The following is a 144,179-nucleotide window of genomic DNA, read 5'->3' as shown; positions in this document are numbered from 1 at the left end:
AGCTACAAGCAGCGACAGGAACCGGACAGGATTCACTTTCTTGCTCAAGGACACTTCAGCAGGCTGGATGCTTGCGTACACAGGGCTATGAACCCAGGTACATTAATAATTTAAACATGCTCTCTCAAATCACCCAACTTTATTGAATTTATTCCCTTATTCCATATATGTGCAATATGTGCACACTATCTTCTGTAAATTCACTATTAATTTAGAAGACTTGAAAATTCCATATAAAGCACATGAGAGTGCTGCTACTTTTCCAGTAAAATTATTTCCCCAGTGAATCGTATTTACTATGCAGACATCACGGCAATAGAAGAAGGGGAATTTATAAATTGGTGTGTTCTCCTCACCGTGTGCCTGGTCTCAGGAAGGAGCAGGTGCTGCCTCTGGTCCAGCCGCAGTAGGGGTCTCTGGAGGCAAGACAGCTCCTACACACACACACACACACACACACACACACACACACACACACACACACAGACACGACACGACACACACAAAGAGAGAGATAGAGAGACAGAAATGAAAATATAATGGTTACAATAAAATAGAAGTTGAGGTGACCATATTCCCATAGCAACCACATTGATCTTACTTCACATTCATAGCGGGAAACTCTACCTGGAAGATGACTCTCTCTATATAAAACTGTCTTAACACATTAGTGAGGACTTCAGATTGACCTAACTAAGATCAAATTAGTTACCAGTCTTTAACAATTTCAACATCTGCTTGAATTTAGCAGTGACGTTTGCCAATTTACTATTCCAACCTTGCTCGCCATCGTGGGCTGATTATATTTTCTGAGAATGTGAACCTAAATCCCAACAGATGTCTGAAATATAAATGTATGCAGAAATTTGTATGGTGCATCTTGGTACCCAACAAACATAGCTGGGCAATATGCCTGCTTCCTCTTGCTGGTTTCCCTATTTCAAGTATAATTTAAGTTCAATAACGCTGCTGTGGGACAGGTTCAAAGTCGGAAGTTCTACTTTAAAAGCTCTTTCAAAATATCTAATAAATAAATGGCTTCATTGATGTTCCTGATAAATAATTGTCTCTCAAATATAAAACTCAGATGAAGGGGATCTTGAAACCTTTCTTTTCAATTTCAGTGTGATTTCCAAAGTAAACAAATTCTCCCAAAATAAATGGTAAGGGAAACAATAGATGTAACAAGTAGCTGTAGACCAGAAAACACAAATGCCAAATGTGACTGTGATGTTTCTTTTTTTGTTGTCACCGGACAGCTAACAAGGTGGGAAGGAGTGCGGACAAATCAGGAGTCGGCCAGTAAGGAGCACCTGGCGGCCATTATCACTAATGAAGCTGACCTAATTACCAGACTGACAAATGTTATCAAGTGTTCTCCAGCAAAAATAACAGGTGATCCAGTGTTACTCACTTCATGCAGCGTGAGTGGAGGTGGCAGCGAGAGGTCGGCACTCTGACCAGACAGGAGGGGAAGGCCAGCAGCAGAGTGTGGCTTATCCGGTCCAGCGACAGAGACAAGAGCTGGCGAGCCTGGGCAGATTCTTCACCACACCTGGAGATGGAGAGAGGGAGGGGTGTGAAGACAGCGGAGGTGGAGGACTCCTCTGTTTTCACCTCAAAATGAACCTGTGATGTTTCAAAGGTCTAATGTGTTGCTGCTGTGAGACAGATAGGTCTCACGCAGGCTGGAGGCAGAGGCAGAGCTGCTTTGGGGACGGAGATATTGGTTAGCTCTACCCCTTTTTGCACTGGCCTAAAATCACACTACCATCTGGGATTTGAGCTCGGTGTAAACGGGTTAACCGGGCATTTTAGTTTTGCGTTCTGAACTCACACAACGGTCCCAAGTAATTAGCAGCTTCGGATCTGATCAGCAAATGTGTTAAGGGGTCAATTGCTAATTTGCAACCTACGTAGACGCGGATGTGCTCTACATTTTAGGCAGGCAGTCCTAACCTCAGTGCAACTTTAACTGCTGTAATATCACAAACCAATAAATCACCATTTTTTGGATTGAACTCATTTTGTTGTTTTGTTGTAATGAGAGTCCACCGGAACGTCAGAAGAGTGTGACAGCTAACCTGGAGCAGCCTGGGACATCTGCTAATGTAAATGGTGTCACTCGCTATTTTTTTTTTTTTTTTTTTTTTTGTTAACTGGTAGTTCCAGGTGAAAAAAACAGCCAAGCTCTCAAGTGAACAGGATGGCCAGAGCTGAAGTGGAAAATTACCCATGACTGTGACAGAGTCAAACTTGGCAGTAAAATCCATGTACATTGAGCACAAGGTGCTGATGATAGTGGGATTTTAGGTCAGTGTAAAAGGGTAGTGGTGTAAAAGAAGCATTAGTTGTCTGGTCATTGGTGGCAGGTGATGCAGGTGATGTCACCTCCTATTGTACTTTACAGGTGACATCACCTGCCACCCAAGACGACACACCCTACCTCAGAGATTTGGGTTTGGGGTTTAGAAACTCTTTAGTTATTCTTTAAAACTCTTTAAGCCTGCAGCTATCTAGGTGGTCTGCTAAAGATCATGAATGTCATGCTCATGAATGATTTAAAAAGGCAGTTATTGCCATTTATATTCTTTTTTTGCCATAGTTCTTTTTGTGCCATTTAAATTTACCAATTAACTGACTTGGACTCCGAAATGGCAGGTTTTTTTTTTTTTTTTTTTTTTTTTTTTTTTGCCTCCGCCTCCGGGCTTCTGTCTCCAGAGGAGCAACAACCCAGAGAAAATCTTTAATAGCTAAAACTTCAATCTACACAACATAACTTTTATGCCGCTTCGAGAGCCATCAGTCATCAGCTCAGTCTGTCCTGCAGTCATAACACCACGGCATCAGTTCTGAGCTGCGTTTCAGTTTGAAATAAGCATAAGCAATGACAGCTGCTGGGCAAAGAGCGGAGCCGCTTTCAAGTGCTCCGCTGAAGACGGGTGGCGTCAGACCTGATATGCTCGGAGCAGCACGATTACCGGCAGTGAAAGGATTGTGAGATCAACTTTATAATTTATTAAGGATAAAAGGCAAAATCTCTTGATTTCTACTCACTTCTCGGGGTTGAATCCCTCCACCTCCTCCAGAAAGACGCTGCTGTGAGAGATGGAGTCCCCACTGGGGATCATCAGGAACTTGAGGACGGTTCCTCGCGTGGAACCCAGGAACAAAACTGTACGGTTCTTATAGGGACCGGCTTCTGTGTCCACTACCATGGCTGTCAACTGGTACCTGGATGGATAGATAGATAGAGGGAGAGAGAGAGAGAAAGAGAGAAAGAGAGAGAGAGAGGTGAAATGTTTGGCATAGTCTTTAAACTTTTAATGGTATAATTTAATATTATAACTATGAACTATAGTAAGGTCTGCGTACCGTCCCATGGTCTTGACCACCCAGGGTCGATGTCCCAGCAGTGGAACGGTCTCGTCCATCAGCGGGTGGGTCTTCACAAAGTTCAGCACCTCGTCCGGCAGTGTGGTAGAGGAGCTAAATCTGGAGCCCTGCACCGTGCAGCCGCCCGGCCTGCAGACAGAGACATTTATTGCGTAAGAAAAAAAGAGGGTGAGAGGATAGGACAGGAATATACACACAAATATAGAAAGAACAAGAGATAGGTGGATGGCTAGAGAGGAATGGAGTAAGAGAAAGAGAAAGAATGGAGCCAGAGGAGTGCTTTCGCAGATTGCTGGAGGCTATATTATAAGAGTTGCTGAATAGGAGGTAAGGTGCAGTCTGACTGACAGGTGGGGTTTATAACAAGACATTAATAAGACTTTATGTGAGGCAGATTCTCCCGACAGCAGCAACAACAGGATTCTGCCAAAGTCCTGTCTACACTTTGCATGAGAGTACCTTGGTTTGGGGACTGCTTCATCCGGTACAGGGGTCCAGATGGACTCTGGGGATTTCTGCTCCTTGAACCTGCCCTCAAAGACGTGGGCGAGCTGCTGCATGTCAAACACACACACTGCTGAACCAGGGATGCTGCCAGGGAAAGGAAGACAGGGGAATGGTGAGAGAAAGTAACTCTCAGTGGAGTTACTTTGCGCACCGTGTGTGTCAGCGTACCTGTTGGGCGGCGTGGAGAACAGACCCAGGATCACGTCCCGTCCCTGCATGTGGATGATATCACTGGTGGCGTGTAAGAGGTTGAAGTAGAAGTGGGAGTCCCCGGGGACGGAGCAGTTGAGACGCGCCTTCAGAAATGACGTCCACTGTTTTTCTAACACGCGCTGAGAGCCGCCCAGATCCGCCTTGCACACCCGTGCCACGCGGGACACCATCACCTAGAAAAACACATGTAATACACAGTCGAAAAGAGGAAGTAGTGGAATAAAATGGGATGGACAGATAGATAGATAGATAGATAGATAGATAGTGTACCTTCTCTAGGTGATGAAACTCCATGGCCATCTCTCTGAAGAAGAAATAGATATGAGGCCCCCACTCGACAGCGCTCACAAAGTAGGGCTCTGGAAATTAATTTAAGAAAATTATTGTTAAACACACACACATGCACACACACACACACACACACGCACACATGCACACAGACTCACAAAAGTGCCTTGAGGGCCAAGCGTAACGCTCCACATCCACTGACATGGCACTGTAATAACAATCACATCAACATGGACGGCTGGCGTCTACTGGGGTCGGTCATCAAATATTCATGTCCTGTTTAATTTATCACCATGGACAACCAGAGACACATTATTTATCATTTATTCATCCAGCGCTGCTCCTGCTCTGACCTGCTAGGGCTCGCCTTTCCTCAGCGGAAAACAGGCTGGATTGAACGCCACTGGCTTGTTAAAACCCCCGGATCTGTGGAGTTGAGCTAACCTCAATACATCACTCCATATCTGAGTGTGTTCCACTTATAATAGAGCTATTAAGTCAGTGTCATGTTGGCCTAATCATGTCTGGTTTTCCCAAATGTATTTCACCATTTACCCCCCGAGATGAATCTCATTCCCCTGTGAGCCAGCTGTGAAAAGACAACTTCAGTGTTAGGATTTTTTAATAAAGCGTTGAGGGGTAATGATGGTGTTTTCTGTTGTTTGCTTCCTCATTGAAGGTATCAAGCTTTGGAGAGTCATTTATAACGCGTCTGTTTTTGCAAGTACCTCGGAACCATTTGGAGTCGTGTTTGACTGTGCGGAGGGCGGGGCTGTCGCCGAGGCTGCGATAGATCACCGCATCGATGGCTAGGAAGTCTGTCACAGTACCGGTAAAGAGGCTTCCATCTGCGAGAGAGGCAGAGAAAAGAGAGGGAGAGAGGAGGAGGAGGAGGAGAAGGAGAGAGGGAGAGATTACGAAGAAGGAGCAGATACAGATGGAGAGATAGCACAAGGTCAGGAAGATTAAAACCAAACAAGCAATGCAGCGAGAGGTCTGACTATAAATCATTTGCAAAGGTAAACACAAGGGCACAGAAGCTTCCCTCCCTGGGGCTGAGAGCTGGTGTCTGATGTATGCTGGAATCCCTCAATTCTTCAGCTTTGGCATGTAAAAAACAAGGTGTCTACCTGCAAATAAAGCCACGTTGGCATGCCGTGGGTCATATGGGCACCGTGCCATTCCACTGACAGGCTCTCCCACCATTTCTAGAGTGTCTTTCTGCAACACAGTAGAGGAGAACATTTATATCTCAGCAGACGAGCAGACAGACAGACTGACTGACAGACAGACAGACACAAAGGCGGGTACTAACAGTGTAGTTGGCACACAGCGGGTTGAAGGCGTTTGTTCCACATACAAACAGGCCACCGTGCTGGCTGAGTAAAACTTTGATGAAATTCCGGCACTCTCCCTGTTAGAAGAGAAAAAAACAAAAACGTAATCGAAAAAGAGAAGAGAGATGGAGAAAATCACATGGTACAGATCAACTTGAAAAAGACTGTTTTGGACTGAAGCTCGGCTCAAAACTACCAATCAGAGCATAAAGACCGCCATTATGAGCCATGAAGCACGCAGCTTAAAACAATCCTTAGGGGAAATAACACCCTGAACACCACCCCATCTGGAGAAACACAACAGGATGGGAATAACGTGACGGCAACCTTCACAGTGGAAGTTGATTTAGCCGGATTATTTACTTAATCACATATGCAGTTATATGCACACACCTGGGTGTGTGTGGGCACACAGGTGGTCTGTCCCAGAGCGGGCAACGCTCGACTTGTTGGAACCTGCATAAATTTCAGCGTTGTGTTCAAGGGGACACTGGTGTGCTATGCTTAATATGCTTAAAAGATAGGATCAATATTTTTCAATCATGTCTGTATTAAAATGTCGATACCCATCATTTAAAACAACTGTACATCGCACAACCTCACCCCGAGCTTTAGTGATGAGGAACTCGCCACTCGTTCATTTTCAGCCGTGAAAAACATTAGAAATTTCCTGGAAAAAGAGCTTCACCACACATCATCCAACTGGTCTTTCTAGACCAGACAGGACACAATTTGAGGGAGGAGGAGGCTGGAGCACACTGATCAATCTTCAGCCTTTATTTGTGGATTATAAATGGCCTTTTCGAAAACAGGAAACTCCCAGCTCGGTCATATACAGCTTGAAATAAAACTTTTTTTTTTTTTTTCAACACCATTTATTGTTACTAATGACATTAATTAGGCTCCATTCCTTTTAAGAGTACTGGAGTCTCTCCAGTGAACCAAGAAGAATACCAGGATCCTGGTTCTGTTAGACTGAACTGGAACAAAACCTAAATTAACATCATTACTAACACCCATGTTTACCCTGCTTTTTCATGTCAAAATGGCCGCCATGTAAGGGGTCTATATTTTGTACCCCAATAAATGGTTATTAACGATTGTTTTTAATGGGTTTTATTCCGCATTTCCGGTAATATAAATATTTAGATACATCCACAACCACGTGATTTTATTTCTAACTTGGGTAATGCTACGTGCACCTGAACCCATCTTGTCAATTTCTCATCTGCGACTATGTGGCGTTCACAGAGTCAGCAAAGGACAAATCAACACTCTTTTCTTTGGGGTTCTGTGTGGACGACAGCTCAGAGTTTATGTTTTTTTGTGAACACGGATTTATCCTAATTCAACACTGCTTCCGCCATGTTGTCATGTTGGAAATTTGCAAGATGGACAGCTGAGGTCAAGAAGATATTTCTGTGGAGGCTGACAACAAATGTGCTGCTGGACTGCAGAGCGGTTAGTTTTCCTGTAACTGAAACTAGCAGTGAGGCAATGCCATGTACCATTATAAATGATGGGTATCGCTATTTTATTACAGCCTGGCTTGAAAAATATCAAACTTGTTCTTTAGAAGACTCCTACAGTAGGTCAGGGCCTCCTGTCAGATGTTTCAGAGGCGTGAGTAATGCCCACTGCTCTGAGACTCACAATTTGACCTCACCTCTCCATCTGAGCTAAAGGGCTCCAACATCGCAAGCACTTTCGACTGCCTTGTGTTTGAAAGGTGCTATACAAATCAACTTGCATTGCCTTGCCTAACATGTTCTAGCTCACCTGTCTGTCTGTTACTGTTCCTCCTTCTCATTTCATGCTCTCTCCATCCCTCTCCCTGGGCTCCCACTATTTTATTTTCCCTCCCTCCTCCCGTCCTCAAAACTTTGATTGTGTTTTCCTCTCTGTCTCTTTTTCGTGATACATCTGTGCTCTTTGAAGCAACGCCATTCTTTTCTGCTTTTGTTTTCCCTCTGTCGTTTTCTTACTACCCAGTGGCTGTCTATCCCCCCCCATGTGTTTCTTCCACGGTTTCCTCCGCCTACACACATCCCATTGCTACCTCTCTCCTCCACCTCGACTGATTTCAATTACAGTTTCTTCCCTGAGGCTGTGTCACTATCTCTGCTCAGTTTCCCCTCTAATGTTTCCAGTTGCTTCTCTCTTTTTTTTTTTTTTCACCAGTCCGCCCAGATTGGATTGTGCCCGTGGCACAGCTACATTTAAACAATAAAGCTAATATTTTAGCTTATGGCCTGTCACCCAGGCTGCCATCCCATCCGCTCAATCCCGTGGAGTGTTTTTCTCCTGGAGATTTGATCACATTCACTTCAAAACTCAGACCACTGTCAACTATCCCTTTCTATACGGGCATGATTGTTCAACTCACCCATCTTCTCCACAGACTGTGACATTATGCAGGTGTGCAAGGTCGGGTTTCAAACTTTGGGATGGACGGTTTGGGGTCTGGTGGGTTCGGGTAAAATTTCATTGAGCAACTGTGATTAAGTGATGTGCTGATTCTGCACGAACATGATCAGATTTCTGTGAATATGTCTGCGGGTGGGTGGGCAGGCATATGCAGGTGCGCCCGAAGGAGATGTGATTTCTGTAACAGCTGGTGTGTCTGTTCAACCGTATGATAGGGCAGATAGTGTAAATGCATGTAAAACGAGACCATAAAGTCTATGTGTTACTGTTTGTGCGCATGTGTGTGTGTGTGAGCGAGCGTTATCACTGTGATATCTGACCTCATGCTTGCCCTTCATCCGGCAGACTCGAATGTCATTCTTATTGGATTCCCATGTTCGCTTCTGCCAAAGGAATATACCAGAGACAAAACATGAATGTATGTTACGTGTGTACATGTGTAGATTCTCAGTTGTGTGTGTGTGTGTGTGTGTGTGTGTGTGTGTGTGTGTGTATTTTTGGGTCTGTGTGTGCAGGATAATGAGGGTCTTACCTTGCTGTAGAACATCTCATCCCCTGCCATGTTATCCAGCTCCACTCTGTACAAGTCATCTCTACAAAACACAGCCGCGGTGGAAAAGGTGGTCAAATCCTTTACTTACATGAAAGTAGCAATACCACATTGCAAACGTCATGCATTCATAATGTTATGTGAGTGAAAGCATAGAGGCATTAGCAGGGAAAATGTACTTAAGTATCAAAGGCAAAAGTAATCATTGCGAGGAACAGTTCCTTCCAGAGTGTTAAAGGCAGACTGTGCAGTTTCAGTGGGGAGGGCAGCGAACCTCGTGATGAAAAATTGTCACTCAGTTCTCAAAAGAATACAACTTAGAAGTACCTCAGCAGTTCAAGACAACTCTTATACCCAATTGTAACCAAAAATATAAGAAATTATACATAAATATGCAATTTTGCTCCATTCCTTTTGTGTATATTTTGACATCAAAACGTTAGATTCATGATATGGTATTTAAAAGTGCTCCATTAGTTCTATGTGTTATTAGTCTTGGCATGAACCTGAGGGGATTTATCGTTCCTCAGCTTCATCCTTTACATTAGTAAACAAAGTGGTGTGCCCTCCCATTTGAAGCTGCATAGTTTGCCGTTGAATTATTGATGTGTTAACTGGTAAGAAGTATTTTAATGTTGATGCTCTAACTGCTCCATATACTGTTGGCTAGTTTCAGCTTCGACGATGCATCATAGTTTATGTTTTACATGTGAAAGCTGTCAGATAAATGTAGTTAAAAGGAGTAAAAAGTGCAATATTTTCCTGTAAAAAGTCTCACAAAATAGAAATACTCAAGGTCATGATTAAACAGTGATTATAATGCAGCATAATCAACCAGGACAAAGTCAACATAAATTTAGTATAACTGTAATATTGGGTCAAATTTCAGATTCCCAAATTTCTGTGCATCCTCACAAGGACAAAATGCAAAATGGCTTCCACAGAGTGGCAGCTGATGGAAGCTGTGACATCAAATGAAGGCAAAGGATATTAAAGTGTATGCTGCGCTTGTACACTGTTGGAGGTGGTTGCCGTTGGTTACCTGGCTCCGATGTAGAGCGTTCGGTTGACTTGGAGGACGGTCTGGATGTGCAGCTCCTGTCTCTGAGCCGAACGATGTGCCCTGCCCAAGAACACCGGATACCTCCTCACCACTGACACGCACAGATGGAGACAGAGAGAGCGAGATTTGGAAACACTTATTCAGAGCAGATACAGAGGCTAAAAACATCTTTTGACCTCTTGTACTCCTGGCAACTGTCACCGTTCCGCAGGAGCAGCTGGAATTTAAAGGTATCCAACGCTTCTCTCCTTGTAAACACACTCATCTCATTATGTTCAAAACTTCTCACCAAAACACTCAGTGTGTGTGTCCTTGAGGCCTTATAAACATGCTGAATCTATTTCCTGCCTCAAAAGGCATTTGCAAAACCTTATTTTGGAATAGTCAGTAAGTAAATAAGTGAGTGAACATTATTTATAAGGCATTTTTCAAAATAGCAGTTACAAAGTGCTTTACAAATAAAAAAATGAGACAAATACCCACAGACTCAGTGTATGTTAAAAAACAAATATGAAAAAATACCATAACAATACTAACAATATATAAGTGTGATAGTGCAGACAATTATGTAAAAGTAATTAACAACAAACTCATGGCTTGCTGTAACAACATGCGATACAAATAGGTCTAATTCATGGACTCAGTTTTCCTACTGTGTGCTGTAGTCCCACTAGTGGTCACAAACTACACACCTTTAAGTGCCTTGCTCAGGGGCACTTTCACAGTTGGGGACAGGGAAAGTGCTGTTGTTGCTTTAGCCTCGTCTTTGCCCATTTGAATGAAATCCATCGGGTCACAAGACAGCTATTTTTTCTATATTCCTTGTTTGTAGTGTTTATATTGCTTGCTGCTATTTATTATCTGTTTATAATGTAAATTTGCTTCATATTTTGCTATCCACTTTGCTACTGTAATGCTGGAAATTTCCCCACTGTGGGACTAATAAAGGAATATCTTATCTTATCTTATCTTATCTTATCTTATCTTATCTTATCTTATCTTCTCTTAACTTTAATACTGTCTGCACTCATCCTTGATGTTTTCATTCAGGAAAACAGGGAGAGATGACGCTTAGAGGAATGGCTGACAAATGGAGTATCGGTCATGTCAATGAAACGGTTTAATCCTGTCAGAGGTTTTCACTGGCACTGATCTGTGCAGCTCCATGGCCAAGAGAATGCTGCGTGATAATCCTTGCTATGTTATTGTGAACATTATTGGGATAAGGGTGTGTCCTCTGTAATGGGAACATTTTAGATGGACAGTGGACAGTGGAGCAACAGGAGGAGGAGCTTGGCAGAGAGAGTGTGGCCATAGCAGACTAAGGGGAGGTTCAGAGGAGGACAATGTGATGCATGGTCTCCATAGGGAGCCCTCATCATCAGGAGACAAAGTGGGGAAACGTCTCATCGTCCTTGACTGCAGGGAAGGGAGAGAGGACACAGCTATCCATCTCCACCTGTCTCCTCTCTCTCTCTCTCTCTCTCTCTCTCTCTCTTCCTCATCACCTCTTCTCCATCCTCCGCCTGCTGTCCCGTCATCTCCGTTTCCTCATCCAGCTGTCTGTTCTTTTGTCTTTAAATCTTCCACCATCTTTCAAATCCTGCTTTGTTTATTTGTTTGTTTGTTTCTTGCCTCACTTACACTGTCAGGGAGACTTGGAGAGAATGCTCTGTATTTATCTGCGAGCCTTGGTTGTTGTAAAGCAGCTCCATGCCAAGGCTGTGACCCTTGACCCCAAATCTCCACATTTACCAAGGAGCCATTCATCAATGCTGTGTGCACACGCAAACGCACATGCACGCACGTGCACTCAAACACACACACACACACACACACACACACACACACACACACACACACACACACACACACACATAGGAAAGGAGACGTACCCTCTAAGGGAGCATAGCTGAGTGGACTGGGTTCCTCTGGGAATGAGCCATCAGCCAGTTGAAGCAGCAGGAGAAGAAATGTGAGGGGAGGAGCCATGGTTGCCATGGCAGCAGAGCACATGCACTGTTAACAGAGACAGAGGAGAGAAAATTTTCATTGACCAGTGTCTGTGTGTGTGCGTGCATGTGTATGTGAGCATGAATTTACATTTGGACGTATTTCTTGACATATTAGAATTGGACAACAGGTCTGTGTGTGTGTGTGTGTGTGTGTGTGTGTGTGTGTGTGTGTGTGTGTGTGTGTGTGTGTGTGTGAGTGTGTGTGTGCATGCAAACACATGAGGGCAGGGTCAGAAGTCCAGCAGAGTGACTGCTGCCACCAGCGCGGCTCCAGCGGGGAGCTAATGTGGTCCCATTGTCTGCTTCGAAGTGTAATGTGGATCTATTGTAGGAAATGTCGCTCCATTGTAAAGTAGCTTGAATTGAAGGTAATTTTCAAAGCCATATACCACAGTAAGGGCCAATACAGCCACAGAATTACAAAGCCGCTTTGGGTGGTAATGTTCCTTTTACTAATTGTGTTTCTATACAGCCATATGGAGGCTGTATAACTGATAATTAGCCCTGAAAAGGAAAAGCTGGTCCTTAAAAGTCAGACAATTGGGGTAGAAAAGGGAGGGATGAGGGAAGTGAGGAGGGCAAGTTGGACAATCCCTCACCTCTCTCTAAAGGTCAGAGTTCAAGAATGCCCTGAATCATGAGTTAAGAAAAAGGGAGGAAACAGATTTAGGTCTTTAAAAAACACTCAGAGGCCACGGGAGGGTCAGATGGTTCAAAATACATGTATGCATGCATGCATGCAGGCACACACACACACACACACACACACACAAAGAGGTCAAAAAGCCAAACTCCGCCATCGGCATACCATACATCAGTATCTGTCACCTATAAAACCAAGATGGTGGAATAACATTACTGCAGATAAGTTACTGCCTGACATAAACTGTGGCAGACACACACCATCACACCCGCCCCTGCTTAGACGAAGTAGCTTTTCTATGCATTTACTCAAAATCCTTAAATCTGTGCTGCAACCATGGCTAGGCAACACGGATAAAATCAAATATCACAATATCATTGATTCAGAGCCTCAGTATTGATGTTGTGATGATATTGTGGGGATGACTACTGGTGGTTTCATGAAGTATTTACACAGAAGAGATTTTTTTTATTAATAATGCAGTATTAATGTGGATAAGACAATGGAACAGCAAGAGCAGTCTAATAAGTTCAGAAAATTGCATTTGTTTTCTTTAAGGCAGCCTTTCAAACAATCTTTCCTCCGTCAAAAAATGTTTGAGTAGGGAGTCTTCTTGGACTCAGGCAAGGCACTGTCTTCTGAAATAATTAAAATGCCTTTATTGTAATGGGATGATCATCAATGTTTCCTCAGTATTAATTTAGCAGTGGTGCTGCACCACAGCAAGGAAATTACCAGCACCGCCAGAGAAAGTGTGAAATCAAAATAAACATTGTGAATTAGTCTTACTGAACTAATCCAAATGTTACAGTAAGCAATGATTAAATTAAATTATGTAAATTATGATTGAAACAATATTTTAGCACCAAACCTCAACATGACACATAAGTTAGAACCAACGAGCGTCAAATATTTGACAAAATGAATTAGCGCCCAAAGCACCACAGCAGCATAAAGTTAAGTTGTAATTAGAGGGAGCTCTGCTTTAAAACTAGCTATAGACAACATGTATGCTATATCATGATATTTCTATACCTCATATCCAAATCTCAGACAATAACCAGTCTTATATCATGATGTGGATGTGATATGTGTATATATCGCTTAGCCCTACAGTAGCTGTGATGGAACTAAATCATTTAGAAAATGTATTTCTGTGTTACAGAACAAACTGCCTTTGATGTCAAAAACACTTTAAAAGGCGAGAGGAGATGGAAAGGGAATGAACGGGGAGATAAGACAAATAAGCAGAGCAGAAAAGGGCGGAGTATTTTCATTAAGGGATTGCGTGGAGTGCTTAGAGTGCTGCGAAAGTCCTGGAAATTGCAGAGTTTGATGCAGCACAAATGAAAAGAAAGCCCAGAAAGGATGTGAGCAAAGCGTGTGCTGTTCCCATCAAATCAGCCTGAAATCTAGCCCCATCCCCCACTTGTTTCTTTTCATTCTCACTCTCTTCCTCCATCACCCCCTCAGTTCATTTCTGCCTTTCTATCTTTCTGCTTGTCTGCGCCCAAAAAAAAAAAACAAGAAAAAAAGAAAAACCCTGCGACCGTTTTCAAAGAGACAGAATGCCAGGTAGCAAGGTAGCTGTTTTTGTTGCTAAGGTGATGACTACTGCTATCTGAAACTCACACGGAGATGTGCATAGATGTAACACAAGCATCACACACACACACACACACACACACACTCGCATGGGTTGAAGACTTCAGAGCATGCATGACAAGCACACGTTGCAGTTTGAGTGACAGCTTTTTGAAGGCAGTGTGCAGCTGCAGACATTACTCTGGGGGCCACTTCAAACAAAGATTCAAGCCCAGAGGTTGCAGGTTTGAAATCTCTAAGCCGTCTACTCATCAGATGCATTGGATGTGCCCTGAGGGGAGGTGGGAGGTCCGTTTCATCTGACTACCCACTGGGATTCCCGAGATTCACTCAGGGTTAGGGTCAGCATCATTTCATTGCTGCCAATTCATGAGAATGATCCAAATTTGATGTTTGACGTAAAATGTAATTCTGCTTCCTTGATTAGATCTAAGTGGGAGGGAAGTAAATGGAGTGTGTATTCAAGTTAGGATTTAAGCATCTTGTGGTTACACAGTGAACTAGCTTAGTCACAGTAAACCTGGGCTTTCTATACCTCCTCTCTCTTTCTCTCTCTCTCTCTCTCTCTCTCTCTCACACACACACACACACACACACACACACATGCACAGACACAAACACACTTGTTAACAACCTGCATATACAACATAATAAAAACCCTCCAGCCAATCACTGATGAAGCATCCTCATTAGGGCGCCTATTGATTAGGGTTATTGATCCATAAGATAAAACATCAGGCCTGGGCCAAAGGCAGCATATCATGGAGCTCTGCTGGCCAGTGCCATGACAAAGGTAGTATTTTGCAAAACACACTAGACTACTGAAATAGGTAAGCAGCAACAAATTGACTTTAGGCTATCAGGGGCGCCGAGTTTTCCCTGCTGAACCAAAAGAAGAAAGGAGATGAAGACTGTAAGACAGAGATGGCGTGAGTAAAAGCGATGGCTTTCAAAGCCAACGCACTACAGGCTTACAGCTCATCAGAAAGAATGTGAGATGAGACGGGTGAGAATGAGTGCAAGAAAAGTGAGGAAAGAGGGCCTGAATGAACAACAGAGAGAGATGCTATTGTTCTATTTGTTCCGGTCTATCAGATCATGTTTGTGGGATGGGATTAAATGGCGTGACACCGACACGGCTATCATGGGACGTGTGTAATGTCGGTGCGAGCCGCCGAGTGTTATCTAGCCTCATCACGCACCCCATTAGCAAATCACCTGCCACCACTCACATCATTAACCAATCAGCAGGTCAGCTGAAGGAGCATAATCACCTGCCTTCACACCTTATCAGTTTGCCCATATGTTTTGTCCTCATCTGTGAGCTGGGACTGCGTTCCATTTCATAAAGCCCTTCCCTCCAGTGTATTTCCACCTTTTATAATTGATTGGAGAGCTCTGGCTGGGATTAAGCAGCATGGTGGAAGCATGGCCCTCACAACTAATACAGTATGTCAGCAAACTATGTGAATATGTTAACATGTGAATCCATTTAATATTCAGCTAGCGCCCTGTTTTAAAACGCCTTGGTGGCCTTCAGCGCACATGCAGGGGGTGCTAATATGTGTATGAGGGCGCAAAACTATCAAAGCCACTGAGCAGGATTAATACACTCGGATCTTATTAAACACAGGCCGAATAAAGAGCACCATTCCATTTCCACAATGAAGGGCAGGGTCATTTACTGACCAGTATTGGAAACACAATGAGCCATATTGGTCATTCAGAAGGCCTACAGCATTCCTTCTGAGGGGCAGATACACTATTAACCAAACCCCATGCCACTGATGCTGCAAGCACCACACTCAAGATGCTTGAGTCATGACCTGTGCTGCACCCAACTACAGCACAGCCATTAATTAATCCCTTGGAGTTTGTGTGTGTGTGTGTGTGTGTGTGTGTGTGTGTGTACTGCAGAAATGGAACATATCTCTTAACACATCTCTGACTACACGTCCTCATTATAACAGAACTCTATGTTCTGTGCATTGCCTGGAATCTGTCCTTGTGATTTCTACAGGCAGAAAATATCTGTCTTTCTCTCTTTCTGTCTCTGTGCGTGTGTATGTGTGTGTCTCTCTCTCTTCCCCCTGTCTCTCTCTCTGTTTAGCTGCTGCAGCCTCTCTACTCTGTGCCTTTGTTACCGTAGCAACCAATAGCAAAGCTAAGCACAGATATTCTATTGCAGTAGATGTAAAAGAAAAGAGGGTGGGTTCGCCCTATTGCACATGCAATCACACATGCACACACGTACACACACAAACATGCTAATGCAGGCATGCATTCACACAAACACATGTAGACATATATGTGCATAGAGACCCATATAAACACACACACACACACACACACACACACACACACACACACACAAATGCACAAGGGAGGGGGTGCTGGGGTCCCCGTTCTCTCTCAAGGAGGGGGATGGGGGAAGCTCAAAGCACTTTGTTCCCCCATCATGCACCTATTGGACAGCTAATATAGCTCTTTTCAAATCGATAGGTCAGCAATGGAAAGGAGTCGTAGTTAACACTTTCACTTAGAGATGACACCCATTGCTAAACCTTTTTTCACGGGGTTCCACCTCCAGGAGACAAAGATTCAATGTTTCGCATTCATAAATCATTCTGAATGAGGTAGCTGGTTGTTCATTGTTCACAGCTGTGCGTTCACATCGGAGCATTGAAGAATAGAAATGTGATGTAAGTGGTCACATTATAGCCTTGACTTTGGGCCCCTCGAGGCACACATGCAGATTGGTGCTAACTTAACGCTACCAGCTTATTCCCGCTACAGTCCTTAGACCTCCACTCATGCTAGAATGATTTCCAATAACGCACATTTGACAGATAAACGTCAAGACGGGAAACAAATTTTAAATGGTATCCTTACCCTCCACTCATTTGTAAGAGGCCTGATTCTTGGGGAGAGTATACAGGTTAAAAGCTCTGAATAAAACAGCACGGCCTGAGGGTAGAGACACAGACAAGGGCTAAACTGGGAGAAGTGGGTCACCTTCACACTTCTATACTTCCCTCCACAAGCTCTATAGCTTCATTATTGGACTTAGAACAGGATTTCATTAAATATTCAGCTTCTAAGTCATTTGTATACCATCTGACAATTTGTACTATTGAACAGCATCACTGTGCTATTACAATATTTTTGCCTGTAGCCATAAACAAGAGAGAAGAGCTTGTCTGCCCCCCTAAGCTGCGGTGTCACACAGATAATTGAAAGGGGAAACAGCGACTGTGACAGAATTCAGAATGATTTTCATGCCGTGTTGTATTTTCTGGTGTTAAAATTTCTGGTCTACTTCAGATGCTAAAGTTCAGACTCCACAAAGCTGATTCCCCATTCCTTGCGCATCGAGCTCCAGGCTGTAGATCATTATTATTTTACAGATTGGAGTCGCACACATAGAAATTGAATCTCCAGCTTCTGGCTTTAAACGACGGTGCCAGAATTGTTTGAAGTTTATGTTAATTGTTTAGGTTGCTCCTGACAATTACATAACTCCTACCAGTGTCTGCAACTCTGTACACTGTCTTCTGCAGTTTTCGATATCAAGCTTCACTTTCATACCCTCTGTAGATGTCATTTTCTGCCATATATTTCCCTCTGATACAAAAACATCTTGACGGCACAGACTTGAAAAATCCCTGAGTAAGGTAATCCACCACAGTACACACGCTGCTCTAATTATTTTGTCAAAAAGTGTCCGCCGGAATGCAGTCGGTCTTAACAGGGCGATGCCGCCTTAAAATATCTTTTTCTCGGGTTTTTTATTCATAGCTGAAGTTTAAGGTGGACAAAGCAAGTTAGGCAATGGAATGTTTATATATATATATATATATATATATATATAAATAAAAAATAAAAAATAAACATGACTGAAGGCTCTAAACACTACTTATAGGCACCGGAAAACAGGCTACAGCTTAAAATTAAATGGAAATTCAGATTATAGACACATTTCTTAAGTGTTACCAAACACTGATTGAAGTGTCAAACGGGCATTATTGCCTAGGTAGTCACACTTGGCCATATTTAAAATTGTGCTGTACTTGAGGTGGGAACCCTGGCCGAAAGAGCAAATAGGCTATACGGTATTGTCCTTACTGTTATGTACCAAGAAACACATCATACAAACACTGGGGACTGAGCAAATATTTATCATTTCATAGATTCTCCATGAAAAACATGTATCTCAAGAATGAGAGAAATGGCCCAAACACTCTGCAGATGTGGGAATGCTCGCTTTTTTGTACAATAGGTGAAAACAATATGTGGTCCTAAATGCAAGAGAAACCTGATCGATGGCATAGGAAGTTTTTATGTTTCCTATGCCATGCTAGATTTATTTTAATCCCTCAAAAAAGGTGTACTCCACAACAAATACTGCTAACTGTCTTTTGTGCTATCGCAGCGATCAACCCATACCCTATATGTTTTATAGATCAAGAATTTCCCTGGGTTTGATCAGGTGACCCGATCTGGTGGTACACAGGGTATCTCCGTCTGGGCTGGTTTAGTATCTGCTGACACTTCCCGTAGATGCAGTTCACACTTGACTTTGATTAACATCCATCTCATGTGGCCTGATCACAGGAGCTCTAAGAACAGGTGCGAATGGGGTTCAGTGTGTCTCAGAGATGCAGAGGTGGTCAGGGACACACTGGGCCACAAGGGCTTTGCAGTGCGGATGCTAATGTCTTTTGATGTGTCCCCACCAACATTGAAAGACTCTGTGGAAGGAAAGAATGTTGGATAGAGCGTTTTTTGTGTGTTCTTCAGGTAATCCTAAAAATAGAGAGGTAGGACACACCGGCTTTGTGAATGAACCACAGACAAAAGTATAGGACGGGTGAGGGATATTAGGAAAACACTGACAACATGGACTATAGAAATAAGGAGGAAGAAAGGACAGGCGAAACAAAGGAATCAAGGTAAGAAAAGAAAGTAGAGAAGTCATTCTGGAGGATCTGATATCAATCACAAATACAGTGACAGGTATTCACTGGAGATGCATTTGAGGTGCGTGAAAATGCCAGGTGTGAATGCTAATCCGTCTCAGCTGTCCACTTTTGATCAGATCACCTGCGACTGATGTTAATACCAAATGTGAACACACCCAAAACTAACATGTTGTCTACTCTCCGTCAGCTCATCACCCGAGCAGCTACGTGTGATCGGACCACCCAAGATGTTAAAACCAAGTGTGAACAGGGTTTATGGTGGCCTGTTATTAGTAGCCGCTAAATCCAAGCAGATGTAGCTGCTTTCCCCAAGATTTGTAGCTAAATTGAGGACTGTTGGGTCTAGCTGAAGTCTGCCTATGCATTATGCTTGAGTTACATACTATATGTCAGTGTTTCAGGTAGAGTTTCCCACCTTGAGTGTGATGCAAATGCAAAATGGCTACTGTGGGAATAAGGTCAGTGCTACCAGAAATCTCCTTTAACAGCTTGCACTACTGGCAGAGAATGAGCCACATGGTGTCAAACCAAATAGGGCAGAGTAGGGTGGAGTAACACATACGTTTATCCAGACACACACACACACACACACACACACACACACCTGCTCTAATCCATTACACCCATAAACACACAAACAAGGACAAAGGTGTGCATGTGACTCTCTCTCTCTCTCTCTCTCTCTCTCTCTCTCTCTCTCCTCAACAGTGGAATCATTGTGTCATGTCTTTATCTTATCAACGTGGAGGCGATATTCCCTCAAGTGGCTGCCTGTCTCCTCGGAGCAGCCCTAATCAGAGTTAAGGGAATCTGCCTTTTGCCATTAAATATCCTAATACACTATTCAATCTACAGGGTCATTTATATGCTAATGCAAAGGTTACCTCTGCATAGGCCTTTGATGCAGCTATGTGCTGTTAGGACTGTGTGCTATTTGGTGTACGTGTGTGTGCCAGAGAGAAAAGAGAGATAGTGAAAGTAAGTGAGTGGGAAATGAAAAAGAGACAGTTAAAGCGAGAGAAAGAAAGAGACAGATAGAGAGAGGGAGAGAGGGGAGATAGTATAGTGGAGAGTGAGAGTGGAACACAGAGGGAAAAGAGAAGAGAGAGAAGAAGAAGAAGAGGGAGAGATAGAGAGACAGAGAGGTAGGGAGATATTCCCCTGGGTGTGTGCCATAGGTAATTAAAATAGGATGGACAGAGCTGGAGTCTAGCCAGAGAGAGAGCTCCATCTCCCCTCAGACTTCTCCTCCAATCAGGCCCTCTGCCTGAAGCTATACTGCTGCTAGTGATGGACACCCAGTAGCCTATGCATGCAGCTAGTTAACAGCTACTGAATAGTGGACATGTGCACACTTACGAGTGTTTGCACAGCCCAGAAATGCACTTGCACACAAATCAATCACACAGACTCACTCGGACAAAATCTTAGCCTGCATTAAAAAAAAAAAGGTGTTTCATTGTGTGCATGTGCGGTGCCGCACCGAGACAGCAATGCACGTATTGTCGCGCGCACAATCCAACATGCACACACACATACGTACGCGAACGTTTATGGTGCCGTGCAAAGCTGCAGCAAGGGCAAACGTTACTAACCAGAGCTTGACTGCAGTAAGCACATATACATTCACTGCACAGCTCTGAGCTGGAGGCGAGCACATGAGTATGCAGCACACACACTCAGATACACACTATGAGCACAGGGTCGAACGCTCACACTCCAGCCACATGCACCACAAAGGAAGACCTAGCCTAATTGCATAACAGCAAAGAGGGTTCACACCTAGGATTTTGACCTGTTTTCATGCTGTTATTGCTCTGTGGTGTCATACAATGTTAATGGCGCACTCTGTACTGTACCGAGCTGTAGTCCATGACACCCGTCTCTGGGGAGCATGCGCACAGACGGAGCAGTTTACCCACCTTTTCATCTGTGTGGGAGCGTTTACCCACCTTACGCTATCACTAATGATGTGTAATCCTAATATGCAGTAGTAGGCATAATCATCTTATTCCATTAAATTGGACTCCTTTCAAAGAAAAAAGTAAAAATGTGGTTTGTGGTTTGTTTTCCTTACACTTTTCACTGACCACAGCTCATCATTTTTTCCGCCTTTCACTTCTCCACTTCAACAATGAACAGCATAAATAGACTGCTAAGGTGGAAGTGAGGCAGCCATTAGCATATCTCATAGCCTGTTAGTGGAGATTCTGACGCTGGTGTAGAAGGGCCCATAGAATGAAAGGTAGCTTATATTCTCAACATGTTGTTTTTTGTGTGCTGTGATCACCAATAACAAGGGTAAATATAGCTCTTCTGGCAGCAGCCTGCTAAGAGGATCACAGCTCGCAATAGGTGGTCTACACAACAAATATCAAAATGCCAAATAACCTGCTTGTAGACTGACACATAAGCCCATGCACACAGACACAAAAGGCACCCAGACACACAGATACACACACACACACACACACACACTGTGCACACTCCTACAGATGCATGCACAAACATAGCTGCAGTTTCATGCATGCACATGCGCACCCACACACACGTACAAAGAGGCGACACCTCCCCTGAGAGCCTCCTCTCCTCCTCGCAGGTATAATTGCGTTTCTGCTCTGCTTTGCTCCTCTTCTCTTAGTTGTGACTGGGCCCCAGATGAAAAGCCATAATTAAAAGAGAAAAGTTGTGTTTGTGCGGAGTAGGGATGGGTGGAGGAGAGGACAGGAAGAAGGCAAGAGAAAGATTAGCCACAACAAAGCTTCATCACGCTACAAAACCATCTCGAGTAGCTGTGAGACAAAGGACTCGGCAGCGCCTTTATCTCCCAATAAAAAAGTCCTCCAAATCCCTCTGGCTAAGCTGCCATAACTAAAGCTTGGCATTGGCTTAGGTGCTTGCTGAATTTGTTGGACAACTAAAGCGGTAAAATATGAGAAGATAGACCAGGCTTCCAAGAAATCTATACGGTTCCATTAATTTTGTGCAAAAACGTAAAGTCAAATGGCAAAGCAGTGGCATTTCTGAAAAGGTTACTGCTTTATTTGTGTGTTTCGTCTCTCTCTCTGTGTGTATGTGTGTTGTGTGTGTGTGTGTGTGTGTGTGTGTGTGTGTGTGCATGCGTGCATGCCTCAGTGAAAGCATGAAGTGGACGGTCATTTTGTCATGTAAATGAGGTCACCGAGGGTAAGAAATTAGAATACCTTCATCTTTCTTAATTGAAACAGCTGCAGTTTCATTTGCAACCAAACTGACAGGGGCTTTATTGTGAATGTGTGGACTTCACCCCATGCAAAGAGTGGTTTATTTTAGAGATGAGCCAACTTGTAAAGATACAGTGAGCCAGTAAAGCCTTTGTGTTTACTACTGTTTACTTTGGCCATTTCATAACAGCTCTGATACACTTCAGGGCGTCCTTCTACATTGTCGAGTTATTTTATACAAGAAAATCTAGTACAGCCCCAACGTCGCTGCTGCTTCACTGAACCGGTCTTGAACCAAAACATGAAGGACTCCTGTGGTAGATGGCCTCAGTATAACACCTGCACATACACGACCACAGCACACACACACAGAGACACACACACACATGCACACTACACCTGTACTTTCACACATCTATATGCTATTATCTACCTGACTCTCACAATGAAGGTGTTTCAGAGGTGTTGCTGAGGTGAGTGGGTACAGAGAGCCACATGTGGAAAAATAACCACGCTGTATAAAGTGCAGAAGCACACAGAGAACGCAGGGATGCACTGAAAAGAGGCAGCACCTCAGGGGAGAAATCAATGATGACAGAGGGTCATAAAACTGAATATGAATAGCTACAGTGCTGTATATAAGGGACCCTTTCTTTGGAAGCAACTTCAAAGCACTGTAACACAATATGGGGGGGCCGATGCATCAGCCAAACCCACATGTTCTGGCTACCTAACTACCTGAGTCTGTCATAGTTAGAGCTCTTTGACTTCTATTATGCCTATTTACCTCCCATTATGTCAATCTCCTCGCTCCCATCCTGGTCAAACATCTGAAAGGACTTGTTGAAAGGGCCCCATCAGGCTAATGGAGGCCTTTCATGCCATCGCTGAGAATGTTTTCCACAAGTCAGTTTGTTTTGAATACTTGTCTTGCTAAAAAGCACAGGTTTCTGACAAGCAAAAGAAAGTATGCCTGCATGGCTCCAAAACCTCTGGCCCCTTAATCCTGAAGAATGACTCCCCAAGGTCCCCGCACGGAGGACCCCGCTGGAATAGGTCAGCGAGCAGATGCCTGCCCAACCACGTCCCTCTGATCTCACTGCCTCGAGGTATCTGGACTTTACTCCGCTCCCTTTTAGAGTGTTGATTTTGTGCTAAAGACGGCCGCCCTGCCACCAGATAAACACTGGACTCTGTGTGAAAGCGGAACATCAAAAAGATATCCGGCTACTTTTGAGGAAAATAAGCATTCCTTCAAATCTCTTGACATTAGACACGACTTTGCTTTATCTGATATAAACTGGCCTCGTATGAATGAATTATACTGTCTCTGAAACACCCTCGGAACAGCTCCTCTTTCAAAAGCAGAGACATGTGGTTACTTTTAGGGCAGATGGTGGATGATATAGCATCTTCTTGCATTCACCTTAAGTTCATCCAGACATTAAAAGAATGCACATTAGCATTAAATCAAGCACAGCAGTGGGAGGGAGGCATCTCCGAACTAAATTAAAACACATAGAGCTGCCGTAGTCCCTTAATTGACTGACCAGCATTAAGTTTTTTTTTTTTTTTTTTATTATTTTTTAAATATGGCAGCTCTAAAGCAGTGTCTCTGTATTTAAATATACTTAGGTTTTTGTCAGAAGTATCAAACTCATTCTCTGATGCAATTGAGGAAAAAGTGACCAGCAGAAATAGAAAATTTCAGGTTCACTAGGTGCACAACTTAAAGCCCAATAGAATTACAACCTGGAGTATTCCAGCCAGTCGGTGTTATTCTGTGTACCAGAGGTAAAGAGAGGCAATTTGTCGCTGATTCCTTGACGTATTCTCTTGGCGATAGCAACAGCCAACGGAGAATCTGCTCGGTAACATCTCTCTCTTTCCTGCAATCCCCTTTTTTTCTTTTATCTCACTGTATTTAAAACACACACATATGCGCGTGCACACACACACACACACACACACACACACACACACACACACACACAATCTAGGGCTGACATTCTAAACAGTTCGTAGCAAATAACTCTCAGCAACCCCCACACATTAATATGCGGTTGATTTACTCCCTTTGTGAGTAGTCGAATTATGAAAATCCAAGCTACAATCCAATCTAATTTTTTTTCTGTGCTTGAGAGGCCCTGTTTGCGGCTTAGCATGTGTGATTGAATAGGGTCCTATGTGATCAATAGAGCTCATTAAATGTCCCCGTGGGCACTTGTCTCACCCTAAGGCTCTCTCGGATCGCTTTTACCTGCGGCCTCCTCCAGTTTATTGGTTCAAGTGGCTCCAACTTTGTTTGCAGCATAATTATTTTTTTAATTGAATTACTCAAGCCCGGCCTGTGCATGTTTTTTTCAAATATCCGCGTGCCTCCCTTTACTTGGTACTGGGCAGTATGGAGGTGGGTATTTTCATGTTAGAAGGCTTTGCTTTGGTGTTGCTGTGCTCCTGTATGTTTGCGATGGTGCAATGTTAGACCGCCTTCCAAAGGGAGTCTAAAGGAAACAGTGGCTGCACCTGTTGTTCCCTGTGGTTGCTGTGTGGTGGGGTTAGCACCTGCTCACACGGCTGCTGTGTGGCTGTCTGTGTGGGCAGCAGGGATAACAGTGAGACCATTCACACCCGCTCAGGCTGGCTGTCTGCAGCCCCTCTCTGTCACTGCTCCTTCACTCTTGATTTCTGCTCTCTGTCTATCTTTTCCCTTCCTTCTTCTGCCTGTCTTTTACATTCTCTGTTTATCCCCTTGTAGCCCGTGCCAGATTGCTATCTGCCACACTTTATCCTTTGTATCCCCCAATCTGTCTGTCTGTGTTTCTGTCTGTCACTCTCCTTCTTCTCCTCTTGCTTTTTGTCCCCTGTACCTCCTCCTCCTCTTTTCGCCTTCCAGCTCGCACTGAAACACAAATATAAACAGGAGCAGCTGGGGGCTGTTATAGTCCTTCTGTGGAACTTGATAGCTTTTAGTGTGAAGGAGTAAGTTGTAAACATTAAATTACATATAAGCACTAAATCACTTCAGGAAAAGCCAGGACAGCAGTAAGTGAGCATTTTACTGGGGGCACCAAGGTTGTTAAAGCAGCATGGACAGTGTGCTTGCTTCGAGGTGTGGTACTTTGAGTCTTAAGATATTGAAAGTGTAGGAGTCACACTTTGAATAAAGAACATATTTAAGATTATTCACTTGTCCTTCCTTCACTTCTAGTTTTCCGTGAGCCCCTTAAATGGATGTCTATATTGCCACCAACTCTCTAAAGTAGAAATGTCATCTTACTGGAAAAGGCTCTATCTGATTTTTTTTTTTTTTTTCAGTCACTTATCATTATCTTATATCTTTCTCTTTACTGAACTTAAATTTTACAGATAGAAATAACTCTGTATCTCCCATGAAACTACTACTGCTCTACTCTCAGGAGGTAATGACCTAATCAGTTGGCTTTATGGCAGACAAATCAACACATCTGACCTTTAGTCTTGCAGACAGGGAACCTTAATCAAACAATTAATAAAACATCTCTGCAGAGGAGGAACTGCTGAACATAACATTTGAAAACAATAGACCTTATAATGACCTGTGATCCAGGTCTTCATCTAAATAAGAATTTCCATGAGGCTTTGTGCCTGTCCTTGCAATGCAGTGTTACAATGTGCAAACACTGAGAGCCCTCTGTGCTAAAGCATCCCGTCAAATCAGAGCCCGTTCCTAAAAGGATGGCAGCATTGCATCCCGTGCAACACGTGAAGGAGCAATAACCTGATACATAATATGCAAATACAACGTGACAGTTCAAGCAGACACAAAGAATAGTTGAGGTCCACAGTGGTCCAGATGGTACTGAGACATCATCTATTGCCCGAGCCCGGAGGAGCCCTCGCTAATGCAGCATCGCGTTTGGTGGCTGTTATAAAATTGCGCACATGCCATATATACCTGTTCAGCAGCCCTCCTACCCCCCGTCTCCCTCACACACATCCATCTCTCAGTCTCGCCCGTCTCCCACCATTTGGCCCACTCACCGTGCCAGATGGCCAGGTAGGAAGGCTGTGGCAGGTGCCAATTGCCAATTCGCCCTCTCCGGTCGCTCTTCGTCCTCTCTGTGGAGAAAAGGGTGATGCACACCACGGTTCTCGGTACCCAAAGCCTCTCTTAAATAACAGCAGCTCCTCAGCCGCACCTCACCTGTCTCTTCCCTCAACGATTTCTGCGCGTCGCCGTAGCATCACCGTTTCCCGAGCGCGTCCAAAACGCCCATCAACTACAAAAGGCTTTTTCCCCCGGAGTGAAAAGGCGCTAAGCGTGGCTGTCTATGCAATGAAATAGGTAAATAGCACCCCACTGGATTTTTTTTCTCTCTCTCTACAATCCAGATATTACGTTTTCCTCTCGGTTTTTGCCTTGCTCAGATCCTAGCCTAATCACAAATCATGCAATTTCCCATTGACTGTATTAAAGTGTTCCGTCACCGGCCAGTTTTCTGCACTTGCTCAACCACTAAGCTATAAAGCTCTAAAAATCAGCTGCCAGAATACTCCCTTTTTTTAATTTACAGTGGCGAGGTGAAATGTCCAACGCAGAGCAGACATAGTGACAGCGGGGGCCCATAATTCACACATCCAGAAACACAGTCCTGCAGTGGATCAATGATGAATGGAGGACCTCTCTCTCTCTCTCTCTCTCTCTCTCTCTCTCTCTCTCTCTCTCACACACACACACACACACACACACACACACACACACACACACACACACACACACACACACACACACACACACACACACAGGCAAACCGCAAACAAGCACGCATACACGCATTCACACGTGTGTAAACTCATAATGATATAAAAATGTGCTCGCTCTTATTCTGTGAAGTTGTGATATAGGGAGTTAATTCAAAAAATAAATTTATTTTACACAATGAGAAAAAAAATAATACATGGCTACATGGTTATGATAGTCTAGGTAATGGTACTGCAGGACAGGAACATTTCATCAGCTGAAGTTTAGTAAAACGCATTGATTTCACCAGCGGATAGCGAGTAAGCCCTGTCTTCGTCACTTCCGGATTTACTCGGACAGTGGGAGAAAAAAAGCTAGTTGCCATGAATTTTAGTTAGCTAGCCACCGACAGCTGTCACTACACTTTGGCTAAACCATCAATGTCAAGACACAAGAAGGATTTTCGAAGTCTTGTGCTGCTTTTTTGTACAAATAGGGGCACACCAGCTTCCCTGCTTATCCATTGTGAATTGGTAAGTAGCTAGCTGTATAGCTAGCGTGCTAGCTGGCTAGCCGCCGCTAGCTAGTTACCTTGCTAACGATAGCTGATGATATTTTGATATTGATATTTGAATTGTGATATTTTTAGGTAGCACAACGTGTTTGGTGGATATTAACGGCAGCGATCTGCCACTCGTGCCTCCCCTCAGTTGTGTTTTACCATTTAAAGTTCATGGTAACAATAATAGGTAGGCAGCATTAAAGGTTAACGTCGATATTAACCAGCTACAAGCATTAGCGTAACAGTCTTCCTCGCAGTGTTTGTGTGAGTGTAGGGGCTTCATACACAGTCACCCATGGCCATCATCATACTAGTGAATCACCAATGCGGGGCTGAGATTTTACACTCCATAGTGGCTGAGGTTACAACTTTTGTAGTAATTTGAGCAAGTTTATGGGAGCTGTAAATTCATTACAAGGATAACCAATTATACAGCTGTCACTCAACTCCATTCTACTGTGAGGTCAGTGTCTCTGAATAGCTTTTGAATCTTCTCGTCCCCACAAATCCGGTGTTAGTTTAATATTTTCATTTGGCCCAGTGTTTTTAGACCTAGAAATGGTCAGTGTTTAGGTTTTCAAATCCACGTATCATTCTTCACAAAACAACAACAACATGTCAGGGTTTTTAATCACTACCTGTCATCTGTTCTGCTGAATATCTGTATAGTTACATAAAAACTGTAGATCAACTGAGTGGCCGTGTTGCCTGACTGAATATAGTGATGTATGTTTTGTCAATATGAGTCATTTTGAAGATGTCATGTAATGCCTTTATTTTTGAGGTCCATCTGAGTGACTAGACCAGGGAACGTTGGCACCATTGTGTGCCAGGCCATTTCAAGACCCAGGGAATCCAGAATTCAGGTACAAAGTTATTTGTACACAGTTATATTTATCATAGTAATTCTGCCTACTACTTTTTACTGCCAACATTCTGTTATTTTACTGTTCTTCTCCATTGCAGTTTCTTTATTTCTCATGTTCTCTCCCTAGCAGACGATGAACGGTCTGTCCATCCGAGAGCTATGCTGCCTGTTCTGCTGCCCCCCATGCCCCAGCCGCATTGCAGCCAAACTGGCTTTCCTGCCTCCAGAGCCCACCTATGCCCTTTTGCCTGATCCAGACCCAGGCTCTGGAGCCGGAGCCGCCACTGGATCCAGCACTGCAGCTACTCTGCCATCTCTTGGAGCCCCAGGACTGCGCTCCCGGCTGAGTGGAGGCAGTGGAGGAGACAGAGGAGGTGGAGGCTGTGGTAGCGGGGGTGGAGGGGGAGGGGGAAGTGGCGGCGAGGGCAGGTGGAAGCTGCATCTGACAGAGAGAGCAGAGTTCCAGTATTCCCAGAGAGAGCTGGACGTGACAGATGTGTTCCTGACCAGGTCAAGCCGGGGGAACAGGGTTGGATGCATGTACATTCGCTGTGCCCCCAATGCCAGGTAAGTCATACAACACTCCCCAAAGACCTTGAGATAGAACCTGTCTTCCTAGCCCTAGATAGATCCCTTTCTATCTGTGTTTTACTTGTGGTTTAAATAGCAGAGTTTATGTTGTTTTTTTTAGAATCATGGGCAGATGCTCCATGCTTTGCTTCATGTTGGGTGCTCCATGCTCCATGTTTTACCATCTTGAATATACTTGTGTAGGTGTTTCATGTTCTGCCTCAACCCCCTTATTTCCCATCTTACCTCCTTTTCCTCTGGTGTATTTCTCAGGTTTACAGTGTTGTTTTCCCATGGTAATGCCGTAGACCTGGGCCAGATGAGTAGCTTCTACATTGGCTTGGGCACACGCATCAACTGCAACATCTTCTCCTACGATTACTCAGGCTATGGTGTTAGCACTGGCAAGCCCTCCGAGAAGAACCTTTATGCAGATATTGATGCTGCATGGCACGCCCTGCGCTCGCGGTAATGGATAAAGAGGAAAAAAAATACACATGATAGATAGATAGATAGATAGATAGATAGATATCCATGCATGAAAAGCTAAAACTGAATAGCCACCAATTTCCAGATGCTGGTAAATTGTAAGATAACCCACCACACTGGTTGGTTATGATAGTAATATGTAATTCACTCAGTTTTATACAGCTTTTGGTCTTGCCTGTTCTCAAACTTGGTCCCTGCTGACCAGGGCACAGTCTCTCTGACTGTTAGCTGATCAAAGCAAAACAATGGCTCTGTATCAAACTGGCTGTTGATTGGCTGCCTCATGCTGGCTCTGCACAAAGCAGCAGTGTCTAAAAATCTTCAAACCTTTTCTCCTGTTTCCCTGCTGCCAGGATGGTTAACGAGCCTCATGTTATTAGAAACTTTACTTTCCCAGGAGGTGACACAGCAGGTGTGAGGCCGCTAAAAGGAAAGAAATGAAGTCTAAAACAACAAACATTGCAGTATAAGAGAGGAAACAAGTTTTTACTCAAAACTATAAATGTAGTCACAGTGTACTTTACTGTAGTACACAAAATACCATTCAAAATCAGTATGTGACATCCAGTAATTATATGACAAAAAAAAGTATACTGCCAATGAAAAATAGGGACACTTGGCATTAATTGGTAATATCATTTAGATTACCAGCCCTTAGCAGGTGAGCCAGGAAGTCAGTTTCAGACATCGCAGTGGTCCTCAGTTGCTCTCTCTCTCATACTGTATCAGTATGAAAACTGAGATGCATGTTACCTTATCTTTGACTGACAAAATTACTGAACTTTGCATATAGGTACTGGCAACAGTCCAAATGACTTTTGATTGTCAGTTAATATTAAAAAAAATGTTGAAACAAAAGAGTTCTTAGTAGTAGCCTTGGGTTTTGGACCCTTCTGTATTTGTACTCTGCATCAGCTGTTTCTGACTATACAGGTTATGCTGCACTACAGCAATTCTTGAATGGTTACTTTTAGGCTGTTCAGGTTTTTGTCTACTGCCAGAAAGTACATAGAAGATGTCATGTTTGGTCTTTCATCTAATATGTCAACATTGTATTATGTAACTGTCCTGTAAATACACTATATGGACAAAAATATTGAGGCACACCCCTTAATCATTGAAATCAGGTGTTTCATTCAGTCCCATTGCCACAGGTATATAAAATCAAGCACCTATCCATGCAGTCTGCCTTTATAAACATTTGTGAAAGAGTGGCTCGTTATAAAGAGCACTGAACTCATGTGGTAGTGTAATAGTAATATAATAGGATGCCACTATTGTCAGTTTGTGAAATTTCTTCCCTCCTAGATATTCTGCCATCAGCTGTGGATGGTGGAAGTGGTATTATTGCATAGAGGAAGTGTTTAGGAACCACAACAACTCAGCCACCATGTGGCAGACCACATAAAGTAACAGTGGGGTCGCTGAGTACTGAGGCACATAGTGTGTAAAAGTGGCTAACGCTCTGCTGCCTCAATAACTGCAGAGCTCCAAACCTCTAGAGCACGCTGCCACTGGACTCTGGAGTGGTGGAAACCTGTTCTGTAGAGTGATGAATCACGCTTCTCTATGTGGCAGTCTGATGGCCGAGTCTGGGTTTGGTGTATGTCAGGAGGACCTTACCTGCCTGACTGCACTGTGCCAACTGTAAAGTTTGGAGGAAGAATAACGCTATGAGCTTGTTTTTCTACGGTTGGCCTAGGCATCTAAGTTCTACTGAGGGGAAATCTTAATGCGCCAGCTTACCAAGACTTTTTGGACATTTCTCTGCTTGGAGTTTGGAGAAGGGCCTTTTCTTTTAGAGCATGACTGTGCCCCAGTGCACAAAGCAAAGTCCATAAAGGCATGGTTGGGTGAGTTTGATGTGGAAGAACTTGACTGGCCCACACAGAGCCCTGAGCTCAACCCCATCCAACATCTTTGGGATGAGCTAGAACAGAGATTGTGAGCCAGGTCCTCTCGTCCAACATCAGTGTCTGACCTCACAAATGATCTTCTGGGTGAACGGGCAAAAATTCCCACAGACACACAAAATCTTGTAGAAAGCCTCCCCAGAAGAGTGAAAGTTGTTAGAGCTGCAAAGGGGGGACCAACTCCATATTAATGCCTATGGATTAGAATGAGATGTCATAAAAGCTCCTGTAGGTGATGTGTAGGTGGCCCGATAGTTTGTCCATATAGCGTATGTCAGCACCAGTCAACAAAATCAGATTACTTTTGCACGTTTTGTTCTTCAAATAAAAGCAGTTATTTTTCTGATGTAATGAAATGTATGTCTCAGGTATGGAATCAGCCCTGAGAACATCATCCTGTACGGGCAGAGTATTGGCACTGTGCCCACGGTAGACCTTGCATCCCGGTTTGAGTGTGCTGCTGTGGTCCTCCACTCCCCTCTCACCTCTGGCATGAGGGTGGCGTTCCCTGACACAAAGAAGACATACTGTTTCGATGCTTTCCCAAAGTGAGTCTCCTTCACAGGACAAGGCACATCATGCATGTATACATCACACACCTGTGTCTTTACTACAACCAAAATGTGTCCATTTTGGTTGTAGTACTGATCTGCTGCAGTATCAGTATGTCTAAATCAATCATTTATTTTTTGTCATTATTGGTCAGCACTGATGGATGGATCGATCCCAGTTTCTAAGAAAACCTTGCACTCTGCAGTATAGTTAGTGAATTAACTGTGTTTCCATCCTGTTTTGTTCCAGCATAGAGAAAGTGTCCAAGATCCCGTCCCCGGTGCTGATCATCCATGGTACGGAGGATGAAGTGATCGACTTCTCTCATGGCCTAGCCCTGTTCGAGCGCTGTCCCAAGGCTGTGGAGCCCCTCTGGGTGGAGGGAGCTGGCCACAATGACATCGAGCTCTACAGCCAGTACCTGGAGAGGCTACGGCGCTTCATCAACCAGGACCTGGCTGCACAGCACACCTGAAACCAACAGCTTATCTGTGTTTGTATAAATGGAAGTGTGTGTGTGTGTGTGTGTGTGTGTGTGTGTGAGGGAGAGAATTTGACTGAGTGAGTGAGAGAAAGCGGATGTAATCATGTTTGCAAATTGTGTCATTTTTAAAACAGTGCTGTGTCTTTTGGACAGCACACATTTGTGTTACTTTTCAGCACATCGTAAGTTAATTTGTTGTATTAAAATGTATTGTCATCAGCGTGTTGTGTTGAAAGCTAAAACAAATGATACTGTCTCAAAAAGATACAGATGCGTTTTAACAATGGCATCATTTTTAGAGTGGTGTGTTAGAGAATGTGTGCAATTATGGATGTACGTGTTGAGTGTATATTCATATCTCCATGGACCTGTGACACCTGAGTAAAGGGTGTGCATGTTTGTGAGTGTGTGTGCGTGCGTGTGTGCGTGCGTGCGTGCGTGCGTGTGTGTGTGTGTGTGTGTGTGTGTGTGACAGGTCAGCAGACAATTGAAGGACCTCCTGATAAAGACATTTATCAGACCTTGGACGACTGCATGTGGAGGAGGCATATGGAGACTTATCAAACCTAAAAAATTGGTGTTTATGCACGGGTGCGTGTGTATGTATGAAGAATACCTCCACAGCTTGACCAGTTTTCTCTCCAGAGGACATTAGGATTGGTCAAGTGTGTGCCCCCCACTCCCTGTTTACCTGATAATAATGGACATCCATCTGACTGCCAGGGCATTTCCTATGTTGTTGTCCACCTAACACTAACTTACTCTCTGTTTGTGTGGTTTGGGGGCCCATTTCCTTTCCTTTGCTGTCAGCTCAAGTGAAAGTTAAAGTGGAAATACAGTGACTAGTCTGGAAAGCCAGCATAGCTTGTATGGCTGTTATGTCTCATATTTTCCTCTCCCCTGTTTTCTGTCTTCACTCTTTGAAAAGATCACAGAATGTCCAACTTCCTCTTTATTTCCTTAGGTCTGTACTGTAGCTTTATCCTTTTATTGTTCACAAAATTGAAGAGGCAAGTTACCGTGAATGATTTTGGTTCCGCTGTGTTGCTTTTCCCCATCTACCCTTTCATTTTTTTCTGAACAACAAAGAGCTGGCGGAAATGTTAGGATTGAAATGGAAGCAGGCCTTTGAGAGCCATACTGAGGATATCTCTGCTTTTGTGGCTATTTCTGTGGCATTATTGAAAAAAAGTTAATGAATTGTGGGTTTAACCTGGGTAATAGGGAAGATGATTTCACTTGTAAATTTCTAAGGTCATAGCTATGTGGTTGGGTTTACACGGAAGGCTATAGTTCCTCAGTGTTTACTGAAGTAAAAAGTTTGGACCGACTGCACTGGCTCGGTAGCAGCAGGAATATATGAGAATACGTAATCTGATTTTTAATTTGAATCAAGTGTAATAGTTGAGAAGATCTTCGAATATTGTGTAATCTCTTCTGGACGTATATGGAGCTAACTGCTCCAGTTGTTTTTTTTTTTTGTTTTTTTTTAGGATATAGAAGGTAAACTTTAGCACCTGTCAAGGTGGCTAGTCAGTTGATTGATGAAGCTTTTATCTGATACTTGTTTTTTTTTTTCCTTTGTTTTCATTTGATCAGGATCCATGTGTTCAGAGTAATCATCTCTTGCTTCATCAGAAGGTCTCCTGTGTAATGCTGATGAAGAGGTTGACTTTTAGTCTTACAGAACAATTTGTTTTCCTTTTTAAACAAGTCTTGTTGAAGTAGCACTCATCACAAGGGTAATGCAAGCTCTTGTTCACACTCGCCCTCAGCACATCCTCTTAAAGGCTTTTGTGTTAAGGTAATAATTTGGAACGTGTGTACTGTAATGTAGGGCCATGGATACAGTTTGTTTCAGAACCATGTGAGTTCCATGCTAGGGGTTTTTGACAAACTGTGTGTTTTAGATACTCTGGTCTGATAGGGTCCCAGGACACCACATCATGGCTGCTAGGTATGTTAAACATCTGTGGCCCTAAGGTGCAGGAGCTCTTTTATGGGTGGCAGCACGCTTCATGCCTGACCCAAGCCATATTTGAGCCTCTCACTGTTGGTGTGGTGCAGGTTCCACCACACACAATTTTTGCACATCATCTCACACACACACACACACACACACACACACACACACATAAACATATTAACACTACACATGAACACATACATACATGCATATAGTACATGTACTGTAGTTTACAGTATATTGACACATTTATATATATATATACTTATATATATATATATATATTCAGATCAAGCATGACAAAAGCAGGTCTTAAGTTCAGCACTATTGTACAAAGCATCCAAAGTGTATTAAGGGTATACAATGTAAGTTTGTGTGTCTGCTCTAGAGTTATTGACTGTTTTCAACAGGCCAGCATAAAGGATACTAGCATCCCATTTTGAAAAACTATAAACAGGCCCTTTGTGTAGACCTGAAAGCAAAACAGATGAACTGGTGTCATGGTAGAAAGCTAATACCACCTTTCCATGCAATGGGGTAACACTGTGCCATATTGCTCACTCTTGTTCCATTTGTTCAGATCTACACAGCGTGCCCTGTGTGTAGGAGACCCATCAGTTTCAGTGATAGTGGCTGCATATTATTAAAGGGAACTTGTACTGAACTAGCACTGATCTGGACACTCCGTTTTGTGAGTACAAATGGGTCTTAATATGTGGTGAAAAGGTCACCAAAACGCAATCGCTGCCCGTCGTCATTTTGAACAGGGAATCTTTCCATTCTCATCCTGTGCTTTGTGTCTCTGATACGTAGATCATGGAAATGCCTACTGAGCCAGGGATCTGAGCTGTCAAAACTGTCTGGAGAGAGGGATCCTCTCTCTCCTCATGTAGAAGTAGGCCTCAGTTTTTCCTGGATAGGTCATATTATCAGGGAAACCACTGGATTCAACTGTCTTGGGGTCTGGTTTTAAAGAAGCAGGGTGGGAATTTGCAGTTTTATTGATGCACCACTACGATTTAAGTATCTTCTGGCCCTGAATGTTAATTAACAGGGGTGGGGGTTCGGCAGTGAAAACTGTATGCATGTCCATTGTGTTTGCTGAGCAAGTGATGGGGTGGGAATTTAGCTCTATTAGTATGTATACAGTCTGAGGGAAAAGCTGAACTCATGGCATTGGAACATTGAAGCGCTTTTTAAAAACAGGATGTTTATTTGAATTTGTTTTTTTATTACTGATACTAACTGATGTATTGTCATGAGTTTTGTGCTAGAGTTTGAGTGGGGCAATTGTGGGTGGGGGGCTAGACATGAGTGGGTTGTTTATATGGTTACTGTACTTACCTATTCTATTCTTTGTTTGTATTATGATTTGTAATTTTATGTTGCTGTTTTTTGAACTGAGAATATGATGTAATGAAATTAATTCATGGGACTGAATCTTGACCTTTTTATTGACAACAGAAAATAATAAAAGATCACTTATGTACAAAATTGTCAAACTGACATGTTGAATTAACACACAATTCAGCGACTTAACACAGTTACATTTCCATTTTTGGACAGTGCATGACTTAATAAGATTGTGCATAAGATCTAAAAATAATAACCAGGAAGTTTTTAGTATACTTGAATCACACAGTGACATATGCTGTTTTTGGATGAGTCTGATGAGTGATTCAGTTTGCCAGTAACAGGTTTTGTAGTAGAAGCGTATCCGATGTCCGTCCTTCTGTGAGAGTTGGAATAAAAGCCCTTTTCATGACAAAATTTCAAAACAAACAAATAAGAATTCTCAAGTAGTAGCATATTCCATTATTACATTTAACTCAGAAAAAAAAAAAAAAAAAAAAAAAAAACAATGCCAGAATTTTTTTTGATACCTGTATTTTGAGTTAAGTATAATTCCTGAATTTACTGAATGGAATATGAATCATGTCCTGTCTTTGGTGCCTGTGTGTAGCCTCTGCATTGAAATTTTACAATGTACCAAAGGAATTTAAGGGGAGAGACACCCCCCTGCTGGCGTGTTGATGTTACTGACAGTCATTCTTCAAGGATGCAGTGATAAAAAGATACTAGATTCCAACTATTAAATGACTGATTGTGAAGCCTGAATTTTATAATTCATTTTGGAGAAAAAATTACATTAAATATAAGAAAAGTGATTCTTTCGTCTTCTTGCCAACTTCAGCTCCTTTGTGTTTCCATAGTTGGAAATTGTGGTGCTGTCCCAAGAAAATCGATTGTAAAATAGAGCTGATCATAGCCAAGACTCAAAGCAGCTTTTGCTGGACAATCTCCGCTGGACAGTAAATATACATGACTGCAGCAAGTGTCGGTATGGCTCATCACAGGAAAGCCTTATGTCCATTTCAGGAGGTTCTGAGAAACATTTCCCTAATTCATAATCACCCACAAAATTTATTTTCAAGTAGTACACCACACATGGGAAGCGCTGAACCTCCCAAAAGCACCTTAGTGCACTTTTATGCCATTACTAACCTGCAGCCTTAGTAGGACATGGCACTAAAACTAAAAATGGGTTTGATCTCAGGTGTAGTCACTTATAAAAATGTATGTAATTGTGATATTTTAAGCTCCTTTAGGTAAGAGCATTCATTGTAAGGCACAAAAGGCATGTTATGTGTAAATGGATGAAACACTTCAGGCTAAGGTGCTTTTGAGAGGCTTGTCCGGCTCCAGCCTCAGAGATCAATGTACAACAGGATGTAATAGAGTGGTGCATTGCATGGCTTTATAGGGATTTGTCTCACTCTCCAGCCACTGGCTATGTTTCTTGGTACCTGCAAAAGAGGAAGAAACGGTATGAGGAGAGGAGCACACTACTTAACTCATGAAATATGCTAAAGGCATTGTCACAGATGAAAGTATCCATACATTTTTAAACTAAAATAAGGACGCATATGAGTGGGTATGGCATCCCTCTACTCGTGGAAAAAACATCACACACTTTAATGCAAACTGGGGATACGAGCTCCCTTGTTCATTTTAGACACACATACTTCTCAGTGGGTGTGTTGTTATGTGGTGAGGTGGAATGACTAATTTTAACTAACGATATAATCTTTGGTCACCAGTGCTCCCGTGAACCAGAAGAACTGCTCTGATCGTGGTCGCTCGAAAATAATGGCTTTGGAAGTTGCCATAACCGGTTTGAGCCACCTCCTTTTGTTTCAGTAATCTCTAACTGACGCGAATTTTTTCATTTGGCAATTGATTGTGCGTGTGTTTGTGTTTGTGTGTGTGTGTGTATGGGTGGGTGTACTTACTCTGTTTGGTGGAAGGTTAACTCAGTCAGGGCTCCTAAAGAATTAAGCTGCTCCTCTAGTGCTATGATCCTTAACCCGATGTACCCAGATGCCAACAGGAGCAACACCAATCTACCCACACACACACACACACACACACACACACACACACACACACACACACACACACACACACACACACACACAGAGTCAATAACTTCCTGGATGCCTTAGCAATGATTTTTACCTTCAGTACACTTTCATTTTCTGAGAAGTGAATCAAAAGCCTAGCTGACGGGTTTGTACATACCAAGGGTTCAGTAACTCAGGATATCAGCAGGATATCAGTAAACTGCATCTGTCTGGAGCCCAAGTTTGAACATAGTGTACCTGCGCTGTGATAACGCATTAATACCAATATGACTGTGTCTTCAGGACTGGTTGTTTTTCTTCCTCGAGGAGCTCCCGGCCAATACAGAAAGACAATGTGCCAAATTGGTCCACCAGCCGAAGGTTCACAGATACAGATGCAGGTTACTGATACTGTCCATGCATTTGTCACATCTTGCCTGGCGCTTGCTCGTGGGGGAGAAATGGGATGAGGCAAAATCTGTCTCTGTAAAGCACATTTTGTTATGATATGACGCCATACAAATTAAATTGAATTGATCTGATTTGATTACTGTAATGTTCTGTATTCAGTTCAGGTCAGTCTGCCTCTAGTACCAAAGGTCCTCAGCTGCCAGAATCCTGAGCAGATTGAGGAAGTTTGACCAGATTACACCTGTCCTGGCTTCAAATTCATGCCAGGGGATATTTTAAGGTCCTTTTACTGACATATAAGATTGCATATGGGCTTCGGCACCTGTCTTGCACTCTCAAGGTGCTGCTCTATTAGTTATTCCAAGAGTTAAAAAGAAGCCAGCTGGCCACTGAGCCTTTTCCTACTCCTCTCCTGTCCTCTGGAAGGTTCTTCCTACAGAAATCATGTGAGGCAAGCTCTTGATACCTTTAAAACCAAACTTAACATTTGTTTTCTTATACTTATGGAAAATATAATTTCTATTTGACCATTAACAGAGGCTCAGTCGTTGCCTGTAGGCACTCTCATCTTTGTTGAGTTTCTGATTTGAGTTTCAAAGTCTGAGACTGAACCTCCCTTTGGACCAAGCTTAGAAAAATGTGCCTCTTTAGCTTCGTTCAGTTCCTGGATGTCAGCTGGATCATGTAGCAGCTATTTGATCCTACAGATATCCAACAACTGAGCGATGAGGGCTTAATATTGCTGTTCGACATAACTTCAAACCGCACACAAATGCATGAAAAAGTCTGACTCTAGGTTCGTAAAATTACCCTGAACTATCAGTGAACTATCTCTTTCACTGAATGATGACTAATGAAAAAATCAGCTTATTAGAAATTCCTCATGAAATTCTGTTTGGCTTTGAGCGTCCCCTGAAACTGTTTGGCGCCCCCCTTGGTGAGGCCGGCCTCCCACTTTGAAAACTTCTGCTATAGGATGTATTTGTGTTCCCCCCCGAGAATGTTCACTTATTTTACAGCCTAATGTTAAACCACCAGGAAACATCTTTCAAACTTTCTGCATTAAGAGGTTTACATAGCAATTTTGGAAAAACTGAACACCTGTGTACTGAGCAATGGAGGGATGGAGGAAGAGATTGATTTGAGGACACAGGAAAAACTCACAATATCACGTAGATGTAGAACAGAGCACCCAGATTGCTAATTTCTCTCAGGAATAACAGCGGTGCCACCCACTCAGTGATGCTCCATGTTCGCGGTACACCTGATGGCAAGAAAAACATAGGTTCTTGTTATTCCAGCTATAATGCTTTTTCCCTCTGTGCTTTATGGATAGCTGTTATGTGTGTGTGTGTTTCTGTGCGTGATCACACACACCTGTGTCTTCCTCATCTGCCACGCTGGCTTCAGGCGTGTAACTGGATCTTTGAGGGCCTGAAAAGGCACCAACACATGCTACATTCACTGCTATTACAAACCTAAATTACATGCATAGCACAATCCCCTTAATATTATTCTCCTGGTGGTAAGGGTCATAGAAACAATAAAACAGAAATATTGTAGGCATTAGAGTTTGATCAATATATTTGATAGTGATGCCAGCATTTATTTTTAACTGAAGCTGCTGATATTTTGGGCCAATAATACAATTTTTAAATTTGAAAATAACCATGCAATAAAATAAATGAGGGTAAATGACCAATGAACAAAGAGAATACTGGAAATGCAATAAAAATGCATTAAAAAACCTAAAATATGTAATGTAAAAAAATGCACACGATAGCCTATGGATATATTGGTAAACCTATGCTTATCCCAGTAGTCATGTGGTGAATTCCCTCTGAGTACCAAACAGCACAAGATTAACCAGTGATGCTGACACCGTTTTACACTTTACGTCTTTCTTTCATCTTTCCCTTGTGGAACTCCTCTTACCTTCATCGGACAGGTGGGGAAAGCCGTTGTCCAGCCCAATGCTGTTGTGTCTGCTGTGATCTACACTGTCGTCCATACTGGAATAGCTGGACAACTGGAGGCAAGTAAAGACAGGTTAATGCAGGGATAAATGTTTTCTCAGTCATTAAAAAGGTAAAAGATCACTGCAATTCCTCCAGATATTGTTCTACTGACGGTCGACTGGCAGTGAACGTACCATATCCTCGTCTTCATGGGCACTGCTGTTGGCACTCTCCCCTTGCTTCAGAAATAATACAGAAACATGATTTGTCCGTTGAAAATGAGCTTTGTTAAGAAATGATGCCCGCACATGCACACAGACTTGTTCAACACCTACCTGAACTTGCAAGCAGACAGAGTGTAGGAGACTGTAACACAGCTCCCGGTTCCTCAGTGACACAAATGAGTGCTGAAGGAGAGAGACAGGACAGAGGAGGGTGCAGTTGTAAGTAAATAAAAAAAGTAGAGAAGATTGAATTTGGTTGAATTCAAGGTGCACCATCCAAGAGTGCCAACGTCGATATAAGTGAGGACCGCTCAGGCTCAAATGGCAAAAAAACTGTGGAAAAAGCACTTGATTTATCAGTGAGTCAGGCTGATATTGAGAGCAATGTACACTCAAATTACATGCTTATTCCATTTTTTATTTTGTTAGCTGAATCTAAGGGTCCTCACTTAAATTCACCCCCTGCAATTTTGCATAGTGCACTTTAATCTGCTATTCGAAAGACTCCTCAGCATGGTGCAGAAGACAGTTTTACCTTCTCTCCATCAGCAGTGTGAATGGACAACATGGACAAGGCCGTCTTCTGTTTCTTCACCTCTCTCACGCTGGATACAGGGATCACCACCTGCAATGTGTTGAAAAGGAGACTCTACTCTCTTCGCAGCAACTTCACTTTGCTGAAACATTCTCATTTGCAACAGCATGGACCAATCAGCCTCTAAAATTGGCCACTCTGGGGACCCGACCTAAAACATATGCAATCAAGGCTAAGAGGACCCAGTTAACCTTATTTTTATTCCGTATTCAGGATCCTGCTGTTCAAGGAATAATTTGCCCATATGCAATTGGACATTTGGAGCTGGAGGAAAAGGCTGCATGCTGATGGTGACAGCGGATTCCCAAGGTAGCTGTTAATGCTGACTGCTCCTTAACATCTGCTGAGGCTAAAAAGTGAAAATGCTACACCAAAGTGAACACATATTGATTTGGCCTGAAATGTGATTAGGATTGTCAGAAAAAATAACGGTCTGCATGACTGTCCAGGGAAATCAGTCAACTAATGTGGAGTCTTCCTCACTCCAGTGCAGGGGTTTTTAAATTTCATCTTCACTGAGAGACTCATCCAAAGTAATTTTGTCAAATAGATTCAAATAGTCAAATACATTAAAAGTGGTAAGATAGAAACATCAAATTAAAATCGTCTGCATTGATTTTTTTTTTGCATCGTAACAAATACTAGTGAATTAAACCACAATGAAATTAAACTATTCCCCTCACGGCCCTGTGGTGATCCCACTTTGAAAAACTATTGAACTGAGGGCATCTGGACACATCACCTTGGTGTCTTTGAGGAGCACCGAGGAGTAGAAACACACGTAGTTCTCCGACACAAAGAGTTTCCCATGGTACAGCACCTCCTTCTGCAGGGCACAGGTGAACGCTGGAATGGAAACACACAGTCTATAAAAAAAAAAGCCCTTGGTAGGAACATAAAGAGAGCATAGAAATACTTACTGAATCATTCACCAGCTCTTGTACTCATTCACTACACAGGCTACCACTTAAACAAACAAAGCACCAGGCAGTACTTAATCAGACATCAATAACCAACACAGATGTCAGGAACCCGCGGTAAAAGGGACACAATCTGACATAATTTCCATAATCAATATCGAGGAATAAGTAAGAGACTCTTGATTTAAATTCAACTCACTGTGCGTCAGGTTCTCCCCCTCAGGAATGTCTTGAAACAGTTTGTGGAAGGTTTTATTGTGCTTCAGAAAGCTCTGTGGGAAAAAAGACAATTAAGTGAAGTGTGGGTAAGAGGCACAATGTTGTGTTGCATCTGGGGATTTTCATGGAATAAAGAAGGGGGGAAAAAAGCATGAATTTTGCCGGTACAAAGTCAGAAAAAGGTATTCCATGGGGAGTGTCTTAGGGAACAGGAATGAGGTGGGGAATATGAAGCTGCGCCGGATGTCTTGAAGCGGACTTACACTTCGACTGATACGCCCGTCTGGTCTGTCGAGGTTCTCCTCTGCTATGATCTGGTCCCTGAAGACAGGAAGCGGTGGAAGGAACCAAGAAAGCACAAATAAGATAAGGCTGCTGTAAGGGCTAACAACCGGCACTGATTTTTCCCCCCATTCATATTTTTAGTATTTCATTCAAACAGTAGAAAAGTAGCAAGGGAGACAGAGTTTATGGGATGAGGCACAGGGGAGTTTGCTCATGTGGGATTTCATCTTAGGGCAAGCGAGGGGAGGAGGACGTACTCCTCCAGAGGCTGGGGATTTAATCATTCAGCTATCTCTTGGTATGCTGTTGAATTTCCAAAGCATTGGCAACCCAGTTTTCCCTTGTTACAGTGTTACAGTGTGTTGGCAGAGTCTACCTGAAGGAGATGCTCCCAGCGAGGCTGTGGCTCAGATCCTGAATCTCCAGCTGGGTGTCGTCCAGACTCTGGCTTCCTCTGGACCTCTTAGTTATCCTGCTGCCTCTCCGACAGCCAAGGAGTCCCACCCCTTCCAGAGAGCTGCTACAACACGGACCAGACCAGGAGAAAACTGTCAGATTGATTAACACTGATGATTAGGACTTTAATCTTATGAATGCAACGGGCTGACGGATCCAGAACAATCTTTAATCAAGCAATAAAATCACGCAGAGATACAAATATGTAATTAGATATCTCGCTGGTGTGAAAATTAAACATCAGTATTGCCTGGCCTCACTGGGGGAAAAAAACTGCTAGAAATTTCATTATCCTTACTCTGATTGTTATCATCAGTTCAAGTAGATCCTGATTTTCAAGGAAGTACTTAAACATTTTAAATATTTTTCTTATCTGCAGCATCGGTAAAGTAATCAAAACTGTGGCGAACCAGGCAGGTATTTCACAAAGCAGGGTTTGACAGTTACTTTAAAACGTGTTATTAAATATCTTCTGAAATGTAATTTACTGTCAGCAATTGACATGCACAGCAGATCCATGTTTCAAAACCTAACATTAAAGTTTTGTTTTTCAGAATCAAATCACTGTAATTAGGATACAGCATTAACTTTTTCACAGTTATCTTGGTAAGTCTCTAATCCTGCTCTCTGAAATGCCTCTCTGTGGTTCTAAGGTTGGTGGCTGAAGTGAAAGTAGATCAAACGGCAACATGCTGCTCTTGTTGATTATAATAAAGTCACTTTGAATACTTCTTTTAATCAGTGTGCGGGTAAATGTCAAACCAAATCCCATTCATAGTCCCTTTTTACTGCTGGACAAACTGACTTTCTCCCACAGAACCTGAATGCTTTCATGTTCTGTACTTTCTTCTTTTGCTTACACTGTCAGTGTGTTACACCTGTCATTAGTTTACAGTCCTTTGGCAGCAGCGGGACTCTCTAGAAAATGATTTCATTCTTCTGAACCTCCCAGCTCCGAGAACAACATTCTTGATCCTCTAGGAGTTTGGAAAATGTATTTGCATCGTTGATATTATTGTCCTATTTCAATAAGAATGCAATAAATTGTATCTCCAAGAATCTCCATGAATTCGGCAGAGAAACCTGGAAGAATCACAGCAGAAGAGAAAAACTAAAACATAATGACAGTAACAGGGATAAAAAAAAAAAAAGATATACTTACACAGAGCTATCCAGTGAGAATCTCCTGCTCTTGTAACTCATGGTGGAAAATACAAACTAGGTAATCACACACACAGACAGAATCACCCACACACCCCCATACATGCTGGGGGATATGCGCTCTGGAATAAGTTGTTTTCTTTGGTTCTTTCAGGGTTATAAATGCGATATTGGCCTCTTATTCATTCGGACAGGCTGGATCTTTATCACTGACTCCCCTACCTGAAAGTAACCCTGGAGCAACAAGAGGCTGACAGGGAACAAAAAGGGGAGGACAGCCTACTTTTCTTACCAGCCTATCGTCTTTAAGGACTGGTTTCCCACTGTCAGATGAACCAGCAGGTTTTCAGGGGCGGAGATTTCCACTCAAACTAAACCAATGAGGCACAGCTTGAGGGAGCTCAATGAAGGTGGCACCGGCACTGTAGCACAGCCTTGCTACTCAGGGCAGCCGTTGCTATGGTTGTTATGCACTCGTACACACACACACACACACACACACACACACACACACAGGTATGTAGAGACAGAGGTCATGTGCTTGCAGGTGAGCAGACTGTCTGTCATAGCCACGTCTACACAACCTGCTCAGCCTGCACAGATAGACATCAGACGATGACTGGCTCACAATAAACTACAACACAGTGACATGACAAGACACACGGGGACAAATGGCAGAGTCAGTAACATCTCTGTTTACATGTGATTTCACATTTTTCTCATATTATACCTCATTTTAAATCTCTTGCTAAATAAAACATTTGAAACCATGCTATATCTTTTTCAGAGCAGAAGTTTGCATTCAAATGGTCCACATATGCCACCCTATGAATAAAGCTTCCTATATCAATGAAAAATAGTTTTTCATGATTTTCTATGTTACACTTATTACTTATGTATGTAGAGTAGTCTGTGGGAAATTATTGGAAAAGTATTATTATGGACAGTTCATTTACATTGTTTTTTTTACGTGACTTGCCAATAATGTAAGGAATTTACCTCAAAAACACTGATAAAATGGGTAGACTATTCTGTAAATAAAAATTTGGTTAAACAGAGTTTAGTGGGTTTACCCTCCACCACATCCCTGGTCAGTAATATTTTTGGACGCATGACTCAGTTATTACAGTTTTATCATCTACAGGCACGTCTCTCAGTCACAGTCTATAAGGCTTCAGTCACGCGCTGCAGAAGCCTCTTGACATCAAACTTGTTTAAAGGCCCTCAGTCAGCCTATTAACACCGGTTCCCACCCTGCATGCATTCTTTTCTTTCAGTTTTACACATGTGTACAAACCACAGCCTTTGTGGCTTGTGCATAGAAGAGATTAGATTGTGCTATTTAAGGTAATTCTTTTTTAAATGTTCTTGTATTCGGTTTTACCGCAGGAGAAGACCAGATAAGCTTGTGGGAAACTGATATTAATCATTTCAAGATATAAATTCTAGGCCTGTGGTCCTTTACAGAGCCACATACTATACTGTAACATATAACACTACATCTGAATTGATAATATAATCAACTCAGTATCGTCCATTCCAGTTTAGCTGATTGTGATTGAAAATGAGGCCAAAAGAATGGCTGATGTTGTGTCACACTCATAAAAGCAGTGCTTAATGTTTAGTTGAATTAGAGAAGCGCAGTGGAATTATTTACAAGGCTTAAATTTCACTGACAGCTGATCCTTTAATTTGGTATCTGGCAAAATACCCGACATATGAATGAGTGCAACTTTTAATAATTCACGTATCTCTACATTTCTCATTGTTGAGTGAAAACCATCTCATTCCAATTTTGAAATTGTTTGAAGGATTACCTGCTTCTCTTTGGGTTGAGAAAGTTACACAACCCTTGGATTTATGAGGCCTTTTCAGAACCAATCATCTAAAGTGAAAAATGCACAGTGATCCAGCTGAAAACAAGGCTGTTTTTCTTAGCTCCTGAAACGCTGACATTGTGGAGATATGAGGTTTTCACCCGATACAAGCAAAATGCTGTATTGCATAATCAAAATATTAAGGCAGCACAAGAACCACACAATTTGTATTAACACTGAATCTGCGTAGATGAAGGCAATTATGACCAAGAGTGCTTTTTAAACAGAATTTATTTTCCTTTCATTTCTCAGTGCATACACAGTTGTTGTTTGCATGAAGCAGAGGCAGTTCAGGTCACTTTCACTTACTGTCAGGTGGGGTATGAAGCCTCATTGTGTGAGGAAGAGGTGTAGAGTTACTAAACAAAACACTGGCCAAATTAGAAATGACACAGGACCTCCTTCTACAGGAGTAAATGGTAGACAACATAGCGGACATCCATCATACTAAGTAGTTACTGAGCCAAAAGAAGCCTAAAGAAGGAGATGGGAAACTGTAGTGCATTCAGAATTACACACAGAAAGTTAACCCTATAAAGCCTGAACTATGAAAGAATTGGCAGAAAATTCCAATTTTTTGAAACTGAACCCTTTATTTAGTCCTCTAACAATATATATATGTATATATATATATATCAAAAATATGTTATTAAACGACCTTTCTGGTGTATGATATATGATATGTACTTGAAGTGCCAATGGTATGGTCCAGGGTGAACAGGGGAAGTGTTTAAAGGTATACAACAGCATTTTGGTCAAGTATTGATTAAACTGAAAACGAAAAACGGAATTGAAAATGTGTATCATGTATGATACAAATGGCTTTATAGGGTTAAACCTTACAAAATGTGGCTCAAATTTGTTGTGAAAATGTGCACATATACTTATTGTTTATTGTCTCAAGATGTTGTAATGGTTTACTAATGTCTGACGAAAGAATGATGTCTTTGGTTATCAGAAATGTGTTTGACTTAACATTTGAGATACTTTGTGCGTATCTTTTTCATTTGTCTTTGTTCATTTGTATCACTACATGATCTGTCAGGCGACCGCTCTGGGTAGAGATTTGTAAGGTGTGTCTCTGCTTTTCCTCATGTCTGAAGAAGGGGTTCCACCTGAAGCGTCACACGGTGGCATGCCAACAAAAGTTCACGGGAACAGTGTGTAACGTGCCGACTCACTCTAGTTTTCCAGCGCTCAAAATTAACCAATCATGAGGTGTATTGTGAGAGATGGAGCAATGTCTTCTCCTTATTATTAACAAATACAATTTAGAGCAGGGGTGTCAAACTCGTGCCATGGAGGGCCGAGAGGCTGCAGGTTTTCATTCCAACCAACAACTCCACCAGGTGATTTCACTGATTAGTCCCGCCTCTCTGTTTGGAGGTAGGGTGATCAGTGAAATCACCTGGAGGAGTTTTTGGTTGGAATGAAAACCTGCAGCCTCTCGGCCCTCCATGGCACGAGTTTGACACCCCTGATTTAGAGGCATGTAATTGTGCTGGGAGTCCATTTGGCTCTCTTCTTCTTCTTCAGGTGCGCCAGCTGTTTCTATCAGCAGAGAGATCGCAGCCTGAAAGAATGCAGATGATATTATCTGAGCACACCTTACTACATGTGCGAGGACTGAAAGAGAAAGAAAGACTAAGAGTTAGACTGAAAACTTGAATAAGCACAGGGATTGAACGTGTGCATGGAAGCTGTATAAAACCAGTGGTAAACCTAACCGGTGTCACATTCAGGATTCGTGAAATACTGTACATTTGATTACATTTTTTTCTCCGGCCCTCATGGATGTGTGCTCTGAGCTAATGCGAACATGCACCTTAATGGACATTGGTGGTGACTTCATTTTCTAATCATAGGCATGCGGGGCAGACAAGGTCAGAGAATGAGTCTCCAACATATCAAAATGTTGCATAGCATTGCAGATACAGCACTGACGTACAAGCCTTTTCCACTGTCAGTGCCTCTGTAAAGAATGTCATTCATGCAAAAAAGCAGCTTTCTGAAGGAGAGTGCGGAGAAAAAAAATGGAAAATTACTAGCTCCTTGCTCTGGTTTTCTTCCCTATATTCTCACAAACTTTTCATTACACAGTGGAAAAAAAACAAAAAAAAAAAAAACACGACAGCGAGTTTCTTCCAGCTACAGACTGACTTTCTTATTTCCTGTATCTAGTATGAAATGTAGTGTTTGCACATATTGGATAATAATCTATTGATCTGTGCTGTATGCATGTGTACTTGGGGATTAGGTCTATCTTGTCCTACTGAATGCGACAAAAATATTGTGGCCCTAAAACAAACTGGTTATCAGACCGCTCCTTCTGCCATCATGTTGCTAAAAAGGAGGACAAAAAAATGTTATCTCCAATTTCTCAGTGCATTGTTGCATGGATCAAGTAAAAAGTAGCACTTCAACATTCATGTGAGTGCACTGATAAGAGCGAATGTTGAATTGGGGTTACTTTGGCCCCACCTAGTGGACATGGACTGAATAACTTATATGATGTGGTCTGCTGGCAGTACTATCTGGTTGATTCCACTCAGCAACCGCAGAGACAAAGACAGAGAGAGAGAGAGAGAGAGTTAGAGTGTGTGAGAGAGAGAGGAATAAAGCCACGGGAATCAAGCAGCTCATTGTGCTGTATATCCAATCATCCTGCTTTTAATACAAAGTCAAGATACAATATCTACATCCATGGTTTGAAAGGAAAGAACAGGTACATAGGTGAGGGCGATGGCGTCATCTGAGCAGGACCCTCAATAGATTTCATATGTGTGCCTTATATTTCTCTTGACACAAAAAATCATCAGAAGGAATAACATATTTCATATATGTCACACATCGTCAAGACTTTTGGACCACACATAAATTTCATATCAGAATAATTTCAGATTTAAACAATAACTTCGAGGGTCGAGTGTGTAGCCGGGCGATTCTCACCCTTTCTCTGTCAAAAATACACTTGCTACCTTGTGCTCTCCTTGTTGCAGCAAACTAAATATTACTGTGCACAGCTTGCCATAGTTTTTCACCAACTACTCTGCTCTATATATCTACTTTCCCTGATGCCCTAAAACCTATAATTGTGGAGGGGATCATAGCACTGTTGCTATGATTGTACCACTGTTGTTGCTATGGTGGGGTGGAGGGTGGGAGGGGTAGAGGGCATCACTGTAAACTTTAACTAGGTCTGGATCTAATATACATATCTAGCTAACTAGTCGGACATCAGTAATCAGTATCAAATAGCACCCTCACAGAGTGCATATCGTTTACTAAAGCAAATAAAAAAAGCACCAAAACTGACCAATGAAACAAAACAGAAACAAAACAAAACCAAAAAAAAACCCTAGACAATATCATATAATAACATTGGCTTGCCAAAGAAACAAGTAAACAACATCTTATTGGTTATATTTGCTAGATATCTCAAATAAATAAATAAATTAAAAACAAAAGTTAAAAAGTAACAAAATAGAATAATAAATATCTTAAAAAATCATATCAAATAAATATGACAAAGTGAACGGTAACAATAAGGCTTTTTTTTTTCTCGACAATAAGAACTACATCACGTCCAACCCCACGTTATATCTTGTGCTCAGGCGTATGTAACGGTACTGTATAGGACTCCAATGATATGACTGCATATGTACAAAATCAGTGGAATCGCCGAGAGTTCAGGTACACTGGAACATTGCTGTGCTCTTCAATCACGACGTGGGACCGATTATGGTTATATGTCAAATCAAGAAAGATATATATCGATATCAAGAACTTGTGCGGTGTACTGGAGTAGACGGGAGGGAAAACATCAATCGGTTAAGTTGCAATGTTCTGTACAGAGTTCAGTATGGAGTTGAGGACGGGGTAGAGGGGAGGACTGCTGAAAGTGAGCAATTTCCATCTCACACTGAATTGATTTTGCGCTCTCAAAGCGAAACTGAGACCGGCCGTTATCTTCCATCGTCAGTCCCCTTACCTGATCCACTGAAATACTAGAGGAATTTAACTGCAAAGTGGCATAATTCAAGTAAGTAAGCTCCAGAGGAGGAAGTTGATCGGGGGACAACTTTTGATCCTCAGCGTAAGCAACTGTATGACACTAAATGTTTAGCACACAACACAGAAAACTGCATGAGCGTTAAGCAGCATGTTGAGATACAGAGAGACAAAATAGTTCAGCATAAGGCAAAAGACATTAAAAAAAACAAACAAACAAAAGTCACGTTAATATCTGCAGGAATGGGCTGGAAAACTGTGGGAAATTAGAGTGGGAATGGATCGGAGTCCAATTCTTTCCCTTGGTGTTTCTTATGAGCCACTGAACTGACACAATGGGGTTGGCATCAAGAGGAGCGGAGGATGAGAAAGGGCTACAGCAAATAGCAAGCAAGCTCAGCTGAATGAACAATGTATTTGATTACAAAACTCAGTCCAGATGAGGATAAAGTGGGCTCTAATCACTGTTCTGAGGCCAGCTATGACTCTGTTCCCAAGTGAAGACGGGACTGGGGAGTGTGAATTGATCCTAGGCCAGTCTGTAGGAGTGGGCTCTGCTCTGACTTGTATTTATGTAAGCTGGACAATAGATAGACCCATCTCTAACTTAGTCCATGTTCAGTCTGCCCCAGAACAGAATAGCATGGCCTCTCTTGGCACTGTGCGTAGGGTAAATAAGCATCGACATGCTTCTCCAACAGTCCCCAGGGTGGCAAGTTAGTCCATAGGCCTCTGCTGAGGCGTAATCTAGTCATCTGCTTTAATCTATGATCAGAACTACCTGTGGCAGCAGTAGACACCTCTGAAACAGACTCACAGATACATAGAAATGTTCACCTTTGCACTTTGTAACCCCTTAGTACACCAAACCAATAGATACAAAGTTGAGGATAAAAAGCCCATTTCGGGTGCAGCAAATATCCAGGCTCTTTGTGTCTTTTTTTTTTTCTTTTCTTTTTTTTGTTTTTGTTTTTGTTATTTTTATACACATATAGTATCATAATTCCTGTTCAGAAGCAGTTTGTTTTTCACTGGTTCTTATTGGAGATAGCTGACCACAACACACATGTATTATACGTCCTTCACACTGGAACACTGAGGTAAGTATATGGATTACACATGGATAGTCTTCACACCCACCAGCTCTTCAGGCAGCGTCCTGACGAGTGTGGGTGCTCTTGGACATAAGAGTTCTTGTTGCTGTTTTGTTGTTGCTTTTTGTCCTTTGTTGGCGTCAAGTTCATCTTCGAATCTTTGCGCCCAGAGGGGTTTGATGTTCTTGTTACTTAAGACTGTCTTTCTTTTGTTCTCTGGTTTGTTTGTGGACCTCAGAGCAGAAGGATGGATGGATGGTTCTCTCTTCACTTACGTTGCATAGTGGTCAAAGCTACCCAGGTACTCCAGAGCAGCCTGGTAGCAGAACTGGTACTCGTCCTAGTTGAGAGGCACACAATATATTCTAGTTATTATTATTATAGTACATAGGAACAGACTAGTTGGGGATTTTCAGGGTCCAGCTATCTGACTTGTAATGTCTAATTTCAGTCTCATTTTACAGTATGACAAAGTTATTAATAGTTATCACCATTTTACAGTGCAGGAACTGCAGAGACTAAGGGGATGAAATCATGACTTTATTATGCAAATGTGTACTCAGACTTATGAACATGCCCCACAAGCTGTGAACGTGTGAGTTGTGAATGTGTAATGCCATATTTACGAATGGGTGTTCACGTTTATGGACTCGCATCATAATTGGCAAATAAAGACCACTCTTTGTAATTGTGATTCAACATTTGTGAATGAGTGGGAAGATTTGAAAATGAAACACTCAGCGAACAGAAATACTGATTCACGAATGCACAATAACACGAGTACATGATTCAAGCATGATACCACACATTTGCATAATGCAGCCATGGTTTTGTCCCAATAGAGAAAACCAGACATTTCAAGTCATACTAGTGAGTTCCAATCTAGCATTTTGATTGGCTGAGAGGCATTCTGACTGCATTTCTGTGTATGTATCACTCTGCCTTGATCACCTTTGATACCTGTAACTAAGCTGACACAAAGTGACAGCTGACCTGTTGAACTGCATCAGCTGATACACAGTAACGATAAAGTATAGGGAACTATTTTTCTTTGCGGAATCATTTTCTCTGCAGGTAATCCCCCAAAATAAACACTGAATTAATAATGAAACTGTGGTATGATTGCATAATACACTCAAAGTCATGCTCTACTGTGCTATACTGTGCAATAAAAGGCACGAGGCCGAACTGCACACTTTCGAGGTTTCTCCTATAAATTATTGTTCAAGTAACCACGGTTAACACTTGAAGTGTAAATGTGAATTTCCAGTTTATTTCTTTATTTTCTCTCCTCCCCATCTGAATCTACGGCCTAATCAGTGAATAAGTGAAGCCCACATGTGTTGAAAGTCTGTACCTCTGTCTGCACCATGGCTGGCCTCTGTGTCCGCAGCATTTTGACAGTCTGGAAGATGTCCACAGCCCCCTCGTAGCGCATCCTCTCCAGCACAATACTCAGGGTGATGAAGACACCGGTCCGCCCCACACCAGCACTACGACCATAAACACAAACAGTCAACATTTATTACACCCTAAACAATATAGCCGACAGTGTGCCAGTGTGCTCTGAAAATTATGTGCTACATTCTGACCTGATTGCTGCAGTTATTATACACCCAAGTGTTCAATTAAAATTTTGTTTTACATCGGGTAGTAAGCCGCTTTATTTTAAAAACTGACTTAAGCTCCTTATACAAACACAGCTGACAGTAAATACTGACCTGCAGGGGCACCCAGGTGGGTCACCGGGTAGAGTGCATATCTTATACTACTGAGGCTAACTCTGCTGCATATCATCCCCTCTTTCCTGTCTCTCTCCAATGTACCTGTCTAAATAATATACTAAAATAATTTTTAAAAAATCCTACCTGCAGTGAACGCTGATTGGTCCATCCTGGCCAAACTGCTCCTTGGTTTTGTGCACTTGGCCAATGAAATCGATGAAGCCCTCCCCGGACTTGGGCACTCCTTGCTCTGGCCAATCGGTGAACTGGAACTGACGCACTGTCCGTGATTGGCCATCCTGAAGGAGCGAGGAAACGATAAGAGCAGCTCCCCCATGCATATGCATTGAAAACCTGAGGCTAAGCTGATTTGAAAAGGTATCTGATTCCTTGTCAGTGTTTATCGCGGCACTAAGCCTTTCACTGAGCGACCATTCTAGAAAGACATTATTTATAAAAGCCTCTCCTTACTGCACGGAGTGTAGAGGGAGATACGTCCAAACCAAAAGCCCCCTTTCCTTCTAATGATTACTGTTATCTGACACTTGATCAGCGACTGTGGTTAACTTCTTGCTGTAATGTCGGTAAGTCTGCTATTGTCAACCACTCAGCAGGCAATTATATCTTTTCTCTTCGGCTCAGCCTGCCTGACTCCCCTTTAATGGAGATCAATAGAGCATCTGTCAATGTGGCGTCAGTGCAAGGCGGGCTTAACTGGAGTTATCTATGACCGGTACATACGTATGTGCATGTGTGAATGCACATACACACACACACACACACACACACATACACACAGACGCCATCAAGACCAGCAGCTTTAGAGAGCATGGTTGAATGGAATAATCTCGGGTGGCTTGTTGATAGGACTAACCTGTTGTGACATGCACGTGCGCACACACACACACACACACACACACACACACACACAATGAACATTCACACACGGGTCGATAGGACATGCTTTGCGCCACTGCTCTCTAAAGCACTGATGGATGGGGAATACAGGGTAAATGTCAAGGAGTGTGATGTTACACCGCTGTCTGAATACAATGTACAGCAGGGGAACAAGTCATTAAACACACAGGCATTTAGACACACCCACACCCACACCCACCCACACACACACACACACACACACACACACAGTACCCACCCTGGCATCCGTGACTTTGAACTCGCGAAGGATGTACTGGGGCATGTTGTACTCAGCCATGGGGTCGACCACAAAGTACTGGTACCTGGCTGAGCGCTCAGCAGGCCAATACTGGTGGCATTTCTCCTGTGAGAACACAGCATGGAAAAGGACAAAGTTTTGTGACTTATTTGTAAAAGGCTGAAAGGCAAACCTGTGTTTGGCAGTAGCGCATGTCTGAATAATGCATTACAGTGATGTGATCATTTTTTTTGTTTTTTAGTAAGGAGTAGTACAACTAATTACAATTTCAAATCCAGCCATTACATTGCAGTTACTGTTCTCAGTTATGCATGTGTTATTGTAGTATTCAATATAGATTTCTTTTCCTTCCTTTCATTTTTTTTTTAAAATCCCTATTCGGCCTAAATTCCCCTCCAGCCATTGATTAAACCCCTAAAAAACATCTTTGTTCATCAATATTGCATATTTATAAGATTTTTTTTCCATGAAAAAACATCCCCTCATGCCTTACAATGGCTTAGATGTAACTCTACACCTTGCACTCATTAAGTATGCATGTTTCTATGAATATGCAAATAGTCCTTGCCCATCAACCCTGGCTGCTCACACATTGCTTGTAAATTGTATTACCTCTTATAATCTATCCATGTAAAAAAAAAAACATATTTTTTGCAGCAAAGCTCTTAGTTACACAAATATTGTTCAGGTGAAGCAGCCATTTTGAGTTGGTCTTGTTGATCTTTTGAGAATAAAACACACATATTGGCTCAGCTCTGTGTACGGGGAACCACAAAGTCCAAAGTGACACTTGTGAACGCTGTTCCATAATTGATAATCTATCTATTATTTTATGGCAGCGAAGCTCTTAGTTACACTAATATTGTTCATGTGAAGCAGCCATTTTGAGTTAGTCTTTTTTTCTTTTCTTTTCTTTTCTTTTTTTTTTTTTTTGAAAATAAACCATTCAAGTGACTGGTGATCTGGTGCTAATGATATGGAAAGCACCATGCCTTAGGCTTGTGTCAACATAAACCTTGGCTGTCTGAATCCATCTTTTTGAGCTTGTCCTTGGTACACTGCAGTTACAAAGCAGAAAAACAGCCATAGTGTCGACAGCTTATTTCGCTCCTGATATGTCTTGTGGCATATGAAAGATACCACATGCACATGTTAACAAGGTTAAAAACTTGATTTTCAATGGAGGATGGCAAGATACGAGATATGGATGATGCGCTTACTTTCAGCCACTGGGAGAATTCCAGTTACTTTGAACTTATTGATTTTTTTTTTGCACAGACCTTCTTTAGACTGTTTGCCAGAATAAGGTGTGCAGTGTGCTGACTTGTAGCTATTCCTTTGCAGAATATGTTTGAAAGAGCTTACTACTAGCATGTGTTACTAAATAAAACCAGAAAAATAGTATTGCTCGGATTATGTCAGCTGGTTTTTGTCAGTGGGGTAATAAAATGTAAAGTTACAAGTGAGGTAACTAATCACTTTGTCTGTTGAGCAATTAGTGCTGTAATTACTTTTTGGAATGAGTAATGAGTAATGTATTACATTTTATGAGTAACTTGCCGAACACTGAACGAAACAAAACCGAAACACAGCTGATAAGAGCTGACATTTGCAGGATTTATTGTGCCTGTATGTGTGTGTGTGTGTCCATACCCGTCCCATTTCTCTCAGCTTTGTGAGCATAACGACTATAGTAGAGTTGTGTTCCCACAGCATCCTCCAGAAGTCCTCTGTAGTCTCAGCTAGTGGACCCTGGGTGGCGATGTAGCCTCTCTGCTGCCTACACGCACACGCATGCAACCACGAGCACGCACACACACAAACACACACACCCACACACATAGAGTATAAGGCCATGTAAAGCACAAAAGCACACCCCACACCCTCATTCTATTTTTCTCTTTCGTTCTTTTACTCCCATTATCTTTCTTTCTCTCTCAAACGTCAAACTCAAAAGAGGTCAAGCTTCAGGCAAGAAGAAGAATGGTCAAAACATGCAAGTACAGCCCCTTTTGAATCCCTGAATCATCAGCGCCACTTCACTGTCCTTTTCTTCAAAAGGATTGAAAGGCGTGCTTTGCGCCGAGACTAATAGCGGGTACATAGATACAGTAACCGCAGATCTGACAGGACGTGACAGGTGAAAGCACTGTGGTGAAAACCTATCCAATCCATTTACTCATCAAGTAATCATAAGAGGACAAAGGGGTCGGGTCATATCAGCGTATGCAGGGCGAAAGCATACCTGTATCCATCGATGTAACTGGCATTGACATAATCAGAGCCCTCCAGGCCTCTAATTGGCTGGAGACAGACTCGAGTGGTTTCGTAGGGCATTATGTTGACTAGTCGGTTCTTGAATTTGTTGCAAGGCAGGTTGGCCGTAACAAACCGGGATGTATGGGCTTTGGTGTTGGCCAGACGCTGGAGGGGAGGAAAAAAAGACAAACATACATGCGCTATTAACAATGGTTTCAAAGTTCAAAAAAAGAAAAAAAGAAAAAAAAAGAAAAAAATAATTTTGGTAGTAGTTTGGGGTAATTCTGACTGATTTAGCCTGCAGGTTACTAACCTACAAGCCTACCCTGTTGTATTTACCCTAACAACCAATGCAAAAAACTTGAATTTGTCATTGCCAGCAATAACTGGCAGCCATTTTTTCTCAGAATAATTACAGCCATTTTCAGCTGCCAAGGGTAGAACTTTCCATGACCTGAGACTTTTCAGAGCCTGTAAAGTTCTGGGATTGGCTTTTGCTTCTGTATCCCCTGAATAAACAGTCAACCATGAGGGATATGAAGTGCACTCAGTACACTTTTAGATACCATACATTTTTTAATTTCTAATAGTGGGGCTGAACTCCAGCTGATTACTTTTTTTCTCTCCAAATATTGTATTGTATAATATTGTACCACATTCTATAGATTTATTGGTCAGCCAGTGCTGGAAATTTGTCTCTGGTCTCACCATAACATACATCTCACACAAGCTCAGAGCATACAAATATTCAATAACAGCAGCAACAATAAAAAGTACATTGATGAAAAGAGCAAGTACCATAAAAACAGATGACACGCAGTTAAAAAAACACACTAACAGACAATAAACACACAGCAGTGAGCGTAAAACTAGATGGATGAGTCTGGATCTCATTGTCGGCCTGACTCACTGATCACTGTTTTCTTGCCAGTTGAGTCTAAATGGTCCTCAATGGTCCTCACATGATAGCACATGTTTTAAGAAAATGTCGTCATGTCAATGCTTGACCAATCAAAATCGACACCACTGCTAGCCTCTCCTAAAGGGCCAAATACTCTGATTTTAAAACCTCCAGCAGGGAAAAAAATTAGCTTCCAAGAACTTTATCTGGAACTCTGCTGTACCCTATGGAAGCAATTATGGAATCTGTGAAACAGACTGGCATGCCTGGCTAAGCTCCTATAGTGGGAAAGGGCTATTAGGTCACCCAATTTATTTTTATATCTTCCTATGTCCCCACCCTGACCTTGTCTTTGAAAAATTCCTTGTTATATCAGATGAACAATTTCCCCTTTACCTTGAACTCCAGCTCCATGCCACTGACGTGCTCCCCGCTCTCCACCTGGCCCAGCTTCTGCATGTAGGAGTACAGGCTCCTGGCGGCCACCTCCGTGTTCCCGCAGGCCACAGCCTCCAGCAGGGCCTCGTGGATGAAGCTGTACTGGTCCTCCGTCTGCACCATGTAGTTCCGCTGTGAGCGCATCAGGGTCACGTGGCCGTAGATGTCCACAGTGCGTTCGTGTCTAATGCGCTCCAGCATGGCATCGATGACAATGAAGCAGCCAGTGCGGCCGACACCAGCGCTGAAGAAGCAAGAAATGAATTTGTTAACTGAGACAAAGGGTTTTATATTGATGTAAGTGCTGTTAGGTGAACTTTTAGACGTGTGTACCTGCAGTGAGCGATGATGGGTCCAGCATCTGGAGGGTTGCACGCTTTGACCCTGCGGAGGAAGTTCAGGAAGGGGGTGGGGTACTCTGGCACACCGTGATCCGGCCAGGCTGTGAACTGGAACTGGCGAACCTCTCTCCGCTCACTGCTGCCACTCTGGCATACATAAGGGACGAGTAAAAACACTGGCATCCCTATCACTCAAGTCATCATGTACAAGCCTACGTATGCTGTGGAATCGCTATCGTAGAAACAGTACAGTTGGCCAGACTGACACATTATGATGTGTCAGTCTGGCAGCAATTGATAGACTTGTGATTGATGGGTGTATTTCTGAAAAAAAAAAAAAAAAAAAATACTCAACAAATGTGTGATCTGCAATGCAGCTCAGTAAATGGGTTCCTTTTAGAAAATGTATATAAAAATCCTTTTTAAAAGGAATGGTTTATGTAAAGAAAAATAAATTCCAAAATCCAAAATAGTCTCATATTTCCTATAATATATAAAAAAGCCACAATCATACAAATGATGCCGAACATTCTGTGTGCCCTCTATTTTTCCGCTATGTGACACATCTCCTATTCTGATTTTTCACAAGGCATAAACAAAAATTTTGAGAAGAGGTGCTACAGTTGGAAGCCTGTTGGCCTAGTTTCTGCTTGTGTAAGTAGGCCACAGAGACATACTAGTCTGACGGTCTTAGATTAGCCCCTTGCTGTAAGAAACTCTTCTGCTTCCAACAGTGATCAGGTCCCAGCGCCCGAGACGCGGAGTTGGCCTCGTTTGAGCGCTCCATGAAGCCCAGTCTAATCTATTCTCCTCTGTGTGCCCACATGCCCTCTGTCTACTCCACACTCCCAGTGACAGCAGAGATTTTAATTCATTATTATTCCACTTGCTTCTGGTTCATAACTGTGAACCCACAGATCAAAGCGTTTTTACTGGATGTGACAGTAAAATTAGCAGGGAATGTGGAAGAGCAGTGAAGGAGGGGTAGAGCGCAATTAACAAGAGCCTTGGATAGAGACAAAAGAGACACAGGCAGACAGACCGAATTTACCTTATGCAGGGAAAAGGTGCGAACACAGAAGGTGGCCAGTTCCATCGTATCCAACAAGGAGACCTGGATCATCCCATAGGTCTCTGTCCCTCGGCTCGGCCAGTACTGGTCACACTTTATCTACATGAATGAGAGGACGGCATCATCATCATCATCATCACAGTAATAATTATCACCACTTCCACCACTATTCTCAGACTGCACAGATGGACTGGGTCCTGCATCAGCGGAGGTTTTCTCGTCGCTCTTTATTTTCACCAAATTAGTCCGCCAAAGTGGACGTCTTGGTGACTTGACTTCACTTGAACAGATTGCCAAAGAGCCCACAGATATGTTACCCATGACTGTGACTGGGTACAGTCTGGACTATTAGGACTCTAATATTCTCTTCTGGTGATGACAATGTCCGCCAAAGCTGTGGATGCCTGATAAGAATTTTGGGAACGCTGCCTTGAGAGGCCGAACAAGCCCTGGGGCCCTATAAAGCTCTAATGCCCTTGGACAGGCTTTTTCAAACTTTTTCCATGTTCAGAACCCCCAAGTTGACTTTCATTAAGCCATGAATCCCCATTAAAAGTGATCTTGCCCTTTAGAGGCCATGATATAAAAAGATATTTTGGCTTGTGTTAAATAGCAAATTGTTCAGATTTCATAATGATGTATAGATTAAAAGTGGTTAAAACATAATGCTAAAATAATCGTCCATATATTTCTATGTATTGTAACAATGTTGAGTTAATTAAATGAAAGTGCAATTAGTCTACTATGCATTTTGCTGAAGACCCCCTGAAAGGCCCAGAAGGACCCCCGGGGCTCCCTGGACCTCACTTTGAACAGCGTAGCCCTTGGACACAATAGCCCTGTTTACACTTGCATTCCGTAGCCCTAATCTAACTTAGCTGCAGCCCAGGACTTGGATTAGCCTCAGTTCACAGTGCAGATGTTAACCCTGCTCCAGAGTGGTGTTTAGTGAGTGTAAAGTGACTGTTAGACCAGGGTTAATGGAGGTCTGGACCCTGGCCTAAGTGTTATTAAGGCATCCACTGGTATTTAACAGTAGTCTAGTATTTTGACCGGCTCATAATGAAAACAGCGGATGACAGTTCTGTATATGGGTCAGTAGATGGGTGTGGCTTCTCACCCGTGACTTCTCCTCCAGGCGCGTCATCATGACGACGGAGGCGGCTCGCTGCTCCCACACCATCCTCCAGAAATCCCCGAATGTCTCTGCCAGCGGACCCTGGGTAGCGATGTAGGCGTTCTGCTTTCTGTAGCCGTCAATGTAGTTGGCATTGATGTAGTCGCTGCCCAGGATACCTGCTTGCAGCAAGACACTCTCGTTAAGATCTTGTTTAATCTTAATCTGAGCGCGTGAAGCAGTGAATTAACCTTTATGTATGACATCAAACAACCTAATGAACTGTTTCTTTTTGCCAGCCGCAGCCTCTAACAGACGACTGCTGGATGACGAGTGGAAGACAACAAACAAACAAGACTCTGTCAGTGTAAATACACAAGCTCCAGATCAAATCCATTCTCCCCACTTGTTCTGGAGGAGTGCCGGCTGCACTTGAATGCACTCGCACTGTTTGTCAGTCTCATGTCACTGCACACAGCCGGTCTTGCACACTGTTTGCAATTTCAGATTTCATCCATCATGCAGCTCTCCCTCTCTACCCCCAGTAACCCCCTCTGAACACAAATGTGCTCTGAGTCTCTAAGCTTCCTTAAGCCACTCTTTTATGCCTCTTTTATTATTTCTCTCCAACCACCCAACTGGTCTTTACCTTCTATGGGAGCCAAGATGACTCTGGTGTGGTCGTAGGCGATGACGTTAGCGTAGCGGTTCTTGGGTTTGTTGACCTCCAGGTTTGAATGCTCCCAGGTGAACTGCTGACCAGGGTCGATGGACTGGGAAGAGGCAATATAGTTTTATAGTCGCTTGCAAAGTGGCTGTATATTTAATACTGCATTTAAGGATAATGGAAAGATAGAGTGAACTCCACCTGTAATGCAAAGTAATACTGCAATAAAGCAGTGGTGCAATAAATCATGAACATGCAGTGTTTGTACATAGAGAGGTAAATGTTAAGTAATGCTATCTTTTTGATGTATAGGCTTAACATGCCAAAAAAAAAAAAAAAACAGTAAACATGTTATCTATTGATGCATAATGACTGACGGTGAATTCTCACCTCATACTCTTGGGACAGTCTCAGGTTGTCATTAGCTTTCAGCAGCTCAGTGTGTTCGGCCAGCTCGTTGATGGGGATGGGAGGATGGCTCATCATTCCTGTGTGGCAACAAGGGTCAAAAAGCTGCGGTTAGGGGCTGTGCAGAGACATCAGGACAACATCCCAAAACAGCACCGGTCAACATCACTCACATGCAAAGATGTGGCAAAAGATAATTACACAATCGGAGACCATCACATATCATTAAGGAAAACGCTGAGGCAGAAAATCAATTTTGATGCATGTGCTAGAACAAAGTGAGGCGAGTCTGTTTGTTTGTAAATTGTTTTTCTTTGATAAATTGCTTTCTCTGTGATCAGAGGAGCAATGACTCAGAGAAAACAAACACAGACAGAACACTAATTAGGAGGGTGGTTCACAAACAAATGTGCACACACACACGCCTATACACACACTCACATATGTGTGCACTTGCCCATGCACACATGTGCCTGCATGGGCGCACACAACACACACACACAAACAAAGAAGCACCCTGAACATCCTATAGGCCCTTCTTTCTACAGCTCTACATACAATCCAATATGAATACAACCCCTTTTAAGTGAAAATCAGAATGGATTCTCTGTATTTCTGAAATTGTAATGTACATCACCATGAAACCATGTCACCATGTCACCATAAAGAATATTTAAGTCATACTGCTATTATAGAATCTCAATTATAAATACCAGACATGCAGACTTGATGGTTACTGATGGTTTAATATTGGTTTCTGATACTGTATAACCTGGCTTGTGAAACTTCACAGAAAATCAGACCTCCACAGATAATCACGACAAAACACTCCTGTCACAATCAAAATGACCTTAGATAGCATCAGCCTGTTTTGTTGGAAACAAATTTCATCTTTCCCCAGCATCTCAAGAGCACAAATCTCAGGAGAGGACAAGTGGCTGAGGAGGCAGCTTCAAGGTTGTTGCCACATGAGAGAAAACTGCTTATGATGAAATAAATGAGCAGAGGCTTTTTCTTTTTTTCTGCAGCTTTTATAAAGCCTTGCTGAAACATTTAAAAAAGACTCAAGACCTTCATCCAGGGATAGAGAGAATGATTACTAATAAAAAAATTGTATTATTCGACTTTATATACCTGTACAGGCAGATGGAGCAAAAACTAAACCTTTTTCTATATGGTCACGATTCTTGCTGCTTTTCCAGCAAGGGTTCTTGTGAACTTAATATAACTGCAGCTGAAAAAAATGTTTTTAATAAGAACATTTTGACACGTAAAGATTCACATATTCCTTTAGGCCCCTTTTTCAGAAGCCGGTGACTGAATGGAAACAGCAAACACGAAGCATGAAAAGACTGGCGCCATAACCAGAGCAGCTGTGCTGTTAGCTATCACAAGCGGCAGGGGGTGGGGTGGGGCCGTACGGATCTAGTTATCTCACAGTGGGGTTTTAGTTGGCTACGCTGGCAAGAACATTGGCACTTCCTTTACAAAAGACCATCATTAAACCAAAATGCATCTATTCATATATCTTTTTTGCCTCGTCAAAGAAAACTCAGAAGTATTCAGGAACGTCGAGACAATGATAATTTCTGTCTGTGCTGTCAATTCTGTCTGTTCTGGCATGCCGTCTACAGCCTGGCAGGTGGAGTGTGGGCGAGCGGAGATGATCACAGACTCTGTCACACCGTTATGACTCAGCTGTGACTAAGCACCGACTGTACTACCTGGGCAGTAGCCACATGATATCGGAATAGCCTGCACACTGCCAGGTACATGGTGGCTCCTGAGCTGACGGTTTCTAAAATCTATCTTAATGTAGAGCGGGACTTTGACAGTCTTCTCTGCTTAATCTTATCAGGATCAAATTAGTGCCTTGAATATTTCATTACCAAATGATGAGTACCCAGAAGTGTGCTTAATTATGCAAACGGGGAATGTGTGTTTATGTGCAGGCGTGTGTACGTGCTCCATACCAGGGGTCTGGAAGTTGATGCGTCTCATCTCCACAGGGTCTGTGGGGTGGTGGGCCATCATCTCTGCATTACTCAAAAGACTCTTGGTTCCAGGTTCAGAGTCTTTGCGCTTGCTTCTCATAGACGAATGAGCCAAACAACCAATTAGCACATCGATGCAAGAGGGGACAGAAAAGCAGTCTCAGTATGGACACACCATTAGCATTGTTACATGATGCAAGTTTACTTTGCATGATTAGATGTGGTGTTTCGGGGTTTGGTTAGCATTGCTCTGCAGAATGTTTGGTATCAAGTAATTGCTGTAGGTTAAAACGACCAAAGAGCTTGACATTGGTTTAATCTTACCTGTCAGGTTTGCTGCTCCCAGTGAAACAAGAGCAAGAGAGGGAATAATTAGAGGTAGAAAAGGAAGGGAACAGACAGATTGTTAGAGATGAAAATCAATATTATGCATTAGTATTCAAAAGCCTGATGGCTTGCAGCAGATATCACAGACCTATAGCAGGGTCAGACTGGTTGATAGCTGTCTGAAGACAGAACAAACCTCTAAATTGGACCTAATTCATTGAATATCAATCTGAAAGTTGAGCATTAAAGTGAAGACAGCAAAACCACAATATCATTGGAGAAAAAGCAACATCAGTAGGAGCAAGCAATATCAGTGGGAGCTTCTGGTTAGAGGCTGTGTCCGAAATTGTTCACTAGCCACTATATGGCCCACTATTTACTGTGTCAAGCCATGGTCACTAAGTGATCTCTAATTACTGGCATGCATTGTGCATTTAATGCGAGAGAGAAGAAATGAAGCGAGGGGACCTGAGAAGAAATGAAGAAGCAGCAAAATGCAAGCAGCAAGAAGACCTAGCACTTTCTTGTGATTAATCCAATTTTTAAAAGGCTGCTGTGTTTTTGCTTTTCACCGCACGAATTGTAAATATATCTGAAAGGTACAATATGTAATTTCCATGGTGCTTTAGCATCAAAGAGCGGCTCCCCGTCCACACCTATATACACACTCAAGGGGATGGCAGTTACAAGCTAAATAGGCCAGCATTTCATTTATCGTAGTTAATGTCAATACACCACAACACAGATTACGTTTGCACAAAAGGTTTGGGATGTTTAAAGGAGCTATGAGTAACATCACATCATGCAACAGGCATAGGAAACAAGGCAAGGGAACAAGGCACATTTCTGGCAGAGCATTACAACTCATAATCCTCTGCTACTGCCAGCAACAAAATATTCTGAGCATGTTGCTTGACAGATATTCCTGAGTGCAAAGGAGAAAGCAAAAGCAGTGTTTGGCTGATAGCTTGGCTGAAGGTAGATACACATGGCATAGTTTCCGACTTGAAAAACAAATGTAAAAGCCAATGGCGAGATCCATGGATGTGGTTCTCTATGATAATATGATGTATTTTCTCTAAACCAATGAGGCTGGACCAACTTGGTTATTTGAGAGCTCGAAATCACAGCAGCCATCGTTTTATATGTTTGAGTGAGTCTGATTTACACTTTAGGATATTTCAAAGATAAAATGTGCAAATTCAGAATGGGTTGTATTTTCACAGAGCTGAAAAATATATTTTTTTAATGTAAACAGAGTGTAATGTGTTATAGATGGAGTGGTTGGAGTCTTTTGTTTACAAACGCAAGACGCGGATGACCAAATTAAGACAAAAAAAACAAATCAACAACAAAAATACAAAAAACATCACAAAAATGTAAAGTAGACAGAAACAAATCAAACCAACAACATCACTTAAATTGCATGTATTTATTGAAAAAAAAGTATAAAAATACAAAAAATATAAAAAATACATTGTTTTTAATTTGACATACTATGTGGTGTGCTACATATAATCTCCTTCATGGTACACAGTGAGTGAGTGATCGATTTCGGACACAGCCAGTGTCTATTGTCACCACTAGGAACAAAACATAATGGATAGAAGCTTATTCCTGAGGGTCTCAGACAGATCTGCTTTGGCATTGTATACTTTTTCGCCCATGGTTACAGAGCAAATAATTTGGGCCGCTTTTTTTTTTTGTTGTTGTTGTTCATCTACGCTACTCACTTTTTGTAAAGGAGGATTGCGATGACGATGCAGATGATGAAAACCACAGCCAGGACAGGACCCACCACCCAGATCAGACCGTCACCTGCGTCAAGGGGCTGGGGGTCTGAATCTGGGGCAATCACTGGGTCGGTGTAGGGGCTGGCAACGTACATCTTCTGTAAGCAAACATACAGGCACGCCCTCGGTAAGAGGAGAGGAAAACACATCTAGACGTGGAGCAACAAATGATCACAGTTTGCTTAGGAGTGTCTATCCTAATTCAAGTTGTTTATCCGTGTCCATTCTAATTCAAATGCACATATAGCGTGCAAAGGCAATATCTCTCCTACTGCAACAGTGGATATATCACTCTTTATTAGCAGTGGTGATGGAAATGCGCGGAGGTTATTGCCTTTTTGTTTGCTACTCTTTGACTGACATGAATTTTATTGTTTTAGCAGCAAGGCCATATTGATTACAATGTATAGTGACAGCCTGTGGGAGACAAACACAGGGAGTAGGGAATGAGGGTATGGTTAGACACATAGAGCGAAAAGAGATGTGACATGGTTACTTTCGTACCCCAGTTGTGGCGTTGAGCTCAGCCAGGATGAAGAAGACGTACTCCTGCCCTGGCTCAAGAGCTCGGTTCTCAAAGCCGCCGTAGTCCAGCTGGTCCCCCAGGGTGAAGAAGGCTGGTAGGGTGGCAGGTGTGAAACGGGCTGTGATGTAAGCCCTGCGCAGGTCCACCTGCTTCTGCTGCCGAGAATCCCTCTGCCTTTGACTGATGTCTTTTAACAGCTGAGAGACAAAGTGATGCAGGAAGGGAGGGAGCGAGTAAGGATAAAAGAGAGATGGGTGGGGAACGGAAGGGGGGTGGGGAGGAGGTGGGCACACAAGTGAGGTGTTGTTTCAGTATCTATGACTAATGGTTGAACACTGATATTTAATTAAAAAGGGTAAGTGTTGCCCGAAGTTCCTAGCAGTGGGAACGTGTTTCTGTTTATAGGTCCTTTCCTCCTTCCAGGCAGAGCACTCAGTGTGTGCCATCACTGTTGTGGTTCTCACCTCCTCTAGGTCCATTTCATCTGGGCTCTTGAGGCCTCTGATTAGGCCTCGGGTCCTCCTCAGTGGAACAACCACAACGTAGACATTCCTATGGGAGCACAGCATTAACACCATAACGGAAACGACCTAAAAAAGCATTCTGTCACACATCTTGCAAATCACCTGCATGAAGGAATACATGCTTTCCTGTGGGCAAAACTCAGAACTATTTTTCCTGAGGCCATGGACATTTGTAACTATATCTCAAACTTCCTCATCCGGTCTTACTTGACAGGAGTGCGGCCTTCCAGCGAGGGCAAGATTATGGTGACGGTGGTTTCCGTGTCACGGGTGTGGTCAATCTCAGGGCGGCGGATGGTGATTGGTGGGGAGGTTTTGGCGTGGATGCGGTGGCGAAGGCCCCCCATGTTGCCCTCGGGTGAGGTGATCTTGAAATCATAGCTGGTGTCGGGCTGCAGGTTGGGGATGACCGCTTTCCTCAGACGAGCATCCACCTCCATCTTCTGCCGATTGTACTCCACCTGGATTGTGGGAGAGGTTAAGTGAGGTTAGGGCTGAACAATATGGTAAAAAAAAAAAAAATGAATAAAAATATTGCAATTATCTTGACAGCTATTGCGATTACAACACGATTCATCATTTTAGCGGGAGTGATCATTTTTGCATCATAATTTTCATTTTCACTGAGAAAATATTAAAAAGATGATGTAACTTTTCGCTACGGTCTGTATCAAACAAGCATGTTTTCTAAAGTCAGGAGTTTGGGTTTTGTTGCCCAGGGCACCTCTGTGGCACCAAAATACTTCATTTGTAATGATATTTTTTCACAAGTTTTACTTGGCAGCTCCTGATTTGGATTTTGCACTTAGCCAAATTGCAATTCAATAACACTTCAATTAATTGTTTACCCCTTGTTGATACATAATGCTCATATTGACATGCACTTTATTAGGAAATATATGCAGTGCTGTGTGGCTATGGGATTGTATTACTGATGCCACAGTTAGGAGTTTGATTCCAGCTGGGGTCATGTATACCAAAAATGTACACATTTATGGCACTGTAGGCCATTATGATTAAAATAATTTGGCAAAAGGTATGCTGAGTTATGTTACATTAAGAGATCAGATCACCACACATAAATGTGCACCAAGCCATCGACGTACAGTGAAACGATATGGGTAGGTGCTCTCTGGAAACTCCCAGGTCAGAAGAACGCTGGTCTTAGTGGCCAGATTGACCGAGAAGTTCCTTGGCACGTCTGGGAAGAAAACAAAAATGTCACTCATAAAGAAGCAAATTTGCAGTTAATCACTGGCTCCTCTGTTTTCCCACTGCAGACCTGAAAAAACTGGAGGCAAGATGTGCCAGTCAGATCTGTTATTAGGAGAAAACACAACATGATGATCAGGAGGATGGGCAAGTGACAAGGAGAGTGGGTGGCAAGAGTTACATGTACAAAAAGGCAGACACAAACAAGACCGCAGGAATGTGACATGCCTCATTCTCAGACTTGGAGTGCTCTGTGTAAGGAAGTGTTAGACCCCAAATTCAGCATGTCAGCAAAGGCTTTGGAAGGGGTGGCTGTGGAGGTCTATTAGATAACAGAACTTACCTGTGGATACAGCACCAGGCGCTGTTTTCAGTTTGATCTGAACTGAACACTTACCTTCTGTATCAGATATGCCCAATTCCTGCTCTGACTTTTACCTGAGGGTTTGTGATAAGCAGTGCTCTTGGAGCAAACATCCATTAGCATTCAGTCTGCTTCCACTGGTGGTGAAGGGTAGGTGATGAAGGTATTGGTGGGTGAGTGGAGGACACGGGGGGGAGTAGTTCATGTTCCCCGGGGCTTTTGCAGTTCTCAGCCTCTTAGCAGTGCACAGGTGAGGGGCCAACCTGTAAGAACTGGCCCAGAGTTCATTTAATATTTTGGGATGCATTATCACATCCACAGGAGGGGGAGCTGAGATGCGACCCTGAACCAGTGCTTAGAGGGTGAAGGGTGTTCCCCAGGCCTGAGGCCAGCCCTACCTGTTTCAAAGGCCAGGGTTCGGCACACTAGTGGTGGGCTGAAGGGGCCTGGCCCTGCCTTGTTATGGGCTCTGAGCTGGACCTCGTAGGCTGTGCTGTGATTGAGGCACAGGATGGTGTAGCTGGACTCACTTGCTGGCAGCGTGACCTGGCGAGCTGGAGCAGGGGGAGCTGGTGAGGCAGACGGAGCAGGGACATTGGGAGGTTTGGGACCCCCAGCCTCTTGGTAAGCTATTGTGTACTCTGTGATGACACCGTTGCACTCCCCTGGGTCAGGGGGCTCCCAAGAGAACTGGAGGGAGCAGCACGTGGTGTTAACAAAGTCAGATATTTTAGGATATCCTTTGGGTGGAGACTCAGGAATCTGCATTTCCTGCTGCGCTGCTTCTCCATAGCCTGCACGGCTCTTAGCAGAGAGGGCAAAGATATAGGAGGAGCCTGGGGAGAGGTTATGGACAGTGACATTTTTTTCTTGAGCTGTGAAATCCACCGTCGTATCAAGGGAAGTATTCTTCAGTGCAAACTGTAGGCGGTAGCCCTGGATTTCAACTGGGGGCCCCCGGCTATCGGAGCCTGAATCAGTGCAGCCCAGCGGAGGAGCCCACCGAACCACCACTGACGAACAAGATCCAGGACGCACCCAAAGGGAGGGGGAGCCAGGCACTGCAAACGAAAGTGTGGCCGGCATAAAATCAATTGTGATATTAAAAAATAATAATTCTCATCATGTAAATTCAGGAGATGAATTAAAATTGATTTGGCTGTTTGTTTACTGTTGGCGCCTGGCGCAGTTTACTGTAAGATCAATGCCTGAGTGTGTTTGTTACTATATAAAGTGCACTGAACTGTATACTTGGCATGTGCTTACCAATCCCCAGGGTCTGCACCAACTTGGCTTTGCTGTGTGTTCCATCCCCTTTAGTGGTGTACGCTGCCACCGAGACCGAGTACAAAGTCTCTGCTTTAAGACCTCCCAAAATCATCTCCTGTGGGGGAAAACACATCACAGCACCATGAAATACTGCAAACTCATTCTTTTCCAGTGAAACAAAATGCATCTCTCTCCCTTTGCTGTCTCCCTGGTAAGACAACACCGAGAATTTATTAAAAAGTTTAACATACTATGTCATAGAGTTTTAATATACAGATTCAGTGACACTCTGAGTCAAACTTCATAATGAGGATTTCATAACTGTCCTTACATAACATCTCAGAAGTATTGTATTGTACGTATTAATAGTGAGTTGAGCTATAATAAAAAGAGGACGGGTAGTCTGCACTCACATACTGAGTCGAGTCATCCTCTTCCATCTTATGCCACAGACAGGACACACCCCGCAGGCAGTCGAGACAGAGGGAGAGAGAGAGAGTGAGTCAAAGGACCAAAGGAGACAGGGAGGAATGCTGGAAAACTCAAAAAGACGCTCCTGAGGCGAAGCGAGGCAACTCCATTGTTTGATGATAAAATGAATATTATATAACCATTTTGAAATTACATATTCAAAAGTCAAAGCTCGTGCTGTTATGATGTCACCTGAGAATCATCCAATAAGAGGTCTTTGATCCAGGGGAGGCTTCGTGATTCTCCGCTCTCTGCGCGGCTGTAATGCACCTGGTAGCCGCGGATCTGGCCCTGCCGTAGCCGTGGCAACACCGATCGCCAGCTGACTCTGAGTGCTGAGGAGTTGAGCGGCCGCACGTCCACCTGACGAGGGGCAGCACCGGGGACTGAGCGAGCACACGTACACACACACACACACACACACACACACACTCTTAATTAACTGACCAACTGACTGGCCAGTAAATGATCAACTTAACAATCAATACTGTTCAGATCTAATCACCAGCTCAAATCCTTGGCACTGTGGCATAAGTAACTAAGGTGATACTAGGTGATAAGGATGTTCTTCAATATCATTATAGATCACAATATGACATGCCATATGTAAAATCACATTCAAAAAATCTAATTTAATGTTCATCCTACTGAACTAAGTGGGATGAAGGTATGATGTCGAACAAATCTCTTACAAATTTCAAATTTTATGACTGGAAATGTCTCACCGTATTTTGTCTTGAGTTTTAAAATAAAATGTGTTGTTATCATTAGACAGTAAAACTGTTTGTCAGGATATCCCAAAATCACCAGACTATTGCAATATGTTTCTACTGAAACATAGTAAACTTTGATATTGAACAGAGGTGGAAGTAATTACATTTACTCATGTTACTGTAATTGTGTAGTTGTACTTTGAGTAGTCAGTAATTTTACTTGTTCATAAGTACATTTTTGCTTGCGCATTGTACTTCACTACATTTTACATTATATCCATTATGGAGTCCAAATGATCCATGACAGATTATGGAAACTTTTCACAATGAACACTCACTCAGCAAAGACGAGAAGAGGAATCTGCTTCTACTTTGTTGGCTCTCCTTTTTGTCATTTCCAAGCTTCCAATAAAAAGTGCAGTATAAAAAACTGCAGATGGTTGATAGAGGTGAGGACCATTCCAGCTCAACGGGCAAAAAATGTGGGATAAGTGGAAAAAAGAAGAAAACCATGTAGACTCAACCATCACATTATGTGCTTATTCCACATTTGTCAGCTGAGTCTACAGCGCCCTCACTTCCATCAACCGTCGCCAATTTTGCAGAATGCACCTTTAACAGAATCTACTTTGAACCGTGTTTGCTCCTCCTGTTATAATGGTATGGAAAAGATCACACCTAACACAGTCGCTGTTTTGAAAAAGTAACTCAGTAACTTTTACTCATTTTAGTTCATCTTAAATGAGATACTTTTTACTTTTACTTCGGTAGATTTTTACGGCAGTTCTTCCACATCCACTTAAGAAAAATATCAGCAAAGTAACTCTACTTTTACTTGAGTATCAATTTCCACCACTGACACTGAATTGTTGCCCAACCCTACTTACCATCCTCATCAGTTCTGCAAAGCACAGCCAGGCTGCTGGGTCCAGCTCCCGCTGCAGTGGAGGCTGCAATGGTAATGTTGTACCAGCTCCATTTCTCCAGCCGCTCCACCAGCGTCTGCCTCTGCTGGGCAGGGATAGGAAGCGCCTTCACCTCCTGGCCCTGAGCTCCAGCTCCCGCCCCAGACAGTCTCTGATAGCTCAGCTCATAACCTGCCAACACGCCATTCTGGCCCTCCAGTGGAGGCGGCTTCCAACTTACTCTCAGCGAGGTGGAGCTGGCACTCTCACAGGAAACACCCTCGGGTGCAGCTGAGGGCTCTGATTGGATAAGGGGCAAGGAGGGCAATTGGCAAGAATTTCAGGGAGGACCCAAGATAATGGGATGGAAAAGCAAGAGAGGGGAAAAATATACAAGCAAAAGAAGAGGATAGGAGATAAGGATAACAAAGGAAACAATAAGAAAGTAAAGTGAACTGAACTGAAAACGATAGCACCAGGAGAAACGTGACTCAGGCAAACAGAGGGAGCAACCGCACCATGTACAAACATGATGTTAAGCACAGAGTCTAATGAAATTAAGCAAAGAGTACGTATCGATCCTGCATGGACAACTTAATTATATCCTAACAGAAAGTGTAACTGATATCCAATGATTGTGTTTTATCCTTCAGCAATAGCTAGCAGCAAAAAAGGATCCAGATTTATGAATGAAAAACAGGCTAAGGCTTCTTTTTGAAGGCAGTGATACACAGCTCACTGCACAGGAGCGCAGACAAAGATATAAATTTCAGAACACTAGTCCCCATGGTGGCATAATCCTTGACTCCTCAGGATAATAGAGTGGTCTGAGAGTTTCCACTGTTGACCAGGGTAAGGTCTTGGGCTACATGGAGGGGGAAAAAAATAACAAAATAAAAACAAATCTCACACAGTGCCAAAAGGATTTAGGTGGAAGGTTGAAAAAAAAAAAAAGAGAGAGAGAGAGACTGGGAGAGAAGGCACTCGGAGGGATAGTGAACGTCAGGGCAGGATGATTAATTGAACAAACACACAGGATGTCAGGTCTTGAATGAGAAGGAATTCAAGTTATGCTGGGAAATATATGCAAATATACACAGACACAGACGTACACACTGTCACCACGGAAATGTGAATGGTTAAGTATAAAACAGCCTCTATGCACCGTGTTCCTTAAATAACACATAACAACGCACACAAACAATGGCATGTATGAAGCCTCCGAGTTTGTGCGTGAGTTTGGGAGTGGATAGTGCGCGTGTATGTGTGGGAGTGTAATAGTCATAGCTGACAGGTTCAAGTATCTATCCACTCAGCCGTACAGCCACTGTTCTGTTGGCCTCGGGGGACAATCTAGATGTGCACCAAAGCTTGGCGATAACAAAGCGCACATAACCTCCCTGGGAAATGAATTCTGCTGCATGAAATAGCCTGCTTATCCACCACCTTCCCTATCCTGCCCCCCTGCCGCCGCCTCCACTCTTCCACCTAGGTCTTCTTTTCTTGTTGAAAGTAAGGAGAGGTAAAGGAAGACCAGCTTATCGCATTTAGCACAATCTGTACTCGGCTCTAAAAATGGTCTGTTTGTGAATTCGCTCAAAATTAATTCAGGTGTCTCTTCTAAATACCTAAATAAACAAACAAACAAACAAAAAAACGAAACTTACCTGTGAGGTGGCGCAGCACGATGAGCCATAGGGCTCCGGGCTCGGGGCTCGACTGGGACTAGTTTATTAATTCTTTTCCTTGCACCATTTTCTCTGTTATCCCGTTTCTTTTTCCTCTCCAGAGCTGATATGAAATGACTCGATATGTCAGAGCAAAATGGTGGAACTTATCTGGCTCTTATCAGCTATCAGCGATTGTGCAGAAAAAGAGAAAAGGAGACAAGGGAGAGAATCCAAGTTCAACTATGGGGACAAAAGCCTTGGATACGATACAAACTGGCAAGCACTTACCTGCCAACATAACAGGCCAATCACAATCCCTTAATGCTCCCCACCACTGGCTAGTAGCCAATGACTGGCAGACAGTTTTGCCCTTTCAAAGACATTAGACACTGATAGAGTGGAAAAAAAGTGAAAGGAGGGTGAAGAAAAGGGAAGGGTGAAACATTAAACGGTGCTCTGGGTACTCCGTCTCCATTTGTCATGATGTTTTGGCTGTGTGAGAAAGCGAGAGGTTGAACGAAAGAAGAAAGGCACACTCCAAACATAGATGGATGGATGGGCGGAGGTTAGATAAATGAGATAGATGGATAGATGGAGATGGTTTTCCGGGGTCTACTGGGTCAGGAACTGCAGTACAAAAACACTGTATGTGTGTCTGTGTAACTGCGTGTGTGTGTACATGAGGAGGACAAAAAGGAACAGACAAAATATTTGCATGACATTTGTGTACAAGACTGAAATATAATAAAACTCAAGCGTTTACGAGATTTGCGTGTGCGAGTGTTTGCATGTGTGTGTGTGTGCGTGCGTGCGCAGGTGTGTGAGCCGGGGTCAATCAGAGACGTACTGGCTTGCGACGTCCTCTGCACCAGCTCATTGGTGAAAGCTCCGATGCCTTTGTTCGAGATGGCGGCCAGGGAGAAGGAGTACTCGGTATTAGCTTTCAGACCCTCCACTGTGTAAGAATTCCTTGGCCCGAAGGTCAGCTTCTCCTACACGAGAGTCGGAGAGGAGCAGAGGACAGAATGAGAAATGGGGTGAGGATAGAGTGAACAGATGGGAAGGTAAAAAACATTAAAGGATGAATGGAGAAGAGAGAGAGAGAGGGGGGAGATGGTCAGTCGGAGAGCGGCGCAGGGCACTGGGGGATAATCTTTTAAACTTCTCCTTTTATCCCTCCTCTTATCTTTCTATCTTGTGGGGAAACCCACTCACCACAAGGATAGACAGGAAGGGAGTAAGAGGTCTTACCAAACTGCCAAACTTGACAGGCTTGTAAAGAAGCTCATAGTTGACGATGCCCTCCTTGGTGTACGCGGGCTCCCAGGTCAGCTCGATGCTGGTGTCTGTCACCCTGCCAACTTTAAACTTTCCTGGTTGGCCTGGGACTGCAGCGATAAGGAGAGCACATAATCTATTTTACTATTTCTATTTCTTTTTCCCAGGGAATTTCTTTTGCAGCGGGTTTCATCGGCATAGCTTTTCTAAATACTATTTTTAGCTCATTCTCCATGGACTAGCATATAAGTTTAATCATTAATTCCAAAAAAAAGTACAATTGACTATTTCCTCATTTTTTTTTTTTTAACATCAAAATCCCATTACAGTTACTTGCTTTAAAATTGCATATTTTTAAGTGCCTACCACATAGCATGTCAGTAGGCCTATATAGCAGCTGTTGTGTGAAAACTTTGCAATTCCAATTTTGTTGATTTTCATGTTTTAACTTTAACTGAAGGATTACATTGTCCTCTATGGATTAGGAAAATTCCACAATCCCGTGCGTTTATAAAGCCCTTTAATAACCCATTGGCTAAGCTCAAGAATGCATGGTGGTCAATGTGAAAACAGGGATGCCTTCTTAGTCCCTGAAAAGCTGACATTTCGGACAATATAATGTTTGCAACTGGTAGCAACAACATAAAATTCCAACCAATCCTACCATTTTACACCCATTTCTAGGTGTTCAGCCCTGACACTTTGTTACATGTGTACAAGGGCACACGTGTTTTTTACTTTTGCTGCACATGCATGACAAATCTGACAGTTAGAAATGAAATAACAGACACTGCTGCCATCACTGTCACCCTGGTGTCATCCTTTTGACTGAAAAGGTACGACTCAATAACTTTATCACTGTTATCCACAGTGCTTTCATAACAGCAGCTTGCAAGAATAGAATCACAGCTATTATTTCCTAGTTGTTTGCTATCTAATAATCATTTTAGTTATTGTTGTAACCAGTGTAATTCATATAAGAATAATGAATTAATTTTCCAGAATTTGTGCTCGTATTATCAGAAATAGGCCAATTTGCACATAATGAATTTATATATTTGTATTATAGTCGAGGCAGGGAGACAGGTCACCTGATCAACCTTCTTATCTCTGACCGACTGATGTTCAAACACCTGCCAGCAAAGCTTGCTCTCTGATCAAGCCTGCCTGGATTTATATTTGACGAATTGTGTTCAGTGAGGAAATATTTCCAGCAAAAACTGCCAGAAAATTTTGCCCAAAATTTGCCCTTTAAAAAATGTACCTGCGCATCATTAACTTTGCAAACAACCACTCATCCACCTACGCATGAATAAATCAAGTTAACTCCTTCGCAATTTTCTATGCACAAGCCTGTAGGTTAAGTTTACTGACTTGCTGTGTCCCATCCACACCCTCACAAACACACCATCAACATGTGCACTCAAACACACGTGCACACACTCGCATACACAGCCACACACACAAGCCCTGACCTCCAGGCATGACTTTGACGTGGACAGGGTCAGAGAAAGGTCCGTCCCCTACAGAGGTGAAGGCGAGGACCTGGACGGTGTAAGTCTCCGAGGGCACCAAGTTCTGAATGGTGGTGATCACACTGTCCTGGACATTATGGATCTGCCACTCATTGACAGGCCGGGACGGGTCCATGGTGTAGTACACGCGATAGCCCTTCACCTACAAGAGAAAAACAGAGAGGCTGTTAGAGCAGGATGGATTATTGACAAAGAGGATAGAATTCATTTTTTAGCAGCCAGGGCAATGGGATTTTAAGGTCATCAGTGACTTGGCGGTAGTAAGTGGTCTTCCACCTAATCCCACTGTCCCACATGCATGATAATCCATAATACCTTTTTGCAACACTAAACTCACTAGAGTGCACCAAAGGCGAGGTCAGATCCATGAATTTAATTTTTTTTACTTGTTGGTTCACTTTTGGTAGGTAGGTCACCTTTGTGTCTCTGAGACCATCGTGCATTTGACCCTGAAAAAACAAACACTGCCGTCACATTAAGGCTGACACAACCATGGCCGTAGCCAGGAATTTTAAATTACACAGGTCAAAGGGGTGAGCAGTGGGGGCTTTTTTTTGATATTCTGACACCGTCAAATTGCTGTTTGAAGAACACCACAAATAAGCAAAATTGATACCAAAATTACGCCAACATCTGCCAGTCTAGTACATATAAGGACATAAAGTGAGGCCTGTTTGCATTTATAAAGTAAGATGTTCTCTTAGAAGTTTACTTTGTTACTAGATGAAGTGCAGCTTGTAGCATGTTTCATTCAAATGTTGACTTGTGATATTTCAAAAATGGTCCAATTACAAAAATAATCCACTGAAAATATGAATAAACCTATTAGCAAAAATGTTTTATGTAGACTTGAATATGCTGCAAATCTCCATCAACAATATACCATATTGTGAAAGTTGGATTTAACAATATGGTATTTAAATATCTGAAAAACTTTTGATAAAAAGGGAAATAAAACAAGGTTTTATGACATGTCATGACAACTTATTTTTTAATACTATATTATACTACTTTTTTTTTTTATTTTATTTTTAATTTTTTAATTTACACTGAAACACAAATGTGATAAATAATTTTGAAATACATTTTTGGTTTCTGTTGGTTGATTGGTGTTTGTTTGTTTGTTTGTTTGTTTTTTTCCATTTTTCCCAGTACTGCTGGGTTTCTTGGGAGTTTTTTCTTGCCTGCTATGAGGATTAAGTCAAGTGGTGTCGTTCTGTTTGTGGTAAACATGTGGGCATGTAAAGCCCTTTGAGACTGTAAACACTGATATTGGACTTGAGCTTGAACTATGAACGTGCTATGAATCCGTTTGAACAGAATACAAGAAAATATGTGTAAAAGTGCATACATGCATCTAAATGTGCAAGTGAGAGCAAATTATACATGAAGGCGCTGAGACAAGTTACCTTTGTGTCTCATATTTACCATATGTGTGTTTTCACCTACACTTTCCACGCTTTCATGATATTTACACAATAATTTTTTATACATTCACAAAAAAGCTAAAGCCCCTGAGTTTCAGGTTGAAAAAATAATTCATTATATCATTTTTGTAAAATGGGTTATTTCGACCCAAATACAATAACAGGGTTAATATCTAATTCCCATATGCACTCTCTTCATTCTTTGAAGAAAATATAGTTAGCTATTAATATGAGAAAAGGGCCTCTTATGGGGGAATATTCTTAAATGTAGAGTGGGCAGTCCAATTACCTTTTAGTATTTCATTCTGTCTTTAGTCAGGGAGAAAGCAGCGATGGAGACACAGGAGAGAAGGTCTCAAGATTCAGATCCTTTCAGAGAACATGAATCTGCATACTAGAGCAATGCTCTAGTGAATTTTATTTAGACTTTGCATCACATTGGGTCTTCATCAGGACAGTGTGACCAACTGTGCTTCTGAAATGCTGATGCAAAGTGTAAATGAAATTTATTTTTGTTCAGATTTCCACTTCTCAGTCTAGCACCTACTAAAGCCTTCAAAATGCAGATCCAATCCCTGGTAGTTGTGGTTTGAGAGGTATTATAATGTTTTATGTAAGTTTTGATGACTTTTTCAACTTCCTGTAGGTTTGAAAAGCACTATACTACCACTGCTCGTGGTGCTTCTACTAGCAGTAGAACAGCAAGAGCAACAACCCCTATCCCACCTGTCCATTGGGTTCTTCTGGCTCCTCCCAGCGGACCATCACGGTGTTCTGGGAAATGATCCGGGCCTGGACATTTCGGGGTGGGCTGGCTGGCGCCTGCTCTCCGGTGCGGGCCTCCACACGCATAGATGGGGGCCCCTGGCCGATGCTGTTGAAGGCTGACACTCGGATTTCATATTCGGTGTTGGGGTAAAGCCCCCCGATGCTGTAGCGCGTGGTGGTGATGCCGTCCACCGTCTCGTATTTGCTGTCAGGGGCTTTGGCGCGGTACTGGATGATGTAGTAGGAGACAGGGTCGGGGTTGCCGGAGTCCCAGGTGATGGTCACACTGGTGGCTGTGGTCTCTGTGACGATGGGTGTGCCAGGAGGCTTTGGCAAAGCTGGGAGGGGCAGGAAAAATTGTGCAGAGGGGAGATGAATAGAATTAAATCTCAGAAGACAGACAATATGGAAACGGCTTCCCTTGCTCCCAAACAATTTCGTTGAACTTACAGAGGGTTACCTGAAAGACAAGTAAATAGGCGTTTTGTTCTCTCTCTCTCATTTATTCATTCATTCATTTTTGCTCTGTTTACCCATTATTTTCTTTTTCAGGATCACAGGGCCTGGAGCCCAATCCCAGCATGCAGTGGGCGGAAAGCAGATAAACACTTCAGACAGGCTGCCAGTCAAGCACAGGGCTAACACAGGTCAACAGACATTCACAACTATGGCCAATTTAGGGCCCTTTTCCACTGAAACAGTACCAAACCTTTTGGCACTAAAAAAAAACAGGAACTTTGGATTTTTAATTTGCCAGCATCCAGTTCCAGTTGGTTTTTTGGTCTTTGTTTGACATGTGGGATTCACAGAATTTATCACTGACTGGTTACACACATGTCCATCACTGAAGTAATTGATGGTGAGAGCCGGTAGCTGTTACGCTTAAATTCATGCTGAAATAGAAGCATTTTGTTGTTATCTGTCAAGCATTTTAAAGAAGCCAAATGGGGGAAAACACAACGAGGTCCAGGCTCTCGCTGCCATTTGGTCAGAGGATGAGATTCGACGGGAGCATGAGGAAATAAAAACAAACAAGATGGAAATATCGCTGCGTTTGGGCGAACTGCTGGGCCAGAAGTGTGATCCTGACAAACGCTGGGTAAAAACAGAGTCGCATATGTTTTAAAAATGTGTAAATTAATAAACATATAGCCACTACGAAACAGAATATAGCTTGCTTGCTTTGTTAAATGACTGCTATGTCAGATGCCTTTCTCTGTCATTGCTACAGCCATTTTCGTTTCAACAGGTGTAGTTCCCCTGATGCTGAACCACAAATACAAATTTAGAAATATGAATTTTATGACTTTTAGACAGTGGGACAAAACCAGTGCACTTAAGAGAAAACCCAGTTGAACCAAGGTCCTTCTTGCTGTGATTTTTCTCTCTCAAGGCTCAAGGACTGAACAGATACCGGTAAGGAGAATTCACTTTTATCCCCTTACTCTTGACGGAGACCTGAGCGGTGGCCTCGATGATGCCCAGGCTGCTCATGGCCACACAGGTGTAGTTTGCCGACTCCCGTACGCCGTTGAGCTCCAGAACATTCCGGCCTACTGGCATTTCGTCCTCGGGGGTCAGGTCCTCGTTGCCCAGCATCCACTTGACATAGGGCATGGGCGAACCCACTGCCACACAGGTGATGTTGACACTCCCTCCCGGCATGATCTCATGGTTGGAGGGGAGGATGGAGAAACGAGGGGGCACACGGCGTACTGGGAAAGGAGGAGAGTGGGGGCAGAGAAGAAGGGGATGGGGGCGAGGGGTAAGGTGGGGAGGAGAGAAGTGGGGGAGAGAGTGAGGAGAAGAAAGGCGAAGGGAAAGAAGGTCGAGGGGGTGAGGGAGAGAGAATGAGAGAGAGAGAGGAGTAGAGAGCAAGAGAGAGAGGCAGAGAGAGAGAGCGAGAGAGAAAGGTGGAGAGCAAGTAAGATAGAAAGTGAAAGAAAGAAAGAAAGAAAGAAAGACCAGTAGAAGAGCAAGAGCAATAGAGAAAAGAGAAAGAGGAGAGGAGAGGTAACAGGAAGGGGGAGAATGAACTTCAGGGTTTTTACAAAAAATTACAGAGGGATATTTCAAGTTTAGCCCAAATTACTTTATGGCACTGATGATTCCAACAAAAAGACACAAATCTTGTGTTGAGAGCTCAACCAATCAGAGTGAGCTGCCTACTCAAAATAATATAGTGACAAACTCTTGAGTATCATTTCAACCAGGACATGACACCTATAGTCAGTTTCTCTTCTTAACAACCATCTTTACTGTATTCTCTCCGGTCCTCATCTATTTAGGCAGAAAAAAGGACTTTATATCTCAGGATTTTGACTACGGCTCACTTTCCCCCCCACTGGTGCTGCTCTAAGCTATGGCTTAACACAATAAACTTAACCAGAAACTTCAGTGAGAAACTTTAATATGAATTCTCAATGAGATTCCTGTGCCTTGGGGGGGTATCTCTACAGAAGACGGGCTCTTTTTAGAGTGAGTATGCATTATGGAGCCAATCAATAGGTCCTGCCTGCGACTTGGGTCCCCTTGAGATGAACAAGTAAAGTGGCAAGTCTATTCAATACTGCCTCTGTCGGGTCGTGGTTGACTGTATATTAAGGAAAGATGCATCGAGAGACTGAACTCATAGGTCACTTGCATGCCTGGGCGACTCAAGAGGGATAAAATGGTGGAGAAACACAAAGAAGAGAACGGAGAACTTAAGAGATAGAGGCTTAGAGAGAGAGAGAGAGCGAGAGAGAGAGAGAGAAAGACAAAGAGGGCGACAGAGAGAGACAGAGAAAGTATTAAGAGACAGACAGAGACAGAAAGAAAGACAGAAAGAGAGAGAGAGGTAGCTCTGCTTCTCTTCCAGACAATGACAGGCAATGTAGCAAAGGACAGCCACATTGTACAACAAGATACTGTAAGGTACATAGGATTCAGAACTGATACAGTGTGTAGTCAAATGAATTGGGAATGTGAACAGGAGTGGATCGAGGGGTCTAATAGGTGTTGTGGCAATTACAGAGTGATCATTGGACACATTGAGTAAAGAAACATCAAGACAGCATGAGAGAGGCATAACGGGCAAGAACGAGTGATAGAAAAAGAGAACGTGAGGTAGTATGTGCATGTTTATAAGTTAATAAACTTATGTACATGTGTCTGTCGCTCCTACACATCAGGGTGCAGACAGAATGCAGAGGAAGGAGAGAAAAAAGGGGGGAGAAAGGAGGGAAAAAAGACAGGGGGGAGTGGAGAGAAAGAGAGAGGATTAGAAGAGGGGTTTGGGGAAAGAGGGAAAAAGGGGGGAAGAAAAGAGGAGCGAGGAAGAAGAAAATACATGGATCTATTTAAAAACACGGCTATATCAGAGTCAGGCCCATTCATAAGGTGCTTCACAAAAATAAGAAGAAAGACTTTATTGGATGTTGAAGGAACAGAAGAGAGGATACCCCAGGGTTACAACAGGAAACAGAAACAGACAGAGAGACCGATGGACAAACACCTCTGGATGAAAAGGAGAGGATGCAAGGGAAGGCAGACAGAGAGCAGAAACATTGCCTAAAAACTTGACTAGACTAAACTGCACACTACTGAGGCTCGGAAGGGTAAAACAAATATTTATTAAAAGGTGTGGTTAGAAAAGAATAAAAAAGGGGTGTTAAGCAACAGATAGTGTTAAGGAGTAAAGGATTCGGTTGGGAGAAATATAGTAAAAGCCTAAGAGGTTCAATACAACAGCAACCAAAACAAAAGGGAGTATTCAATGAAAATGGGATGGCTGGGGTTTTCTTTAGATAACTTGGAAATCCAGTGGTGAAACGCTAAGCTGTTCTGAGAAAAAAAAAAAAAAAAAAAGATATGCTCTTAATAAATTATGCTGCATAACCTCCACTCCTTAATGAGTAACATCATTACTTGGAATCTTCACGGGCCACATCCCCCCTAATCAAAGAATCTAGAAACAATTGGATACAAGTTAACATTTTTGCATGATTCAACAAATTAAAAATAGTTGTCATGAATAGTTGTCACGTTTTCATGAACGTTTAACAGAAGAAATGTGCAAAACATTTGGAATAGCTGTGTGGAAAAAAAAAAAAAAAAATCCGAAAGATACCCAGAATTGGATACAGAAGTCGAAGACAAGAAAGAGACAAGTAAAGAGACAAAAACAGTAGATCTGTTAGAACAGACATGATTAGGCAGGCATCTCCTCATCGCAGAGCATGCTGGAGACAAAAAAAGCGCCCATGACTGCATCCATGCACAGGACAAACATACAGCAGGTGCCATGCAGCATGACACAACACCATCATATTGTAGTCAGTTTAATTTACACCTATCGATACAGTATGAGAGCATCAATCACACAATGATTAATAATACATGCAGCAGTTTGGTAATATGAACGACAAGATGGAAGTTGAAGACTCAAGATGATCCCCAAGTAATCTGACACAGCAACTCAAGAGTACAAGCTACCCGATACAGCCATTTGCTCGCAAACACCCCTGTCAGGACCATGGATAAAAGGTTGAAGAATCCACCCCCAAAAACGTAGCTAAGTACAATAAAGAGAGCTCATAAAAAGGGATAATCCTTCACATGCTGCAGGAAGAGTCTTGGGCTTAAACTTAATCAAGCCAGGAAGTATGATTTCCCTCCCTTTCTCCGTGCACTTTTTGAGAGCTAGGAGCTTCAATCTTTATTAGCAGTGGTATCATTAGTCCTGTCCTCTGAAGGGAGTCTGGAGGCAACAGGAGACCTTGGCGCTGACATGAGGATTACTGCTGTATCTCAGCGCTGCTATACCCGTTCAGAACTGACACTGAGATGACATTTAGACAGCACAATCCGCCTGTCTCAAGGACACAGCTTTCATTACCCACAGTAATAAGAGGAAACCAGTTATATTCCCTCAATATTTAAAAATGTGGACGGATATCAGTCATTTCAAATGTCAGTGGACAGAGGCATATCGGAGTGTTTGGTAGAGATAGCAACAGGCGCAAGAGAAGCAGGTAAATATAGGTCTGTCGATTTGCATGAGCATAGCATACACTAGTGTAACTCGCTTAGCTCTTTTGACACGTTGATATACCTGTACACATGGTGATGATAATTCAGGTTAGCTTAGATTTAGTTAGGATATGGCGGATGTGTACTGATGCATCTCGTGCCATCTTGAGTTCATCTTATGAACTGGGCCAAATCGCTGCTGTTTCTCCTACAAATAAAGTGGGGATGGTTCAGCACCCTCCAAGCGCATACCGCTTCAGAACACGTAGGCTTGTACAAGCATGACTGGAAAACGCAAGATACCCGCTCGCTATGTAACAAGTGCAGAATTGGACCACACATGGCCACACATGGAGGGGAACATCCCATTATGTGATACAAAAGAAGCCGACAGAGAGCGGCAAGACATGACAAGACAATGCGCTGTACAATATCACAGCCAAATCAAGCATATCAGCGGGAGTGAACGCACACTGTTTCATGCACTCGTGTCAGTCAGTCAGTCAGTCAACACAGACATGCAATGGTGCTCCTTTCTCTTTCTCTCTCACTCCTTCCATGCAAACATCGCCTCTTTTTAATCTTCCAATTCCTGGGTCTCCATGACAACAAGATCATACCATGCAGAAAAACATTGATCAGGGAGTGAAGGCAATAGCAAGGGTTCTGCACACAAGGCCCCACAATGCAGTCAATGCACTCTGCTGCGTAGGCAGACCACTTCATTAGAGCAGCTTTGTTAAAGGACTTGACTGTAGTTGCGGAGACAAATTTTTAATTATTTTACTTAAGATCGAGTCTGGTGTTCTTTAAATGTTTTCTCCTTTTTCTCTGTTTCAATAAATGAAGATTTCTGAAACAAAGGAATAACAAAAGAAAAGAAAAGAGCACACCAACCTTCTCGAAGCTCTGAGGGATGGAGGGGGGTTGATGCAGAACACAATGACGTGAAGGGGAGAGAGAGAACGGGGAAACACAGAGATAATAAAAACGGCCAACGTAAAAACCACACGCTCCACTGTACCACACACACACACGCACACGCACACACACACAATCCAACTCACACGCACACCCTTATACACATACAGCCATGCACTCACACTTGCATGCAAACCCATCCAATCCCAGTTAACATAAAAACTAGAACTTAGATCTCAGAACATAGAATGTGGTCTTACAACCATAAGCCAGTGATACACCAGCACCCACAGTCCAGTGGCTAGAATGAGCTAAAGAGGGATCATGTGGGTGGCATAATGATGCCATTACTTTGAATGCACAGAAATAGAAATGGTAGCCTCTTAATTGTTTCACTTCCAATTACATCGACAATCTTCAAAGCAATCTGTAAATCTTTTGTGGCATCCCTCTTAATCTGCCTCTAGTGATGTTTCCATGCAGTTAAACCAAGGTGTGCTCCCAATTCTGTAAACAGGCGGATGCTGGGAGCCGGCACCTAGGTTTAATAGAGGTGGACTTGTTAAGGGTGGGTTTGAAAAATATTAAACAATAGGATAAACATACATTGTAGACAATGGATGGGTTAGTATTACTTGTTTTACACTAATTGTACTGTAGTAATGGAATGGAAATAACTTTATTATTACCAACAGCACCTTAGCAGTTGTGGTGATCTGCGTGTGTGTGTGTGTCTGTGTGTGTGTGTGTCAAGTGTGTCTGCACTTGTGTGTGAGTGTGTTCTGGGTTTAGGCCCTACCTCGCACATATAGGTTGGCAGGGGAAGAGTAGCGCACACCTTGAGAGTTGGTGGCCACACACTCATACTTCCCTTGGTCTGTCTCCTCGCTGTTCTCTATCTGCAACGCTCCTGAGGAAAAAAAGAGAAACAGAGACAAAAAAAAGGGGAGAAAGAATTTAGTTGAGTTCGAAGACAATGTTTCTGTTCTCCCTCTGCCTTCCCATGCGCCGTCTCCTTCACATCCAAAAGGTTGTGTGTCCATTGATCCCTGCGTTTCCGTTGCTGTTCCATTGTGTTGTGACCCTGGGGTATCCTTTCCTCTATTGCTTCAACATCCAATAAACTCAAGTATTGCCTTATTGTTGCACCTCCTCAATGGGCCCTACACTCTGATATAGCTGTGTTTTTAAACACTTCACATTTTGTTCTTCCTTCCTTTAGACGACAACAACTCCAACAAGCGCACAGGCACGACAACACATTCAGAATTCAAAAATGCATTCCAAAAGTTTGGCAGTCAAAAACAAAAGTCCCAAAATGACTTTGTATAAACTCAGAAGATACTTAAAGGGTTTTTTGTTGTGTACCTTTAGAAGCCGGCAGTTCCTCTCCTGCAACAGGCTCACTCCTGCCAGGAAGAAACCCTGTTTCTATCTTGGCTGTTAACTGGCAGCAGCTACACAAGCTCACCTTAAGGCGATGATGAAGATCTTTAACGCTTCAACTTGTTTCGCTCCCTTTACCGCCTCAGTTTTTAGTCTCCCACACCCATAAACAGCATCTCCTTAAATGTGCTATAATTACACACCGAACTCTTCTGGTATTCTTTTGCTTTACAGGGTGCTATTCTTACTGCACATTTTTGTTTTTGCTAAGGGCCTTTTGAATTACTAGCAGGGAGCCCCCCCACCGCCACCACCCCACCCCCAGCCTGCTCTGTCACACACACACACACACCTCATCTGAAACAGAGTTTGACATGGAGCCTGAGGAGGGAGCACAAAAGCATGGATTACACTCTGCTGCATTGCACAAAGAGGGAATTGACACGAAACAACTCAACACACACACAAACACACACACACATAACACCGACACAGGATAAGAATGTGGCACACAAGTACATTTGGGCCTGTAGATAAACACAGGCCACTTGCATCTGCATGCAAGCGCACACACACACACACACACACACACACACACACACATGGCCGCCTTAAGTCTGATACAAAGCTTAGGGTTGAGGGACTGTGACTGACAAAGGCACAATGTTTGTCTGACAGAGTGAAGATTTTCTAGGAGAGTGTCTACCAGTGTAGAGAGACAGCGATAACAGGGATCTGGCTGGTGAGTGACTGGGTCAAAAAAGGAGATATGGCATGTTCTTACATTGGATTTTGACAAGACTCAATTGGACACGCTCATGCACACACACACACACACACACACACACACACACACAATCTGCGATGATTTCCACTGCCCTGTCTAATGAAGCAGAAGCCCAGGCCAGAGGCTCCATGTAAAGATACGATTTGTGCGCATGCAATTCTCCAAACTACACAATGGCTGATCTGTAGAGGCTGAAGTTGTAATAACATGTAAGCTCAGGGGAGCAAAAGTTTGACTTGTTAGAGTCAGTGAGAGTGTGAGTACGTGTATGTGTATATATGTGTGTGTGTTTACTGAGCTAAGGCCCTGCTAGCTGAAGCCGTCATCTACTCGCTTCTCCCTTCTGCAGTTACATGAAAGGAAAACAACTCGTGCCCTCGTCTTTCCATCTCTCATATCCCTATGGTACGGGGCAGAGTTGGGAGATAAACAGGAATAAATTATCTACACTACGCGCAGATTTCTTCACCAGGGAGGGGCGGAAGCAGAAGCACGGGAGAAAGACAGAGTGGGGGAGAGATGGAGCTGGACAGGTGGAGCCTCGCAAACAGGAGATCTTCTGACAGCTGGAAACAGCGCACATGGCTAATCATCAGCAGAAATTCACAATCGGCGATTGAAATCATGTTTTATGCAAAAAGTGACATTACCATACATGGAGAGAGACAGGTGTAAGGTATATGTGCATGTTTAATTAGAGAGTGCATGCACACACACAAAAACAAACAAACACAAATGCTAGGGATAGACAGACAACTGGCAGTGGACAGACACATGAGTCAGTAGAGAAAAGCAGGGCAAGATGCAAAAAATGGGAAGTGAAGGATAACAGAGAACAAGAGGGAGAGCAGTTCATTAGAGAGGCTGGAAGCTGCTGACGGGCCCAGAATGAGATGTGACTTCAGTAAACTGAGCTGCGATGAAGTAAGGGAGGGTGTATTATGCCTGCTGGGCTGTGACCCAGCCGATCAGATGGCAACAGATACTGGTAACCTGATATCTCTGCCAGAACGGTCAAACAGATCACCCTGGATCCAGTTTCCGCCAGGGGGTGAAAAATTAACTTTTTGGTCAACCAGACGCTCTAGTTGGATAATATCTAGCTGTCACTATTTTTATTAGCAGCATTTCAAAAATAAACCGGAGGGAGCATGTAAGTTTAGAAGCAGTTTACAACACGACCACAGAGTATGACATCATCCTGGCATGTAGACGCAAAAATATAAAAACTGGAGCCCCAATCCAAGATATTAAGGGCAATTTGGCAATGTGTATATAGCAATTGTGTATGGCTTCTCTTCGGATTTGTCTTCACTACAACTTGCAACACTTCATCAAAACTAGCATGAAAGCAATCTAAAAATGACAGTGAAAAAAAAAAATACAAACAAACTACTGCATCAAATATGTTTAAATATCGTTGCTCCCACGCTTTCTGTCAGTCAAGAAATATGAACAAAGCTGTAAGAGGATGTATCTGCATCTTGCTGAAATTCATGCACTGGGGTAGCTGATACAGTCGTGATACGAAGCTGAGCAATTATTTTTTATTTTTACATGCAAAGCACGATAAACTATAAATTGATTTTCATGGAGAAAACATGCCACAGTGGCTGGTGGAATTAAGAGGATTATGTACACCAGGGGTGTCAAACTCGTGCCATGGAGGGCCGAGAGGCTGCAGGTTTTCATTCCAACCAACAACTCCACCAGGTGATTTCACTGATTAGTCCCGCCTCTCTGTTTGGAGGTAGGGTGATCAGTGAAATCACCTGGAGGAGTTGTTGGTTGGAATGAAAACCTGCAGCGTCTCGGCCCTCCATGGCACGAGTTTGACACCCCTGATGTACACTATCTGGATAAAAGTAGCGGGACACACCTCTTAATCATTGAATTCAGGTGTTTCATTCAGTCCCATTGCCACAGGTGTATAAAATCAAGCAGCTAGCCATGCAGCCTGCCTTTACAAACATTTGTGAAAGAATGGCTCGTTATAAAGAGCTCACTGAATTTGAGTGTGGTACTGCAATAGTAATGTAATAGGATGCCACTGTTGCAACAAGTCAGTTCATGAAATTTCTTCCCCCCTAGATATTCCACCATCAACTGTAAGTGGTATTATTACAAAGTGGAAGTGTTTAGGAACCCATTCAAGACCATTCAAAGTTACAGAGCGGGGTCGCCGAGTGCTGAGGCGCATAGTGTGTAAAAGTCGCTAACACTCTGCTGCCTCAATAACTGCAGAGCTCCAAACCTCCTCTGGCATTAACATCAGCACAAAAACTGAGCACCAGGAGCTTCATGGCATGGGTTTCAATGACCAAGCAGCTGCATGCAAGCCTTACATCACCAAGCACAACGCCAAGTGTCGGATGGAGCGGTGTAAAGCGGTCTGATGGCCGAGCCAGGGTTTGGTGAATGCCGGGACAACATTACCTGCCTGACTGCACTGTGCCAATTGTGAAGTTTGGTGGAGGAAGGATAACGCTATGGGCTTGTTTTTCTGGGGTTGGCCATGGCCTCTTAGTTCCAGTGAAGGGAAATCTTAATGCTTCAGCTTACCAAGACATTTTGGACAATTCTCTGCTTCCAACTTTGTGGGACCAGTTTGGGGAAGGCTCTTTTCTGTTCCAGCATGACTGTGGCCCAGTCCACAAAGTCCATAAAGGCATGGTTGGCTGAGTTTGGTGTGGAAGAACTTGAGTGGCCGGCACAGAGCCCTGACCTCAACCTCATCCAACACCTTTGGGATGAACTAGAACGGTCCAACATCGGTGTCTGACCTCACAAATGCTCTTCTGGATGAACGGGCAACAGTTCCCACAGACACACTCCAAAATCTTGTTAAAAAAAAAAACTTCCCCAGAGGAGTGGAAGCTGTTACAGCTGCAAAGAGGGGCCAACTCTATATTACTGCCTATGGATTTAGAATGGGATGTCATAAATGCTCCTATAAGTGTAATGTGTGGCCCAATATTTTTGTCCATACAGTGTATCACTGCCCCCCCACCCCCCCACATTTTATTTGGTGATGGGTGTTCATCTCCCGTGGTAAAATCTCAACTAATATGACCTTTCACTTGCAGAGATTTGAGATTTGGATAAAGATAGGACAAAATGAATCAAAGGAAGGGTGTACTGCAGATCTGTTACTGAGGTGCAGTTGCAGATATATACAGTACCTCCACCACAGAGCAGAAAGAGGGTGCACTAGTAATTCACAGACCTGGGGCCGACTGAACCTGTCATGCAAGGTGGATGCAGCTAATAGTGCTTAACTACCTGGTAGGATCGAAAAGCAGCAGTGGCCTGGCTCCGGAGCAACACAATTGAGAAATCAATGCAAGCCAAGTTAGCAATGTTAAAATCATTACATGATGCACAGGAAACATTTTGTTTCCGTGCAGATGGGAAGCGCTGCCTACAGCAAAAGCACGGACTGGCAAATGACACCGAATCCTGTTGATTATCACGTAGGTGTTACAACGAGCTTTGCAGGATGGAAATATAATTAAGACAACACTGGCAGACATAAATGTTGGCAAAACTGTCCTCTTGTGTTTCATTTCGTTTAAGATGTTAAAGAGTGTCTTTACGTGTTGAAGGTTGCTCTTTTCCGCCAGAGGGATGTGGCCTTAACCATAACTATGACCATAACTTTAACCCCTGATCAGATCAGAGTTCTCAGCTAAGGCTGACAGGTCCATCTATTACCCAGCAGTCAACCTCAGGGTCCATATTGCATGCCATCTGTTAGAGTGTAGATCTGAGTAGGCTGTAACGTGCTTAGGTAAACTCTGCAGATCTCAGTCCCAAATGTCAGAGATAAATAGATAGCTTGTCATGGTTCTCCTCACGCACACCAAGACTGGCACAGCAGATGGCATGGAAAAAAGACGGATGTCTGCATGGAGGTATAAAGATGTCAGGAAAAGTTCAACACTATACCGGACCAGATGCCTCCACCCCCAGGAAAACCATGCATTCATGTGTGTGTGTGTGTGTGTGTGTATGTGTGTATGCAATACTGTGCTTGTTTTCTGTGTCCCTTTGTATGTGTATATGTGCCTTGAGTGCCTCTCTGTGCCTGTTGTGGATGGCTGGGTGCCTGCAAGTGGGAAGACACCACACATGATGGATACTAAGGGGCTTCAGAGCGGTTAAGAGTCGTCTTGTTGGGATTTGAGTGCAGTGGTTCTCAGCGTAATTTTTCATCCTGACTCACGCAGAGCCATCAAAATGTACTCAAAATCCAATAGAGTGGGAAAAAGAGAGAGAGAAAAACAATGTTTGTGGCCCAAAACAGAGCCTTGGCTGGGACCCAAAGAGAGCTGGCAGGCACCCATAATATCAGAGGGACTGCTGGGAAGGTGTCCTCTTTAAGTAGATCTTAAAGGGCTGTTTCATCCATAACACATCTGAGTGTTATATTGTACCTTTTTTTTTTTGGTATAATTGATTTTTACCCATGTCCTTTCACTACGGCCTTCAATTCATTATATATTTTTGTCGCAATACTTTGTAATGCTTTTGCGGTGCTCTGAAATCCTGTGAAGCCCTATAGTACAGCTCTCAGAGGCTCAGAGGTCGTGTTGTTCTTTCATCCGCATCATTTTATTGATTTGCTGCCTAATTAGCATACTGTTGAGCCCCTGTCATGACTGTGTGACACCAAATAAAGGACAAAGCCTTAAACCAAGTGAAACTCTTTCTTTTTTTACAATTTTGGGATACAGTAAAAAAAAAAAAAAAAAAATTAGGTCTCACCCTTTTGTTCTGTAGGTACTGTATATATATTCAGATGACCACAGGTTAAAGCCATTCAGGTGAATCAGAGAGGACCTACACATGGTCACACACACATTAAAACCAAACTTCTCCAGATGGGACAGGAGCATGAGGGAATAGCTGCGTCGCCCACTACTGGGAGGAGAAAAAAAAAGGGGGTATAAAAATGAATAATTTATTATACTGTTTATCAGTGAAGTGCCCATTTAAGGTTCTGCTCAAGCTGTAGAGGAAAGATGTACTTCCAAATAGAAAAAAGGAGGAAAAAAGGAGGAGAAAAAGACATAGAAAAAGAGAGGAAAAAATAACCCACTGGTTTTGTCAGGAGGATGCCGTGCTACTTGCTTCCTCCAAGGCAACTGAAGTTTATTCAGATATTATCACTTAAGGATAGAAAAACATTTGGAGAGCGTTCATCCTGATTACAGATCTATAACGACAACTATTACGCCGCTCCCTTTGGCTTGTCTCCAGTGGACGTGCTGCTAATAAAGAATTATAATTAACTCTGTTATGGTGGTCTGGCTTGATTTACATAATAGGACTTGGGATTTTTTTTTCCTCCTGCTTCAAACTTGATTGTTTTGACCCCTTTTGTAGACATGTAGACATTTATGTTCTGAATAGTGTTCATGAGCCTTTCTGATAACTGACTTATATAATCAAAACAGGGCAATTGATTTCATGACAGCACCCTCACTTACGAGACTGCCGTTCTCTTGCTTTTCGGTTATGGATTTTATTCCATGTTTTTTTGCTTGTTCTTATTTTTTTTCTGTAATTTACACATTTGCACATAAGAGAGAAAAGAAAAAAAAGACAAATGTAAAACAATGCTGAAAAGGAATTTATGTGTGGGAGAGATAAAATAATATTAGAAAAACAAGAACGAGAAAAAAAATCAGTTTGAAAATGAATAGTTAATTAATTAATAGCATTAGTAGTACAACAGCAAAAGATAAATGCTGAGGTCTTTTGCATCTTCATGGTTCAGTGCTCTCATTTGCAGGTTTTATTTGCACATTTCATTTCCTTTTCCGTCAGGTGTTTTTCAGACACTTTGGCCCTGTGTTGCCTTCATACCTTTTCCCTTGCATTCATTCAGCAGCAAAGCCCTTCCCCCGCAGACCACATCACACCCACCCTCACTGCAGAATATTTTCCACAAGGTAATTACAGTGCAGTTATTCCATATATCACAGTAATAAATATTCTTTTTCGGATGACAGTAGTTCCTGGAATTGAAGCTGGGAATAGGTCTGGGAGCGAATTCTGGTTCCTGCACAGAAATGACCACCATCTCCCAGCGCTATTAAAAATTCTAGAGGATCTTAAAGTTTGAGAGCTTGGGAATCAATCAATTTACAGGGGAGCCAGGAAATTTGAAACGGCATAATGCCAAGCTCTGCACGGGGAGACGCAGACGCGTGGTTGACAAAGGGCAGTAGTGATCAGTGAAGGATATTGGCTGACAGCGAGGAGATATCAGAGCTGCCAGGACAGGGTAGCTCAGAGAATATGGATGAAGCAACAACATAATGGTTTCGCAGCACCATCACTTTCATTGCCCCTAAGGACCACTGAGTGAAAATAGCTGAGAAAATATCTCTGCCAACTCGGAGAGACACTGTATCATCTACAGAGAAGAGCGCAAAGACAGCTACAAACTCTCCTAAGTGCAAACCGTGATTTGTCTGCTTTTTGCGTCTTCATCCCTCTTTCTGTCTCTCGCTAATTTACTCCTCTTTTCTCCAGCAGGATAATTACAACCTTCCCTGCCTCCCTTCTCATCCTAAGTGTCTCTGGATAAGAGGAGCATCAGTTAATGTCAACAAACTCGCCCTATCTATTAAACAAATCTGGAACGTTATGGCAATCGTGGGCAGGTTGAATGTTATAGGAAATGTTTATTACGCTGTGATTTGATGAGGCCAATGTGTGTTGATTGACTTTTTCTATTAAGTCATAACGAGGCATACATGTGAACTGTCATTTCATTTATTTTCAAATCAACGTGCAAGTCATTCCATCATATGTTTTTCTACATTCATGCAGCACATGGGAAACACATCTCCACCTTTAAAGGCAAACCCTTAAAAACCTTTAAAACCTTAAATTAGCTACATTACACTATATTTCTAGTGCCAGTTTGAGTTTTTGTTATTCCACTAACTCTCCAAAAGCAAATCCAGTTACGTCACGAGGAGATATTCTCAGCAGAGCTACAACGGTGTGTTTAATAGGAAAAAAAAACAACCCAGTCATCTAAAGCAGAAGTGTTTGCTGTCAGGTTTCAATTTCTACACCTAAAAATAAATGAGCAAAGGCTTCTGTGTAGACTCACTGATTTGCAGTGATGTTAAACAAACTTGCAGGCAGAAATTAGCACAGAAGAGGGAGATTAAACTTCTCTCTCCCATTAAGCTCCATTGTAGCTGCAGCTGCTCTCTATGTGCATCGTGTTTGCTGATTTTTAGCAATGAAAAAAAAAAAAAAAAATGAAATTACACTCTTGAACAGCAGAGCGGCACCCAATGTATATCACCAAGCCCTGTTTTTATGCAGTCTTTATGTGCTTTATGGTGGAATTCTCCTTTATTCTCCTATGTTTTACAGGCTCTATTTGCTCTACTTGCTTACATTTATCAATATCTATTAAATATACTTTTTTTTAATCCCTCATTTCTCCTCCCTTCCTTGTCCATCTCACCTGAGCGGAGCTGTTTGATGCGGCCCTGGCTGGTACTGGGGTCAACGGGCAGGAAGTCTTTGAACCAGGAAATCTCTGGGTCCGGGATGCCGCTGGCAGCACACAGCATTGTGGCCGTCCTCGTTCGCTCCACCACCTTCAGCTGGGGACCCATGTCTATGCTGGGGAAGCCGAACGGCAGCAGGTCCTCTGGAAGGATGAAGAGGGAGACAGAGAGAGGATTTGGGAAATGTCAGAGCTCGACAAAACATTCAAAACTCATTATTACCAAAGTTCAGAGATGGTCTCTGCAAGGATTTTAATAGTAGAAAGAGTGTGTGAGAGGGAGAAAGTGCCAGAGAGGGGTGAGACAATTTGCTGAAGTCTCACATTTAAGTTTCAAATAACTTCAGTCCGGATGGAATGATACTTTTTTTTTTTTTGAAGCCGGCACTGTTTTGGTATCTTTGCGTAAGGACTGATACAGATATTAATTTTTGTGAGAGCTGGAATACAAATGCAGGTCCAAAATGACTGGAAAAAAGTTCCCAAAAAGGCCAAATTTCACACAATCAGCCAAATATCAGCAGATCAGCATCAATCAAATCGATATCAGCCAGCGATAAAAGCCAATATATGTTTTGGTGTGCACAGGTGACTTCGCTGTGCAGCAGCTACACACAGGACATTGGTTCGTCTGCGCGTGAGGAGACAGCGCGGGCTGTGCCATGCCGTGCGCCGAATCCATTTTTTACTTAATTTCCGTCTTCTGTGGTGAAATATAAGACGCGCTCACACAAGCAGTGATGTGAGAGCTACTGTTTTCCCCCCTTAACATCTGCAGACCCGTGAAAGTGGAGATACTGGCAAAGACAGTGCTGCCACTATGTCCTTCCTCATCAAAGCTGCCTGTTCGCTCCTACAGCTCGCTAGTCATTAAACGGCGGGGCGGGCGGGCGCAAACACAGCTAGGTTTAGTGTGCGTCCGACAGCTGGCTGCAGGATAATTCTACGGCACGACAAAAAAAGCATGGGCTACACAAAAGACAACCCACACACATGTGCACAGCAACACACCAGCCTACAGAAACCTAACACATAAAAAGGCTTTGGTGGCCGCGGTGGTGGACCCTGAGTTTCCCGTGGTGTGGCTCTGTGTTACGTGGTGGTAATGATTCCTGTCTAATAACTATGCAAAGAGCTGCTCAGAAACAGCAGTCGCAATTAGGAGCTGGGATCAAGAGGAGGGGCAGGGCACTGGGGGTAATAAGGACTTGTTAGCAGTAATTGTAAAAATGTACCAACGATTAGAGGGGCCGATCTGGGATGTGTCTGCGTGCGTCTGGATATGTCTGATTGTGTTGGGGGTCAATGGAGGAGTGTGCCTGTGTCTGCGTGTCTGGGTCAGTGTGCGTGCGTGCGTGCGTGTGTGTGTGTGTGTGTGTGTGTGTGTGTTTCTATGGCTATGTCCTTGTTTACATCACCACACATTAGCTGCATGCATGTAATAATGCACTTTGACAAGTCCACACATACCAACGGACACAGGCAAATTCAGGTGTTCAAATTCATGCGTGCACACGTACACACACACACACACACACACACTCACACACACACACACACACAGGCGCACACACACGCTTTCTCTAGTGAATGGGATTAAGCATCTCAGTGACAACAGTCCAGATGGCCAGACACGTAATCAAGCATCCATCAGGCCTCCTGCTTCCTCCGCTCCGTCCCTTTCTCACCACTCTCTCTTCCTCTCTTTCTCTCTCTCTCTCTCTCTCACACAAGCACACACACACACACACCTCCCCCGTACCTGGTACTATAATTATATATTCCGCTTTCCTACAGCAGAGAAGTCATTACCAAGACTGCAATTTGCTTGGCTAATAAATCAAACCTGCAGGAGCCTTTTGATTGTTAAGTACAACAAAACCCCACTAAAGGTTTGATAGATCAAGCCTGGCGTCACTGACGAGTCTGGCGCATACTGAGCCACACACAATCCAAGACACAGACCATGGGTATGTCAACTGTCTGTGTGTTTTTCCTCTGTTTTTCCTCGTCCGGGCCCCCCACTACCTATCCACATGACGGACGTGTACCATCTGTTTCCACATACTCTGCGACAACGAGGAGGGGGACGGAGCAGCGATCGGCGCTATTGCTCTCGCCACAAAGATCGGCTTTTGGAGACACACAGCTAGAGAGGATTGCGGAGCATCCCTGCTGATAACGTGGCTAAGAGGAGGCAGGCGAGAAGAAATGTCACGAAGGCAGGTGAGGAGTTCAGGATCAAAGCTCAGAGGAGCGCGTTTGGTAACGGCGCGCTGGACAGGCACAGCCGGGGCTACTGATAGAACTCAGGTGGCGATCAGACAGCGTCTTCCTTCTGAACCCCCCCCCCCCTTGCACTACCACCTCATCACTGACCCACCTCCCCCCCCCCCACACCACCGGCTCTGGCCGATCAATGCTAATGACCCGCCTGAATGGAGGCTGGTGGTACGGCCATCGACAGGACGGGGAGGAAGAGAAAAGAGGGAGAGGCGGAGATCGATAGGCAGGTCAGGAGGCGAGCTCCCCCGAGGCGAGGAATATGCAAGGCCTACATCTGCTCCCCTTCACCCTCCCCTTCCCTCTCCTCTCCTGAGAGGGTTCAGATGGTCTTTTTATCACCCCGCCGGCTACCGCTACATGGACTCCCTGGCTGTTAATTAGAGCACGCCACTGCAGCGGGCTCAAGAGGGGCGGGGGGGGGGGGGGGGGGGGGGGGGGGGGGGGTGGATGTGCATCTGCGTGTTTTTGTGTGTGTACGCTGGTGTGCGTGTGCGTGTGTGTGTGTGTGTGGTGGTCTGCATTCTCATCAGGCCTTCTTCAATGGTGAAAATATAGTATATACAGTAGGTGGACCGTGGTCTGATACATGACCATTAGAAAGAGGAGAAAAGGGGAGAGATGGGGACAGAAAAATGCAAAGAAATAGGATAGACAGACAGACAGAGAGGCAGATAGATAGATAGATAGATAGATAGATAGATAGATAGATAGATAGATAGATAGAGAACGATAGATAGATGGATGCACGAACCAGCAGACTGAGAGTAGAGGTGGACATTGGACTACAGTTCAGTGGAGTGAAGAATAGGTAGCTACAGGTATTCAGCCAGGCTCCTGGATGAGTCAGCGGCAGCTTGAAATAGATACTGCAGGCATAGCCTTGATCATGCTTCTCACCAAATGAATCATTTATCAAATACAAACACTGCCGCACACAACTAGCGCTTATTTTTCATCTCCTGGTTAAATTGATAAGACAGCCTATGGAAAAATGTACGTGTGTGTAAACACTGTGAGTGTCAACAGTGTTTGAGGGAACATTGGCAAGGGCCAACTAGCATTGTTCCCTGGGGATTTGTGTGTTCGTGAGTCTGTGTGTGTCTGTGTCCGTGTTTGTGTGTATGTTTGTGTGTATCAAGAGGTTGGAAGCGTGAATTCTGGCCTGGTTGTGTTTGCAGAAGGGCAATCAGGCTTGGTGCCGAAACCAGGCACCGGAGCCAACCAGATCTGGGCAAATATGCAATTGCCACACAAACACGCACACACACAGAGGCAGACACACACACACACACGCGCACACACACAATGCAAACAAACAAACATGAATCCAGTTTTTCTTTTCCTCTCTCTCTCTTTGTATCTGCCTCTCACAGTTTCTCTCTATCGCTCTCTCTTTCACACACACATACAAACACAAACACACACACACACACACACACAAATACTCACTCCCCTACAGACAATCATCATTGTCCTGGTAAGAAACAGGTTACCTATTCATCTTTTAGTCCATTTCAGTGGGAAATGGCCCTGTGTATGAGAGGAGTCTGAATAAAAGCAGATCTCAGGGAGCCCTGATTCAGGATTAGTCTGCCGCCGCTCAGCAACCATCAGAGGCAGTAATACCATGACTCCTATAGACTGCAGGAGGGCTGGAGGGGAGCACTTTAAATGCTAATGGGCCTTTATGATAATGGATCACAATACGATGCCGACTCAGACTTACCATCCCAGATCAATCCCACCAAAGCCCCCATGTGTCCCAGCCATCCTGAGCCCCTCTTAGCCTCTCCTCACCTCCCGGCAGCCGGGGACTAAACACACCCTCCAAACATCACGCACACATCACACACCCACACTTTCAGACACACTTTCAGACACATACTGATGGAGAAGGGATTGCAAGAAAAAGGAACGGGAGAGCTAGAGATCACATGACAAATGGAGAGGGAAGGAGAGGAAGTATATGTGATGAAAGAGCTGGTTCTCCACTAAAGGAGTGTAATCCTCTTGCAGGCTGACTTGATATTCTCAGTTGTTTGCAGACCAAAATGCTGCTTGAGCTGCCGGTCTGCCAATGCAGCAGACGCCTGGGGGGAAACACTGATCTGACTCTCTGTTGTTCACATGAAGGGTGTTTGCCGTGGTGGCAAATCAGCGAGCGCCCCCCCCCTTTCCCCTGCTTTCTTTTCTCCTAAAATGGGACGCTGGGAGGTGAATGTAATCAGGATTACTCTGCATAACCAGAACAAACATGCATACGAACCAGGAAAGACACACGTGTGCAGGCACACAAGTACGGCCTCATTCATGTCATGCATACATTTATGCATGCACACACATTCACATACAGACACGCTCACACACACACTGCTGCAGTGATAGTGATGAGAATCTCTCGCCCACCGGAGATTTCAAACATGCAGAACTGCAGATATTAAGATCTCCTGGAGGCAGAACAACACAGCTGCAGTGTCCATAGAAAAGAGCAGTTTGGGTGTAACAAGGTGGGAGGGGTGGGAGAGCCTATAAAGATGCAAAGAGTGGAGAGGCGAGAGAGAGAGAGAGTGAGAGAGAGAGAGAGAGAGAGAGAGAGAGAGAGAGGTGGGTGGGGATAGACAGTGAGGGGCAGGCAGAGTAAATGGCTAACAAAATGAAAAAATGAATAAAACAAGAGAGAAAAAATTAGAAACTGCCATAGCTACAGGCACAAAGGGGAGTCAGGCGGAGACAGAGAAAAAACACAGAGGGGAAGAGAAAGAAGAGGAGAGGTAACAGCAAAGACGATGTGTGACGACGGTGAGGATGACGATGGTGAAGGCAAGAAACATGTCAGAGCGTCTCAGTGACCACAGCCTGCCCCACCTCCCTCCATTAGGCGGCTAATAGAGCAGCAGTCCATATCCTGTGGCCGACCGCAAGGCCCTCACACTGTTCTCAACAGCTATTAGTGTCAGTCAACCATTACACTAAATGATGAGATACAAGACAGAACGGGATGAATAGGAAGTTTTTCAGCGGAGGTGGACGGGTTTGGTTGGTAATGGAAAGCCTTCTTTTGCAGTTCACTGGTTATCAGATATTTTCTTCCAGTGAACCATGTTTTCAAAAGATTGACCCAAAGACGATTTTACAGGAATTTGTGCACTTAACACCTTTCCTAGATGGCTAGAGTCTATCATTTAGCCAAACATAGATTGTAGGGATGTACAGCGTCGGCAAAATGCTGTAAACCAGGCAGTAGCCCTGGATAGCAGTCTCTCAGGAATAACTGAGACTTCTTGTCAGTTTTTTTTTTTTTACAGTCCTTTGCATCCCAAATCCAGTGTTTGGAAATCTGAACGATCCTAGCCAACAGGCTTGGGTCATTGTCCACCATTATTACCATATTTGAAGCCATATGTGATATTTTCGACAATAACAACCCCATGCCTGCTGGATCACCGCCTGAAGTCGCAGGACCATAGCCAGAGCAAAGCCGAACGACTATGTTATTTTGAAGGCATTATTCTGAAAGGTGCTGGAAGTTTCCAGTCAATATTTTTTATCTGTGAGTGCAAAGCTTATACAGCTGGCAATATCATAACCGTATTATTTTTGCAGTCTTTGCACTTAAGTTATTCTTTGATTTAATATTGATTTTTGTTTCAGACTTGTTGTTTTATTTAACTTGATTTGATAAAACAAAACAAAACAAAGTGTACTGAATTGTTAACAGTGCAGCCAGCAGTGGTGTGTTAGCTACATAAGACAGATACACAGGGAAGCAGTAATAGTAGAGCTGCATCTAACAATTAATCATTATTGATTAATCTCTTGATTATTTTCTTCTATTAGTTGGTTCATAAAATGTCAGAAAATTATGAAAAAAGTTGATCACAATTTCCCACAGCCCAAGGTGACATCCTCAGAAGTCTCTGGAAATGTTCTTGTCTCAAAATGATTAACTAATTATCAAAATAGTTGGCAAATAATTGATTATTCAGCTAACTGTTGCAGATCTAAGTAATAATATGCACAGGAAATTTCGATTATACACATGACAATTTGGATATATGAGCATTTCATGCATATAAAATATTTTCTCTTTCAGATCTACAGAGAGGCATTTTGAATGAAACAAATATATCTATATCTATATCTATCTATATGTATATCTATAGATATATCCATAGATATAGATATATAGATATAGATATAGTTATATATATATATATATATATGTATTTTTTTTTTTTATTAAATGTGAGGTTGGGAAAATGATCCCCAGCTCTCCTTATCCCCAAAGCTCAGCCCCCCTCAATATAAGGATAATATGAGATATCACTGAGATATCAGTATTGCAATACTAAATTTCGGATGTCTCTCAAACCCACTAGCCAATAGTACTGAATGTGTTTGGTAATGTGGGTCGATTCTGACGACATTTATCGCTGTCCTGATTTCTATTTACTGCACAAAGCACATAGGCCGATTCAGACGAATGAAAACAGTTCATCCCTTTGTCGCAGAGGAGACTGAGGACAGAACAGAACACAGATCTCAGTGTGGGAAAAGTTTACTCACACACACACACAGATCTCCAAACACACCCTCACAAATATAAACTCACATAGTCGGTGTCTCTCTGTCTGTCTGAGACTCATGTATACAGGCGAGTGCGCACACACCGACACACACACACACCCACCCACACACACACACACACACACACACACACACACAGACACACACAGAGGCTCACCCTCGAGGTGTAGTTTATGTGGTAATGTGCTGTAGATTGGGGCTGTGTGTGTAGCGATGACGGGCCCAGTAACAGATGGACAGGAGTCTATTCCCCAGGCTACCAGCCTTCTGCTTACCACACAGCCCTGCCAACTCTAAATTCCTCATCCATCTCCTTCACTTCTGCAACCCCCACACTATCCCACATCCTATTTCATCTCTATTGTTTCTCGCCATTACGTGCTGTTACCCAACTCCCCCTGCCCCCACCCCGACCCACGATCTCCATCTCACCTCTCCTTGACCACTTTCCTCCCTCTTTCACTCTCTTCTTCAACTTCCTCTAGCTGAAATGGGTTGCCTGCCAAACTGTGGCCTAATCCCCTGTAGTAACAAGCCATGCAGCCATCCCTCTATCCCTCCATCCTTTCCTGCTGTGCTGGGCACAGGGCCAGTGCCCGGATCCCAGGCGCCCAGCCATATGCAGCAGCGTTGGTTCTTAGCACTTAGGAGCTCTACATTAGATAAGCTTACCACCAAGGAGACGGTGTACATTAGATTAACACCCTCACCCTGGCCACTATATACTCCGATTATGAAAGAGGAGCTGGAGCTAGAGCTGGAACAGCTACAGCACTGTTAGCTAGCACGCTAGTTGTCCCCCTCTATGGCCAAATCACTCTCAGCCTCACTCGGAGGGACTATAAAAAGAACAGTTCTCCGCAGCCGCCTGTGGCGGCAAGGTGTGGCGTGGCTCTGCTGTCACATCCCCAACTGACAGCCAGGGGAGCAGGGGACAGCGGTTGTCAGGCCAGGTGTGTATGTTCAGTTGTTTGTGTGCACACGTGAGAAAAAGCCACCACTCAAGCTGAAAAGGACAGAGTGTGGGGAGGGTGAAAACCCTCTCCCTGCCTCTCTCCTCCTGTCTGTCTTACCTCTGATGATGGCCAGCTTTGCAGTGACGGCCACCTCTCCCTCGCTGTTGCGTGCCACACACTCGTAGATGTTCTCATCTCGGGGTGCTCTGAGAGGTTGGATCCTCAGCACAGCCCCGGCTCCCTCGTCGAACTCAATGGTCTGGACCGCCGAGGAATCAGAGGAACACCCACAGTCACATCAGATGGCATTGGATGAGTGTAACAACAACAGACTGTAATTTTGGGGATTGAAACCTTAGCTCAGTTTGCTTTTATAATAATAATAAAATAATATGATAATAATACTGATGCAATACTTGATGTCCATTGAGAAATTTTCTTTTCACTTGCCCCCCTCCACAGGGCAGTCGGAGGGCAGGCTCAGCTACAGACCAGCAGTCCTGGAGCTGGTCAGGATTCAGTGCCTTGCTCTAGGACACTTCAGGAGGGTGGATGCTTGCTACAACAGGAGCTTGAATCTGAGTCCTCTGGTTGAAGTGCAGCCTCTCTACCCATGAGGCCACACTGCCACCCCAATATCCATTACATGTGTAATATGCGAGTCTAACCACTCTGGTTAGACTTAAATATTAACAACTTGAGCCACACTTTGGAAAAGCTTACCTGAAATCTCATGTGTGGTTTTGATTAAAAATAAAACCTATATTATCTTTTTACATCTGTGTAAATTTTGAAATTTGTGAAATTCTACCAAATGAATCTGCATCCTCAAGCATTTATTTAGATTAAGTACATCAATTGTTTTTATCTTTTTTTTATTTGTATGTTTTTGAAAGAAATGTATTTATCTTTGAATTATTTATTTACCTAGGTAGCATTAAATGGCTAAAAAAAAATACAGGCATGACAATGATAATGTTGCAAATGACTTTTACTGTTTGAAATTACTTTTGAATTCAATCTTTACATATGACTGCATTTTCAGCAGCCATTACTCTAGTGTGATAACGACACATTGTTACCTCAAGTAATTATGTTAATGTGAGAAACCTTATTAAGTGCAAATGAAAACAATGGTGCTGTTTAATGAAGCCAAAAATATATTTCCCTTGCTATAATGTCTGGTGCACAAGGATTTCTGTTCTGTTTTAGTTAAAAAAAAAAAAAAAAAAAAAAAAAAAAAGCTTTCTCTGTCAGGTTTTGTTCTGAGAGATGAAGGCTATTCCATGTGTGTGACTGTCAGGTTTTTTTTTTTTTTTTTTAACCAATCCAATGAACCAAAAGAATTTCTTTCAAAAATGTAAAAAATGTCTTCATGATTCCAAACTTGAACTGGCAGAGTATATATTGTATTAAAACTTTGCAACTTACCTTTGAAATGTGCTACAATAAAAATGATACTGTTTATGTTCCTATTTTGGCTGTCTCAATGAACACTGGGTATTTTAAGGATAATGGTTGTAGCATGCACATGCAGCAAACATAACCATTAAAATAAAAGTAATCTCTTAGAGCTATAACTTACAAACAGCAACAAGTGGTTTATGTATTTATACTGTATATGAATACTTGGCTGTTACTGCGAATACTGTGTGTATTTCTCATGCCGCTACTGTAAGAGTTGACCATTGTGCATTGTGACAACCACCTCGATGCGCTGGGAGTTGACCTTCTTGCCCTTCTTGTTCCAGTTGACTACAGGCTTGGGATCGCCGGTGGCCTGGCACACAAATGATGCCACACCCCCTGACACCCCGATCTGGTCGCTGGGAATCTTGGTGAACTTTGGAGGAGCTGGGAGAGTGAGGGAGGAGGGAGAGGGGGGAGAGGACAGAAATAAGGAAGACAAAAAAGAAAAGAAACACAGGACACTGGCATGAATACTGACACTTTGTACCCAGAGGACATCAAACCAATTTAACAACCAGCGACCACCCCATCCAGCCAGCTGAACTGCCACGCCCCCTTTAACTGTCAGTGAGGGGTCTGGCTGACTTGTTCTGATGGCTGTGTTGTTCTTACTTCCTGGGTATCATCTAGAGGACATACTGAAGGACTTCCTGTGGGTCATAAATAAAAGATGGGCCTGGACTTCAGAGGAATCTCTCTCTCTCTCTCTCTCCCTCTCCCTCTCTCTCTCTCTCTCTCTCTCTCTCTCTCTCTCCTCTCTGCTACATGCCACCTTTGTGCTGCATGTAGCACAGATTGTCATGAGACATGGCTGTTTCACAGGTGGGAGAAAGTGTTGGCTGCAAATCCACAGTGTATAATTGGTTTAAATGTATTAATACCACAAGTGCCATTTTGTGCCTCCATGCCCTAACAAAGCGGATTTGCATTTATATTTTGAGAATTTTAACTGTTAATTAAATGGAAATAGTAGCATATGAGTTGTGTTTACTTCCAACACTGCCAAAGGAGAGAATACGGAGAGAAATAAACAGTGGCTCAATCATTATGATGCAACTGATGTGAGCTGTATTTCTGTCAGCGCATCGTTTATTCACCACTTAACCACCATACAGAGAGAAAATAAAAATTTCCCAGCCAGATATTGAGCCAACAGTACCGAACCTACATTTTTCACAGCGGCTGAGTCATATCAATCAAACAACTTCATACACCCCCCCTCCACCACCACCACCAACCACCACCCTTTTCTATCTGTCTGTGGCCTGTTGCCATGGTGCCCAGCTTAACTCCTCCTCAGCTGCAGAATCAGTTCTATCCATCAGGGTGAAGTCGGGCTGACCCTCACCATAGCAACCTGGCTCCCTCCTCCCACTCCCCCTATGTCTGGGTGGGCGAGGTCCTGCTGTGTTGATTCACTTCTGCTCTGGAGACAGCATAGGAACAAAAAAAAGAGAGAAAAAACTCCTATCAAATAATCACTAGCAGACACTAACGCCTGCCTGCACGTCTTCCCACTCCTGCACACTTCACTGGCTAACAGCCACACAGGCCACCTTCCAGTTTCACTACAGTGCCTTGACAGAAACTTGAATAATACCATGTCAAAAGCCAGAATGCACTCCTGAGCCTGCTGTACTGTGTTGTGCCTCCCAACGACCCATTCCGACTGTCAGGAATAAAGTGGTTTCATTTTATGCTTGCCGTAATCCTTAAGAGCGAAGGGGCGAAAAGCTGGAGTTGGTACATTCAATCGGAGCAAATTTATACGTGCCGACCATTTTAGAACTCAAGGCCGAGATATTTCCTACCTATTAAACTCTTAGAAAGGCATACAGAGTATTGAGCAAAGTGCCTTTTTTCCCTACCACCTACATGAAAATGTGAAATATCAAAAAGCCCAGAAAATGTCAAGCAGAAAATTGTCTTCTCCTTGCTATAGGCTTGTGAACGACTTTCAAGCGCGTTTCTTTCCCTGCACAAGGCTTCTGCATGGGTTTCAATGGTATTACGTATGCTTCTTAATGTTTTTTTTTTTTCTTTTTTTGTGCACGCTTATATACTCTTCAACGTCAATCCTGGCACAAAACCCACCCCACTGGCAATGTTACCACCTAAGCCTCTTTTAAAACCCAGGGAAAAACCCTGCAAGGCTCTGGCTCTGGTTGGATTTGCACTGAACAAAAGCTGGTTATGATCGGAAACTTCTCGAAAGCTGCCTGGGATATGAGGGAATAATGAGGAGCTCCCTCTCAGTAACAGCAGGTATCGCTCTGGTGCTAGCACACAGGTAATGACTGATGTAGCGCTGGCCACTGGTAATGAAACACCTTTGTGGCTATAATCATCTAATCAGAAGCGAGCGCTGCTGTGCGTGGATATGACCGGGTGAAGCAGGCGACGGTGGATGGTGTAATAGTAAAATCGCCATCTCCATGCGAGCTGACAAAGAGCTAGACCTGCCTGGAACACGGAGCTTGCTTCAGCTCAAACCATATTAAGTGTAGGATTAAGGCTAACAATTATATAACAAATAAATCGACAAATTCACTTGAACCGTTGCTCGGTTGTTATTCCGAGCAGTCTGCTAATTAATAAGCACCAGCACATTTCTGAAGAAAATTATTTAAATTAAGAAGCCTTTAATTCAAATAAATCCATTCAGGGTGCTTTTGGACATTATCTTGGCAGTTTTTATAAAGGAGTGTGGGCAGTCAAACGTCCATGGTCATGGTTTTTTCAATTTTTTATTTTCTTATTGACACAGTAAGGAAGCTGTGAATTTGTGTTGAGGATATGATGAGGCTTTTTTTTTTTTTTTTTGGCAAGAATTGTTTTGCAGAATATATTTTGGATATGTTATGTTCTTTCTGGAGGCAGTGAACGCTAACACATTTCAAGCAACAACTGAAACGTAACTGGTAACTAATTATAAATCCCTGATTCTACTGATATGGATTTAATGTTTTTATATTGTTTTATTCTGGCTTTGTGTTCAAATGTGTTAAAAAAAAATATATATATGATATATATATGATTATGTGGTGGCCTTTTTGTGTATTTTACTGTTTACTGTGGATCTCATGGTGTTTTTTATGTTCAGACCAAATGAATTTCCCCTTGTGGAATAATAAAGTTGATCTGAATCTGAATCTAAACAGGTCTTATCTGACATTGCAAAGGCCACATGAAAATCACATGAAGTCCAAATTTTGCTCGGTCAATATCATTGGTCTGTTTAATCACATGGCTTCAGAGTGCCCACTTGTAAATATATCCTGGGAGCATATTTTCTAAACTGTGTCCAGTTTATTGATGAGAGCCATTCCTCGTTCACAGTCAGTGCTTCTGCTGAATGACACCTCTTTGGAGCTGAAGCCTCTTCTCAGCCTTATAGCACTGCAAAGACAATAGTGGCCTGTTGCTGGGAGAGCGGCTCTGTGTTAGGGAGATATTGCACATTTTCTATTGTCAGGCAGCATGATCCACAGTCCCTTGGTGGGCAGCTGTTTAAGGGGAAAAAATGCCATAAATTTGTAATAAATACTGCAAATGGATTTCTTTTTCTTTTCTTATTTTCTTTTTTTTTTTTGGAATACTGATCTGTATCATTTAATGAATGAATATTCTAGTGATTCAGTATAAATATGCCTTTTACATAGCTGGTAGGTGATGATATATGTCTGCTTCTTGACATCTGTGTGACCCCTATGTGATGGGAAAATTGTAGAGTTAATGGGTTGAGAGCTAACGTTAATGTAATATTTGTGCCCGGACAAACAGGGTGAATTTAAGTGTGTGTTTATTCTCTTTTTTTTAATTTCTGGGTATTTCTGTGTCTTTCGGTCTCCTTGAGATGGAAAAACATACTGGGAACAGGAATACGAAAGAAAAGGTAATTTTACTAAGTTGTCTATCTATCTATCTATCTATCTATCTATCTATCTATCTATCTATCTAAAGTTATCTACTTACTCTTCCAAGATTAGATTGAGAGAACTGATTGCAATAAAAAAGAATGCTAGTCTTTATACCTGTAATTATACTGGATACAAAAATATTTCATATGTGACATCAATCTTTTCAGAGCATTGTGGGCTTAAATTGCTTAGATGAGTGGAAGATGAGAAGAAAATATTAAAAAATAACCATTTCCTGATGGTCAGAAGATCCACTTACCAACCTCATCTTGGTTGTATTTTCAGAGCAGAGCCAGCTCAGCCGCTCTGGTATAAGTGTTTGTATGTGTGTGTGAGAGAGAAAAAGAGAGAGAGAGAGTGCGTGTGTGTGTGTGTGTGTGTGTGTGTGTGTGTGTGTGTGTGTGTGTGTGGATCACTGAGGCAGGAAATCTATGGAAATTTTGTAATCAAGGAGATGATGAGGAACATGCTGATGGGCCCTCCCAGCTAATCAGCCCACATTAACAACGCCACAGTCCTGAGCTGATGTACTGACAGGCCTGGTTTCACTCCTTCGACACACACACACACACACACACGCACACACAAAAATGAGCATGTGCACACTCTCCCACGTATACACCTATATGCACACCTTTGCACATCTCATTTATAACGGCAGCTGACAACATACCTGTCAGTCAGCAGAGAATGAGACAGAGCAAGAGGGAAAGTGACAGAGAGACAAGCAGATAGACAGACAGGACGGCATCACTGATCGGTACTGATCAGCTGATCGTCATACCTAGGGCTTCAGACACGTTGCTTAAAGCGACGGTTAACAGGAGAACCAAAGGCAGCAGTAGACGAGGCGGAGACGGGCTAAGGTGATGCCCCGGGACAAGCCTCCTGGACTGGACAAGAGGTCCACCTGGCCTGGGCAGAGGCATGGTACCACCGCAGGTTGGCTGGAGATGAAGGAAACGAGGATAGGGCTTCACTCAACAGGGGTAGGCACTCTGTGGACACAGAAAAACAAAAATGTCACTGGACTGCACCAAAGGGATATTTCTCCATCCTCCCATTCACTGTTCTCTTTTTACAGAGGCGTCTGAAATGTCAGTGTACTGTGTGAGGGAAAACATACAATACTTCACGCTGATATAGAGCAAAAACATCCTCATGAAGGAAATTAAACAGAAATTCATCCTAATGCGGGATTAGGTCTTTTGATTTAGCCAGCGCACTTCTGACTTGGGATTAACAGCTCAAGCAGGCCAGCTCTGACTGAACTAATACTAGAACAATAGAGCCGCTGCTCAACAACTAAGACAAGAAACAGACCAAAATAGTTTTCTGCATACAGCTTCTGTATTAATAAGTCTTCTTTTCTAGCGAGCCGTGAAATGAGCTGCAATGATACATTTTCATTTTTTTTTTTTGTGCTTTTTTTCCCCCCTCCCCTCTCAGTCGTCCCAATAATTCCATTTCACTTTAGCTCTGGCCTAATTCCCTCGCAGTGCTCAGAGTGTTTTACTGTTCTGGTGGCACATAAAAGTGTTAATGCAATAATACAGCTGGAGTGTGCTACAGTAATGGAAAACACTTAAACAAAGAGGATTGAAGGGTCAGTTGGAATGCAGCAAATTCAATAACAGCAAATGTATCAGAAACCACTGCTTTAATAGACGCCCCCCCCCCCCCCCCCCTTTCTTGTTAATCCCTAGCCTTGAGGGGGATCTCTCCCTCTCTAGTTCTCAGTCTTTTGCTGTCTCCCCTAACACCCATGCACACACAAGCATATACACACACTCACATCTGGAAGTGTGAACATAATTCAGCTCTGTCTGTTTGCAGAGATTCAGACAAGGCTGTGCAGAAGACTCCCTGTCTGTGAGTCAATAAGTCCTCAGTCCTGTCGAGCCCGCACCCCTCCTCTCCTCCCCCTCAATGTGTCACAACTCAGGTGGGGAGCACAAATGAGAAAGAGGCCTTTGTTAACCTGTCATATATCACACACATACACATCTCCCGTCAAACGGATAACATAAAAGCTTGAAGGGGAGACGTAATGTGTACACGGAGATGACAGGCCACGTTGCGATAGACACATAAATATGCTCGCACGCATGCGCACGCTCGCACGCGCCGTCACAATCCCACCACTTAGAGGAACGCGCGCACACGCACAAACAGGAAGCGGCGATGGAGTTGTAAAGGTTACCCTTACTTGCCCTTACTAAATGAAAGAGGCATTTCCAGCGAGTTACATATTCAAAGAATCCTCAAACCACTTATTGAGCTAATGACCTGCTCAAACACATTAGCGTCTGCCAGTTCCAACTCTAAAAATAGCACATCTAAAAAACATGGCTGTCTATCTGATACTGCCTCCTCCTCTCGCCGCTCTGCCCTCGTCTTATCTAACGCTGCGTAATAGACGGTGAATAGAAAAGCTTTCAGCGTTCCCTTTTCAATTGAACAACGCGATAAGAAAAATCAGATCAGAGCTCATTCAAGCACCATTGGCAGCATGTTAAGTAAATTCTCCTCTTACGGAAACTCAATTTGCTACCGTTAATCTAACTAGGGCTACTGCTCTGCGTGGAGCCACACAGCCGCTGAAACATTAGGCACTCCTTCTGTGCTCCCGTCCCCATCCGCCCTGGTCTGTGTGGCGAATTCATTGTGCCTTTATATCTGTCTGTGACCCCGATCTAACCCTATCTATCATGCGCAGCTTATCCATCCCTTCCTATTGTCTTTCACCTGCTGACAAAGCCCTCCGCTCTACCTCCACTATAGTCACTCACCCTCTACCTAATCCTTAATCTTACCCTAGTCTCCCACCTGAATTAGTCCCAGTATTTCTAAAATCTCCTCTACTCCCATCTCCTTTCATCCCCTTGCCTCCTCTCTGCTCCTGTCTGCTTCTGTCCTCTTCATCTCCTCTCATTTCCCTTTTCTTTCCTCTCCTTTCCTGTCCTCTCTTCCCCCCCGGCAACCTCCTCTCCTCTTCTTTCTTTCCATCGTCATCTCCTCTATGGCACCCTATCATTCATCTCTCCCACCCTGCTTGCATCCAAATCCTCTTCATGTCCCAGCTGCCCAAACGGCTGCTGCAGCTGTTATTGGTCCATTGACAGAGTTCAAACAAAAGGGCTTAGAGCATCCTACATCTGTGAATGGTGAGAAGGCAGATAAGACTCAGTGGTGAGGCCGGGCGCAATGTCGGAGCCCATCGGCTACCATCTTACAACGATTTAGCTCACTGACTGCACCTTTAAATTCCCCCTTAAGTAGCTTCAAAGTTAGATAGAGACAAACCAATAAACGACAGAAAAAAAAAATCCCATACTGTACTACAATGCCGCAGAGATATTCTGTATCGACTGCATGCAACCCTTCACCGAGGCTACATAACTGGCGTCTTTGGAAACCTAGGGATCTCCGCTTGAATTTAAAATAAAGTTCAGTGGGTTTGAACAAAACTTGGCTGCACGGTAGGCTATGTAATCGGGGATGCACTACATATTGGTGGCTGATATACTATGTGCCGATAAATGAACAAAAAATATCATTGTTATTGTTTCAGCTGATAATTACATCTGATGGTGTGGAGGGTTTATTTACACAACAGCAGCTCTTCTGTGTCTCTGCGCTATTGCATTTGAGTCACTGCCCAGTATAAAAAGAAAGAGGCTTTGTTTAGACTTTAATGTCTCTGTTTTCTCTGGCTCAGGTCTCAAGTCTAACGATGTCCTGGGGATGATCAAAAAATGTGCTCAGGACATGGAGAAACCCTCCATGGGACTGTCTCCGGGGGAGGAGGGCTGTATTTTTCCTGTACAATACAGATTTATCTGATCTCTCATACATCTGTGGTCACTAGCCGCTCACAGGATGTAGACTGTGGATATAAGCCTTCCACTGGCCAAGTATTGGATTTGTCCTCACTATTTGCATGTTACCATTACATAACTGACATATGTCTTTTGCTGTTTTATGTGGCATTTTCTTTTGTGGGGATTTAGCTGTTTAGCTAAATGGGTGTGGCTATGCAACACTGCTGGCCACTTAGCTGACAGTTCATCAGGGCGAGAGGTAAGGACAAATTAAAATTTCATTGGTGCAGCCTGGGAGGCTAGACAGCGGTGCGCAACTCCGGCTTTCCTGCAGTCAACTCTCACTACTGTACACACAGAGACATGGCAGAGATTAAACCCCCTAAACTTAAAAACATAAATTGTTGTTTTCACTTGCATGACTTTTTTTTCCAATAGGGCCATGTAGATATATGCAATGGTTTGATGCTTAGCAATAATAAGTAAAATACATTAATCAGAAGTGATGCATTTATTAATCCACAGGAAGGCTATGCTTAAGTAATAAAGTTTGCTGTAAGAACATTGTGCAAAATAGGATATGGCAGAGACAGTGGAAAATTACTGAAGGTATGCAACAGACAGGTGTGCAAAAACAGTCACTTAAGTGATGTAGCCGACAGTACCATGAAAGTGATGTTCTTAGAAGAAGACTTTGATTACCCCAATGAGACCCCTGAGGGGCATAGACACCGGGTGTGGTGTGTTGTGCTCTGTGGTTTCAGAAGTGGGAGCTATCGCAGGTGGAAGTTCAAGAACATCGAGGGGGAGAAGGGAGTCAGATCAACAGACCAATCCTGGAGAAGAATACATTCACATGTTTATGCAACATTCTGTATAGTATATCAGACTGGGTCAAGAAAAGATAGTCTGTCAGATTTCGTGAACTGACACACTCTGTTGTATGTCAGGGATAGGAAGATCGAGACCCAGAGCTCTGTATGCTTTATTCATCTATGGCTAAATAAAACTGATATTTTGAGACCGAATATCTTCTCCTATTGCTTCATTAAAGAACACGCAGGACTCAGCTCACACATAGATGAAAGATTACTGGTAGATTGAGTGTTAAGTCCAACAGCCATCTAGTGGGGACATTGTGGTTTATAAAACCACAATGTCCCCGCTAGTTGACGTCACAAGCCAAAAACTTTTTTCTGTTCCCTATATCAAAAGATTGATATAGATAGATAGATAGATATTTTTTGGCCCAGAAGCCACATCCCATCTCTGTGCTGCTGCTTGCAATGAATCATGCCGCCAGATGTTGACCATCAAATTGTCTTACAATTATAAACAAGGAAGTCCTGGTGGCTTTAGCCCAAATCACGGAACTGTCTCTTCAAAGTTAAAATCGCGAGTATTTCCATGTAACTAGGCTAAATCCGATAGTATAAGAAAAAACATTTTTCCCAGTTTTTTTTTCTCGTAAATTTGATTTTATTCTCCCATAAATGTATTGTTTTTATCTCAGAATTTCTGTTTTCTTTTCCTCGCAAATTTGTGACTTCTTAATCTCAGAATTTTCGAGATTTTTCCTTATTAATTTGTACACTTTTATCGCTAATTTACCTCTCTCTCTCTCTCTCTCTCTCTCTCTCTTTCTAATTCTCCAAAATCCAAGTTTATTTCTCGGAATAATACGCCCACATCCCCCACAATACGATGTCGCAAGACACTGACTCTGAGAAACGCACAAATATACCACATATAATGATATCATTTTGATCCCATATTTAACAAATTCACGTTTAATGTTTAAACGCAAGTATTTGCAGCTGACAAGAAAAAACAAACAAACTTTGACTTAGTATCACCACTCCCCTAAAATAATAATAGAGTGGGCAGTGGTGTTGACCAGTGCTGCCGGTGGAAACAGAGTCTGGTTAAAGCTCTGCCAGACTTACCGGTGTAGACGCAGGCAGGGGGAAAGTTTGCTGGCTGTAAACTATTTCAAAGTGTTGGAGCCGGCCAGACGGAGGATGATAGCGCAGACGCTGCCGGCTGCATCACCTCTGCTGAAACGCTGCTCGCTCGAGCGCAATTTCCGCCCTGTGCGTCTCTGTCCAGTGACAAAAATACATTCACCGTGTCAACGCGGGGCAAAATGATGCTGTAAATTCAGAGTCTGTCCAAACTGCTTTTGGGTTGATCCTGGGATGGTGTTGGAAAAAAAAGAAAAAAAAGAAAAAAAAAAAAAAAAACAGTGTCTTGAGACCTGGACTGGCTTTTAGACATGAGACATTGTTATTTAAAACGAGCACTGCATCATGCGGGGGCTGTCTGTCCAAACAAGGCTTTCTCTTAAATTCATTGGAATTGCACAGCTGCCTGTCAGCACTACAAGAGAGAAAAAGAAATATTTACTGAAGGATACACAAAAGCAAAGTCCTGGAAGTCTTGCCTGTTCAAGTGGTAAAACTTATTTTGCGAAGTAGTAGATTTAAGCCAAGAAACGCCTCATTCCTCCATTGTAATTTGATGAGGAATGTCTATGGCAAAGTCCTTTCATGTAGTAACTACATCTTGTTTATAAAAATTGTACTGACATTAGGAAATTGAAGTGGTCATTCTAAAAAGTTAGCCCTGACTATCATCTTCCCATATTTGCAAGTGTAAGAGGAATGTTATCAGTTTTCATATCAACCACATGAATCAGAAAATAATTGCATATCATAATCGGCCCTGAGATTTCAAAGTGGTGCATCTCTCATGTTTTGGTAAATATGAACCCACTGATGGCACTGACAGGGGTGGAGAGGCTGGATATGGGTTAAGTATAGTAGTATCCTAAAATAAGGCCTCTCTACAACCTAAACAGTGCGCTCTCTCTCTCTCTCAAACACACACACACACACACACACACACACACACGGCCAGCTCTCACTGATCATATGGTTCACTATCCAGCGGATCAGCAGCGCAGACACGAGGTGAGACAACAGGGGTCGGTCCTATTACCTTTGCAGAGTGACAACACAGATGGTCAGCCAGACAGATAGATTGATGGGGGTACATGTGCTATTTAGTGTGGCGAGAGGATAATGACACCATAGCTCAGGTGGTGAAATGTACACCAGTTATTGTGCGCCATCAGGCTGATGAAATAACATTGTTTAGGTAGCATCCAACCTCCGCTGCTCCACCGGGGCCGCAGGAAGATGACATGTTTTGTTTTTCTCACCTCATCCCCAGCCTCCACCTCCTCCCCTTACCCATGATGCCTTTCACCACAAGTGGGCTGAGATGGTCTCACAAGGCCTGTCTCCATGACAACGAGGCAGGAGCTCACATAGAAAGACTAGATTTGTTTCCTGTGGCACCACGCTAGCTGGGAGATCAGGTGCCTGATAGGGAGCTGATGTTCCCCTTTAATTCTGTAGTCACCGCTTTCATTTGGATCAAGTGCTGTAATCAAACATTGTATTCTTGTGATGATGCTTAGAGGACAAGGTTCAGCAGCAAAAAGATAAGAACTGAGAGAGTCTTTTTGATGTTAATAGAGGTGATCATCATGTCATTCGGGAAAAAAGAAAAAAAGAAAAAAAAATGGTGCGCGTGCCAAACTATGTATGGTGCTCACAAATTACCGCACTGCTATGATGCGATTACACGTGTTAGCCCTTTAAAAACTTGTAGTTCAGTGCCACAACATCATAGCGCAGACGACACAGTGCACATTTATATCTTTTTAACAGAAAAAATAGCATTTTGTTGCATGATGCACAGTTTTGGAGAGGAGAGGTGACTGTGTTTGGATGGGAATGTGTGGTGGTGAGATACAGGGAGGGGCTGGGACTGATGCTGCCTCACGCTTGCTATGACCCTGGACCCTGTTGGCAAATGACACTCACAAATGCATGCACACCCATACCCGGCACACACACACACACACACACACACACACACACATACACACACACACACACACGCGGCAGATGGTAAAGCATCATAGGGGAGATTGGCACTCACTCTCTCACACTTTCCTTCTCTCCCTCTTAAACACACAGCCCACAGACAGACAAACACACACACACACACACGCACGCACACACACACACGTAAGCAGGCACACGTTGGGGATCAGAGAGGCACAGGATGAAGCACGGCTTACTGCAGGCATGAGCTGCACCGCCCTGGTTACATTTTTAGCAGTAGAAATACCATATCTGAGGATCCTCTCTAACAAGAAAACATACCTGTCAGTCAAATACAGAGATTCTTTGCTCTGAATATACATGAATCTAGAAACTAGAGTGCTTTAACAAAATGTCTGTCAGTGTTGCCAAACTGCTGCAGAATGTCAAAATTAGGACTATGCTCATGCACACGTCCAAACAGTGTTATGTTATAGGAAATAATGGCAAACACACACACACAAAAATAATAATAATAATAATAATAAAAATACCTCCTCACTGCTCTGGAGCAAACTAGGATGCTGGTTTGACACCACACTTCAACAAATACGGCTGATATGGAAAAAAGCGAGCTCCCAATAAAATTACAGCAGCATGAGTTTAGCCTCTGGTGAGAGGCTAAATGAGTATTAGATGAAATTGTTTTAATGTTTAATGTTATTTTGCTTGGTGTTTTTTTTTTTTATAGGGATGCATGATAATATTGGCATGTCATCAGCACTGGCTGATAAAGGCTTGAAAATGAAATACTGGCAGTGGCCCGAGATGAAAATTTCTGCCGATATTGATATTAAGTTGTACAATGGACTTACTCTCACATGATCCCTGTGGACAGAGATTACAATTTATTTATTTGTTTTGCAACTTGTGAAATGGGTCACATTTGCCCTGGCTGTGGCTGTCAGGATTGTCTCAGGGAGAGCATCCTCCAAGCCTGTTTAAGCAGGATGAATCTAAAGGTTTTATTTGAAAGAAAATGTTGCATAAAAACAAATGTTATGTTTTACACAACCTAAGTTGAGGTAGCTTTTTTTTTGCCCAGTGAATGTGCACAGCTTGAAAAGCATTGTGTTTCATGTCTGCATCTGCCAGTGGGCCATCACAATAAGAGCAAGCGTAATAAAATGTTAATTCCACTACAGGAGAGACTTGATGTTCTCTGCAATAGGACGGCAAAAAATATGTGCATATTGGTATTGGCGATGGGCCAAAAGAATTTGAAAATATTGGCATATCAGAAGTCGCAAAAAATCCATTATAGTGCATTTCTAGTTTTTTTTTTATGGCAATGTACCTCTGTTGTTATTTCTTGCTATTGATTTGTAGTGACGGTAATCGTGTTGCCGTTCTTAGCCAGGACTCTCTCAATAAACAGATGCTAGTTTCATGATGTAAAAACATTAATGGTAAAATGGTAAAATACATGTTAAATGACAATAAAAAACAGAAGTGATGGCTCTGCCTGTGTCGCACAGGGAAGTAGGCATGTGCACGTAGTTACACTTCTGCATGTAGGTCATATTTCCTCTCTCATCTCCAGACTTTGATTGCCTTTTCTTCACTTTAGCCACCTTTGCAACTGCATTGCTCTGTGGAACTAAAGGAGCTGTCAGAGCCCGGCTTCACACACCGTCGAGCATCATCAGCATATCAATAAAATTCTAAACTAGCATTGCCATAGTTTTTGCCATTTGACTTCACCTTGCGAGATCAGTGTACCCCTTAAATATTACTGGACGCTTTTCAGTTTCTGCTTGCAACCGCTACATTTCACAGCCAAGACAACAGGTGGATTCGTGATCGAGGGTCACGGGAACTGATCCAGCGATGGAGAGAGGAGTGAGACCGGAACATCGCTTCCCTGGAATCTCAACCTGCCAAACTGCCTGAACCAAAACCTCGCTCTGAACACAATCTCTGCAAGTCGAGGGCAGAGCAGAGCCACGGGGCCCAACAATGGAGTGGCATACATACGCCTACGCATCTTAAAGGGGCTTCAAGGTCAGACAGACAAACACCACTGCAGAGAGGCATCTCATAATGGAGGCTTCGTCCTGGGATGAGCCCAGCAACAGATGGACTGGCTTCCACTAAGCAGGAAATGTTATCAACAAATGGTATAAAAAGTACATATAGGGCAGATTATCAGATGGGGTCAAAACAGAGGGAATCCAGTCAACGTGTTTATAGGCTAAGCGAAGCTGGCCGGGTCAGGGGAAGCCAGTGTTAAGAGTTAATGCGGCTGGAATGAACAGTCAGCTTTTCTGAACCTAAATGGATGAAGGCAACATTTCCTTGTATGAAGTATGACCTAACGTTTTGATTTATTACTGTATATGTTACTATTATATTGTTTATATTATATTATATTATATTCATTTATCTCAAATGGACAGATAAACTGGATAGACTGAGCTCCAAATGTAGTGACTGCATTAGAATGATAGCTCAATGAGAATTAGAAGGGATTTTTTTTTTTGTTTGTCATCTATGAGATATTGTCTGGAAAATTGCAGCAAATGAACCTGCTTGTCAGCTGCAATAACATCTAGAAGTCATGTATAAAGAGAATTTTTCATGTAGCTGAGAAAGCGAAGCATTCAGGAGTCCATGAGCATGTACCAATCTTTTATTTGCTCTGATAAATTATAAAATGTGACTTTGAAACTGAAGATAAGTACGTATTGGAATATATGCTTTGAGGAGAGCAGGTGTTAGGTGTAGCATTTTCTCTGGCTGTGTATATGTCCATGTATAAAGACACCTACACACTTTCACTAAACCGAAGCCAAATATATAACTTGACTATACACAAACATACTGCATTTCTTAATTCCTTTCAACGACCTCTTTGCTGCCTTCTCTCATCAGAAGCAGCCAGTCCTCTGTGCATTGGCTCATTAGGCAGGCTGATGGTTGAGTCCTTGTCAACTCACTGTCCAATTAGCATATCTGAGGCTGGCTCAGACCCTTATCCTACCGGGAGAGAGAACAGTATATACATACTGATATTCACATAGTTATGCGCTTGCATGTACATCCCTAATTCTTAAACGCCTCTGATATATGAGAAAAGAAGCATTGTGTAAATTATCCGATTAAAGGCCCAATCCATAATTCAAATGGGAGCCAAGAGGTTGTTGCCTCATATAAATCCACAGCAGACTGTTAATGAATGTATTTTGAATATATTATCACTGTTTAAGGTTTGTTTACATTGGCAGTACTTGTGAACGCTAAAGTAAAACAGCAATGTATCTTGAATTATAAAGGGATGAGAAAGGTAAGAGAAGCTTATTCCCCATCATTCTTATTCACACTGCATTAATGTTGTTCACAAAATCCATACTGTAACCAATAATTACAGTTCTCATGAAACAGGAGGAGAATAAGGTTTTATACTAAAACAACTGCACTGTGATGTTTTTTCTAAAATTTGTATGTATCATATACTCTCTCTGATACACTATCTATCTATGTATCTATTGATCGATCGCAAGGCAGTGCTGCTGTGATCCTTTCTGAGCTTCGCCATCATTTCTCGATAAAACGAACGATTAAAAGCCCATCGAGCAGAGCACACATGTGAAGGAGGCTGCCAGCCAGGAGACACCACAGCCAATTAGTGAGCTTCTACTGGAACAGGAATAAAGCTCCCTGACAACAGAGAACACCTTCATCTTATTGAACGTCACTGTCATCATCCTGGCCATCATCATATTTCAATTCCACTTCATTAATGAGACACGCCGGCTATTTTTTTTCCCCCATCATCGTCTCAGCTGTTTAGAAAAACATACACAACCGTAATGAGACAAAGTTCTGTCGTGTAAAGCAGATTTGTAGGTTTATTGATAGGCCTGTCTTCGTGAGAAGCTTGAGAGCCCTTCTTTTTTTTTTTTTAATAAACTTTTATTGATTGATCATTCATAGACAATTATCCAGTGGGGATGTAATTTCTGTGAAATGGCTAGACAGTTATCAGAATTGATTAATTCCTTTATTGATTAATTGAATCAATGTTATATCTTCTGCATGCACGTGGGTGGCCCCTCAAATACCAGCGCTGTCGTGGTACTAAGCGTTATGCATAGCTTTACACAAGCAGTGATCTGGTGCCACCCATTCACTGCTAACTCACTTGGGTACAACACAATCCAGAAGTGAGTCTTTAGTCGCTCTTGGCTTCGGTAAAATATATCCAGTCCCCGTGGGAGGTGCTTATTAATTTGCCTGAGAAACACTGTTGTGTTTACCTAGAATTCAACTCTCTCCTGTGTATTGGTGCTGCCATGGTATCACCTGTCTGGCTTGGTCACATGATCTGCCCTCCTCTGAGAGCTCATTATCTCTCAGCTGCAACACTGTGCTGGAACAACACTGAGATCATCTATAGAACATAAAAATACATCTCGCACTCTTAAGTGTTTTCTATTTGGTATTTAGCTTAGGTCAATTCATTGGACAAGCACGCCGGAACATTACGGCCAAAAATGCATAGATTAATATAGACAATTTACTTGGTAATGAACCTAAATAATTCACTACTGAACTGTAGTCTGACTGTCTTCCGTAGTTGTTTATGCTGGTGAACAAATTCTATTTACTTGCTATGCAGGCGGCCGGCCTTAGCAATTCTGTCACTAACCAGCCATTGCATGACTTCCTGATGGAGATGAGATTTGTGACGCCAAATGAATTTCTCCTTGAGGGCCGATAAAGTTGTGAATAGAATTGAAAGCTGGAGTAATGGGGTAGAAAAACTGCATTTGTGGCCTGTTTCATTGCTTAAATCAGGGTGTGTGTGTCTCTGTAAGTGATAGAAGAAATGCATGTCAAGGGCACCAGACTTGCATGCAACTGTTCTCACCAATGGCAAGCCATCGCTCTCATCCTCAGCAAACAAATACTCCTTTGATCCTGCCAACTCCCAGTACTAAAATCATGGCAGAACAGAAGTTAAGTGTGCTTTATTTATCATGGTAAAGTAAAATGAGCATTCAACAGCCTGATAAAATATCTCTGTCCTCATCACACACACACACACACACACACACACACACACACACACACACACACACACACACAGCACACGGCACTGACTGCTCCCCTACCAAAGGAAGAAGTCCAGTCTTCTGGCCTTTAACTGTTGGATTCATGAGTGGTAATGGTTTGCAAAATGGAGCTGTAACAAAAGTAATGTGAATGTGTTCAAATATAGCTACTCCCCTGATACAACAAAGATGTTCTCTTGCTAGCTGGCAATGAGTTTTACATATGGAAGCGTGCCAGAGACTCTCCTTGTCTTGGATCTATACAAAATGACTACAGCAAGGCACACCTGGTCTCACTGGGTGGCACAGTCACCAGCTCAACGTGTTTATTCAAAGAAGACAGAGCATTTGCCCGCAGCAAAAAAAGTCACGAGTATTAATGGCATTGTAATTTAACGTTGCTGAGACAGAGACTTTTTATGTCCCATACAGAGGCCTATTCACAGAAAAGGAGAGACATAAATATATGCTGCCTCATACCAAAGTAACATACTATGATAAGCATTGGTTATAAAAGTATTATAGAACAGTGATATGCAATTTTGCTATCTGTGCAATACATACAAATGGATTCATCACATCAAATCATGCGTGGCCCGTCAGAATTCACTTTTTCGTGTTTTACAAAACGTCCACTTCATGTTCCCATCCATCCAGCACAAATGAATTCACCCAATCATTGCATGCATGCATTGAACAGATATTTCCAAAAGAGGATTTTCTCCGTTGAAGAGTTGATGGTACTCCCAAAGGCTTGTCAAGCGCTCAAAGCGAGCTGCATAGAATATTCTGGCGCCTGAGCATTTATTGGCAGCTAACTGTACACTTCAAAGTAGATGGTGACTAGTCTTCCTCCCTGTTCTGATTACGCAGTTTGTCTTCTGCTATGTCAGCCATCTTGTCAGTCAGCAAGTCCCTCCTTAATGACTTCTGTCAGTCAGGAATGTAACTGTCAAACTGAGTCAATGGCTGCACTTCCTCCTCCCATGATTGGATAATGAATAGTACATATACACATTTAGCCATCTGCAGTGCAATCATCAGCACAATAAGTAGACTAGCTCACAGAACACGTTGGTGGCATTTCCAGAAAACCTTGCAAAGACATTCACATCTCAAATGAAAGAAAATCAGCTTCTGCAACATATCAGCGTCCATGGGAAAAAGGAGATGGCCGTTGAAAACAGAGGAGTACAGGGAAGAGTGAAGGGTTGACCAGAGGACAAGGAGGCAGCAGAAATAAGGAAATGATGCCCTCTTTTGCATAAAACGGGCAGTGGGGAGTAAGGGGGATAAAAAAAAAGGTGAAGATGTCTTCAGATGTGGCAGTTCTGATGAAAAAAGAGGCGAGCGACTGAAGATGAGAGGTGGAGAGGGAGAGGAAGAGAAGCGAGGTAGTGGAGCAGTGTGCATTATTCATCCCTGCTGACACATCAGAATCTGTGATTCATCTGGAGAAGGGCATCAGTCAAGTCACAACCTATTTCTTAGCTTTCACTCATGCACATACACCCACACGGACACACATGCACACATGCACATTTGCAAATGACCTCCTGGTTGAAAATTGCATGTTTACATGGGCCGAGCTCACTACAATACTGAGCGTTGCAACAGAGTGACCCATGCTGCACACGCTTCAATTAGAGGAGTTTCTTCCAAAATGAGATTTCCAACCGTAAAAAAAAAAAAATACATAAATACATAAATGAATAAATAAAGTCACTTACTCTCCCATTCTGGCATGCAAACAGTGCACATTTTCAGTCAGCATTTGCTCATAACATAGTTTGTTGTGCGAGGACAGAAACGTCTGGACCATCTTCTTCAAATATCGCCTGATGAATTTCAGGTAGTTAATGTTTTCCCAAATGAAAATAGTGTTTCAAATACCTGCCACAAAGCAAATATAAATTACCTATCTACATTAGTTATTTATCTATATAGGTAATATATATATATATCATGCTGTCTAGCTATCTGTAATGCTATGAATGGGGTAACTATGACCGTACAATCCAATGTGAGGTAGAGAAAATAAGGCTAAAAAGAGAGTTTATTATACGTCCAGTAAAAGGTAGGCATACTCTGCATACCTGAGTACAACATCAACCGCAGTGCTGCCTCGGAATACCTTGGAAAAAAATGCAGGAGGAAACCAAACCTCATTGTTTGGAAGGTTTTGAAAAGGTCAGTTAATATCAATGCCTCAGCAACAACAAAGTTTCTGCCTGCTTGTATTATGTGGCTATGCTTGCAACATCCAAGCTGTTGTGCCTTGTTTTCTCCTTCCTTCAAGCTGACTGGTGCAACAAAGCTAATGGGGGCGAGAAGGAGTGGGGGCAGAGTTTCTAACAAAATCCGTGGATGGACACTGCATGCTGTACCATGAGAGAGAGAGAGAGAGAGAGAGAGAGAGAGAGAAAGAGCAGAAGCACAGAGTGGAGCAGTTGTGTTAATGCTGTTGCAAAAATCTGGGAGAAAGACATCTGACGTGAAACTAAAGCTGGCCTACTGGGAGTGCACGTCATCCAGCATATTCAGTTAGGATGGATATTAAAGTGGTTTCTGCTGGGAAAGAGCAAGGAACCATTACAGTTGAACCCTATGAAATGCTATGTAGAGGCGTACATGCCAGCGCTGGTTTCATAAGCTACTGCTCCTCACAGTGTCTGGATGAATACCTGTGAGGCCGTGCATCTCTGGAGGCACAAATCTGATAAGATTCCCAGAGAGTGAAACAGAAGCAATGTACAAGTAGAATTTATTGACTCCCACATGGTGACTTTTCCCTGACAAAATATAACGAATATCTAGATCCTTGCACCTTTCATGGGCCTATGGGATTTCTCTCCTGGATGGCACTTAAAAGAACTGAAACTGCACATGCCAAAAAAAAAAAAAAAAAAGCTCGGGGTCTACAACTGAAATGAATCCATGTGTAAAAATGACTGATTAAAATAATTAGGATTGTGGAAATGGTCTGGAACAATAACCAGCAAACACAAGGTGCCCCAGGGAAAATTTCCCATCTGTGTGCGAGGAAAGAAGACTTTCCATGGATTCACCACGACAGTGTGATTTTCTAGTTTGCACGGGCCATGTCCTGCTGCTGTAGGCAACACAAATACAGAAAACCAAAACAGACATTTACAATGTACATGATTAAAACCCAAACAAGCAAACAGCCCTCTGAAAATTTGTCTGGTTGATCTGCTGTATCAGTAAATTACACCAAGCCTAAATGCGTGAGTGATCGCATTAGCAGCATATCCTACTGCATACAATTATGAGCATATGAGAGGTCATCATAGGCTACAAAAGAGGTTACAGATCAGTGCCTACATAACCTACAGATGGGGTTGTTTTAAGAAACACCAGAGAGAAGCAGATGCTTAGCCTTATAGGCGCAGCCAATCCATTGTCTGGAAAAGAGTCTAGCTAAATAAGTCCATCCGCCTGGCCACCTGGTGCCCTCCCTAATGAAAAATCACTTTAATAATTTATATATATAAAAAAAAACTCCTATTGGAACTTTAAGTATGTCTGCAATACCTAGTGAGTTTATAATGACCTTCTTGTAGTTTACTGGAATTATAGTCTGTTGTGGCATCACTAAAATATTGGTGTTATATTCCAGGAGGAAATTGAAGGAACATAGTGTTAGTAATTTTTATATAACAGACCACTCCTTGACAAATGCATCCTGGGTTACAGGGGGTCTTTTTTTTTCATAAAGGTTGACGTTTTGCACAAGTATTTGATTACCTGCAAATAACGCAAAGATTTTTCTGAGAATAAAAAGAAAGACTGAGACTTATTCTGATTATGCCTCGAGATTACTTTAAAAGCCATCATAACCAGCCGTTTTAATTAGTGTATGAGGAACAAAGGCTTTGCCAGTCTGCTGGGGTCCCTCATGCTGCCCTGCTAACAATAAGGAGGGGGTGAAAGGGGGACGCGCACTCACAGCGCTGTTGCCAACCTGCCTGATCTGCACAAACCTCGCGGTCTGCCCCCCAATTCAGCAAAACGATGAGAACAAAGTCAAAAGTGAGCCTGGGATGAAAAGAAGACGACTCCTGCCCTGAGATAAACGGTGAAATTTCATCCCGGGAATACTCTTGCCCCATTAGCTGCCAAAACGGGTTTTCGCTGTGTGAATATAAACGATTTGGGTGGGGTGCACGGCTGCAAACATTTACTCTATGGATGCAGGATGCTCTGTATTAGGTTACCTTGGTAGGAAGTGCTCCGTCTTCTTTACTGTCTGGTAGATTCATGTGGGTGGATTTGCAGCTGGAAGCTTCCTCGGAAACAGCAAGGATAAAGGTAATCCAGTGACAGCGGAGCTCCACTCAAAGAAAGATCTGCCTTGGTGGAGGATGCATGCACACATCGCCGGTGTTTCCGACTGTCCTGTCGACCTCTCGGGACCGAAACGGCCACGGCTGCTCTTCAGCCCTTTTGTCGGGAGAGCATTGCTGGTCGGGCAGCCTCAGATACTGCTGGTTGATGTCATTGATACTCCCTGCCTTCCTCCTTAATGCCCTCCTCTCTCCTCTCCTCCACGCTCCCTCCCCCTCCCCTCTCTATCTCACACACCGGAGCCCTCCCCCTCCCTTTCACATGACGTGATGCAGTCAAGATCTCCAATAGCAACCGTATCCCCCATCACCCCCGTTACTACCTACACTGTAAAAAAAAAAAAAGAAAAGAAAGAAGGCCTGGCTACCTTAAAAAAGTTGTGTAAATTAGGAAGTTCTCATTCCTCCAAATGATTAGTCCAGCTGACTAACCCGAGGCTGATAAACAATGTAATCAACCTACCATCTTCAAACAAGCTTTTTAGTGAAACTAACAAACCTGGGTGGACTGAATACCTATAGTTCAATCATATGAAATGATACTAAAAGAAAAATACGATGTCTTTCGCTGCACAAATAAGCAATGCAGGTTGTTTCTACTATGCACCTAGTTGAGTCAATATATTTTAAGGCAGCCAGGTTACTTTTTCATTAGAGTAGACCAGACTGGCAATCTCAAGTATGATCAATACCTTGAAAGCAATGTCTCGGAGCAGTCAGACTAGATAAGTAAAAAATATGTGATAACATTCGAAGATTTTATTTTGACCACAAATTAAGGCAGGGTATTATGGGATGTTTGACTGCTTGATAAACACAGCTGTTTAAAAGGACAAATCAGTGACTGATAAGACTTAAGGGTATTCAAAGACTAATAATCTTCAGGATTTTGGCATTTTTTATTCTTCAAACTGTGGAGTTTCACATGAAGACAACCAAAAAACTACACAATTAAAAGAAGAACTGCTAAGAGAGTAAGACTTATGAAAAATCTACAGCTGGCTTTAAAATGTGAAAGTGCAGTCTCAATAACTTTCAAGTAGCAGCATCTCTGACATTCAACACATTCAGAGTCTGTATAACAACATTCCTCATCTCTAGAGATGCATCTTCTGTGGCTGACAAAGGATTGGAAGATGTAAAGTCTCCAAGTTAAAATTTTTAGGCGCTTGGACTTTAAGTAGCAGCATTTTTAATATATTTGATTTTGTTGGGCATGTGTCTTGTGTTGAGAATTAGGCCTACTGCGGGGGGTGAGGTGAGTGAGTATGAGATTTTAAGAGTGTGAATGTGCAGCAGTCAGAGTGAGCATGCAAAGTGAGTGTGCAAGAGTGTCAGTGAGTGAGTGTGTGTGCAAGAGTGTGACGGAGTGTTTGATGGAAGTGAGTGTAAAAGCAACTGATGACCTGTATAGAAATGGAACTAGTCACATCATGATTTTAGTGCTTTAGTGTCTAGAGCCAAACATTAGGCTGTGTCTGGCAGATACAGTGCATACATCCACAGAGAGGGTGTGCAAGACTGACATCAATCGAGCCATCTTTTCTCTCCTCTGTGCATTGAAACATCTTGTTTTGCAGTGCATGAACTTTAGCTGAACAAATGCCCTTGCCGATGTCCATGACAATCTTCTGATTCACCTCGAGAGTACACTTCACTCCATGTCAATAGTCTATTTTAAGGCTATAAAGAAAACCCATTATGAAGGCCAAGACATTTGGTACATCCCTTTTCTTGGCAAGAACAATGCACTTCTCCACTATCACAGCATGTCCACGGCGTTCTTGGCCAGCTGCTCGCATTCGACTCCACCCTCTTCAGCGCCGATATGTACGCCAACGTCCACTCCCCTCACAGCTTCCTCCTCTAAATTGGAAGCCTAAAGAACATCAAGCACTCAAATACTGTGCATATGTCCTGAATATTTTTTCAGTATATCCTCAGCAACACCGTGACTTAGAAATCCAAAATCCATCCCTGACTCCTACATGGTGGGAAAGAGGGAGAACAGAAACCACAGAGAGACCACAGAAATATGATTTTTATTTTAACAGTGACTCACATTAAAACTGTAAGGACATACAAATCATAATGCAAATTGTAGGTTGACAACACATTTGATTAAACATTTACTGGTCATAGCAGATAGAGTTGGTGATTTTGTAAAAATTGGCATTAAAGCAGCTTTAATTTTTTTTATTATTATTATTTATTTATTTATTACCCTCATTTCTATGAGGTTAAAAACAATCATGAGGTATCATCACTTGTTTCTGTTCTGGAAAACAAAGCCATGCCCAGTTGGTTTGATAATGTGTTTATGAAGTCCGGACCATCCTAGTTCCACCCATAGTTTGTAAAAAGCTAAACAATTATTTAAATAAAATATCTAAACCTATCTATGTATGCATGTATGTATAGGAGCTTGAATACATGAATATGGTGTGCCTTCTTGTGTCCAATAATCAATTAGGTCTGCAGGAAGTCTGTAAGACAGAATGTGAAAGGAGGACAAGCTGTGTCACAATTGTAGCCGTCAAGACCTGAAGACACAATGGAGGCAAGCTTATATAATATGACAGGATAATAAGTTCTCATCTTATTGGTTCTGACAATCACCGCTTTTTACTAGAGATGTCGGAACATTTGTTTAATTCTGGCTTACCACTCTACCTCACTGCTTAACAAAGGTTAAAGGAACAGTTCACCCAACAACAATGTTTTTTCCCTCCTACCTGAAATTACTCCTATCCATCCAGATAGTTTTAATGTGATTAGGGAAGGGCTGAGAATATTTGCCATAACCCAAGAGACAGCACAGCTTGACAACTGCTGAGTTGATAACTGCTGAGTTGAGGTGGTCCAACTCTTAAAATTATTACACAGCCAAAGGACAGGCAATAGAAGGGACCTTTCCATATAATATATGAATTCTTTGTTCTTATTTGTTAATTTGCAAGTGGAAACCGATTTGGTATTGTAATCTACACGATATCCAAACCTGCTTGCCTTCTTCCGCTTGCTGAGTTTGTCTAATATTGTTGTTTAAACATACGACTGAGCTCTATCAAAGTGTGGCGATGGCAGATTTCTCTATAAACAGCCTTCTTACCAGGCAGAAAAAAAAATGTTTTACTGTATTTTTGGCAGACAGTCCATTTAAAATCAAACCATTCTTACTTGGGCATCAAGGGAGTGAAGCAGACTGTCAAAATCTTTTGAGTGGCTCACACTCAACCTCAACAATCTTGCAGAATCAACAGACACCAGATGCATACACTGCAGCAACCTTCAAGCAGAAAAACAAACATATTACTGGTACTGTTGGCACAAAATAATGGAATAACACTGTGGGTTTCAGTGAATTACAAAACTCGATTTTTTTTCCCCATTTCACATGGGCTTAAAATTTGACAGCGTCCGCGCGATGCAAACCCAGAGCGTGAGGACAATGACCCACATGACTGTCCACAGGGTGTCCAGGGGAGTTTAGCAAGGGCAGCAGACAGCAGACATCTCTCTGATTGAGTTGACCTGATGAAAAAACTTGAAATATCACCTATATCCATTTCTTGCAGTTGTGCTGGCTCAGAAAATGAATGGTGATAATTAAAAGCCCAAATTACTTTTTTTTTTTTACAGTGCACACACACGCACGCACACACACACACACACAGCATCCCCAGCCCTGGACCGCTGACTGGTGCATAAGAGGTGGCCGCTGATGCAGGTCGGTCATATGGGCTGTATGGTGGCTGCTTTCACAGTGATCCCCAGGGACTAAAAGGCAGATAAGCATGTTGGATCTCGGTAAAATCCTAATGATGCAGGCACGATCTAATCAGCGGGTAGAAATACCAAGCCAGATCACTATTAATCCCCACCCAAAAAACAGGAGATAAAAACAAATAAAAAGACATTGATGAAGGCATAAACTTGCTTTTGCAGAGAGAAGCATATTCTCAGGCTGACACAGTGATGACCCCGAGTACATTTTTAGTCAAAGGCAATTTCTTTTCCCATAGGTGCACAGTTTTTTTTTGTTTGTTTTTTACCCCTTTAATATTGAAAAGTGAGATTATTATACAATACACGCCTATATTTTGAAATAATTTTGTCTTATATAGGTCATCATGCATCAGGCCTACATCAGACCACTGCCACAAGCACATCAGCTCACAAATGATTAGGCCAGGGACTAGTGCTGCAGCCTGACACAATGCTTCAGGACTGTGTGAAGGAGCCTTTAGTGTGGTGACTACAGACATTACAGAGCTCAGCTGCCAGGCTTTTAACCAGAACCAAGAAACACAATCACATCACTCGTGTTTTAGCCTCTTTACACCAACTCCCTGTTTGTTTTAGGACTGACTTTAAGATTTTATCATTTACCTTTAAAGCTCTTCATGACCTGACTCCAGATTATATTTTAGACTTTTTAATCCCTTATGAACCTTTGCATACTTTGTACTTTGAGGTCCTCGGGCAGAAGTCTTCCAGAGTCCAGGCTGAAAACTTAAGGAGACAGAGCCTTTGCCGTCAGGGCCCCGAGGCTCTGGAACGACCTTCCCGAGAAAAGAGGGCTGGCTTAGTCAATGTCTTCTTACAACGGACCTTTATCGGAAAGCATATCCTGATTTTACCAGAGTTGCCTGTTTATTTTACTGGTTTACTGGTTTGATTGTTTTTAATCTCATGTTTACTTTTTTTTTTTTTATTATTTTCAATTATGCCCTTTGGTATTTTATTTTTCTTTCTATGAAGCACTTTGTTTGCATAAGTGCTCTATAAATAATGATGATGATGATTATAGTGTAACATGCTCAACCCTTCACAAGCACAAGCTCTGCGAAATGGCATCAGCAACATAGTAATACATCAACATTCAAGCTCTGCATCTGATTTCTGGTAAAATGCTCATTCTCTCTCTACATCCCCCTTGCTCACTCACTTTCACTCTCTCTCACTCTCCGTCTCACACACATTATTTGGATCAAGTGGTAGAAAGTGAGGCAAGATTAAATTTCCTCTATTATTATTACTACTACTAATTATAGTTGGCTAACTGTTATTGAAAGCTACATTTTTTTGTGTCTCACAGGTCTTCAAAGCAAAGTGGCAGAGGTTCAATGGGATTTTCTTTGTTAGTAATGACACCTAGTGGCATAACGGGAAATCACCAATATGTGAAGTGACATTTGGTTGAAGTTGGAAGTGCTGAACACAAGAGCTCCATGTCTGTTTAAATACTGACTTAGGAAAGTTGTATTTTATCACCAAAATATTATGTCCACATGTAGTGTTTATTGTTGACAGGCTCCCAAGAAATGATACAGTCCCTACATGGCAAAAATGTCTCATTAAAACGAACACAACTAAAAGTTTAATAGTTGAGTGATGCACTTTTTGGTGGTGGCCCCCCTCCATGTCTGCTACCTACAACATTTCAATTTTCCTCAAGTCCCACAATAACTGGCCTTCCTCTCGAGAAAGGTCAGAGGTCAGGGTCGGCTGTACAGCAGCACCCCTGGAGCTGGCAGGGATTTGGTCTCTTGCTCAAGGACACATCAGCATGGTGGATGCCTGTTGTCATGGGGACTTGATCAGCCATCCACTCACAATGGTATCCTGCTGCCCAACCAGATTTAACTCATTTGTTGACAGTATAACCACAGCTACTTACTAAGAGTGGAAAAAGCTCAGGAAGCAGCCTTAACAGTAGCATGTGTTATATTGGACTAACTATGCTGTTGGCCTTGTCTTCACATTTAAAGAGCTTATATCATTTGTTTCTTTCTCAGAGAGTAAAGTAGTGCCTGTTGTCTGAGTACTTGTCTCTGCCAATCACCCTGTGACCCGCTTGACTGTATAGGCTTACAGTATTCCTGTTTTCAGAGCTGAGGCTAGGGTGAAAGGTCCCTAAAATTAGCAGGGGAAGTGGCCCTGTCTCCACCACTGCCCCGCAGTGGTGACGTTAATTACACTCTATTTATACTTTAAGAGTGCAGGACTCTGAAAGATCAAGTTTCTGTTATGCTTTATTTCCCTAGAGCCAATGCTTGGCATACAGAGCTGAATAAAGTGGGCAATGATGACCTGGACTAAATCTGATTTTAAATATTATTCAACCAATGTATGAGTCACTTTAACTGTTGACACAAAACTGTCTCTAACTTTAGGTACACTGTTGCACTGGTGGGCCTGTAGATTTTATGACCTGCTATCACAACCATTTAAACCCATCTAAATATAAGGATACCCGTAATTCAAATGCTTCAGCAGAAAGTCAGGGAAGTTACGTCATGTCCTGCATTTGCACTCAAGCTTGTCATCAAAGTGTAGATATAGTGTCAGCTTAGACATGGTCAGTCACACTCTGCTCTTCAGAAGACTGAAGTGTGGTTAGACACAGCCAGCCTCTTGCCTATCAGTGTTAGCACAAGACATCAGAGCATGGGCAGGGCAATGATTTGCCTGGGACTTAAGGCTTAGTTTGCAAATCCATAATAAGAAACATACAAGTCAAAGCAGGACTTTGCAGACAAGGTAAAAACACTGAAAAAGAAAACACTTTTAAATCACTCAAACACACACACAGAACCACTTGTTGTGATACTGAATTTTATTCAAGTATCTCCAACACACTTTTGCTCTTGGTTATCATCAGTTAAATGAATCAGTTCAGTTGAGAAAGAGAAAGGCAGCAACAGTTCATAGCCTGGATGTAAAGTTGTTTAGGATTCAGAGCTTCTCAATGTGCATTCATTTTGGTGGTGCTTAGTACAGACACATAAAACATTAATGATAACACAAGATAGACCAAAACAGACACTATTAAAAATAAGACTAAGATGCAGGAGTGGCTGGAAAAGCCATCTGTACCATTCTTGTGACCTGCATCTGCGGTTGAAGGCAAAATCAAATCCAAAACAGAATTCACACATGAGCTCAGGCAGTTCACTTGATATTTCTCCCAACATTATAAATGAGCCTCAGCTCTCCTGAAACTGCTTCTTTGACAGTGAATTGAATACCTTTGCTGACAGTGACATTACCAGGGTGATTTTGTTAGTGATATAGGCACGTTTTCTGGTTTGAAACTTCATTCAAGCAGGCAAAAATCTAAAAACATTCTTAGTTTGCATTTTCAGCTGATTCCAATTCACTGTCGTGTCAGTGGAGCAGCCCAAGGATTTGTCCCATTGTCATGTTAAGATATTTGTCTAAAACTATTGGGATGTCTCGTGTGAATTCTGTTTTAGGGGTGAATTTTTGCCAGAACAATATCACCTTTGATTCGGAAATCACAAACTGCATAGGTTACAAACGTTTGTGTGCAGACAGAAGAGAGACAGCCAAAGTGGTGCCTACTCAAATATCTGTCTTTTCACTCAGAGTGAAGGGATATCAGTCATCCTAACTCTCATCATAGTCTGTAATGCTGGCACTGCAGGCTGCCAAAACACATCACAGTCTGAAGAATCCAGCAACTAGAGTTGCCAATTCTCACAAGCTGTGGAAACTTCCTAACCCCAAGTCAGGTTAATAGTTCTTATAATTACGATAAGTTAGCTGCTTTTCACTCAACAGTTCACACTTCGAAACTGAACATAACCCCATTGCTGATATTTGGCACAGTAAGTTCAACAATTTGCCATGACAAACAAATGTAGTTGAGGGTATATTTGAAGAATGATAAATAGGTCAATACTGATGGGGAGAAATGTCAAGCAAGCAAGCTTGGGTGGTTTAGTTTGTTCATGAGGATCTTTTTCTTGGACGAATTTGCAAAACAACAGATCTACCAAATACGTAAACTAGCATATTCACTCTTCATTCTCATGCAGGTAACGTGGCTAATTTGATCATAACCTTATGGTATTTGTTCCTATCAATGATAATACAACCCATCATCCACACAATCCAGCCACCACCAAACACACACAGGCACCACCATAATGTAAGGCTCCCTTTGACTGGGAGAAAAAAAAAAATATCCTTAATTCATGTCAAGTTGAAGTTTAACCCAGCTTCAAATAGCAACCTCAAATAGAAACCTTTTGTCACTTTAAAAGTGTACAGGACTCACATTAGACAAAAGTGGCAACTGACCACATCTCAGCCACAGGTTTAAACCCAGAGATCAGGAGGTTTATTGCTACGATTTGGTCTGAGACAAGTGGGGATGGTACTGGTAGGGCCAGCATGGGAGTGGAGGTCAGCTGGAGACAGGGATGAAAATAATGGAGGAGGGAGGGGGAGGGAGAGGTGATGGTAGGTTGCAGTACTGTATAGCTGAGTATGTGGAACGACAGGGAAAGAGAAGAGCGAGGCTGTCTAGTTAGACAGTGATGGAAGTCAATGCAGCTCAATAAATGCCTCCATCTCCTCAGAGATGAGCCCCTTGTAGGGAAGTCTGTGCCTTTCAATTGCACGCGCTGCCAGGCACTGAAGTGTGACGTAGTTCAGGGGGTAGAGGGCTGTGTGTCCGCTGCTCTGCTCATCCAACAGCTCGTAGGCTGTCTTCCTCTGTGCATTTGTGGCATCAAAGTGAGCCCCGGCCTTCACAAGTAGTGCCATAATCTCTGGACAGCCATTGCTGGCAGCGATGTGCAGTGGAGTGTTGTTGTCACAGTCACGTGAATCAACGTCTGCGCCACACTCCAAAAGCAGTGATGCGACCGCCTGGGAGGGGAAGCGACCTACAGGGTAGCGGCCCACAGACGTAGTTTCCTTGTCCACAGCCATGTGGAGAGGAGTGAAGCCACTTCGGCCCCGAGGGCTCAGCTTCAGCAGGCGGTACACTGTCTGCTTCTTCTGATGGTCCTGCTCTGGGCTACACTCCAGCTTCTCCAGCAGAAAAATGAGGTGGAGGATGATGGAGAGGGCCTTGGTGAACTGGGGAGCTTCAGGGGGGTTGTCTCTCTGTGCTACAGCTCTCTCCACCTCCCTCACGCTTTTCCCCAGAACGCCCATCAGATCATGGAAGGTGATGCGCGTTGCCAGGGTGCCTTTGGCCCGGTCTTGGAGGATGAAAGAAAAGAGCTCTGCAAACGACAGGAAGCTGGAGGCTGTCATGGGACTGAGAGGGTCCAGGTTACTCTGCTGCATGTCTAAGGCATATTTCCACAGGCTGATGCAGCGCTCAAAATTGCCTGAGTCAGCATAAACAGCCCCCCTGTAGCGGATGTAATAGGAGGTGTCTGGGTGGGACGGTCCCAGGATGCGCTCGCGGACAAGCAAAGCCTGCATCCGCATTTCATCTGGGTCAGTGATCAAGGCTTCCAGCTCCTCTGCGGTGCTCACCTCCTTGGCACAGTCATAGGCGGGGATAGGGGGCCCAGGCGGAGGCTTGGCCAGGGAACCGGTTTTGTCACCTGGCTGCCTCAACTCCATGGCTCTTCTCCAGTATCTCATTGCCCCCAAGAGATCACGTTTTTTATCCACAAATGTGGCCCCAAGGAGTTCAAGTGCATCAATGCGTTCCTCCCTGGAGGAGCGAGGCTGATGGGCAAGGTACTCCACAATGTTGGTGTGACCTGTTACACTTGCAGCGAGGAGTGGAGTCATCCCATATCCGTCTCTCTCCATACGAGCGTTACACTTGAGCAGCATCTTCATGATATCCAGGCTACCAGACTCAGCACAGTCGTGTAAGGCGGTGTTTCCTTTCACACTCTTGCGGTTAACATCGGCACCACGGTCCAGGAGGAACTTGGCTATCTCTTTGTGGCCCTTGTAACAGGAGATCATAAGGCAGGTATGGCCATGTCGGTTGGCTACCTCCATGTCAGCTCTGTGCTCCACCAGGTAGCGGACGATCTCCAGGTGGCCGTCGAAGCAGGCAGCTCGGAGGGGCGTAGAGTTTGTCAGTGTTGCGTTGTTCACAGAGGCACCATGTTTTAGTAGCGTTTTAACCACAGGGAGGTGACCGGCTGCCGAAGCCGCCCACAGCGGCGGAGCCCCTTCGATGGTCTCGCCGTCAAAGTTCACCGATCCTCCAAGTTCAACATTAGCTTTACAATGTTCAAGGAGGTAATCTACAACCTCTAAGTGTCCGTACCGAGAGGCGATTAACAGAGGGGTTCCTCCCTGTGTTTTCTCCTCAGCTAAAGCCTCCAACTCCTCAGGAGTTTTGTTGCTCAGCAACTTCTGGATAAGTTTCAGCTTACCATCTCTGGCCGCGTTGAAAACCGCTGTAGTTATATCCATCTTACAGGCTTTGTGCTGTCGCCCCGGCTACCAACTCCATAACCACGCGTGTGTGGAAGAAAGGCGAGACTGGTTTTAAATAAAATACGGGAGCAATCTTACCCTGGACTCGGTTTCTACCTCCCATCTTTCTGCCATTTTGAGGGTGCTGTCAAGATGGCGTTTGTGTTGTTTGACAGGTCTATGTTTACGATTTCAGCGAGGCCTTGTGCGTAATGTAGTTTTGAAGAGGTTCTTCCTTGGCAAGATCAGTAGGGCGTTCCCTCCATGAAAAACTTCTATACCCATGATGCATTATGCTTGAGTGGCCTAACAGCTGATGGGTTCGTTTGGTATGTCTGCCCGGACCAACACGGCGCACCACCGACACTTGTTTTATCCCATTTGTCAGCGCAAGTGTGCCAGCAGGGAGCAACGTGGTTTCTCACCTCTGCCGTGAAACTGTGTGTTTGACAGTGTTTTCATATCCCATATTGTTAAAGATTTGTCAGATGTGAAGCCATGTGGATATCGTGTCAAATGTCCGGGCGGGGCGCTATACATTAACAAGATTTTACATTAACAGTCTGTAATTCTACATACAAGCATGCACGCTGATTTAAAACAAAAAATAATAAAGACATTTTCATTTAAATTCTGCATTATACGCTACATTGAAGGCTACATGTTTAGGCCTTGGAGATTTATTTTGTTTGTTACCCATGCCTGCCCCACAGCCTGAGTGCAACATGTTCATTTCCCCCCTTTATAACAGTTTTGATTATATTATAGGACTATGACACCTAAAGGACTACTGGAAATGATTTTTGATCAGTAATTGTGAATCACCAAGATTATTTTACTGATTGCCCATGTACAGTAACACTGACAAGAAGAGTTGAAAACAAAGAGTTTCTGTGAAAACCTATTGCCTACCTCTATTCAACAATGACTGGGTGGGTGGTTGGGCGGGCGTGTGTGTGTTGGGGGTGGTTAATTAAAGACATTTAATTTATTCAAATTCTCTTTATAAAGTCGCATTGAAGTCTTGCAGTCCTGTCCCAAAACTAAGACAGCCAGTGTCATCCGGCGGTGTGCTGCCCTCTGCTGTCAAAAGCAGAGAAAAGAGAGAAGGCCTGACCACTCCATATAAAAATAGCCCCCGCTTTGAAAGTGCATGAAAAAATTAAAAGCAGTGTAACTGAATTTCAGTTTTCTGAAATGATGGGTGAGCTACTCAAACGTAAACTAACAATAAGTCTATACAGGCTAATGAAAACTAAAGAATCAAACCAGCTAAATTACAGGGAGCTACAATTGAAGCCCACAAGCGGGAGCAAGTCTTCAGATCCTTCTGCCTCCTCTCTTCCCTTGTTTTCCACTTGTGCAGACCATCACCAACATAAGTGCTGAAAACCAAATACATCACCATGAGGCAAATAAGCACACAAACACAAACTGTTTTTCTCCCTTCAGAGATCTTACTTGCATCATTTTTCACATGAGTTGTGTTTGATACTTCTCACTGTGGTGGGTAGTGTGAATTTATGTCTCAAAGAATAATATCAGTGGTAAAAGGTGATTTAACCATTCATAAAATCAAAGGCTCAACAAAATAAATTTTGGTCAGTATACCCTTCACAATATCCCTTTATTTCTGTTGGTTAGAGAATATCTTTTCAAATCAGGCAGGTCCTAATACAGTGAACTATGAACATTCATTTTGGTTTCTGCAGTGGCGAAAGGCACAGTAGCACAAGCAGAACACACACACACACACACACACACACACACACAGTTAACCTGCTTTCTATCCTAGTTTATCTTATGACTTCGGACATATTTGGGTGTGTTGGATATTCTTGCACCATATTACTGATGTGCTGTGTCTCTCATCAGTCAAATGCCCCCCTTTCCCCCTATCCCTGCTGATGACTTTTTTTTTTTTTTTTTTTTTTTTTTTACAAAAATGTTGAATCAACATACAGTATGCTTTAAATGTAAATGAGTATCTCAACTAAATATGCAAAAGGGAATGAGTATATTTATATATTCGGTCCAGTAAATAATTTCCCTTGCCTAGAGTCAACTGCTGAAGGTGTGTGCTGCTGAGACAACAAATTCTGGGTCTCCTCACTTTCCAGAAATACCAGTGGGTCCTTCACATGAATTATACATAGGTAACTCTATTTTTGAGAAGTTGCTCCTTCTCAGTTACTTTCATTCATGCCAGAACAGTTTCACAGTCTGGAGAAGTAGGTCTGTCTACCTTAGAGGTGATTGGCAGCTACTTAACACAAGTATTATACTGACTGCATATTAAATAGACTAGCATACCATATCAGGGATATTTTTTTGGGCATACAAATACAAGTGATACACTTGATATTGTTACTATTTACAATGAGCTGTTTATGACCTTATTCTACCAATGCACTGACTTTAAATCACTCAAGATAGGGGCATCAGTCAACTGCATGTCAGACAAACAATACATGTGAATGCCAAAAACCTGTAATATCTATAAAGCTTTGTGCAACCAATATGTATGCACCCATCAATAGTACATGACATTAAAGTAACTATTGGAAAAATTTGCATGATAATTTTGCTGCATTAGATGATCCGATTTAATCATGGACGCAATGCTGGTGCAGATTATTTATCACATAAGCTGAAAATATTTAGGCCTGCAGTGTGTTTTACCAAACAAGACAAGCTCTAGTGAGAGAAAATTCAGAGAGTGAAGCTGAACATGCTCAACCCCACCAAACACACAACATTACATGCAGCAGCATTCTGGTTTGTGGCTAAAAATATTTACTGTTCCTACACCAGTTTACAGAGCAGCGTCAGAGGTTTCTACACCTTCAGTAAATTCCGGGAGAAAATGAAAATCATGTGATCGTGATAACTGACCATTGCTTTTTCTCTTCTCTTCTGTCCATAGTGCATGGCTCAATTCAGTTGTTGATGCCTCTTTTTCTTCTCCTTCTTCTCCAATTATGTCTGTTCTTCTCATTTAATTAACCATGCAAACAAACAGCCCTGATACTCACCTTGTTTGGGATTTGATTAACCTTTTCTGGATTGGTTAGTCACTGTCACTTGAGTTTGTAAACACTCTGTGTACGAGAGACTAAGGTTAATTGGGACAAAATCAAACAAATATCCCAGAAAGTGAAGGGTGATGGCATTTAATTGCTGCTCCTGGAGTCACTTGTTGAAGGTGAGCCCTTTAGCTAAATTAAGAGACACATACTTAAAATTCTGCTGTGTTTGAGACCCGACCTGAACCTCTTTCCAACACATTGATACTGCCCTGGGTTTCTGCCTGAGAGAGCACAAGTTCATATGAGGTCCTTAAAACCAAATAAAAATGCTTGGCATCTTTATGAAGATGAGTGACAACTCTGAAACATTCCCTGGCTGATTCAGAGCTGTTCATAAATGTTTGTGCAACATGTGTCAGAGCTGTGTCAGGTGGTACTGCTTGCCACACAAACATATTAAAATGACAACAGCGTCAAACAAAGCCAAAATTTGTAACTGATGTTAATTAAAAAAAAAAAAAAAAAAAACTGAATAGTTTGACTTTGATCAAGCAGTCATTTTGAGCAGTAGTTAAAGAAAGTAGTTATAGACAATAGCACGAGTGGCAATGTTTGGTTAGTGTGTTGATATTTAAGTTGCCCAATCTGATACTTCACCACAGCTTCAACATGACTCATCCAGCCAGAACTCAGGACTGCACCTATTTATCTATTTTATGATGAAACCAGCATGTGCTGTAACAAAATAAAAAATACATAAATAAAATGTAGACAGAACAGTGCTGTAGTGGTGAAGAGGAAGGCAGGAAAATATAGATCACTAGCCAACAACAGGAGCAATTCATACCTTTAACTTAGGGGTTCCTTAAGATATTGTCGTTCTGATATCTCACCACTAGAGGAGGCAAGTATACATCCTTTTAGTATTTGAAAAAAACATTAAAGTGTTCATGTATGTCTGTGTTGTGTGCCTAAATCAGGTGCATATGGGTGCTGGAAATCTTTGAAAATGCTTGAATTTCAATGCTGCATTTTCAAGGTTTGAGAAGTGCTTAGATTTTGAGTTCAAACACTGCTGGACATTGTAAATTATTTTAATAGTAAATGGCTGGATTGGTGACACATTTTGAAACTTGAAACTTTGTTGTGTTTACCTTTATAATTTATCCCACTTCTGCTCTCACTAAAAGTAATATTGGTTGTTTATAGCACAATAACATCTAACTTACTGCCATATTCATTTTGAGTAGCCGTAAACAGCCGTAAAATGCACCTGGACAATGCATGAAAAGTGCTTGAATTTGATTTGAGAAAAGGTGTAGGAACCCCGCTGACTGACTGTGCGTGCAGTAGTGTCTGTGTGTTTGTATTTCTAATAGCCTATTCCCTCAGCACATTTCCCTGTTACCACTTTTCATATGGAGAATGTAAACCTAGATGTAACCTCGCTATAGAGATTTACAGGCAGATCTTAGTGAGAGAGGAGGAGTGAGAGAGAGTTTCATTATGAACTCAAAGCTTTGTTTCAGGAAAGTATACTACTGCTATTGAGCCTCAGTTCTACCCTCTGACATTTCTAATGTCTGCTATATGAATCTTACCATGGGAGTGTGTGAATAGGAGATAAGTTCTTAAAATTGAAAAGGGAATTTGAATGCACACAGAGGCAATATTGAGTACATATGAGCACCAGGATTAAAAACCTTGCAAATGACAGCCACCCTGAGGCTGTCTCAGAGGACCCTGCCTCATTGCTTGCGAGAATGGAAAGCTGGGGAAGCAAAATAGGATTCATAATCATTTCATGTGGCTTCCACATGATCATGAGGAATTACGGAGGGGGGAAAAAAAACTCTATAGAGCTGCATGCTTTAAAACTTATTGTTTTTTATTTATGAGATCATGTCACATGAACAGCAATCATATTCACATTACACCCATGAGCAACTGAGAATACGTTCGCAAATATAGATCCTGTGTCTCTCAGTTAGACAATAATCCTTCATTTACAATACTGCAGGCACATGCAAAAACTCACATATCATGTTACTGCTTCATTACAAAAACACAGCTGAGAACTGAAACCAGATAATCTATTATTGTATCACAGCCAATATGATACTGAGCCACATTACACTGATAAGTAGAGAAAAGGGCAATACATCTCAGAACTAAATATGCAAAGAGAACCACAGCTGAGTTGTTTACATTGATAATAAGTGGTAAAGATGTATGTAACAATGGTCGCTAACTCAGACTGGCCAACAAGAAAAAAACAAACAAACAAAAAAACAGTAATGTTAATTTGATATTTGAGACTTTTACTATAACTATAATTCTACAGTGGCCTCAGTCTTTGTTCCATCAGTGCACATTACATGGTGTTACATGGTGTTGCTCACAACTCCTTTGTGATCAACATGCCTATCTGTCCAGTATTGATCAGATCTGTGACCCACAGAAGAAAGGACACTCTAGATGCGGAGCTGTTTGTTTTCATAGAAGATGGGATATTCGCTCCCTAGAGGCCCGAGAGCAGCTCACTGAGCAGGACCTCCCTTTCTCCCAGCAGCACATCTCTCTTCAGACTTGTCCCTTTGTTCACCACCTTTATTTTCATAGCCAGACTCTTCACCTGTGCCTGGGGCAGCGTGTCAAAAAAGAAGTCCTCGTTGAAGACAGGATTCCTGCTATTCTTGATGATGGTACTCCTCTGTTTCTGCTGTTTGCCAGGATTCAGGTAGAGTGACACACAGCAATTAATGCTTTTTAGGTCTGTCTGTCTGTCATAGAGGTCCTCAGCTGCCAGCACACGCACACGCAGCCGGGCGGCCTCTTTATCATAGTGAGTGCTCAGTCTCAGTGTCCCCCCCTTGTGGAGGTTGATGGTATGCTCACGCTGCAGTAGATCCAGCCCTGCGCCCCTAGAGCTGCTGCTTTTACATCCACGGAAAGCAGGGGAGGGAGGGCAGCGCAAGCGGCGGCGCTGCATGTTGGGGCTGTTGTCAGCGGAGCTGCAATCATCAGTGGAGAGAGAACTGTGGCGTGCCAGGGAGCGCTTGGCACGAGATACCTGGAGAGGAAGAGTGAAAGCAACTTGTAAACATCTAAAATGGAGCGTTATGCTCCACCTAACACAGAAACACACTCATTAATATTTTTTATAAAAGCCAGCCCTTTAACCTAGACACACATGGAGGTCCTCACCTTAGCTTGTGTTTCCTGGGTAATAGAGCGGAGGAGAGAAGCAGAACGGGACAGGAGAGGGGAGGTGAAGGGGGAGGACTCTGCTGAGGAGCAGGTGTCACTCTCTCCGCCACTGAAATAGCGGTAGGGTTTGGGATCAGCAGGGGCCAGGTGAGTCCCCCCTTGTGTGCGCCTCTGGGAGTTAGGCGAGGTGAGAGGGCTGCTGGGATCACTGTGGAAGAGGCTTTCCTTGCGTCGGGTGTGGGGCGACTCCACCAGGGTGGAAAAGCCATACGAGGTCTGGGCTTTTGGGACATAAGGCAGAGACATTGCAGTCTGTGACTGGGGGTCTGCATTGGTGTTGACCTCAATATTATTCCTGTCCAGAAGCCCGGCACGTGGCTCATCAGCACTTTCTATCTGGATGATGTGGCGATTGGCTGACTTCTGGAGGTTGCGGGTGTCCCCTGCCAGGCGGGAAAAGAGACGTGGGCTGCAAGGGTTCTTGCTGCTCCGAGCCCTGGGGCTTTGGCTGCAGATGGCATGGTCAGAGGCAGAGGGTCGCAAGCTAGAGCAGCGCTGCGGTTCTGGGGTTAATGACTCAGGTTCAGGGGGGCAGCAAATAAGTTTGGGGGGGATGAAGAAATCAGGGATCTTGTCTGGAGTAAGAACATTGGAATAAACCGATACAGGAATGGTCTCTGCTGCTTGTGCAGGCTGGGACTGCAGCCCACTGCTCTCTCCAGAACCACGGAGTTTCTCCAGGAGCCACATAATGCCTCAACTCAGGTGGTTGATCTCTGTTGGCAAGATGATGGACAGGTTATAATACATTATAACATCTGTTGACAGTAAACACATCAAAACAAACATGACCAGATTTTCATATTTTAGCAAGGTTTAATGCAATTACTATCCATGAGAGTGAGCCTGCTCGCTTAATCAATGTTGATTCTCACAGAAAAAAACTCGGCAAGTAGTTCAATTAAGGGAAAGAAAGCAGAATAGACATTTGAGTTGTAGCTAAGTAAAGTACAGACATACTTAAATATTATGGACACCAAGAGTCTCTATGCGTCTGCAAAGGCAATTTCAAACACAAGTGCAAGCATATTGTGAGAAAATAAGCCTATGCTGTCATATTCTTCATTCAACAGTTTATATTTGGTGAGCTAGAAAAACGTGCAGCACTTGAAATAAATCTATGAATAATCATCCAACTATTAGTAAATTGTTCAAATGTAGATATTTTGAAGAACCATTATATTTAAAGTACTTGATTTGTAATTTAGCTCCCCAAACAAATTAGAATGCGCCAAGTCTGAGACTGTAAAGAACTTTTCCCCTCCAACAAACCCTATTAAAGATTACTCTAGAGACATGGTGCTCTTTAGAAACCAAATACACATACCTGTTGGTTTAGTAACTCTTCTCCTTTGAAAAATGATCGCCTGTGTGCGCTCGTCTGCAACGTCTCCAAGTGCTCTGCGCGCAAAAGGTATCTCCCCGTCAGATGAAGCCCAAGTGTGTGCCAAAACGTTTGCCAGCGGGAAAGGAGGTGGATAAGAGTTTACGAATTAACCCACTGTTTTATATGATGAAAGCTCTTGATTTTCTGAGCCCATGAGGTCTGCCAACACTGCCAACACAAAACTGTCTCTTTTGGCTACCCCGCGCCAGCACGAAAAAAGGAAAGTAGAAGAAAAAAAAAAATCGAGTAAAAAGCCTGTCGTTCATCCATAAAGTGGTGCAAACGACGTGTTTCATGTTTCATGCCTCATGGATTTCTTAGAAAGTCTTGATGAGCAGATTTGCTGTTCACGTGAGATTTATAAATGAGATACATAGTCATGTTTGGTAATGCTTTTCTCCCTGTGATACATGGTACGAGTATCTCGGGTATCTCTATTGGATTTTCTAGCGGCAAGTTAATGATGATGCGGAGTGGCAATAAACAGGGCTCCATCCACCATCTGAACTCATTAAAAGGCAGTCGGGGGGGAGAAAGTATTAAATGAGTCCTCCGGTTCTGAAGTTATAGAATGTTGGATGTGATGCAGCACAGGGGGTGTACAAGCATCATAGAAAACAAACATCAAACAAACAGCCCAACAAAACTTACAGAAGAAACCACATTACAAACACAGAGATTTTATTTTTATTCATGTATTTATAACCCTGCCCATGTCTGGTAATATTAAGGCAGGCCTAGCAAATCACCATTTGTTTGTGAGTTTTCAAAAGAACACATGGCAACTCACTGACTTCCAAAGAAGCCAAATAGTCTGTGCCCAAATTTCAGCTCCACTGGTTACAAAACTTGCAAAGTTTATACAATGTGGCAAAGTGGGCAATCTTAAAATCATGCTCTGGTGAGCTAATCCTGCAACTGGATGTTTTCTTTTCTAGAGAAAGAGGAAGAAAGGAGTTGAATCTGTTATGGTGTGGGGTCATCTGTTCTGACCGGTGTCACAGCTACACAAATGCAACATATACACACATACACCTATACACAGAGGGCCATCAGTATCATTAAAGATTGAGCACACCACTGTGGCCAACTCTTTAATTTCTTGCCATCTGGCAGGAGATACAGCACCAGCGCCTGCACATCAAGGCTCAGGACCAGCTTCCCCCCCAGGGCTGTCACTCAGCTGAACAATGCACCCCTGGTGTGCAATACATGGACAACTGGCAATCATAGCGCAATAATATAAGCAATGTGTGCAATACTATGGCAATAACAACATTTGCAGTGGTGACGCTCATTTACATATACACCCTATATTCATTCTCTACCATATTTTATCTCTACCACTAGATTGTTCTATATAGATATAGATATAGATGTATAGATAGAGATATAGATGTGTATGTGTGTGTGTGTGTATTCATATTAGTGCTATTTTATATGCTTTCATTTTATGTTATTGCTGACTTGGCATGTTAATGGAACAACAAGTGCAATTTTGCTGTCCTCAATGATAATAAAACTCTCAATCTGAGCCAAAATGCTCTGTTTATACAAAGTGAGTTTACAGAACTGTGGTGCAGCTTGTGTTGCTGCTAAAACAGAGGACCGTCTTGTGCGTAACCAATGAATGTCTGTTTGCTCAATGAGGAGTGAAGGTGTGCTGAGGTGCTGGAGGAGTGCAGGAGGGCTTACTAGCCATATGTGAGATTCAGCTCTATACCTGAGCACAAATGGACTACACCTTCATTGCTCAGACATCTCAGTTTCTTCTAACTTAGCAGCCTGGATAGTGAATGGAGTGGCGTTCATTATTATTATTGTTTAGGAGAAGCTATCATCCGTACAACAACATTTATACTGGTTATTCACTGGCCCACTAGTGTAGGATCTGCTGGGGCTCATTTTCTTAAAAACTCCCTCAGGCATGAAAGAGTTTGATTATGCAGACTTTCATGGTTTGGCTGTAATAAGCATTCAGAGAGGAGACCACATTGTTTACTCTGAGATTACATCTACCAAAAAAAGCCACACTGCAATGCAGAGGTAAACAGGCAAAATCTTGAATTTCATTATTTTAGTTGTTATAATAATAACATGTCTGCAAGTTCTCAGTTGTGCACAATGCACGGACGTATCTGCCTGTGCCTCCCTATATGTCATCTTCACCGCACTGGACCACAGTTTTTATCAGGCTTTTATTGGAGCCCAGCTTACATTGTTGTGGAAAGGCTGGCTTTGGTTGAATTCAGACTGCATCTACTGTTGCTCATGTTAGCCTGGGCTTTGTATTTTCTTAATATATCAAAGCTTTACAAAAGGTGTGATAAATTGCTTCGTAAGGATTCTTTGAA

General features: G+C 42.8%; 6 protein-coding genes and 1 long non-coding RNA gene across 9 annotated transcripts in view; 1 reads left to right on the top strand and 6 right to left on the bottom strand.

The window, feature by feature from the left end:
• The window catches only part of LOC115374767 (semaphorin-6B-like), a 14,580-nt gene extending 2,783 nt beyond the window's left edge, over positions 1–11,797 (bottom strand). The window contains exons 1-14 of the mRNA XM_030073879.1: positions 11,677–11,797; positions 9,761–9,872; positions 8,701–8,761; positions 8,489–8,551; positions 5,720–5,818; positions 5,535–5,625; positions 5,133–5,252; positions 4,387–4,475; positions 4,072–4,289; positions 3,856–3,987; positions 3,376–3,525; positions 3,058–3,234; positions 1,415–1,555; positions 357–434 (exon numbers count right to left, since the gene is read on the bottom strand). Of these exons, the coding sequence (XP_029929739.1) occupies positions 357–434; positions 1,415–1,555; positions 3,058–3,234; positions 3,376–3,525; positions 3,856–3,987; positions 4,072–4,289; positions 4,387–4,475; positions 5,133–5,252; positions 5,535–5,625; positions 5,720–5,818; positions 8,489–8,551; positions 8,701–8,761; positions 9,761–9,872; positions 11,677–11,797 (1,652 nt within the window). The remainder of the gene's footprint in view (positions 1–356; positions 435–1,414; positions 1,556–3,057; positions 3,235–3,375; positions 3,526–3,855; positions 3,988–4,071; positions 4,290–4,386; positions 4,476–5,132; positions 5,253–5,534; positions 5,626–5,719; positions 5,819–8,488; positions 8,552–8,700; positions 8,762–9,760; positions 9,873–11,676) is intronic.
• Positions 11,798–27,294: 15,497 nt separating this feature from the next.
• On the top strand, positions 27,295–36,190 carry abhd17aa (abhydrolase domain containing 17A, depalmitoylase a). 2 transcript variants are annotated; one of them, XM_030075237.1, is made up of 6 exons: positions 27,295–27,485; positions 28,300–28,380; positions 28,513–28,949; positions 29,226–29,420; positions 31,723–31,902; positions 32,156–36,190. In XM_030075237.1, the coding sequence occupies exons 3-6, from the start codon at positions 28,516–28,518 to the stop codon at positions 32,379–32,381; spliced, it is 1,035 nt and encodes a 344-aa protein (XP_029931097.1). In that variant the 5' UTR covers positions 27,295–27,485; positions 28,300–28,380; positions 28,513–28,515; the 3' UTR covers positions 32,382–36,190. The 2 variants fall into 2 exon arrangements, with proteins under 2 accessions (XP_029931097.1, XP_029931098.1); XM_030075238.1 differs by having other exon boundaries at positions 28,510–28,949.
• LOC115375712 (GRAM domain-containing protein 2B-like) lies at positions 35,793–44,202 on the bottom strand. 2 transcript variants are annotated; one of them, XM_030075239.1, is made up of 13 exons: positions 43,991–44,202; positions 42,749–42,892; positions 42,351–42,408; positions 42,068–42,140; positions 41,691–41,794; positions 40,889–40,978; positions 40,465–40,536; positions 40,324–40,368; positions 40,107–40,200; positions 39,549–39,605; positions 39,336–39,435; positions 37,650–37,760; positions 35,793–37,163 (listed from the first exon to the last, which is right to left on the bottom strand). In XM_030075239.1, the coding sequence occupies exons 1-13, from the start codon at positions 44,029–44,031 to the stop codon at positions 37,148–37,150; spliced, it is 1,005 nt and encodes a 334-aa protein (XP_029931099.1). In that variant the 5' UTR covers positions 44,032–44,202; the 3' UTR covers positions 35,793–37,147. The 2 variants fall into 2 exon arrangements, with proteins under 2 accessions (XP_029931099.1, XP_029931100.1); XM_030075240.1 differs by having other exon boundaries at positions 42,749–42,889.
• A 4,303-nt stretch (positions 44,203–48,505) lies between these two features.
• On the bottom strand, positions 48,506–124,038 carry ptprsb (protein tyrosine phosphatase receptor type Sb). Its single transcript, XM_030075241.1, has 30 exons — positions 123,796–124,038; positions 107,505–107,718; positions 103,039–103,184; positions 101,448–101,589; positions 93,457–93,645; positions 84,585–84,695; positions 83,762–83,773; positions 79,297–79,566; positions 77,810–78,189; positions 75,597–75,798; positions 74,095–74,231; positions 73,691–73,835; positions 67,346–67,440; positions 66,447–66,700; positions 66,180–66,267; positions 65,694–65,912; positions 65,130–65,287; positions 63,049–63,161; positions 61,058–61,155; positions 60,650–60,773; positions 60,004–60,179; positions 58,863–58,982; positions 57,804–57,958; positions 57,429–57,714; positions 56,118–56,296; positions 55,526–55,652; positions 53,852–53,977; positions 52,840–52,994; positions 52,329–52,464; positions 48,506–51,311 (listed from the first exon to the last, which is right to left on the bottom strand). The coding sequence occupies exons 2-30, from the start codon at positions 107,647–107,649 to the stop codon at positions 51,243–51,245; spliced, it is 4,557 nt and encodes a 1,518-aa protein (XP_029931101.1). The 5' UTR covers positions 107,650–107,718; positions 123,796–124,038; the 3' UTR covers positions 48,506–51,242.
• A 1,999-nt stretch (positions 124,039–126,037) lies between these two features.
• Positions 126,038–134,271, bottom strand: LOC115375144 (uncharacterized). Its single transcript, XR_003929693.1, has 3 exons — positions 134,239–134,271; positions 127,105–127,213; positions 126,038–126,410 (listed from the first exon to the last, which is right to left on the bottom strand). It is a non-coding gene; the product is annotated as an uncharacterized LOC115375144 (long non-coding RNA).
• fem1a (fem-1 homolog a) lies at positions 130,512–134,305 on the bottom strand. Its single transcript, XM_030074490.1, has one exon. It carries the CDS (start codon positions 134,134–134,136, stop codon positions 132,283–132,285), a length of 1,854 nt encoding a protein of 617 aa, XP_029930350.1. The 5' UTR covers positions 134,137–134,305; the 3' UTR covers positions 130,512–132,282.
• Positions 134,306–139,689: 5,384 nt separating this feature from the next.
• Positions 139,690–141,128, bottom strand: LOC115375143 (C2 calcium-dependent domain-containing protein 4C-like). The gene is made up of 2 exons (XM_030074491.1): positions 140,376–141,128; positions 139,690–140,241 (listed from the first exon to the last, which is right to left on the bottom strand). Exons 1-2 carry the CDS (start codon positions 141,126–141,128, stop codon positions 139,690–139,692), a joined length of 1,305 nt encoding a protein of 434 aa, XP_029930351.1.
• Between the last annotated feature and the right edge of the window lie 3,051 nt (positions 141,129–144,179).

Source organism: Myripristis murdjan, chromosome 17 (genome assembly GCF_902150065.1).
Source record: "Myripristis murdjan chromosome 17, fMyrMur1.1, whole genome shotgun sequence".
Lineage (NCBI taxonomy): Eukaryota > Metazoa > Chordata > Actinopteri > Holocentriformes > Holocentridae > Myripristis > Myripristis murdjan.
The sequence above is the reverse complement of the archived record's forward strand: the minus strand, read 5'-3'. Positions and strand labels throughout refer to the sequence as shown.

Excerpts from the sequence above, each read along its gene's own strand:
- abhd17aa (XM_030075237.1), top strand. The coding sequence starts at position 28,516 with ATGAACGGTCTGTCCATCCGAGAGCTATGCTGCCTGTTCTGCTGCCCC. Across the intron at positions 28,950-29,225 it reads CGCTGTGCCCCCAATGCCAG|GTTTACAGTGTTGTTTTCCC; the intron begins GTAAGTCATACA and ends TGTATTTCTCAG. Across the intron at positions 29,421-31,722 it reads TGGCACGCCCTGCGCTCGCG|GTATGGAATCAGCCCTGAGA; the intron begins GTAATGGATAAA and ends TGTATGTCTCAG.
- LOC115375712 (XM_030075239.1), bottom strand. The coding sequence starts at position 44,031 with ATGAGTTACAAGAGCAGGAGATTCTCACTGGATAGCTCTGT. Across the intron at positions 39,606-40,106 it reads TCCCCACCTGTCCGATGAAG|GCCCTCAAAGATCCAGTTAC; the intron begins GTAAGAGGAGTT and ends GTGCCTTTTCAG. Across the intron at positions 37,761-39,335 it reads TTCTACATCTACGTGATATT|ATTGGTGTTGCTCCTGTTGG; the intron begins GTGAGTTTTTCC and ends GTGTGTGGGTAG.
- ptprsb (XM_030075241.1), bottom strand. The coding sequence starts at position 107,649 with ATGCCTCTGCCCAGGCCAGGTGGACCTCTTGTCCAGTCCAGGAGGCTT. Across the intron at positions 65,288-65,693 it reads AGCTCAACGCCACAACTGGG|AAGATGTACGTTGCCAGCCC; the intron begins GTACGAAAGTAA and ends GTTTGCTTACAG. Across the intron at positions 63,162-65,129 it reads GCAATCCTCCTTTACAAAAA|CAAGCGCAAAGACTCTGAAC; the intron begins GTGAGTAGCGTA and ends GTCTATGAGAAG.
- fem1a (XM_030074490.1), bottom strand. The coding sequence starts at position 134,136 with ATGGATATAACTACAGCGGTTTTCAACGCGGCCAGAGATGGTAAGCTG.
- LOC115375143 (XM_030074491.1), bottom strand. The coding sequence starts at position 141,128 with ATGTGGCTCCTGGAGAAACTCCGTGGTTCTGGAGAGAGCAGTGGGCTG. Across the intron at positions 140,242-140,375 it reads CCCAGGAAACACAAGCTAAG|GTATCTCGTGCCAAGCGCTC; the intron begins GTGAGGACCTCC and ends CTTCCTCTCCAG.